At 42.7% G+C, this 111,390-nt stretch overlaps 4 protein-coding genes across 8 annotated transcripts; 1 reads left to right on the forward strand and 3 right to left on the reverse strand.

Annotated features, from left to right (window-relative positions):
• The first annotated feature begins 11,476 nt into the window (after positions 1-11,476).
• frem2b (FRAS1 related extracellular matrix 2b) lies at positions 11,477-61,483 on the forward strand. Its single transcript, XM_084559345.1, has 24 exons — positions 11,477-17,049; positions 18,174-18,263; positions 33,702-33,848; positions 37,008-37,238; positions 39,720-39,845; positions 40,363-40,614; positions 48,240-48,389; positions 49,261-49,470; positions 49,569-49,766; positions 49,862-50,026; positions 50,151-50,333; positions 50,426-50,556; positions 50,645-50,800; positions 51,108-51,411; positions 51,569-51,700; positions 51,858-52,189; positions 54,043-54,235; positions 54,352-54,456; positions 54,605-54,732; positions 54,806-54,940; positions 56,907-57,033; positions 57,469-57,656; positions 57,752-57,898; positions 59,178-61,483. Exons 1-24 carry the CDS (start codon positions 12,051-12,053, stop codon positions 59,676-59,678), a joined length of 9,330 nt encoding a protein of 3,109 aa, XP_084415471.1. The 5' UTR covers positions 11,477-12,050; the 3' UTR covers positions 59,679-61,483.
• Positions 61,484-61,789: 306 nt separating this feature from the next.
• Positions 61,790-78,162, reverse strand: LOC311498272 (tripartite motif-containing protein 3-like). Of its 3 annotated transcripts, none has more exons than XM_084558801.1 (13): positions 77,508-78,162; positions 68,845-69,017; positions 68,118-68,358; positions 67,808-67,959; positions 67,502-67,682; positions 66,654-67,383; positions 66,312-66,415; positions 66,047-66,214; positions 65,791-65,959; positions 65,262-65,321; positions 64,889-64,959; positions 64,366-64,506; positions 61,790-64,249 (listed from the first exon to the last, which is right to left on the reverse strand). In XM_084558801.1, exons 2-13 carry the CDS (start codon positions 68,988-68,990, stop codon positions 64,097-64,099), a joined length of 2,316 nt encoding a protein of 771 aa, XP_084414927.1. In that variant the 5' UTR covers positions 68,991-69,017; positions 77,508-78,162; the 3' UTR covers positions 61,790-64,096. The 3 variants fall into 3 exon arrangements, with proteins under 3 accessions (XP_084414927.1, XP_084414926.1, XP_084414928.1); XM_084558800.1 differs by having other exon boundaries at positions 65,779-65,959; XM_084558802.1 differs by lacking the exon at positions 65,262-65,321.
• Positions 78,163-78,631: 469 nt separating this feature from the next.
• LOC311497889 (uncharacterized protein) lies at positions 78,632-85,908 on the reverse strand. 2 transcript variants are annotated; one of them, XM_084558256.1, is made up of 12 exons: positions 85,816-85,908; positions 84,865-85,397; positions 83,893-83,954; positions 83,121-83,223; positions 82,919-83,004; positions 82,732-82,832; positions 82,570-82,640; positions 82,373-82,480; positions 82,208-82,278; positions 81,992-82,109; positions 81,736-81,900; positions 78,632-81,653 (listed from the first exon to the last, which is right to left on the reverse strand). In XM_084558256.1, exons 2-12 carry the CDS (start codon positions 85,210-85,212, stop codon positions 80,472-80,474), a joined length of 2,415 nt encoding a protein of 804 aa, XP_084414382.1. In that variant the 5' UTR covers positions 85,213-85,397; positions 85,816-85,908; the 3' UTR covers positions 78,632-80,471. The 2 variants fall into 2 exon arrangements, with proteins under 2 accessions (XP_084414382.1, XP_084414383.1); XM_084558257.1 differs by having other exon boundaries at positions 82,208-82,274; positions 82,369-82,480.
• Positions 85,909-87,436: 1,528 nt separating this feature from the next.
• Positions 87,437-94,396, reverse strand: LOC311498551 (arfaptin-2-like). Of its 2 annotated transcripts, XM_084559192.1 has the most exons (10): positions 93,963-94,396; positions 93,766-93,874; positions 92,634-92,742; positions 92,217-92,279; positions 91,560-91,646; positions 91,319-91,419; positions 90,194-90,415; positions 89,953-90,110; positions 89,667-89,841; positions 87,437-88,993 (listed from the first exon to the last, which is right to left on the reverse strand). In XM_084559192.1, exons 2-10 carry the CDS (start codon positions 93,865-93,867, stop codon positions 88,838-88,840), a joined length of 1,173 nt encoding a protein of 390 aa, XP_084415318.1. In that variant the 5' UTR covers positions 93,868-93,874; positions 93,963-94,396; the 3' UTR covers positions 87,437-88,837. The 2 variants fall into 2 exon arrangements, with proteins under 2 accessions (XP_084415318.1, XP_084415319.1); XM_084559193.1 differs by lacking the exon at positions 91,560-91,646.
• Positions 94,397-111,390: the final 16,994 nt, after the last annotated feature.

Below are 111,390 nucleotides of genomic sequence, written 5' to 3' on the forward strand. Positions count from 1 at the left end.
AATTAGCTCCTTAGTAATGTCACAGATTTCCCTCATGAAAGGATCTGTGGAGCCGTTCATTCCCACACTCATCACCACTCTGCAGCTTAAAGCTCTTAAACGATGCCCACGTGATTTGATTCTAACTTTTTTGTACTGCATATTTAATACATATTCCCAAGAAATGACACTTTATCTCCACTATTTGTTTCCACTGAGGTCTGAAAGGGTAATTAGTGTTAATGCGGCTAATGTGAACATGGCGTTGGCTGAGACCAGTCTTATCAAACCATTTCTTTCTTCCACATTCATAAGACAGATAATATTTGACTCTGTAAAGACAAATAGAGAAATATTGCCAAAAACAATCGTAAACTATAGAAAATAGAGATTAGAATCGTCTTCTCTGCAGGAATTTCTTATCTCAGTTTGAGACCTGTGCAGAGGTTACAGGTTCTGTTTTCATCTGTCTGTTGGACAACTTTGTCATTATTCATTTGCAAAATGAAATTACATGGTCGGATGGAGGGTTAGTCATGAGCAGCTGCAACCGAGCGTGCCGCCACTGTGGGCCAACCTGACCCGGCGCCTAGCACCCATGTTTTTTGATGATGGTGGGAGGAAACCGGAGTACCCGGAGGAAACCCATGCAAACGCGGGGAGAACAAACTCCGCACAGAAAGGCCCTGAGAATCAAACCCTCTCCGCCCTGGGGATTCAAACTGAAGACTTTCTTGCTGTGAGGCACCTGCTTTCAAGCTCAGTAAGATCAGCGACACCCCCATCACCTGACAAAAATGAGATGTGTGTCAATTTGTGCGCCTGTTCTTACTTGAGCCATCAGCAGGGGTGATGTGCATGTGTGTTTGTGTGCTGTGCTGGCGGTCAGCAGGTTAAAAATCACTCCAAAGTCTCGTAACTAAAACTCACATCTCCCAGGAAGCATGAAAAGCACCTCGTTAACAGCAGTTAACTTCATTTGTTTCCACTGAGGTCTGAAAGGGTAATTAGTGTTAATGTGGCATTAATGTGTGAGAATGGAGTTGGCTGAGGCCAGTCTTATCAAACCATTGCTTTCTTCCACAGTCATAGTTCACTTATATTAATACAGATAACATCTGACTCTGGAAAGACAAATGGGGAAACATTGCCAACCACAATCGAGAACAGAGAAGAAGACGTTTCTATATATAATATAGATATTAGATTATACTGTATCCATATTAGCCAGGCAACAAACATATATGAAGTGAAGTTAGTTTTTAATACATTTTTATTTGTCCCATTTTGATGTCTTGAGTAGAGTTCTCAAAGCAACAATTCAGTTCCTCAGTTGCAGACATTATTGATTGGAGACTTTGTTAAGTGGTCCCAGGCAAACTGTCTACTCCTGAACGTGGACAAGACCAAGGAGCTGGTCATTGACATCAGGAGGAAGAGGACACCAGCGGAGCCCATCACCATCCAGGGCCTGGAGGTGGAAGTAGTGGACCACTATAAGTACCTCATTCTCCAACAGATTGATCCAGCTCCGCTCCCACAGTGAACACTACAGGAACTCTTTCATACCGTTCTCAGTCCAGCTGTACAACAACTCACCTTGGACACGATTGCACCTTACTATCATTCCTATGTGTATAATATATGTTCTTTCGTCTCTATTTCTTGAACATTTCTTCATATGCTAATTTTGTAAATTTTTTGCTTGTAATATTTTATTTTACTAGATTTTACTTATATTTTATTTTAGTTTATTTAATCTTTGTTTTACTTGTGGTTCTTAAGAGTGTTTTTGTGTGCAACTAAGCTACTGCGCCCTTGTGGATCAATTTATCTAAGTCTGAGGGAGATAATCGACGTCAGCAAATGCGTCAGGTACCATGAATCAAGAGTTCACGTTCAGTATTTCCTCCTTTTCTTCGTACAGTAGTCATTATAATGTGGTGGACTCTTGAGTATTCTTTGGTGGGATATTAGCGGATATTGTGTGTGTGTGTGTGTGCGTGTGAGAGAGAGAGAGAGAGAGAGAGGACACAGAGTACGATGAGACACATTTCCGTCCTTCAGAGAGGATCTCTCACTTACAGGACTTGTGGTCATTGTTATCACTACCACTGCTGCTGCTGCTATCACATTACACTCACAAGGCATCTGCAGATCAATCTGGTGTTCTGTGCATTTACCATTACAACCATCAACAACATTTTATGCAGGACTACATATTTAATTATGAACAGGCAAACATTTCTCTTAAAAAGGATTTTGAAGTGGACTCCAAACTCTCTTTAAACATTAAAAACTTCACATTGGGCTGTCATGCCTTCCCACAGTTGGACTTAAAGACTCTAATTAGCCCAGCTCGCACAACAAAATCACTGCAAAACACAACAAACTCGTGGGATTTTGTAGACTGGCTTAAAAGTGTCACAACATGACAATAAAGAGATCAGACTGATGACAAACGTAAAGATGCCATCAAACCAAATGTAACCACACAAAAGCCAGTGAATAAAACTAATTTGAAAATGAGCGTGTCAGTAAAACCTTTACAGCCAGAGCCAACACAGCCATTATAACCCCGCTGAAATGGACGTCTGCGGCAGAAAGATGGCACTTTCACTACAAATGAAATTTTGTAAACAGACATTAATAATGCATAATGCATCCTGCGCCTGTGCTCACACAGCCGTGGATCAGTTTTGAAAGGGGTACTTAAAGTTAATACGTTTTTTTTATGCCATTCACAGACAGTTTTGGACTGTTAAATTGGCTGCCCAGAATACAGCCTGTGTACCAGGATTGTTATTATTTTTCATTACTGTGGTCCAATTTTGTTTTATTAGCTGAGAAAGCATAATGACCAGCAAAGAACAAACAGACTAGAGACTATTAGCACTCTCACACACTGAAGGTAGTGAACTTGGTGGAAAATGAAACAGAATTCTTGATTGTGTATTTTTTTTAATGTTTTATTCATAGTAAGATTTCTATTTTCTTTATGAAGCAATGATGTAAGAACAAATAATTTTTCATCAAAGCACGCTGAAGCCAAAAAATAAATAAGTGAACACAGATTAGTAATTCAGTATGGCATTTGACAGGTTTTGTTACAATAAGGGCGGATGCTTTCCTTTTCACTCCTTGTTGCTTTTCAGTATTAGAGACCACAGCTGAAGGAGCAGCTGCATACTTTGTTTTTTGCCCTCAGGAGCATTCAGTAGAGTGTCTTTTCTATTTAATCCCAGCTGAAATGAAGGACGCGAGTTCGGATGTGGCCACCTTTTCAATCTGTTTATTTTTAGGCTAATTCCCTGCCATAAACTGTCCCATCAGATAGAGGGAATCTGAGAAACCAGTCGGCAGAATGAACCCATCTGTTGGTGCAGGCGAACTGTAATGCAGCAAATATAGGTGCATATGTACATGTGTGTTATTTTTGGACCCTGTGAATAAGAGCTCTGTGGCGAAGCACTATTTGTCTTCGCTGTCTAATAGAGACATAGAGCTAGAGCTCGCTCTGTTGGTAAATCCACAGCCAGAACCATTTTAGAAACACAGTCTGAACCAAATTCAATGTAAATCATTTTCCAGTCAGAAAAGAAGTATAGAAAACTATTATCACACAGCTGTTTCATAACTAGCTCTAGACAGACATAAACTTAAGTTATGAATCTTCTCTGATGTTAATATTTTGAAGCATATCCACAAGATATGACAGATTTAAGTTACTTTTTATACACTGCCAAGTCAAAAATATAAGTTGTCACCTGGATTTAACTAAGCTAATAGGTACGAGCCTCTTATTGGATAATTACTGCATGGGTGATTATCTTTCAGCTGGCAACAAGTTATTTAACCCCAACTGATGCAATGAGTAGCTTCTCATTTCTTAAACAACCATGTCTAAAGACACATCACAGTGGTCGCTTGGTGAAATCAAATGGAAGAAAAACAACAGTAGAACTCAGGCTATGTTTAATAGTGAAAGTAAGAACATTTCCACACGTACAATGTGAAGGGAACTCAACTGATTGGGACTGAACAGCTGTGTAGCCTTAAGAAAACCACTAATCAGTGAAGCTAACCGGAAAGAAAGGCTTCAATTTGCTAGGGAGCATAAAGATTGGACTCTGGAGCAATGGAAGAAGGTCATGTGGTCTGATGAGTCCAGATTTACCCTGTTCCAGAGTGATGGGGGCATCAGGGTAAGAAGAGAGGCAGATGAAGTGATGCACCCATCATGCCTAGTGTCTACTGTACAAGTCTGTGGGGGCAGTGCTATGATCTGGGGTTGCTGCAGTTGGTCAAGTCTAGGTTCTGCAACATTATGTTGCCCAAAGAATGAGGTCAGCTGACTACCTGAATATACTGAATGACCAGGTTATTCCATCAATGGATTTTTTCTTCCCTGATGGCACGGGCATATTCCCCCACTGAGAATCTTTGGGATGTGCTGGAGAAGGCTTTGCACAGTGGTCAGACTCTCCCATCATCAATACAAGATCTTGGTGAAAAATTGGTTCCTCACAGGGAGGCGTTGTAGAGTCGTATGGCCTGAGCGACAAACGACCTCCTCAACCTGTCTGTGGAGCAGCCTTTTTAATAACACCGTGCTTGACTTTCTGACCCCACTTGCCACTAGATGGCTGAGAGAGATTCCTTCGCTCCTGCGACGCTAGTCCGCCTCATGTGATGCACAGAGGTTAAAGTCACCAGTCTACTATACTGTACTATACGTATAATGTCTGTTTGATCTCCTTATTGGTTGCACATCCCACATCTGATTCTAGGTAAAATCACTGACTCCTCCCCATGCAAAAGAAAAAACAATCACAAAGAGGCTCCGGATAAGCAAATAGAGCAGATTGAGAAGGATACAAACCTCCTACAAAGGTTTACGTTCTGTGAGTGTTAGAAAATCTGGGCCAAATGTTGGTTAATGATGTTTGCTATTTGCCAAAGATTCCTCTGACCCAGTTCCTGGTATGTTGATTACTGCTCTCACTTTCTTTAAGTATGCAATGACTCTCACTTTCTTGTGCCAGCACTTGGGATTTATGTCTTTAATCTGCGTATAATAAATAATGAAGGCTGCAGAATGCTTACAGAAAAAAAAAAAATAGAAATAAAAATATGTGAGCTCTCAGTGGTAAACTTTCAATCAGGTTTCTGGTTTACGAGTTGCCTGCAGATATTTACAGAACAATGATTCTACTTTAAGTGGGCGGGGGGGGGGGGGGGGGCACATGGTGTTATGCGAGATGGCGGTTGTGTTACCAAGAAAGGGGCAGCGCTGGTATAAATGATGCAGCTTTTAGTGTCACACTTTTACCTTTAAACATTTACATTCCTAAATTAGGCTGCAAGCTCTCCGATAGTGACTGTGTATACAGTCAGAGTTTCCGTTACTGACTTTGTTGATGCTCCTCTGAAGTGAATGTTTGCTTCAGCAGAGTTAAATTCAACCTGCTCATAGCTTGCACACATACAGATATATTCACAGACAAGACGCAACGAATGCCTTTTTTAAAAAACGTTGCATCTTACGCTACACGTGCTTGGTTCGACTTCACACGACCTCACCAGGCCTTTGGCGTGCATGTGTGGGAGTAGAGCTCATTTTGCATTGCAGTCCGGCTATCTGTCAATTAGACGTAGTACGTAGCAGCCAGGTTTCGACTCTGCTTCTAAAAATTAACATTGATGCAATAGTCAGGCTGGCAGCAGAGGTTCAAAGTCGTTAGAAAGAAAAAAACTGCTACAGAATATAGATTGACTGACAAGCTGAATCAAACTGAACACATCAGACATCAGTTGCCTTGTATTTAGTGCTGGATGTGACCACAAAAGGACATCAGTAAATGATTAAAATTCTTATGGCAATCCTAACTGAAAGTTTTAGGCGTCATCTCTGTGCTGAGGTTTTACTTCATGTTAAAATAAAACTGAAATTTAGATGTATGGAATACTTTCGCTTCATTTTAATCCCTCAGTTTTCACAAAAATGTATTACTGCTATACTAAAGTACTTTTACAAAGTATAAAAAGTATTATTTTTGTTTTAATTATTAGTCTATAGCATTGTTTAACTGCTGCAACATATTTCTGATGCAAAACTTTATTGTATATAGTTTGCACTAGATGTACTGTATAATGTGATGTTGCCATCTTCTGGCAGTGTCTGTGAAGATTATGTTTGAATAACTTGCATTTTGTTAACAATGTTTTTTTAATGTTAGTTTTTCTTATTGTGCATCTAAAATTGAGATAGACGAGATTAGAATCGTCTTCTCTGCAGGAATTCTTACCTCCGTTTGAGACCTGTGCAGAGGTGATGATGCCAAGAGGTTACAGGTTCTGTTTTCGTCTGTCGTGTTGGACAACTTTCCAAGCTCGGTAAACTCAGCGACACCCCCATCACCTGACAAAAATTAGAAGCGTGTCAAAATTTGTGCACCGGTGCTTACTGGAGCTGTCAGCAGGGGTGATATGCGTGTGTGTGTTTGTGTGCTGTGCCGGCGGTCAGCGGGTTAAAAATCACTCCCAAGTCTCGTAGCTAAAACTCACATCTCCCAGGAAGCATGAAAAGCACCTTGTTACAGCAGTTAACTTTAACGGATGACAGATGGCTTTGGCGAATAGGGGGCTAATGGAAAGATTAAGTCAATTACAGCTTGGCAGGGGGGGCTTGGAAATATTTGAGACATTCCTCAGAATGTTGGAACAATAGGCGCCTGCGTGTGTGCCGCTGTCACTCTGTTGCAGTAAATGTCATTACTGCACGTCAGCGCAAACACAACGAAATGTGCTTGGTGGTATTTCTGACAAATAAATCTTGGTGGTAACGTAACAATCGAAAGCAGAATCCAAGTGAAATTATTATTGTCCCCACATGTGCATTGTCTGCAGCTTTTTCATGAGCATCTAGTGAATACGCTCTGTTTCATCTAGATGATATTGCTGACTTGGTCCCCAACTTAACATCAAACAGAGAGAGAGAGAGAACACACAACTCTGCAAAAGCTGGAAAGGAGGATAAAATTCTATAAACTGAGGAATCACTAAAAGTAAGTCCACTACACAGAAGATTAAAATACATTTAGAGATATGGGTCATTTTTACAGCTCAGACCATGTATTTTTCCACAACAACCACATCCGAAATCCTATGATCAGATTTTCTGTGAATGACACGAGAATGTGCAGATGTCACACGATGACTCCCACTAGCAGAATTCTCATTCCTCTTTCTTGTTGAGCAGTATAAATGAGTTCAGCCCACAGGGTGGGCAGACATGTTAAGTGCCTCTTAGTATGAAAACTCATCAGGAGTAGAAGGCCTGTGGGGTATCCGGGCAGCAATCCAATTATGTGATGTAACCTTTGGCCTGTAGGCGACCACATCTCTGCAGGAAGCCCACTACTTTGAGATTTAATAACATATAAAAATCTGCAGTCCAGAAACATAGCTTTCCGTTACGGGTGAATGCTTAAAAGTCTGCCGGAATTTGGCTGCGTCCTCAACTGGCACTGCATCAGTTAAGTTAGTTAGAAGATAATGAAGGCAGTTTTGACAGAACCCCGCTGCCCCTACATTTGTTTTTGCACTGTTGCACCGCAGAGGATTGTAGGCACAGCATAACACATCATACTTTATTAAAATCTCTGTGTAAAATGGTGTCCTTACAACAGTGCAGCAACGTCGAACAATTAGACGCTCACACAGGGCAGATGATTTTCGCTGCAGCGGTTTTAGAGACTGGGTTATTTTTCTTCCCCTTGTTTAGTCTTTGGGAAACCACCGTCGTATCTGGACAACACGCTTATACAGTATCTTTAACATCATCAAAACTAAAATAGCATAGAGCTTGGTGTTTTGCATTATTTTAAAATAACTCATTTGTGAATGCAGTGGACTGGAATACCAGAAATGAGTTTCAAAAAAAGAGATCCAGGTTTTAGTCTCGTAGCACAGTCATGGTGAAGTACAGACCAACAACCGATTGTCATGATTTCAGCCCCTGTTTCTGCACACAACAATCCTCTCACTGCACTCTCATGAAACTTACCAGAGCTGCCATTTCCCACTCGGCCAGACGCTGTTCAACTTTCCAGCCACTCCAAATCACCTGATTTCCTACACCTGTTTGCACACCTGTTCCCATTTCCCCATTAGGCCGGCTGCTTGTTGTCCTAACGCTTTGCCAGATTACGTTTGGTTATGCTCGCAGCCGAGTTCTTTGAACAGTCTTTTGTCTTGTTTGCTCCCGAAATATCTGCAAAGTCCCTTGAAACACTTGCTATACAATATTTTCCATGTAGCAAAAAGACTATTTTGACTGACTCAGTAGATTCTTCTATAACATTACATATGTAAGTTGAATTTGAGGTGTTATGTTGTGCAAAGGAAACTGTTTTTGGAGTTTCAGATTTGAAGACAGTAATATTCTGCTTAAGTGCCAATACGTCTGTCACGCTGACGCCACTCTGCACCTCATACTCTGGTTTTATTCCTGCAGTCTGAAGCTAAAGTTTGAGGTTTTGCTACCATTTAATTGAAAGTCGGCATAATGTGGCCAGAGGAATATTTTATACGCATGGAGGCACATGCACAAACAGCACAAACACACATACACACACATTCCCCCGTCCTTATAATTTATTTTCTCTCGTCTGATCATCCTCGTTTTTCTGCAAAGCACTTTGCAATGAACCTATTTGTTAAAAGCACGCTGTAAATAAACTTGACTTATTCGTAAGCAGTGTGATTGTTCCGGCCATATGTTATAGTCTCAATACATGGGTCCACACGCGCCTGGGGAATTTGGGAGCACAAATAAAGAATATGATTAAACTTGACTGGCTGAGCTGCCTTCTTAGCTCTGTATCCCTGGAGTAACATAAACCGGGGAAGATGGATTTCGCTGCCGCTAGGCCGTGCGTTGCTCTTCTATAGGTTACACAATTTACTTTTATAGGGGGGACTTCAGAGAAGCTGCTGTCATCATTTCAGCTTAGAGGTTCAGCTGAGAAGAATTGTGTCTGACAGAGATGTAATGAACTAAAATAGCCTTATTGAGATCAGCGGGGCCGGGGTTGCATTGTCTCCGGGGAAAAACCACCAGCAAAAAATAGTCGCGATAAGTCCAAGCAATTGTTAGGATGGAGTCACTTTAGCAACACGGAGACAAACAGGACACAATTATCAGGAGCATTTTTAGCAGCAAGGGACACTGCTGTTACAGACAGAACAAACAGTGATCCCATTAACAATGACAGGGTGGCATTATGGGGGAAATGAATTGGAACCGATCTGAGATGCCGGTTAAATTCACACTTTATCCAGAAATGAACAAATGCATTATTTATTGTTTATTTCATAAAGTTCAGATTATGGCTACTTTCCAGCCACAGCTCCATAGCACCTTGCTGTTAAATAATACATGATGCTGAAATATGATTCAAGCTTGCATAGAAATAAAAGTTGCCGTTAATATTAATGAAGACAGTGTACAGATATAATACCAGAACCGGCATTAGTGTGGCTGCAGACTGGAGCTCAGACTGAGCACACAGATGGTCCGTCTTACAGCACCTCATTATCCAAGTATCAGGTTGACTTGATGTCACTTCTCAGGGCTTAAGGCGCCTTACATGATGTATATCTCTGTTAACGCGGTTATAATATCAGCGGTGTCGCTGACAAGAGGGAATGCGAGTCTTCCAGTGTTCGGCCTGTTTGTGTAATGTAGCGATAACGAGGGCGTACAGCTGAGAGGAAATTGAAAGTTAGAACGTTGGTAAACAACAAGCAAGACAGGATATTTCCAGATTATGAATGCACCCTCGGTAAAATGTATTTTTATTGTTTTCTTCCGAGGAAGCTGGCGTCTTTGAACTGCTGGTGGAAGTAGTTAGCTGTCAACACAAAGTAAAACAGCGCGAGTGCTATCAGCCAACAAACAAACACTGGATGGGCTCGTGAGCGGCTTTAAAGATGTTCACATTCGGCAGAGGGAAGTTTAAATGAACAAACGAACCGAAACCTATCCGTTCTTGTTCCGATAAATGTAAGTGGGTGCAGCAAAGTGAGCTGAGCCGCAAATATTTCCACCCCAGTCCCACCTGCGGCGTGCACAGCAGTAAATCTTCTCCACATCACGAGTGCGATCGCAATCTTCCTTTCCTGACACTCCTATCTGCTAAGAAGGGCCGGTCATTTTCAATAAATTTGATATAAATGTGATATGACAGAATATCATCAAACTTCCCCTCGCCTCAAAAATAATCCTGAAGGTTTGGGTATGATCCAATTCCCTCTCTGCCATCACGGCTGTCAGAAAGTTCTATTCATCTTCTTTTTCATTTTCTCTTGTAACTAGGAGCTGTCAGGGCCTGGGGGGGCTTTGCCTTGCAGTTTGCTTGGCTATATTTATAATTGGACCCTGTCAACAGTGTCCGGTGCAACTCGAGTGCAAGGTTTGTTATGGCAGCTACTGTGTACCGATTTCAACACATGCCATCTGCGAGACGGTTTGTATGTCATTAATGCATAACTATAGGTGCAGACACAATGGTTGCACCAGTGGTGAGCCTGTGGATGGAATGAAAATCATCTTTAAGGGATCAAAGGAGACTGAACACAGTTGAAGAGAAATTCTTCAGGCGATTTAAAGCTCTTGGGGTGCTGCCTGTTTATAGGGAGGCAAATGTGCACATGTAATATATACAAAGGATCAAACCTACACGGCAGCTGCACTTGTAGAGATGTACGATCAATACTGCAATTGTAGAAATCAGATATCTCAATGCTAAATAAAAAGACACAAACGGCACAGAGGATTTTGTTGGATTCTCCCCCTTTAGACTCAGAAATGAATCTATCCTAACTAACCTCCTGACTCTTATCTGAGTATGCAGCAGAGTTCTTTGTTGAAAAATCAAACCTACTTTTAATAAGATTCAGTCATCTTGACCCGGACCGCTGTGCTGCGCCGTGTCTGTGTGGGTGTTCTTATAATCAACACCGGCTCTCCAGATAAGTGGCGCGGAAAGAGGCCGGATCATGACTGGGCTTGTCAAGAATCAGAGGAGAATGCTCTGCTGGGGGAAAGCGTCTGACACCTGGAGGACCTGCGTGATGAGAGGAAATAGGGCAATGTCACCGCATGACTCCAGTAAATAGAACTTTTTGACCTGCTTCAGAGTGGATTGTGGGCAGCGGGAGGCGTGTTCAGATGAGATGATGTGAGTTTGAAATTGCACTGCGTGGCAAATGTCTGCACTGGATCATTCCCATCGACTCCAGGGCCTCACATTAAAAAATAAATAAATCACGTGCAATGTAGAGCTGTTTAACATAATAATTCCAGGATTTTTGATAGAGAGATTTAGGGAAAACCAGGTGGAAATGACACTGGCAGTCAATGTGTGAGTTTAAACTGAAATGATGGGTGTGTGCGAACATCCTCCCTCCTCAAACACAAAAACCAGGAGAGGGAGACAAAGCTCTTCTACAGACAATTTAGGATTTGGGATTATTTGATCCAAATGGACTTCTGATTGCTTTCCCTCATTGTTAGAAATAGCCCGGAGTGCTATATTAAATATTTATACTGACATTTAGGATGACATTACTAACATTATCTCCGTTGCATGTCGTGCTGCAGGCTGCAAGTGAGGTCTTGTGATTTAAACATAATCAAATATCACCACGTTTATTTATTTTTCCTTCCTCAACCTGGAGAGGTCCGTCCTGCTCGTTTTCTCTGCCCCAAAAAATGACACAAACCACGTCCATTTAAAACTTGACAAAAGCATTCCAGCGGAGATATGGACCAATTGGCAGAGAGGAGGGCGTGTCTGTCCTTACTCCAGCCAAAGCAAGGAGTATGAAGTTTAGGTTATCAGCGCACAGCAGCCGTGGAGAGAATGGTGCACCTCGGCGCGCGTAGGTGCGTGATATTATCCATCTCCCTTTTGACATTCTTGCAACTTTAACCGAGGTGCGTAGTTTCCTTTAGGGTGTGTGCACAAAGTTCAACGCGTCTCCTCTGCGGCTCCACACTACAAATGGCTTGGATTATCCCCCCGCATCTGCACGGGACCGGCGCTGCTTTCCTTCTGCTCGCGGTGATTCTGACAGGTGATGCGGTCGCACAGGTTTTTGACAGCTACGGGTTGTCGTACGCCCTGAGGTCCGAGCTGTCGGAAGACACGATACTGGTCGCCAATAATGGGATTCGCGTACCTTTCGGGAGATCAGTCTTCATTGATCCCATCAACGATTTGGTTATCCAAGTTCAGCCCGGTGATAAATGCAGCATAACAGTCCTGGACAATGATCCTTTGTCTCAGCGGCCTGGACACCTGTCTCCCAAAAAGTTTCCGTGTGAATTTGGCCCCAACGACGTGAAGTATTCTCACTTTGGCTCCAGGAGTCCTCCGAGGGACAGAGTGAGATTGCAGCTCAGGTATGATACCCAAACGGATACAATTATAATACCCTTTATGATGGAGGTGGAGGTCGTTTTCACACAGCTGGAAGTGCTAACAAAGAACATGCCTCTCACTGTGGAGAAACTGCTCGGCACAAGTAACCCCATCGATAAAAAGATATTAGAATTCACCTATGATAGAAGCGCACAACAATGCAAGATAGCCTCCCTGTCCAGCGGCAGGTATGGGAAACTTGTGGACGAGGACAGCCTGGGGACGATGGTGGACTGTGATGAATTTATTAAAATGAACACCCGTTATCAGCACACCTTTGCTTCCAAGTCGCCAAACAGAGATTACCTTCCCATGCTTGTGGAGCTACATGACAAAGAGGGCAATATGCTGAAGCAGGAATTCTTCCAGATCTTGGTGAGAATAAAAGAGGGCGAGGACAACACACCTCCAAAACCCAGCTTCGTGGCAATGATGATGATGGAAGTGGACCAGTTTGTTATGACGGCGATAACCACGGATATGCTGGCTGCGGAGGATGTTGAGTCTAATCCGGACGAATTAATTTTCAACATCACGTCCCCCCTGTCCTTTGAGGAGGGCTACATAGTGAGCACGGATGATAGGAATTTACCAATAACCTCGTTTTACCAAGGAGACCTCAAAGAGTTTAAAATCGCCTACAAACCCCCTGCTGTGGATTCAGACACTGAGCGGATTTTCCAGATTGAGTTTGAGGTTGTGGACACGGAGGGGGCTGTGTCAGACCCTTTTGCTTTCATGATTGTTGTTAAGCCTATGAACACGTTGGCCCCTGTGGTTACTAGGAATACCGGACAGCTACTGTATGAGGGTCAGTCCAGGCCTTTGTCCAGCTCACAGAATCTGGAAATCAGCGATGAGGACAATTTAGACAAAGTCAAAATCAGTGTTATCGAGGGTCTCAGACACGGAGAGTTAACTGTTCTTGGCTCACGGAGGAAATTTTTCACCCCAGCCGACCTAGACGCCGGTGTAGTCATTTATCAGCACGATGGCAGTGACACATACAGTGATAACATAATTTTCAGAATGACAGATGGCACCAATGAGGTAGAGTTTCTGTTTCCCATCACTGTTGTGCCAACAGATGACGAGCCTCCCATAATCAATGCCAATACCGGTTTGATTTTATTCAAAAACCAAATGATGCCCATCTCCTCACTTATGCTCAGTGCGGCAGACATCGACTCAGAGGACTCTACGATAAAATTCACAGTAGAGCCTCCTTATTCCACGGTGGGGCAGGTGATGCTGCGTCAGTCCGAGGCCCCAGAAGACCCGTCGACCTGGAAGTTTAACACAGAGGATGAAATGTACGAGAAAGTGGTGACGGAGTGGCTGCAGCAGGACATTACAGACGGCAAACTGTTTTACAAGCACATCGGGCCGCACAGCACCAGCACAGTCATGGATCAGTTTGCGTTTAGAGTTCAAGACGACAACGACCCACCGAATCAATCAGGCGAGAGCTCGTTCATCATCAAAATTCTCCCCGTTGACGACCTCCCACCTGAGCTGTACCCTGGCACGACACTGGAAATGACTGTGCATGAGTATCAGTTTACCTACTTCCGAAAGAAATTCCTCCGTTATACTGACCTCGACTCTGAGGATCGGGATCTTAAATACACAATCATCCAGCCGCCGACGGACATGGATGAGAATAGCCCCGTTGTGTTGGGATCTCTGGTTTTAACTGAAAAGCCAAACACCGAAGTCACAACCTTTACTCAGGCTCAGATTAATCACCACAAAATAGCTTACAGACCACCTGATCTTGAGCTCGGAATTACCACTCATGTTTTGCAGTTTAGGTACACTGTGCAGGACGTTTCTAGAAATAGTGTGGAAGGAGTTTTCACTATACTTTTGAAGCCTGTGGACAACAAGCCGCCTCAGATAACAAACTCTGGGTTCACTGTGCTCGAACGTGGCAGGCATATCCTCACAAGCGCCGAGCTTGACACCTCAGACTCAGACACGGATAGCAAAAAGATAACGTTCACTGTTACTCAGCTGCCACTGCATGGGGACATCCAGTTTGGATTCACTGACATGACAAAAGGACACATTTTCCGCCTGGAGGATATTGGAAATGGCTTAATTTCATACGTCCACAATGGAGATGAATCAGCAGTGGATACAATACAAATAGATGTAAGCGATGGGGTGCACATTGTCCCAATAACAATAAAGATTAATGTGAAGCCAATTGACGATGAGACTCCAACTATCACTCTCCCAGCTGGCACAATTGGCTCCTACATGGACGTACTGGAAAATGGAGCAACAGAAATCACAAGCAATGTCATTCAGGGAAGAGATGAGGACACAGACGACCTCCGTTTGACATTCATTGTTGAAGACCCGCCATTGTTAGGTGAAATCCTGGTGAAAGGTGTCCCATCTGGCACTTTCACCCAAGCTGATATCATTAACGGCTTTGTCGTCTATGCTCATACCAGCGGGGAGATAGGCTTAAACACAGGGGAGGACTTTTTCAACCTCACTCTGACTGACATGTCTGATGAGTGGACTGTAGGAGGAAATAAGATCACAGGTGTCAGAGTGCATGTAACTATTCTTCCCCTTGACAGCCAGGCTCCGGAGGTCTTTGTCGGGCCGCTGTTCACTGTTGCTGAGGGAGAGAAGAATGTCATTCAGATTCTTCATATAAGCGCTGACGACGTCGACACCCCAAATGATGACCTTCTTTGTACGATCATTGTGCAGCCGACTTCGGGGTATGTGGAGAATATCTCTCCAGCCCCAGGCTCAGAGAAATCCAGGTCCGGGACAGCTATCAGCGCGTTCACCATCAAGGACATTAGACAGAATCACATTTACTATGTTCAAAGCATCCACAAAGGAGTGGAGCCAGTGGAGGACAGATTTACCTTTAGATGCTCTGATGGCATCAATTTCTCTGAGAGGCACTTTTTCCCGATCTCCATAATCCCCTCTAATGATGAGAAGCCTGAGATTTACATGAGAGAGTTTGTGGTTATGGAGGGCATGAACATTGTCATCGACACTCCCATTCTGAATGGCGCTGACGCAGATCTACCCTCCGATCAGCTCACGTTCATTATCACCAAACCCCCCAAGCATGGATTTATTCTCAATCAGCTCACCACCGGCACTGCCCCTGTCTCCAACTTCACCTTGGATCAGATCAGGGAAGCCTCCAGCATTGTGTATGAGCACGACGACTCGGAGACCACAGAGGACAGCTTTGATATCGTTCTCACGGACGGAAAGTTCAGCGTGGAGAAAACGGTCATAGTCATGATTATTCCAGTGGACGACGAGACCCCGAGGATGGCTATCAACGATGGCCTTGAAATTGAGATCGGTGACGTGAAAGTCATTAGCAGCAGTGTTTTAAGAGCGACTGATCTGGATTCTGAGGATAGCAGGTTGACATACATTATTAAATATGGGCCCGGTCAGGGGTATTTGCAAAGAACAACGCCTTCTGGGATGCTGCAAAATATCACAGTCGGAATGAATTTTACGCAGAGCGAGGTCGATCAGGGTTTGATTGTGTACATTCACAACGGACAAGAGGGAATCCGAGACCTCATCAAATTTGATGTGACCGATGGCATCAACCCTTTGATTGACAGATACTTCTACGTGACAGTCGGCGGCATTGACATGGTTTTCCCGGATGTGGTCAGTAAAGGTGTATCCCTCAAAGAAGGCGGCAGGGTTACTTTGACGACAGACCTCCTCAGTACCACCGACCTCAACAGCCCTGATGAGCATTTGGTTTTCACAATCACCCGAGCGCCAATGAGAGGACACCTGGAGTGCACAGACACACCTGGGATGCCCATCTCCTCGTTTACACAGCTGCAGCTGGCTGGTAACAAAGTATACTACATCCACACGGCTGACGACGAAGTGAAAATGGACAGCTTTGAATTTGAAGTGACCGACGGCTACAACCCTGTGTTCCGCACTTTCCGCATCTCCATCGCGGACGTGGACAATAAAAAGCCTGTGGTGACAGTTCACGGCCTGGTGGTGACCGAGGGAGACAACAAACTGATCACGCCTTTCGAGCTCACAGTCGAGGACAGAGACACCGCCGACCGCCTCTTGAAGTTCACAGTGACTCAGATCCCAGTTCACGGTCGCCTGCTCTTTAACAACACCCGGCCTGTCACCTCCTTCACGAAGCAGGACCTGAACGAGAACTTGATCAGCTACAAGCATGACGGCACAGAGAGCGCAGAAGACAGTTTCTCCTTCACCGTCACCGACGGCACTCACACAGACTTTTACATCTTCCCTGACACAGTGTTTGAGACTCGAAAGCCACAAGTGATGAAAATTACCGTGCTCCCTGTGGATAATGGGGTGCCGCAGGTTGTGGTGAACAAGGGGGCCCCAACGCTGCGGGTTCTGGACACGGGTCACCTGGGCTTTGTGATCACCAGTAAGACCCTTAAAGCAGAGGACAGAGACAGCATTCAGAATTCTGTCACCTTCAGGATTACTGTGGCCCCAGAGCACGGCTACCTGATCAACCATGGCCGAGGAAATGCCACAATCACCACCTTCACGCAAGGTAAGAGAGCTGCTTTTCAAACAGTCCTCTGGCATTCTGCTGGATTTGTAATTTACTGCAAGAGAGACTCACCTTTTAATTCTCAGATGTATTTAGGGCCAGCCTCAGACTCACTTTACATTTACTCACTCTGCTAAATGTGCACCACGTATCAGAAGTCCGGAAAAATGCTGAGTTGGATCGTGAAGCTTTTTTTTGTTTTCACTCAAGAGAGTTCCTATTTGCAGAGATGAAGTATGCCAGTGCCCCAGGCTCACCGGATCTCTTTTTTTCCCTCAAACAATAGCTGATGTATTTCACTTTGGGAAAGAACTGATGGGGATTTTTACATTCGTAGTATTTTCTAACAGAGGAAGGTGAGAATTACAGACATGGTGATACATTATGTGAACCTGCAAACACATCAAAGGGAGGGAGACATGGTAGTCTGGCTCCAAGCAAATCAGTGGCTTTGTAAACAGCACAGAGCAGTACAGAAGTTACATTTCAAACATACCCGAGGGGTGTCTTGTTAAATGGTAAATATCACAGGAGCGGCATTAGTGCACAGTTAATGTCCATGAATTCCCTGCTTTTATTTACCGAGCCAGTAGGAGATGCTTTCCTCTCGGGGCCCTTTTTAATATTTCAGGAGTTCTCACACGATTAAACAGACCATAAATAAAGACACTACCTTCTGGGCATCTCAGTCTTTTAGCCCTGCATTTTCATGCATCAGTCCCTTTGATGGGAGATATTTTTGACATCAAATATTGAAGACGGCGAGAGCGTCGACTTCACCAATCTTCCAGATTCGGAGCTATTAAGAATCCTGTCTTGCACCGCGTTATCGGGATGGCAAACAGGCCGCTGCGATGCCCCAAGAGTTAAGCTATTCCTTACGTAATTCAGGAGCCTAATAGATATACAGCCCCCCTTTATCAGCCAGGCTCTTCTTTCAGATTCCCCTGACACTATCAGCATGCACATTTCATCACACGGCCTCATTTCGCTTCTTAGAGCAGAATTCACGAGGAGTCATTGACAAATTGCCTGACAAGAATAAATTGAACATATTTTCCCACTTGTCATTTTAGTCGAGTAAGTGATGGGAGGATATTTATACAAATTCTCGTCTTTTGCAGCTGAAATTGATGACATGGACATATGCTACGTTCTGAGGGACGGCGACAACGCCACAAACGACATCTTTTATTTCTCTATTGAGGACAGCGGTAAGTTTTTCGTCTTTTTTTTTTTTTTTTTTACTTAAGCACGCCTTCTTAAACCATTTGATACCAATTAAGCATGAAATTAATCCTTGTTATGCTGCCTGTTGAGGCTGAAATATTGAATTTGACTACACTGTCTTAACTTGAACTTTAAGAAACTCCAAGATGAGAAAGAGTTGCGTGCCGCTCGCAGCGTGCCTAATTAAGGAGTTAATAAGCAATAAAAAACAAAGGTGTGTGCAAAGATTGGAGAGATTTCCAGGACTTCACAGGGTTTCTTATTTCAGCGCGGGGAAATCAGAAAATAGGCATGTAATAAATAGAAAAAGGAAAGATCCGCTGTTTATAGATAACTTTTGTTTCCGTCATGCTCGGCCGATTTCCATTCAAACAGCGGCACGGTCGAAAAATTCTTGAATGTCAGAGCTTCCACGCTTGTTAAATTTTTATCCGAACATTAACGTGTCGCTCATGCTGCAAGTTACGCCATAGGTGGATCAGTTTATACCGCCCGCCCATAATCGCTCATTAGTTTTTTTTTTCAGAAAGTAATGATTGATTTAGCGAGTAACTAATTAGTCGAGCAATTAGCGAAGTCCTTCCCTCCGCCGCGGATATGTAATCAGGCACTGGCTCCGTGAAAGGTTCGAGGCAATCACGCTGGTGTTGCCGATTAGCAGAAGCAACGTGCCTGACAGTGTGTCCTTTCTACTACCCTTCAGCTGTGACGAGTGAGCACAAAGGACTGCTCTAATAAGGGCCCTCTTTTCCCACAAGCACCTCTGTGGGCCCCCCTTACCCATTTTGTCACTTCTCATTTCTCAGGGCTAATCTGTGGCTTCAGTATAATAACAGGCAGGTGAATATCAATGCCAACAGGTGGATGGGTGGTGCTAATGAGCGATGGCTAAAACGCAGGAGCTGGTATAGTGAACGGCAGTGTTTTACCTGAGCTGGTGGCAAGTGTTGGGCCCATGCAGAGCTCCTTTGTTGCTGAGTGAGGCCCCCGTTGTTATTATCTTACTCGGGTTATTTGTCATGGATCTCTGCAGGCTGCTCTGTCACTTCACTTTCTCTTTGCAGCATTCACGATGCTTGATGACATACTCTTATCCCCACACTGGTATTTTATCTTCCAGACCTTACAATTAGATTCACTTTTTCAGCGCTTTCTACCATCTTTTATATTACTTTCAGGCTCGATAAGAGGATTCAAAACAGCTTATGTCTAATTCCGTCCTCAATCATGGTTATGTGCTCAAACAAAACAAAGTACAAAACTGCAGCAGTCAGACACAATACCCATCTCTAAAATGTCAACGTTTGAATCATGCTTTATAGTGGCACCTTAATGACTTAACAAATTGATGAATAGTCTCTTTGGATGACCCGTCTATAAGGACCCGACTCATGCTGCACTGCAGCTTGTGAGGCAGTCAGTGAACATTTTTTTTTTTAATAAGATTTAAGCTGTGCTGGTGGCTGCCTTAAATCCCCAGGCAGGGTCTGCAGCTCTTTGAACAGCCGAGATGTGGAGGAGCTGAATGGTGTACACTGGCACACAGCTGCACTGTGTCATGTTAAGCAATGGAAAACATCCTCCTCCTTATTTCAAGTTCATCTGGAAATTTACCAACTGCACTTGGCAAATGTTTTTAGGGTGAAAAGTTACTTTTCATGTCGCAGCTGCTCAGTGTGATTCTGGGAATTCGTGCCAACAGCTGTGCACAGTTTTAGGTATGTGTGTGTGTATGCTCGCTGTTGTGCATGTATTTTAGTTTATATGTAGGATACAAACCATTGCACCATGTTTGAGTTGGGTGAGTTCTCTGAGTTGGAATTAGCGCAACACACAGTTGATTGGTACAGGATTTCTGCCTGCTCCATTGTCAATCCTTCAGTAAAGTGATTTTCCACCATGCACTTATTACACAGACCCAGGCACTAATTTACTCCTGGCATGCTTTTACATACAGGGAGAATGAATGGCGAGTACCAAGCTATTCATTATGCTCTATTCAAATACTCACGGCAGTGTGACATCTGACCACAAGGCTTTCTCTTTTTTTTAATCGTTGAAGCTTAGATTTTGCTAATGAATGAATTGTCTTGTTAGCCTTGGGTCTTAAATTGAGCTGTTCCTCTCTACAGTGATGAATCTGCCGCTTTGTATTCTGTTTCCGCTGTGTATCGCGTTAGGAGAGCAAGTTTAAATCTATTTTGGAGCTGACTACATCTATTATTATTTGGCACAGATCTCGCGTTTGAGTAGCGGCCTCAGGAATGCCCTGTTTTTGTTTTAAGTGAGCCGATAATTTTTTGAGAAGTACTAAAAGAATTGTTACGCTTTGGTGATTGAGACTGTTTCACTCGGTTAACTTGGCTACATCAAGACCGCAGATGGGCTTTTCACTACAAATAACAACATGGCAATGGCCAAATCCCAAAACATTTAGCATTTTTAATCTGTGATTACTCAGATGCTCACTGTGACTAAAACACCACTATTTTTAACACCTGCCTATAAAAAGCAGAGTAGCACTGAATACTGAACAATAGTCTACAGCTTTATAATCGTGTGTAATTTGTGGACTTTATGTGTCATTTTCTCCCGTCTCCAGAGTGTGCGTTGTTTTTTTTTTTCCATTTCAGAAGCTGTCACCGTGTGCCTTTACAGCTGTATTTAATGTGCTTTTGCCAAAAAAAAAAAAAAAAAAAGAGATGACAGGGCTTATTTTCCCAGAACCCGCTTCCGTGTCTTCGCTATTTGCCAAGCTTGTCAAAGCTTTGAATGAATAATCACAGAGGACTGAAATTTCACATATTAATTTGCGGGTGTCTGTTTGCTGTTTTGGAGAAACATCACACCTGGACGGCAAAGTCACGAACAGAGGCGTGTCCCAAGATCCCTTTAATTACTTAGAAAGTGTCTTGTTCCGAGCGTGGCGGCTGGGGTTTCTGGATGTTGGCGTTTCTGTGCTGCTCTTGTCATTCTAAGTCAGTTAATTGCTCTGTTTCGATGGACTCCAGCCTTCCCCTTGTCTCCTGGGGATTCGGGTGCATTCAGGTGAGCTTACCTAAGCACACACAGGCCCTGGCATTCCCAGGCAGTTGTTTATGGAGCTGAATCCCTGTCTGCCTCCAGCCAGTCAGTCAGTCAGCATCACGGGCGTTCTTAATGACAGACACACGGCTTTGTTTTTCATTCCAGGCACTCTCTAACACCATTTTTTTTTTCTTTCATGCAGCTACAAAAAGCCTGTAAAAGGTTATTAATTGCTCAGTTCATAAAAATGCTGCTTTTTGTGAAGGTCAAACTCCACAGGTATAACCTCATTTTTTCCCCCAAAGTTGGGATTAGATTAATGTAAGAAACTTGAGTGTGTAAGCCAGTTTTTCAGATTTGTAGTGTACAAAATAGAGCAAATTCCTGACATGGAAGCAGCTTCAAGAGGAATGCTTCCATTGCACGTCTGCAAAGACCACCTGAACGAGAATGTTTCGTTTGTTATTTCTGCACCGTGGAACAAGATACGTTCAGGTCACCGGGAGTATCTCATAAATCCTCCGAACCATTTCTGTCCTGCAGTAATATCTGATATGTTGTCGACATCTTCCGTGTCGCGGGTGTGTAATCGCTTGTGACACTAAGAGCATATCCCCCTTGTCTCCCCTCCTGTTTAATTCCACGTTAGGAGGGATTATCTTACTCCCCATAGCGTGCTAGAGCGCAACAAAAGTAATGTGGAACATGCAGTCACATGCGGTTGTGAGGTTAGTATAGGCTTTGTGTGTGCTATAATATCGCCATCACAGCACTGCTGATGACTCTGCAGTTTTGCACTGTGTTTCTATCCTGTTATTAATGAAACTGTCTCCCCTATACTTTTCCTGGTGGGTATAACATTCCTCTGTCCTTGAGACTTATGGTATGAATCATATGCGCGATGCGTGCTGTAAGCTTGAGCAAATTACACAGCGGGTCCAGTGGTTGAGATTTAAAGAGATTTTGGGGTGTTAAGTTTTCTTCACAGTCCATCTGTGCTGAAGGTAATAAAATATTAGGTGTAGTCATTTTATTGCTATGAGCAAAAAAAAAATGTTTTGTGATAAAACATCTGGAAGTTGATTACAGAGTTATTCTGGGCTAACAGCTGGCTTACTTTGGAGATAAAAAAAGAAAGAATGAAAGGATTTCGGCAAATCGTTTTAGTCGGAGAGTGACTTGTGTCTCTCGCCGGTCCTTAGTGGAGTCGGTAGCTAACTGTGTGTTGTAATTTTCACAGCAGCCTGCACTGCAGTTATATTTGCAACATTTATCGCTCACCATCGATGATCTCTGTTCAGCTGAGCATAACAAGCTGTCATATGCAGGTTTAATCCCCTTTTTATGTGTGAAGAGCAGCGTATACGTCGTTAGTAAAAGTGCATCTGGAAAGAGCTGCAGTGACCGACAAAACAGGTGAAGAACCGAAGCTCATTAAATCAAAGACTGTGATGAAGCAGCCTTCAGAAAATCTCTTAGAAACAAAGCCATTATTAATGACTGGCTCATTCTGCAAGACGAGCAAGCCGGAGACATGTTGACGGGGGTTTTCATTGTTCTATTATGAATTAGGCATTTAATTAGCCAATCAAGGCTTTTCTGTCTTGTTCCTTTGTTTTTTTTTGCGTTGCCCGAGTCTGTTGGATTGCCATCAACCCGTCTGCTAGTGTTGTGCTTCCTTCCCCTCCACTGTAGTTCATTTTTCTCTTGGGTGCAGATTGCGGCTAAACTGCCGATATTTAGTGGGAAAAGCATATTCTGCTTGCCTTGGATAGGACGCATAAAGAGAGCACCAAACGTGTGATTTGAGAGAGAGGCATGTCAATAGCGTATACATATTTCATTCTGGGGGTTGTGCTGTATGTCTGGAAGCAGTAGGGTGAAATATGGCCCAAGCTTCTAAGAAACTACCCCACTGATTTGCCCTCATATTACCTCTAGAAAACAGATGGGAATCCCTGCTTGATGATTCCTTTCCTTCAGTCTTAAAAATGCTGCCAAGACTGAGCCAAGGTTAACAAAAGCAGAGGCAACTTCCCTGAAGTATAGAAACTCCAGGTCCAGGCTTGTTCTCCGGATGATGATATGTGTCATCATAACTGCCTTAGGATATCAGTCTAGCAGAACTGAAGTTGTTTTAGCACTGAGTTTGTAGAAAAATCCCCATTTTGGGGGAAATAGCTGGCAGAATGAAGTCCATGTCATCAGTTCTTAGACAGTCCCAGACTTCCCCAGAATTTGAGAAAACTTGATGTATAAAAAAATAGTGAAGAAGGAGAAGAAGAAGGATTTCACATTGTAGTTAAAGCAAATTTGTTTAATTTTCGGCCTAAACATGTCAGACTGTTGTGATAAATGTGTCAGTACCAGAGAACAGCAAAGACCTCCGAGCGCCAGTGATTCCACACTTGCCGCTGTGACATCTCTCTTTTCACAGCAGCAGAGCTTTTGTTCACTTTTGCAAAATCACTCTGGATAATGTGTTTTTGGCCCCCGAATCCCAGCAGTGGGCCGGCGCTGCTCCTCCCAGCCCTGCTGCATGATAAGCCTCTGACAGCTGGGCTAAGGCTGCGGTGTCACAACTCTCTCCAGCTGAGCCCGGGCTTCACGATCGGAGCCTGACGCAGGGTACGCCGCCTTTGTACTCGCTGTTCAACGCGCATTTCGCGTACACAGTTGCACACAGAAAGCATCCGCCGTCTCTCCGTCACGGAGCCAGCTGCCTGATTCCGTAATCAGAGATGAAGCTGCTGCTGCTAAAACGCTTCATCGAGATGCTCGGCGTCAACTACAGTTTAATTAATGACGTCTTTTTCTTTGATTTCAAGTCGGTGTCTTTTCTGATTAGACCGCTGTGATGTATAGACCAGGGAAAACACCAGCTTTTTATTTTTTTTATTATTTTGACAGCATCAGCACATCAGCATGCCAAGAAAATATACACACTAGAGGGGAATTGAAAGTGTTACACAGTTTGATGCAAACTCTCTTGAGGAGGTTTTCATTTTCACACATGGCAGGAGTGTGTCTGGAGAGTCGCGGGGCTCTCATCTTATAAAAGGTGCTGATGAAACCCTTTGGGGATTGTGAGTGTGGATCAAGCTCCCACTCACCACCATCTCCGCCACCTGCTTTCCTTAAGTGTAGCCTGATAGACAGGATACGAGGAGTCATCTCGCTGAGAAATGGGAGGGAAGAGCCGTCAGAGGAGATGAAAGACAGAAGTGCTCTGTTGGTCTCAGTGATGGTGGGGGCAAGGCGTCAAGCTGCTTCCTGTCGCCCGTAGCTATGGCACGAATGTGCTGATGTGCGGTTCGCTCTCTAAACACCGCCCGTGTTGACAAGTTGTGGGAGCTCAAATGGAATAGGTGAGCCCCGTGTGACTGCATCCTCATTTACATACGACAAGGAATTGTTGTGATATTTGCCATGGTCTTGATTAGCTGTAAACAAAGAGGGCGGTGCAGGTTTGTGAAGTATCCTGCTTCTCTGCTTTTCTAAAAATATATGACAGCCCCAAACTGTGTGTGGTTTATTTAAGTCGGAGAACATTCCTGTTTTTTTTTTTTTTTTACCTCTTGCTCACCTTGGGCGCCTACAGTACATCTCTGAAAAGTCAACTTTTAACAAGGGGCTAAAAAAAGACGGTTTCCCATTTCAGTCCTTTTAAGAGCCGTCTTCAAGTGACTAGTAATTCAAGTGAAAGCAAGAACTATTTCGTGTTAAACGTACACGGAGCCCCGTAAATCAGTCTTAGTTATATGCTCTCTTTTCAAATAGGTAGTCAGCATACATCTTTAAAGTCTGTTCAACATTTAGTGTTTTTTTCCAAAAATCATTCTTGCTGTGCGCGTGTTAGCTCTTGCACTGATCCATTTCCCTTTCAAGTCATATTCTTATTTGTTGCATTTAAAATTGAGAAATTTGTCACGAACAAAAATGTCTCGACGAGATGAACCCTCCCCCCACGAAGAACGCTGAGGAATGTCTTGCTGCCTTAAATTAACTAGACCGCGCACGGGCTTATCTTGGTTTTTCCAGCACATGGGCTTGGGGTGAAGAGTTACATATTAGCAAGCAAACGGGGATGAGGCGAAGAAAGAGAGGCCAGAGGGCGCAGGTCTAGACCGGGCAGGGCAGCCTGATGCTGCGGTTACAATTCACTCCTTAAATCCGTAAGTAACTAACTCGAGCCATTGCGGTTGCCGCTAAATTGTTATATTAATCATATCCGGGGACAATTATTCGTCAGAGAGAGAGAACGTGTAGTGCTCTTGAGGCCCTTTGGGATAGTCAGATTTAATTCAAACTCAGTTCTTTAAGGGGAATTGTTGAAGGCCCTGCACAAATAACAAAAATCTGCAAGCACCAGTGGAGCTTTGGCACGCCTCCTTTGACGTTTAGCTTTTGTCTTTGGTATCTAATAGATTTCAGCGTCTGGGAAATAGAGCTCTCTCTCTTTCATTCCTTAAGATGCCGGTTATTGTGCTCATTACAACAGGCTGTGCATCTTTGTGTTTTAGCACATACCGTTTACCAGATACCGTTCTGCGGTATCTGCAGAGCATATATTAAAACAGCCACATAAAGCGGCGGCAGCGTACTGTACATGCTCCACAGCAATATGTTCGTGCATGTTATGCCGCGCCACCTTAACCACAAAGTCGTTGAGCGTCTCTGACGTAGCACCGGGGGTTCTTTGAGATTTTTCCATCTCCGACAAAAAAATCCAGAGGTTAACACGTTCCAATTCAAAGACAAATACTCGCAGTTTAAGTGCCTGAATGAAATTTTGCGAGCGTCTTTAGAAGCACTCTCTTTTTAACATGCCAGCACATATTTTTGAACGCATAGGTTTTTCCGCAGCACACCCTAATCTTCAGTCCAATATTACAAGGAGGAGACAATAACAACACTAAATCCTTAGACGTTTTCTTCCCTCTTTTCATGAATGCAGAATAGCATGCTTATCTTTAACATGCAGGGTTTGCACAGTTCTACTTGATGGCTTCTTTTCACCAGTCATAAACAAAGGGCTGAGAGTCATTTAACACTTCTTTAGGAATTACCATTTCAGCTTTTCAGGCAGCACTTTCCTCTCAAGGCAAACACCTCCGTGAATGTGAGGATTTGCAAGTAACTACTGTGAAATGCAGCTGAAACATGTTGTTATAACTGACACCGGAGGAGACCGGCCCCGAGAACAGACTCGACAAATACCCGGCTTTATTAGTATGGAGCTGGTGAGTCTGTGGGACCGGGATGGGGTTTTATATTCTATGGCTTCACACTGCTGCTTTCAGCAAACAGTCCACCATTATTCGGTCTGACAAGAGAGCAAACACTGTGCATTCAAGGGTCAAGAAAAAGCACGTCCCTCTCTCTTTTGTCAAGTCCTGTCTTCCTGCATCCTTATGTTGCTTTGTTTTCTCTCAGCGTTTTTACACTGCCCCTTGTATCTCCTTGTTATTTCACAGCCTTTCTTCTTTTCTGTTCGGTCACCAGCAGCCTTGGAGAGCTGAGGTCTATTTAACACATGCTCTTCTTCTAACAATGTTAGAGCCTGCAGCTCCTGGGATCAAGACAGATTTTTGTCTCCATGAGCTCATCTCCTCAGCCAGTCAGCGTCTGACATGACTTCAAAATGTTTGCTTTCCGAGATAAGCTCAAAAAAATGTGCTTTTTTTTTTTCCAGCATAGCATTTGGGAAGGTGTTAAGACCTCATAAATAATGCTCAAAAGGTTGAAGAAAAGTTTTTAAATGTTTCTCCTTGTGCATCTTATTGAATTGGTCAAAGATGATTTTATAAACGCGCCGGGGGGTGCGCGCACAGTTCATAATTGACTGGTAATGAGCAAGAAACTGGAGATTTTAAACCCACAGCAACATGTGAATGCTAAAAAAAAAAAAAAAAAAAAAAAAATGCAAAAGCCCCGTAGCTGCTAATTCAGCCTTTTGTTGTTCAGCTGGAGAGTTCAGGCTTTGGCTCTCTAAACTGTGTGGCTGACTGTTAATTAAAACACTAGAGGCTGCATCCTCTTTGACGGACAGGAATGCTATTCAAGGTCAATCAAGGAATACTTTGTGTGACCTCACCTATACAATCAAAACAAGCTTTTATAGGTTCTTTGGATCTTGTACAGAGGTCCAGGAGAATCTCGCGTTTCGTGCACTTATTTTTCTTGTGCATTCTGCCGAAAAGTGCCAGAAAACAAACAATTTGTCTGAATTGCAGTGGAAATATAAGTAATTTAGCTACACCTATATGCATTTGATGCAGAGAAATCATTTCTTCTGATAGTTGCTTAATCAAAAAGAAGAAAAAAAAAGACCTCAGAATAACTTGCGCCCACCCAAGTGTGAACAGTCTGTTTTCCAGAATGATGATCGGGGATAGAGCCTGACCTTGTGTGCTTGGCAGGACACCGTGTGCCCTCGTTTGGAAAACAGAAAACTACATCAGAGTTGTGCGTCCAGAGCTGGCCACTTGCTCATCTGTGTTTGGAAATGCTCTAAATAATATTTCCAGCCAAGGCAAAGAGGATTATACTTAAAAACCCAGAATGTTTTAATGGCAGTTGTTTGTAGTGCTATTTAATGTCTAACACAAATTATACAAAAGGTACAGGACTGAGCTGTCTGTCAGTCTTCTGTTTAGTATTTTTATCTCTTACATCAGCAGTCAGAGGGTTCTTGTGTGAGTTTTTGTGCGAAGTGTTCTCTGTAGCGACAAATGACGTCATCCGTGGCACTGTGCGAGGACACTGGAGCGTGAAGCTCAACTCCCACGACAGGAGTGACCTTTCCCCAGTCGCATTATACAGTATTTCCTCTGACACATTTCTCTCCTGGGCCGAAAATAAAGGAGCCCCATCTGAGAATTGCTCATTGCCTTTCCGAACATGTGATAGGTTCCTACTTTGTGACCCCAGAGGAAAGTCACGGTGCAGTTTCTGCAAGAACTTTGTGCTGCAGCTTGGGATCAAAGGCAGAAAGTGTGCACCAGATCCACTCGTAGGGTAGAGTACAACATTTAAATTGTGATGTTAACTACTAGAATATATCTATTATCAGGTTCTGTGCTCATCAAGCCATCATTATGTACGCTATGCTTGACAGTAAGGAGTTGAAGTAAGTAATAAGTGTTTTTCGCTAGCATAAAGGGACACTATCATGTCATAAACCACAAAATCTGGAAGCAGTAAACACCATTTGGTTTTTGCATCCATAAACACTTTCTAAACTATTTCAAAAGCCTGATTCATGATATAGTCATTTACGACAAAAGCGATTCTAGCCATTCCCAATTTGGAAAGTGCACAGAGAGTTGAATCACCTCCATAGTTGTGGTTCAGATGTTAATCTCAAAGAACTTTCCCTGCTGAGAGCAAAGCATTGCTTGCTCTAAGCCTTGCGTGGCACCCTGACCCACCACTTTTGTTCGCCTGCACCTCTGGCCTTTCTTTCAGGCTCCACGCATGTCGCCTCAGAGTGACCACCGCGTCAGAGCGGCCACAGAGGCAACAGCGGCCAGAGCGGACCCTGTGGAGTCAGCCGAATTTACGGCACACCAGTTCCCAGAAAAGGCCGCCGCTGCCAGGAAAAGGTTTAAGGCCTGTGAAATCATAACTGTGCTAAATCTTTCAAGCCGTGCTAGACTCCCTACTCGTTACTGCAGATACGAGGCTTAGGGTGATTAGACCATATCTCTCTCCCTCGCGTTCTCTCTCCGCTCTGCCACGGGCTTTTTTCTTCGCCGGGATTATCATGTCCCTTTTCCCTTAATTGGAGAGGTGAAAAGTATGCTGATATAGTCTGGAACACTGTGAACCTTCAAGTCAGGTCATTTTATAGAGTTAATAAAAGCTGTGATGATAGAATATGTTTACTTTTCAACACAGGCATGAATCTTTGTTTCTTTCCCTCAGAACTGAATTAAGTATTGATTTCTCTCCAAGTTATATATTTTATGTCAGCTGGCCGTCGGACCACGAGTCTATAAAGTGTGAATGTTTCAGAGGCAATACCGCTGCTATGAAGAGAGAGAAATTAAACAAGATTAAAAACCTAAAATTCTACCACCACCCTTCAGCCATATGTCATACTCTACAATATTAAAAGACTGGCTCCAAGTGGTAAATCTTATAGAGTGTCCCATCCTAAATAGCATGGGTGTATCCTTCTAGGACTCTCTTCAAGTCGAGGCACCTTTAATCCAAATCCCTATCGCAGCCTGGACTGAAAAGACTGATAAAGATGCTGTGCCTTGCAGGTGCAAGTGGGAAAGACTCCCTTTCCAGGATGTTGTTTTCCATTTAAGCCTATTTATGCTCGCAAAACAAATGAATAATGTGGAAATGCACTGGCCCACGGTGAGGCGGGGCTTCCTCTTAAAAATAATAGCTTCGCATATGAAACAAATCTGCACCGTTTGTAGTTTGATGTAGGGTTTAGATAAAAGCTAACCGTCTTACAAGTTTCCCCCATTTTAAAAACAGTAAAATTAAAATGTAATTGGAAGGTAAAACTGCTCGGCCTCCAGACTCCTTTAACTACAGCAGTAAAGAGTTGTGCAAATGGCAGATAGGGGATATATTTCAAAAGTGTCCAGGCTTTATGTCTTTTATTATTAAATGAAAACACTGCAAAACAAAATGCTCCTGTGGCTTGTCCTAAGAGTGTGGTCTGCGTTAAATGCATTTTAAAGGATTCCTTGTTAATTACACACTAAACTTGCTTTGGACAATTGTTTTTACTCGTAATGCGTTTCTTGAAGCCAATTTCGAGTGTATGATTGTTAAGTATTTTTAGATATATTGTGTCAATTGAACAAAAGACGTCCCAGTTTATCCTTGTGTGCTGCTGGCTCTGTGGGCGAAGGGTCGCCTGCCTGTCTGTCTGCCTTGCTAAATGAACAGATGAGGATCCATGGGGCACGATGGCCCCGCGATGCTCGACGGTGACCAAATAAGGGCTGTCTGCAACATGTATGCAGGGAGGAGACAGGGGCACAAAGTTGGCACCGCGCAGCCTCTCGCATTCTTTGGCCCCTCTCAAAAGGATTCTGTCCCTCATCACACATTCACTGTGTGAGCAGACAGGACTTGTGCCGCTACACGAACTGTACAAGTGGTTTTGTGAAATGGGCCATGTACGAGGTTGTCTACGGTTCGGTGGTTGTAAATGTGGAGGTTTGACACTTTGTTGACGCTAATATTTAGAGGGACTTACATTACGAGGGGTTGAAAGCTTACTAGAAACCAATGAGACGGAATACAGACTAACAGGCGGGCAGGCAAGTCACGGAATGAATTATGGATTGCAATGGAAAATATATATATTATGTCAAAATATATATATATAAGTCAAGTACCAAACACTGAACTGCACAGCAGTGCAAAGACCCAAAGTTAAGAGATAGCCATATTGTTCACTAAATTCTGTCTCAGCGCTGTGAGAACTAGTTAAAGATTAACTCTGGTGTTTTTCTTGGGGCCTCTTTGAAGTGGACTTACTCCAGCCCCTGCTTATCTTAATTAGAATGAAATCTAGAGGAGTGAAGTGGTCCTCTGGAAACGAGCACCTCCACTCCCCAGCTCCCTAAAGGACACGCTGCAGCTTTCCCAAGACTTTAAGGCCTCCTAAACGCTGTGTTTGCTCATATCTTTCTGGGACTGCATTTGCTGTGTTACAGACTTTGAACACAGATCATTTTTACTGAGGTTTGAAACTATACGTTTGGGACGTAGCCTCCTCAGGTCAGTTTATATATGAGAAAACCGCAGGAGAAAAACAGTTTTAATATGATTCTTGTAAGCTAAGCTCTTTGAGAATTCGCTTAATGTATAGACTGTTTTTTTTTCACTGTCATGCAAATACCTACAACCACATTAGCATTTAATAATGTAAATGGAACAAATCCGTCCTAAAAATCAATTCTGGTATCTGTCTGAGTGCTTAATTATGCATGTAATCTATTGTCTTTATTTCTAGATTTGTGCCCGAGATCAAGGGTATTAGCCGCGCTATACCCACTACAAAGGCTGCGCCAACAAGTGAAGTCAGACAAATAGCCGCAGGCGTCTCTGTTTCCATTGCCTCAGTGGCTCCGCGGCTCAGAGATCACACATGCAGTGTTTACTAGTGGCATGAGTGCCACGCTGCTGGCTTTAAGCCTAATGGCGTGGGGAGGTCCTGTCACACAGAGGTCACCTGTCTCCCAGGAGAGTGATGTGGAACACACAGGAAGCGAAAATCCTACGCTGTGGTGGACTTCAAGAATTTAGGAGTTATTTCAGATGAGACAGCTAATATACAATCGGAGCTATCACGCCGTGTTGTGTGCCAAACATTGTCCCCTCCTTCAAAAAAAGACTGTGTTCTTTGCACACATCATTAGATTGTTTATCTCATTGCTAGCTCAACAAAAGCAGACATAGTGCTTATCTGTGGTTTTCAAACTTAATGCCACATTGACTTACCAAACAACCCTTTTCCTCTGAATTTGTCGTTTATGATTTGTCACATGTTTTTCGCATCAGTATTAGTAGCTGACTGGGAATAAGCACAGAAATTTCCCAGTGGAGCGACGCTCGATGTATTACAAACTATAAATCTGATATAAATGTTTTCACACTACCAGATAGACACTACTTTTAATTAATATCAGATTTTTTTCTGTTTAAAAACACAATTTAATTGGTGACGTTAGAAAATACTGACGCCTGGCTGTCTCATAGTATGAACCGTGAAGGAAACTGGTAATAAGGTCACAGGCTCATTAAAACGGCTGTACACAAATATGTCGGAGTAGCACGTCAAACATCGACGCTCGCTTTCGCACAAAGAAATCCTGTGTTCTTAAGAATTTCAGTGTATGCCATTAAATTATTAAACCTCTTCTCTGTTAATAATTTTGCAGGAGAGATGAAACATTTTAGCTCCACTGTTTCCGCAGCCCTTTGTCCCAATCACGGCTCAGTGTTGACACCAGTGAGTCTGTCCGAACTCTATTCGTAAACTTCAAGGAACGTCAGCGTATGTCCTCCGCGTTCTCCTCCGTGCCGCAGTTTTGATTAAGCCCATTAGCGTGGATAACCATAACTTCAAAGAATACATTAGAGAAAGGAACATTACTTTCACATTAGCCCTCGCAACCTTAAGTCTTCTGTCTGGTTGAAAACATGAAAGAAATTCTGCGCGCTCATTATAGATAAATGAGCTAAATCGTTCGAGTGAGTTGCAGGATTTCTATGTAGACTGTGGACGCAGAACAATTTCTGCTCCGTGTCCTTGTGCAATGCTGACTTTGTCCTTTCGTCCCGGTTATGGCGCCATATTGTCAAGAAAGCACTAATGTTGGGTGCATTTACTCTGTGTGCGAGGAAATGTGTACACTATTAGGCTGAAAGAAAAGTCTCTGAACAGGTGCAGGAACCCAGACACACACACACAGACTCAGACACTCACTGCACCCTTGCACATAATAAAACACCCAGGGTGAATGTGTATAGGTTTAACCCTGCCTAACGAGAGAGGAAATGGACACAGTAGAGCGGTCGGCTGGACGTGACAGATTTACTGGCTATAACACACCAGGGTGGGGTGGGGGAGAGTTGTGCCTAACATAAACAACAGCAGCACTCTGAAACCTCTGAACAGTGTCCCTGAAGCCTCCTACCATTTTTATTCTGCTGCTTTCAGAAGTGCCAGATGTTTAGCGGCTCAGTCATCAACATCCCACCATCCTCATCCATTACTGCAGCAGGCAGCAGCATCAACCGCTGTGCAACACGGTGGCTGGGTTCAAGTTTTTACTAACCACTATACAGTATTATAATTTGACTGCCAGTCATTGCTCTGGAAGTCACAATATTAAAATGTGGCAGTAGCCGCCGTGTGAGTCAGTGTGTCTTTTTCGCATCTTCTTTGAGCCCGTGTTTGATGCCAGTGTATGTGGCTCTGCCTTTATGGTCAAATGGTAGCAGCCGTGCCCTCCAGGACCGCCGCTTCGGTCTTTGAATGCAGCTTCAAAAGGCGAGGATAAAAACACCAAGTTCAGACAGGAAACAGACACCTTTTATCTTAATTAGAAATGAAGCAATTAGATTGCAGAATCCTTATTCCTTTTGCATAAGAGCTGTGCACGGTTTATACCTCCCACTAAGCGCTGGCCACAAGTCAAAGACAAGTCTTAAAGAGATCCATGGAGTCATCCTAATAAGGGGTGTGCCACCCCCCGAAACAAAATGCCATGTTCGTTTTCAAAACATATTTGGGTTTATTAAGTCCTGGCTAGATCATTTAAATTCCCCCTCAGTATTTGTTTTGCTCTATGATGAGTTCTAGGGAGTCATTTAAAGAATTTTGAACCTCATTTTTTTTTCTTTTGCAGGAGGCAACAAACTGAAGAACCAACAGTTCCGTCTGAACTGGGCTTGGATTTCTTTAGAGAAGGAATACTACGTGGTGGATGAAGACGTCAAGTACCTGGAGGTGGTGCTGAAACGTCGGGGTTACCTGGGGGAGACGTCGTTCGTCGGTAAGTAGACCTCAAGTCACCTGGCAAAACCAGCCTTTAATGTTACCATGGTGTTATGATAGCTTACAGAAGTCCTATTTTAAGAAAAATACAGTCTTTGATCTGAATTTAGATGCAATATATTCACATCTGCGGATGAGAAATACTTTATACATTCTTGGATTTAAGGATTCCCTTTAAACCATCGTCCTCTTTCTCTTTTTGAACACCTAGTGTCTGTTTGCTTGAAGCATACGGCCCGAGGCCAGCGTATCAATAAACAAGCACTCCCTGCGCATAGACGCAACTAAATACACACGTTTCCTATTTTAGAAGACTGACCCAAACACCCAATATGGCCACACGGGTCACGACCTCTCACCTCTCACTTCTGAACAGTATTTACATTCCAATCACACAACAGCACCGGACAATCCCTCGGGGACTGCGCACGCACACGAGAAAAGGTCACCCGAAGTTAGCGGCCATAGAGCGGCGCCACTCCAAATGTTAGCGGAGGGAATTTATTGAGCTGAACTAAAGGAACAATAACTGTTAGCGCTGTTCGAAAAGAAAAAAAAAAAAAGAACGAGCCGCTGTGAGGATTTATGAGTGGCAGGAATTCTTACTACTGGCACCAATGGCCTGTTTTAGTGCTGCCATTTATTCCATCCATAAAGAGGAGGTGTGATTAAAATGACCTGATGTTAAAGGTCAACTCCCATAGGATCATTTACTGTACTGTCGTCTGTAGCTTTGTACGCTCCGTGGACCCAAGACTAATGAGACATCCCTGAGGTGATATGTAGATTTTACTGACCTTTATAGTGTCTCTCACTGAACAGTATATCAGCTTATGTCTTAAGGTCTTAAGACTCGTAATAATATATATATGTGTATATATAGATAGATACTGCAGGCATATGTGGGCAGAAATAATGGTCGACAACAATTCCTAGCAAATCAAAAACTGAATAAATTCCGACATGCTTATGTTTTGCAGAGATGAAAATGAATAATAAGATGAAATTTCTGTGTGACGACCCCGCAGTGATCTCTCTGCAAGTTAATAATAAACAACACAACAATATATATAGTGCACAAGGAGGCCGGGCAAACAGTCAAATAATAGTCGTTTGTTTTTTGCGGTGCATTATCAATTAAAGAAGCACCAGTTTGAACTCTGGATGCACCTTGTTCAGCGCCCGGCGAAAACAAGCGTTGCATTTTTAATTTTCCGAAAACGTTTTATGTGCAGTTTTATTATAATTGCTGCAGCGTGAAGACAAATCACTACGGTGATTTGTGGGTGATGGATCTCTCCATTCTGGTGATAGAAAGCTCACAAAGACGTGTGCGATATGGATTTTTATATTTTATTTTTGTCCGTCAGAACCATTTCGTTTTGAAAGTGCCCTCAAAGAATCAAGTTTATTTTTCTAAATGCATAAGCGGTGAATCCTTTTACATTGTCAATGTCTCATTAAAGTAAGTCAGTGCACGTTTGCATCCTGAGGCAGGGATTCTTTGATTGTGCACCACTCTCTTCCATCTTGGTCTTGGAAACGTTTCTTATTAATATGCAACCAAGACAAACATTTACAGAGCTAACTAAAGGATTGGGCAAGGACCTACTATTCATTTAATGTTCATTTGTAATTTGTCTGTCAAAACCTTTCACTGCTTTCAGCCGTATCCATGCTGTAACACAAGCATATTTAAAACTTTAGGAAGCAGCACAACTTCATGGCACAGTTTTAGTCTAAACTGTTTAGTCAGAAATATAACCTAAGAAATGTATATTTTGTTTCATTCTCATGCTTCAAAACCACCACTATAGCGTAGCCCCTGCAGGTATGAAACTAACAAGCAAGGTGGTATATTTCCTTGTGAAAAATGACTTTCTCACAGGGATCATTTGCAGCTTCCCTCTCCCTCTGCTGTAGGAGAGCAAACCATTTTGACTAATTGGCACAAACAGGCCACCGGAGCAACGTGGCACTTCAAACCATCTGCTTCAGTGCTGTGATGAGAAAGACGTGTCATTGCTTTCTCATGAAGACTGGGGATATCTCCTCTTGCCCAGCTCCGCCTGAGTGAACGCTGATCAGAGGATGGACGCCACTGGTGGGCTATTGCTTCGCTGGTCAGCAGTCACCGGTTTGGAGGCTACCAGCAGGCCCACCCGCTGCGAGGCCTCAAAGTGCCCGCTGCGATCAGGGCCATCAAATGCAGGTCTAGTGCTGGAGATTGAATTAAGTCCGAATCATACTCTCCCTCCTCTCGTAGCTCCTCTTTGAAGACTGCTGATTTTTCAAGCTCCATTGAGATTGCCTATTTTATCTCAGCCCATATGTGCAGAGGCATTTTCCCTCTGTTTGTACTAGCATATCAAAGTCCATTTTCATTCTCATCAAAGAGCAGAATGGTAATTTCAGGAGGGGAAAAACCCAAACTCTGCATTTCCTAATCTGTTGATGATTGAAGATGTTGTGTGTAGTCCTACTGGTATTTCAGTTCCTCTTGCGCTTTCTTCCTCAAACAGCAAACAAACAGCATTTTTAAAAAGCTCCCCTTACTCCGGTGCTTACTTCCTTTGTTTTCCACATTTATAGCAGGTTTGCCTTGTGTTGTGCACAGCCCTGTTTTTGCTGCCAGACCCCCGCCCCCTGCTGTGCATTGCGTGGCCAGTTAGCAAAGACAATGGACAGGCTGTGTGACATTTCACCAGCTTCAGTAGTCCTGCTCAACAGGAATCCGTGCCAGCGTCACAGCTATGGTGGCTATGAGCTCCATCAAACGGCTCACAGGCTGAAGGTCAGACAGTGCAAGTCATCCTCCAACCACTTCTCCTGACACCAGACTGACATCAAGGATAATTGGTTTTATTTCCACTAGAATCATTTGAAACGCTGGGGGGGTGGAAACTGCACCCAGAAGAGGGCAGATATTGTTGAGTTGTGACATTTTCTTTGTTTTCTATGATGGATAAAAAACAGACAACACTGGTATGACTATTCATAGTTACACAGATATCATCATATTGTACATAGAGTACAGCAAACAAAGGTAAACATGAAATAATAATATACAAGGTTATCAGTGCTTAGTTTTTAGTTTTTTTTACAGATTTTGCCTAATTATGATAATAACCAGCTTTTTTTTCGTGTCCTTCATAAGGTATTGGAACGAAGGACGGCACTGCAAAAAAGGACAAAGATTTCCGGGGGAAATCTCAGAAACAGGTGCAGTTCAACCCGGGCCAGACCACGGCCACCTGGAAGGTCAGGATCCTGTCAGACAGCGAGTATGAAGTGTCCGAGACGTTTCAGATCGTTTTGTCTGAGCCAGTGATGGCTGCCCTCGAATTCCCGGAGGCTGCCACCGTGGAGATCCTGGACCCCGACGACGGTCAGTAATGATTTCACTTAACCGTCTCGCTTTAAATGGTGATTGTGCAAAGCTTTATGGGTCGCGGCGGGGCTGGAGCCTATCCCAGCTGTCATTGGGCAGGAGGTGGGGTACACCCTGGACAGGTCGCCGGTCTATCGCAGGGCTAACACAGAGAGACAGACAACCATTCACACTCACACCTAAAGAATCACCAATGAACCTAACTAGCATGTCTTTGGACAGCGGGAGGAAGTCGGAGTACCTGAAGAGAACCCATGCAGACACATGTTGCCTGACAGGGCTGAACTTTCAGCTTTTACCGGTGCTGCCTGCTACAATAGAGTTTGACAGCAGAACATTTTTCCGGCTACATTACATGTCGCCGGGCGTTTGATGTCATGTGTTTTGGCATCAAAGCCTGAGCCACCGTTCTGCACGGGTGTTCACCAGTCATACAGAACGCTCTCCGTTGTAGAAAAGACAAAGAGGCACAGTTACTAGACACAAAAGTACACATTGTTTTCTGAATTTTCTGTTTTCAAGCAGATCCATTTTTCAAGCTCTGGCCCTGCTTGGGGTTTTCTGTGCCTCGGGGCATCAGAGCACTTAATGCTTCAAATACAGTGTTGATTTACAAGAAGGCTGAAGGCTGAGGTGAACTAATAAAACTGCCTTGATGGTGATTGTTTTCGCAGACAGTCTCTTTTTGCACAAACGGGGTCAAAATAATCTCGCATGTCGTCGACGCAGCCACACCGACACGCCTTGCAAATGTGAAATGATCTCAATGTAAATATGGATGAAGCGCTGCTAGAACAGATGAACATTGTTTCCTCAAACAGCTCGACTGCTAACGGAGCCGAGACGGAGAACTGCGCGATATAAATATGGATTAACGCTTCTCCTCGTCCCATCGGGCTTCGCTGGTTGAAAAGGAAAAAATAAATAAATAAATTAAAAAACATTGGTGTCAACAATGTATGCTAATTAACATGTTTAGGTGGAGCCTGTTTCACAAAACACCAATCTCTGGAGGGCAATCGAAACAAATAAATAAATAAATGAACTGGCAGCTATCTCTGTGCAGGCTGTGAAATTCTATTTTTGTTGCCTCATGCCTTGAACAGACCCTGCCTTCCTACAGCCGTGTCTATTATCATATCATTATACTGTTTAGGGTTTCACAAGTTCGAATGTATTTTGGCCTCTCAAGGTCGAATTCACCATGAAGGCTTATAAAAATGCATTTTATGTTTCTTTTAACTGAGAGCAGAAAAAAAAAAAAAAAAAAAAAAGATGGAATCGCCCAAGGCTGCCATCGCAAATCTGTGAAGAATAATTTATTTATTTTGTTTCCAGAGCAGCCAGACTGGAAACGAGAAGTCGAGAGCGGCCTCATAATCCCGCGCGTTTGTTTACACGGCGATGGGAAAGGACGAGTCAAGTTTGTGGATGCTAATTGAGAGGAAGACTCGAGTTCTGACTGAGCTCGGCTGGTCGATTTTATGGATGAAACGCTGCGAGCTCATTACCTTCCTGAATGTCAGAGACAGCTTAGAGAAAGACACAAAGAGATGGAGAGCTGCCAGGAAAACATATGAGGGGGGAAAGAAAAAAAAGAATAGCTTGCCTTTGCAGGTTACGGGTTCAAATCCAGGCTGACTGGGTCCTTTCTGTGTGGAGTTTGCATGTTCTCCCTGTGGCTGCGTGGGTTCTCTCCGGGTACTCCGGCTTCCTCCCACCGCCCACAGACATGCTCATTAGGTTAATTAGTAATTCTAAATTGGCCATAGGTGTGAATGGCTGTCTGTCTCTCTGTGTTAGCCCTGTGATAGACTGGAGACCTGTCCAGGGTGTACCCCGCCTCTCGCCTGATGACAGCTGGGATAGGCTCCAGCAGACCCACGACCCTTCACAGGAACAAGCAGTAACAGAATCAGAGTTAACATACCTCTTTATTCTAGCCAGCTCATAAAAGCAACTAACTTCTTAAATAAAACCAAAGACTCTCTTTTTCTAAACAGCTTTATCTTAAACATACTCCATCTGTGTCACTTACCGGGTCAATAAAGAGCTATGTCTGCCCGCGTCATGTCGTGGAAGCCAATTATAGGTGGTTTACTTGCCGCACATAAATAATGACTAGGTGGTGGGTTTCGATCAAACCGGACGGAGGCGTCGTCAGCAGGGCTGTAATGAGAACTGTAACGAGAGCTGTCACTGGCGCACAAGCCTCGCGCATTCCAGGCTTTTTTAGGGGCGAATAATGTCAGACGCGATTTGATATTCTGAAGCCTCCCCCTCCCCGCCACTTTTTTCCTTTACCTCCGATCGAAGTTCAATTCACCTCACTTCACGTTCGTTTCATCAGGTTCGATTTGCATCCTGTACACGAGACATTTTCCCATACGAGAAGTCGGATAACGTTTTCCGAAGCTCACATCATATAAGCGATCCATGTCAAAGTAACGAGCTTATGTTTTTTTTCTCCACATACAGAGTCCACAGTGTTTATACCCTCAGCTGTTTACAACATAGAGGAGGACATTGGTGAGCTGCTGATCCCCGTACGCAGGAGTGGAGATGTCAGTCAGGAGCTCATGGTCTTATGCTACACGCAGCAAGGTAACACACAAAAACTACTGTACGTGCCGAAATGCTAAACTTTGTGCTGAAACTCAGCCGGATCCCAATATTTATTACTCCACTACGCTCGATGACCTCCCTTCTGTGAAATTAGATCTGGACTTTAGGCTGAGTTTCTGTAACTACCAAGTGTAAAGCACAAGATGAAGGTCGCAGTATTGATGAAAAAGCCGGAGCACTAATGACTTTTGTGGCAGATTTGTCAGCAGTATTTGAAAGATTTTCGTTCTTGCGTCTTAAAGAAAATAAATAAATAAATAAAAAAGGGTTGCAATGAGACAGTTGATCAATGCATCAGGGAAAAAAATAAATAAAAGCCTTTCCTCACTCACTTGACTTGGTGAACATCAAAAACGTTGAAATGAAAATAAACGTTACAGCAGAATCCTGAATAGAATAAAGGAATCCATAACAATGTATTGATTTTATGCTGAGAAAGGTTTATTGTGTTGTGGCATAGTTCGGATCATTAACTGTCTCTTCCCTGTCCGTTCAGTCACGGCCACAGGAACCGTCCCCACCACGGTGCTGTCCTACTCTGATTATATCTCCAGGCCGGAGGACCATCACAGCATCCTGCGCTTCGATAAAGGAGAGACGGAGAAAGCCTGCCGCGTTGTCATCATTGATGATTCCCTGTATGAAGAGGAGGAGAGCTTCAATGTAACCCTCAGCATGCCGATGGGGGGCCGTCTGGGCTCAGAGTTCCCCACGGCTAGAATCACAATCATACCCGACATGGATGACGGTAAGATGGCATTGTGCTGATCACATGTGTGAAATGGGATTCAATCCGGCATCAAGTAGTCTGCGCAGGTTAAGAAATCACAGAGCTTTGATTGTGTGTGTGTGTGCTTTTTTCTTTTTTAAATATATTTCCGTTTTAATTAAAGTCTCAAGAAAAGCCAGCATGAAATTGCTCTTGGCTGGAAGGGATTTTTATCTTGTTTGAGGTTTCAGTGTAATTGCATCTCTTATTTTATGTGTGCCGTGCATAAGCACTTTGACAGCAGCAGCAACAAAAAAAAGTTTTGTAAATGCACTACGTTGCTCCGTAAATTCATCCAAAGAGAGACGTTCAGACAGGTAGACCGGCAAGTGGGCAGACACGCGGCAAACAACTTGGTATGGATTTGATTTTTTATTTTTTATTTTTTTGTCTGCTTGTTGTTTATGCTTGCCTGCCAGTGTCTCGGAAAGAAAAGCGTTTGAGTGTGCAAGCCGCCTTCCTGGAGGCAAAGCCTTTATCTCGTATCTGCAGGCTCAGACTGGAGGGCCGATAGTCTCCCATATCTTCCTGACGCCTCTTTGTTCCCCGACACCTGACGGCCTCCCCTCAGTTCTCTATCGCTCCGACGATCTCCAGAAGCACTGCTGTGAAGTCCAAGACTATGTGATCGCGGGCAGGCAACGCCGGCGCGGAAATAAAAAAAAAAAAACCCTGCGTGATTGCCAAACCGTCGAATCAAAACCATTTGAAGCTAAATAATTGAAGTGATGGTGCAACATCCAGTTCACTCCGTTATCTGATCGCTGGGTTTAAGTAGTGGGAAAATCATAGCTGTAGTGAAATCGGTGTCGTGTGACTAAAGTGGGATCCACATTTATTTTAAGTATTTCATCACCTTCATACATACATGCCTTCCGACGTACGTCCTGGTTTCGCCCTTAGCGAGAAAAAACACCATTAAACGGGGCCTTCAAGCAAAATGAACACCCTTTTGTTTCCCTGCTTGCACTTCTTTACAGTCCAGCATTCATTTCTTTATTTATTTATTTCAGTTGTGGCTAATATTAGATAATATTAATCATCTCTCCGTGAAACCTGCGCCTTTAAGGCTCCGGCAGCAGGTTTCAATCCTCTTTAAAGCCTTAACCTGCGTAACAGCTTATTTTCCCTTTCCATCCCCCTGGGAGCCGAGGCAAACTTCAAGTCTATTTGTCTGACCTGGTTGAGGATGGAGAAAGTTGTTCCTACTGTAGCAGCATCTGGTGTAACCTGAGAGCCTTTCGACCTCTGCTGCTCCTGGGTATTGACTCCAGACTGTCAAAACAGCTGCTGAGACACACTGGGTTTTTTAATAGGATGTGCTGCAGTCTGTCCTTACCGCACGTGGCCTGCCTCACAAAGAGGTCCTTTTACCCTGCAGCTATTACATTACATCGCCATGTTGTTTATAGATGACACCTCAAGCATGTGTTTACAACTGCCAGCGAGCTCGCTGATTGGAGACATTATTGATTAATCTCCTGCCGGGACCGTCTGACTCGAATACGGTGCAAGTTGCTGCTTGTCACTTACATTTAAGAAGAGGATGAAGGATGTTTCATAAACTGGGAGGCTTAATAATAAATCTTACGTGTTATAGGTTACAATAAAGTAACTTGAAGTTTGCTTTGGAAGTGGATTTAGAAAAAGCAGCTGCAGCAGGAACAGTTCCTGTCACAACTAAAATGCATTTTAATTCACGCTTTGCTGCATTTTCATATAGCTGTCGAAGGCACTTCTATTACGTGAATGCCCTTGTTTTATAGTGTGTGTGTGTGTGTGTGTGTGTTATCTCAGCTGTTGCAAACAATCACTTGCCTGAGTAATCCCCCTTTTTGCAGCTCAAATTAATCAATTCATTATAAAATATACCAAGAAATGACTCCACGCCGCAGATCTGAGACCCCCTGGCATGCCTTCGCCTGTATTAGCCATCCTCGGTGTTTTATCACCAGAACAACAGGAGAAAAGAAGGCTCCGTGCATCACAGGATTAACTCGACCCAGACTGACAACCTTCATTAACAGTCTGCTCTCAGTTTTATTCCCTCTTTATCTGTAATCATGTTTTCTTTGCCTCTGGCTTTCTCGGCGTGGTTGAGTGACAATCAAGATCTTCTTATGCATATCAGATGTCAGAGAGCGCCATGCTCACATGCATGCACCTATACAACATAATTGTAAAGAAAACATAAAGCGACCCCCCCCCCCCATAAACTGACTTTGTGTAGATTTTATTACTATTCGCAGAAGTCTGATTCTTACTCTTGTTAAATGCAACACAGACAAAAACAGTGCCTGGAGCCACTATCCAACGAGTTGTCTCCTTATTATAATGACACCAGTACCTGACATCGGGTCGGCTCCCTGTGCACACTTATACACACAGAAAGAACACACAACATGTGTAAAGGTGGCGCGGCGAGACCTCCGAAGTCTAATTTTGGGATTAGGTGCTGAATGCTGCCGGGATCCACAGAATAAATATGACGTGAAGAGCACGGGAGGAAAAAAAAAAAAAAAAAAAAAAAAAGTGGTGTCAAGCCTACATATCTCCCTGAAGGAGGTGATAATGAAATGGCTTGAGTATTGATGGTGGGGTAAACGGTAAACAGCTCTGAGGCAAGAGGAACAAAACCGATCTTCTGTCTGGAAGAGTAGAGAGGCAGCAGAAGATTCATTCCCACTTTTGGTTCAGCAATTCTGGCTCGGTTTTAAATTTATCCAGCTTCCTTTTCCATCTTCTCTCCGCTCCAGTGCATGTGGTGTTAAGGCAAATGGGGGCACCACATCTTTCATTGTTCTCCCTGTAGTAGGAATAGCTGTCAAGTGGGTGTTGTACTCAGGATGGGGGGGCGGCCGGTGCTTGGCCAAACACCTGTCCCTGCCTGAGGTCTGTGCTGGGACTCCCTTGGAGACCTTTCAGTAGCTATACCAGGTTGTGGACTCAAATAGATCTTACACTGATATTTGCAAAAAAAAAAAAAAAAAGGCATGTCAGCAAGATTGAGTAACCCTGAGTAACCACAGTGAAACTACAAGCAGGGCACCGGTGCACACTCACCCCGTTCCGTGCGAGCACACAATCCCGGCCACCTACGATGGTACAAGCATGTGCAAGAAACCACACACAAGGTGGGGTTTCTATTGTCTGCCAAGCGTCTGATGCTAATCTGGCAATCGCTGGGACTGTAAATTGAGAATGTCTTGTGCTTTTTTTTACATAAACGAGCAGACGTCTGCACTAATGGCCTGTTTTGAAGAGCTGTGCCGTGCTTTTTCTCAACTTAAACCTTCGCCTCGATAATTAGCGCACCTTCCCCCCAAGAGGGAAATAATAATTATGCATGGGAATTTGCAAACGCAATTTGCTCTGACTTTAAATGCATGCATGACCTATTGTATATAGCCTGTGTTGATCCACAGAAGGGTAGCTATAAGTAGAGGGGATTATTGTGTGTAAAGTCTTCTGTAATAGCATTTTTAATTTTATATTGCAGCTATTTTTTAGTCATTTGCAAGGGTCAGTTGTTCACGTTGTTCTCAAACACATCTCAGCTAAGCTAGTATGCAAAATGCAAAAAAAGCCCCTGAGGAAACCATATTAACAGGATCCCAGCAGGTAATTGTTGCTCTGAGCCCTCTAACAGAGACCGTGTATGAGAAAAACATGGACGTTACCATCATGTCTGGAAAGTGAAACCAATGCAAAGTCGATACCGCTGATGGTGGCTAGGTGCTGGCTCCACAAAATCCAATAGACTGTCATTCATGAAACGCAAGGTAAATTGTTTTTCCAGTAGCCATTACGATGTCGACGGATCAGTCTGCTGCTTGTCATTTTAAAAATGATTCCATAACTGGTTAGATATTAGGCCTGGATAAAGAGGTACGAGAGCTATGCCTGCATTTTGGGCTTGTGCCTGGCTTGGTTCACATGTCAGGTCTGGGTGATTGATAAGTTTTCCTCAGGTTCTCAGTCAGATCGTCTTCTCGTTCTGCACTCTCATTCAAACTCTCATTCTGGCGCAGAAACAAACAAACAAACCAGAAACAAGATGTTGACAGCCAAATGCCAAGCTTGACGCTTTAAACTGTGGCTGCATCCATCTTTTATATATATATATATATATATATATAGATAGTAAACGGAACCAGACTGGCGAGACGTGAGGTGGAGCTGTGGAGGGAAGTGAAGAAATACAACAAAAAAAACACACAAATAGAAGGGAGCAATACATTAAAAAGATAAATGCGAGCCAACGAATCCAAATAACAGTAAGGACACAACAGGACTGGCAAACAAAGCTAAATGTCAGCGGGGCACACTTATAAAATAGCGGGCAACAAGAGGAGGTATAAAGGAACAAGGTCAATAAACACATAAAAAGCAGGCTAGTAATTAGGAGGAATGTGGGCGCACAAAATGTTCTAGTTGTTTTACACTTGCCAATAGAGAGGTTTAAACACAAAGCCTAATAACCTGCACAAATCAATACTACTGCTGCTACAGTGTGTGCAAAAGCAGAATCAGTCTAAGTTAGCATCACAATTAAGTTCTATATACCAGGCACAGGTAATATGATTACCTCTTCCTGCAGAGAGGTAAATCTAATAGCAGCTTTGCACTGAATGCCTGTAAAGTTTACAAGTTGCCCAGGTATTCTGCAGTAGCACGGACAGCTGCAATCCATAGAATACCTACCTATTTTCCCGGCGGCACACCATCTGCACGTAAACGGCCACATCCTTGCAGTTTCCACCGGGGCTTTTGCCTGTGATATGTTTGGGGAAACTTGTCCTTTCTTGCCGAGGTAATTGCTGTTTGATATTGACTCTGCATCCGGGGGAAAATGCTTTGGTGGTTGGGACGGGAAAGACGTGAGAATGCTTGCACAGCAGGACCCGAGTGGCGTATTTATAGCCTTGTGCCTGTAAATTTAACTCTGGTTCTGAACGTGTGATTAGGAGCTGTTTTAAAGATGGGCGGGTCCCGTGCATGTGCTGTATATCCTGGATGGGAATGAATCGAGGTTGGGGGGGGGGGGGGTAAACCTGCAGCCCCTGTCATTACGCCTCACCTGGATTCCCATTTTCTCTGATATAAACAGATGTCCGCGGCACTTAAGCCGAGACTGTCTGACTTTAATCAGCATTCTTAAGACGCTCAATCGAGAGCCTGCTTTGAAATTGAAAGTGTTTGTTGGTGTCATCAATCATTAAAGTTGTTGATTTTCCTGTATTTGAATATGGAGCTGCATCTTTTCTTTCTTTTTTTTATAATTATTTTGTCGGAGAGAGATTAGTCTAGCACACAGTGGGCAGAAGAGCATTTGCCAGGGCTCAATTGAATCTCACCATTAGAGAAGCCACTTAGCGCTGTGGGAATGTCATGCAAAGTTCAAGTGAAATCAAGCAGTCAGTGGGAGTGTAACAGTCCCCTTAGGGACGTCTGTGTCTCTCTTTATGTTTCTGCTTTTATTTTATTCTCACTCGTATGCGAGATATTCCTGTTGTTTGCCGTTGTTCTTTCGCCATAACGCACAAGAAAGGGATGATCATAACAACTATCTGGGAGGTGCTCATATTCTTGACTTTTACTTCATATAAAAGAAAGAACTCCTGTTGTTTTTTTCCATCAAGATATCCATTGTTTTATAATTTTAAACAGCCATAAAAAAAATCACATTTGTAACTTTAAGCTGCTAGCGTATATTACAATGCAAACAAAAGTCACCGAATACAAGATCTAATCTTAAAAATAATTTTTTTTGTCAATAGATAAAGATTTAGCACACCTTACATAATTTTACATAATAAGTAGGTCTAATCTGGATCATCTCCCCTTACATTCGTGTAACCTTAGATGTGCTTTGTGGCGTAGGAGGCTGCTGCTGCTGCCGCTGAGCTGATGGAGGCCAGGAACCAGCGGTTTACCTTTCAGTTAATGGCCCATAGCTCTTTGAAGCTCACTGTTTGTCTGCTGCACAAACCTTATCTGATTACTGGACTAGTACAACAGGGCCTGAGTTCCTGGCTGCCAACCTCAGGCTAGTATATCTGATTACTCCCTCCACTTGGGGACCCAGTGCAGGCAGCCAAAACCATCTTTGTTTGGTTTCTCTGTGGGGAAAAAAAAAAAAAACCTGGCAGCTGCGAGCCTCTTGATGCAGCACTCATTGTGCTCGCCGTGCTCTCAGGACAGATTAAAGCCTAAAAGTTTTCTGTCCTTTGCTTGCACTTATGAGTAATATTATTTCAACCACAGAGATGGCTTCTCTGAGAACCACAAACCCCAGGGGTTTCCTTAAAAAGACTTTTTTCCCTTTTAGAACTTGTCTTTTCTTGCTAATATCGAGCCGGTACTAAAAGCAGTCTGCCTTAAAACCTGTTGTATCTTCTAAGACTCAGATTACTGGCAAGACTAATTATATAGTCTAAAATAATAAAACCTTTATGTTTTTTCCCCCCACAACAGTAATTGTGCCTGGCAGCACTGTTGACTGACAGTTAATCTCTGCCTCTCTTCTTTCTTGCTCTTGTGTTTTGGTTTTACTTGATAACGTAATCGTCACGTGCAACAGTATGGATTAGTTTTTGTTCAGTGCTTTTATCTCTCTGCTCCACATTCTCCATTTTGCCTCACACTGTGTGATGAGAAACATCTAAGTACCGTTTTGTAGGTGCACAGCTCCATTGTCATGGAAACCACAACTCTGCCCATGGCCATCGCCATTCACTTAATTTATTCATTATCTGGTCACAGCTGCTTTCCAAAGCACAAGGTTTTTACTGCTCAGTTGGTGCTTGTTCCCTTTAGTGATAACAATAATATATTTAATCAGTTATGAAAATGTGAGCCTTTTGTTAGTTGAAATTGAAACTGGATTGGTTTCCCGGTTCTGAATTGCTGTAACCGCGTGACTTCTCTCTGTGGATGTCCGTAAATAGTCTACACTATTACACACGAAGGCACTTCTTGTAGTTGGTGAACGCACCGCCCCGAGGGAGCATGCACAGAGGTCCAAGCCTTTCAGCGACCGTTTCTCTTGTTTGACACGGCTCAGAGAGGCTCGGAAAGGGTTAAACAGAATAACAGTGGGTGAGTTTGGCTGCAGTGGAATCTCAGCTCATAGAAACACTAATTGCAGACAGGCAGGCCCGGGCTGGCACATCGAGCTTTACATCCCCCAGACCTCCTGTCAGGCCTCCTGTCTGCCTCTCAGACCCATCACTATCAAAGTGAGCTCCACTACCAGGCTCATCCAAAACCAGGAAATTCAGTTTTGCCTTCAGGTTTTTTTTTGAGTACTTGTTACAGCTAAAGTAATACCCCCAAAACATCACAGCAGGAAGTTAGAAAGTGCTGTTTAAGGTCTACAATTACAGCGTTGACTACCTGCTGCTGGCTTGATGGAAATGTTCCCTCAATTCTCCTGTAATCAAAGATAATCTTACATAGTATGCCGGCTATTAAAGATTCAACTAGGCAATTACGCGAGGCATTCAGAATACCCTGTTGTGAAGCAGCTAAAAGATTATTATGGGCTGCATCCTTCCGTGTGCTTTTCCTCATTTCACTCCTTCCTCTGTTGTTGTTCCCAGATCCTGTCTTCTACTTTGGCAACACAGACTACCATGTGGATGAGAGTGATGGCTACGTGGAAGTGCAGGTGTGGAGGACGGGGACCGATCTTTCCAAGGGAGGGACTGTCACAGTGCGCTCCAGGAAGACGGATCCTGTCTCAGCGGAGGGTATGTGTCCTCTGACAGCTTCTGCTAGTTTGTGCTTAGATAATTGTAAACCACAGCGAACAATAGACTTAACTCGTCACCCTGTCAGTCTTTGTTTTCCTGAGCTCAACTGCGCGAGGAGAGTTTAACACTGGATATGCTGAGTGGATGACCTGGGGAATGTAAACATTGTTTTAGGCTGGGGGAGAGAAGCCCTGTTGGGATTCTGTCTTATAGTCACTGGATCTACACATTGTTGTGGAGGTAACCTTAGTATGTGTGAGGACATACTGTAGCTTCAGGAATGCATCCTGATTGTTCTTCACTTGGTAGGCGCTTTGGACTGGTTGCCGTCTCCTCAAGTCTTCCCCGAAGCTTCTATTATCTCCTGCCCCCAGGCTATTTTCTCCCAGTTGCGCCTGATTCTTCGGCTCTGTTCCTGCGTTACAGATGTAAAAAATAACTAGCACCTAATCATATGCAGCACGATAGAAATGCAACCCCGCGCTTGCACACGTAACTGGGTCATAAGTACATGAAAAAAGCCCGCGGCCAAAGGGTGAGCTCCCAATACCCGACTCTTCAAAGAATGCCAAATGAATAACCTTTTTGCGCTCGGGGAGATGTCCACTTTCTAGCGTGGCTTTAATCACGCAACAAATTCCAACTGTTCGTGGCTATCCACCGTGAGACTGAAACAGTCATTTTCCCAGTGTGCATAGTATATGCTTTCATCTGGCTCGCTGCCTGACACTCACGAATGAATTATGAAGGAAAATGAGAACTGCTGACGAAATAAGATCAAGCACTGTAGTCCATTTGTGCCATATCCCCCCTACGTCCCACAAACACTCTTTGAAACGCCCCTGACCTATATCGTGTTGTGGGGCAGCTGGTGCGGATTACGTGGGGATCAGCCGGAATCTGGACTTCGCACCGGGGGTCACCATGCAGACGTTTCGTGTCATCATCCTGGATGATCTGGGACAGCCAGTGCTGGAGGGGCCAGAGAAGTTCGAGCTGGTGCTTCGGATGCCCATGAATGGGATCCTCGGGGAGCCGAGCAAGACTGTCATCCTCATCAACGACTCAGTTTCTGACTGTGAGTGAATCTCTCGGTTGTGGTCTAAATGCATTCAAAAAATGACCTCTCTTTTGTTGTTTTTATTTGGTTTTGTGGATGTAATCGTGTCGTTCCAGTGCCAAAGGTGCAATTCCGTGATGCTGTGTACGTGGGGGAAGAGAACTCGGGGCACATCTCGGCCACCGTGTACCGTAGCGGTGATATCAGCTACAAGTCCACAGTGCGCTGTTACAGCAGGCAGGGGACAGCCCAGGTCATGATGGACTTCAATGAGAGGCCCAACACAGATGCTTCCATCATCACCTTCTTGCCAGGTAGACTCGTAAAACCAAGCACATGTTCCTTTGGCATATGCTTCCCTTTGCTTACTTACACGAGGACACTGACTTTTACATTTCTTTGTTTACAGGAGAGGTTGAAAAACCTTGTTTACTGGTGCTTGTCGACGATACAGAGCATGAGGAAGAGGAAGAGCTTCGTCTCGTGTTGGGAAGCCCCAAAAGCGAATCTCCATTTGGAGCGTCAATTGGAAGGCAGAACGAAACGCTCATCAAGATAAAAGATGATGCAGACAGTAAGTTAGAAGAGTGTATTTCATGATATCACCATGTGGGTTACGCCCACGCTGCCTCTAACATGTGGTACGCTGCAGTATCACAGTTCACTATCATGATTAAAACAATACCGTGCTTTCTCAGAGGCCACGATCAGTTTCAAAGAGACCAAATTCAGTGTGAACGAGCCGAAGGAAAGCGGCCAAGTGTCTGTGGTGAAGATAAAAGTGCAGCGCATCGGAGACACCTCCAAGGTCTCTGTCGTCCGAGTTCACACGAAGGACGGCTCTGCTACCTCTGGGGAGGACTACCATCCCATATCTGAGGGTAAATAATTCCGCCAGGCGCTTCTATCAGGCCGGCAAAGATGTGAAACTTGCTAGAGAAATATTTGTCCAATGCCTCTTGTTTTTCTGCAGAGATTGTGTTCAAGCAGGGAGACACGGAGCACTATGTGGAGGTGGAGGTTTTGTACGATGGTGTCAGAGAAATGAGGGAGGCGTTCACTGTGCACCTGAAGCCTGATGAGAACATGGTGGCAGAGACAAAGGTGAAAGTTAAACCAAATGAATGTCCCAACTACCATACTGTTACGTCCTTTAACATCCTCTTAATTGCTCTTGTTTGCCATTCAACAGTTGAACAAAGCCATCATTTATATCGAGGAGACCAACAGCATGGCGGATGTTACGTTCCCCTCAGTCCCCAAAGTGGTTTCTCTGTTACATTATGATGACATCGACAGGACCAGGGACTCTCTGCTTGTGGCCGGATACCCAGTCATTTGTGTCACTGTATGTCCCACATGACAGTCTAATAAATACATGTTTATATACACCAATCAGCCACAACATTAAAACCACTGACAGGAGAAGTAAATAACATTTACCATCTTGTGACAATTCAACGTTCTGCTGGGAAACTTTTGGACCTGGCATTTTTGTGGATGTTACTTAGACGGTGGTCATAATATTATGCCTGATCGGTGTATCTCTCAGTCATTTACTTTGCCACTGGTTAACTTAACAAGTCCGCTTTGGCTGCTGCAGTGATTTCTGGGTACCTTTATCTCACAAGCGTGCTTTCCTTTCCCTTTTCCAGGCCTGTAACCCCAAGTACTCAGACTACGACAAAACTGGCTCCATCTGCGTAAGCGAGAACATCAACAACACCCTAACTCGCTATCGTTGGCTGGTCAGCGCCCCGACTGGCCCCGATGGCGTCACCAGCCCGATGAGGGAAGTTGACTTTGATACGTTCTTCACCTCCTCCAAACTCATCACCTTGGACTCAGTCTATTTTCAGGCTGGTTCCAGGGTCCAGTGCGCTGCAAGGGCGGTGAACTCTAACGGGGATGAAGGTCTAGAACTTAGTAGCCCCATAGTGTCCATCAGCAAGGAAGAGGGTGAGTTCGGCTGTGTTGTGTAAATTAGTCTTTTTAATGAAAATGGATCGACACCAGTAGTTTTCGTCCATCATCTGACAGAAACCTGAAAGTCTGTGGAGGATATTTAAGGAAAATCAAACATTTTGATATTTGCTTATATGTTGTGTGTTTGCAGGAATGTGCCAGCCTCGTGTTGTAGGCACAGTGGGGGCCGAGCCCTTCTCTGCCAAGCTGCGCTACAGTGGAACAGAGGACACAGACCACCCCAACCTCATCAAACTAATTGTCACCATGCCTCACATTGATGGTAAGAATAGCCAACTGAGGCAGGTTGTTGATTTGAAAGCTACCTAATTTCCTTGTGTCATTAATCAACCAGATTCTTTGAATAAGTAGCTGCTTCAGAGAGTTAATCTGTAATTGTTAATCCAAGAATTCTCTTCACTTTCTCTTTCCTCACACAGGCATGCTGCCTGTAGTGTCCACCCGCCCACTGTCTAACTTTGAGCTAACGCTGAGCCCTGACGGCACCCGCGTCGGCCAGCATCGCTGCTCCAATTTGTTGGACTACTCTGAGATCAAGACTCGCTACGGCTTCCTTAGCGAATCCACAAAAAATCCAGAGGTGATCGGCGAGACGGCGCCTTACCAGTACAGCACTTCCCTCAGGGGGTCCAGTACGCTACGATTCTACAGAAACCTCAACTTGGAGGCTTGTTTGTGGGAATTCACCAGCTACTATGACATGTCCGAGCTGCTCAGTGACTGCGGCGGCACCATCGGGACTGATGGACAGGTAAGCAGCCGCACCTTTGCGCTTCAGCTCACCTTTGACCCCCCCTTTTTCAACTCTAGACATGAAGTGCAATGAGTCAGTTCAATAAAGTCATGCTCCCCTTGAGGATAGGAATGTGGATTCAGCAGTTACTGGCCGGTCCTATAACAAGCCTTTCTCATTCTCAATCTCAATCAATCATTTATTATCTCATTAAAACCGCACTTGTCGACTTTTTTTTTTCTCGAAGGATCCTAAAGAAAATACTAGCCCGTAAAGAAGTCATTAATTATTGTCTGGAGACTCATGTTAACCTCTGTAGTAATATCTAACCCAGCACCCTGTCTCCCTGGCAGGGGCAATTATTTGTCTTGTCAAAGTGGCAAGTCAACCAGCAGCTTAATAAAAGATCCAGCTCAGTTTTTTTTTTTTTTTGCCCCTACACAATTTGCTTTTCTGCAGCAGCAGATGTTAAAAGTGGTGCTAAAAAGAGGAGATCTTAAAGCTTTCTCCGACCTCCTGGTACACATGCCTTACAGCCTTCAACATTATCATGCAGCTTGGAAACTTTCTCTTAGTTGACTTTCAGTTAATTAAGGTAGAGGTCTAGAAGGGTGCAGGGGGGCACATCATGGTGCAAACCTCCACTACAGTCCCTACTGAGGATTATTAATTCAAGCCCCAAGGCACTGGCGAATATGTTTTGGCGGTTCTGTGTGTATTGGCTGGCTATCGTAATGGGAGTTTCTCATTTTACATAGCTCCGGGTCTATTTAATAACAAAGTCATCACCCGGGTGATAACAGCCTTCCTCAACAAGTGGAAGTTTGCGGCCTGCAGCCACGTGATGCAAATACTGAATGAGCGAATGTGGCGGTAATAAACATGTCTGGACGAGCAAGTGGTCGGCTTCGTGCAATAAAAACTTTACCTCTGCCACTTGTGATATCTTGAGGTCAGAAATCAATAATGCACTGTCTTTAATTATTAGCTTCCACATTAATCAGAGATAATCTAGTCATTTATAAAGGATAAATGAAGTTAGAAGTGTTAATCAAGCAATAATTTAGTTATCAGAAGGGAGACTAACTGTGTTTACAACTTAAAACATGGTAGGTAGATATAAACTGAGGCCTCCTGGGTTCAGTTTCAGGAAGTGTATAAAAGGATCATTGCAAAAAGGAACATCCTTTGTTTGGGGATGCCCTGTGACCCAAGTGCTCCTCTAAGTGGGCAGGCAGGCTGATTGGAGAAAAGCTCTGCGCAGGCCGGGGCCAGTGTCGTGTCACAGTGCAGGGCTTAGTGCCCAGCTTAACAGGACCACAGGAATCTATTAAGGCCCAGCAGGTTGTGTCAGAAAGGCCATTCTGCAAATCATTTGCCTGAGCTCTCGGTGCCCAGAGGCGAAGGCACGTCTCCACATGAACGCCGAGCCAGTGCAGGCAGGTACCTCTCACAGGTCAGAGGAAAGTGCAGATACCAGAGAGCACTCTATCTGAGGACTTTCACCACTCAGAAACCTTTAAAGTGTATAGAACAGCTCTTTTAAGAAAAGTTTGGAGCAATTCAGTATCCCCTGTGCTTTCTTATAGAAGATATCATTTAGTATTTTGATTTGGGCACGGTAAATCTAAAGTTAAAAAATGGACATTATAGAAAGTAGATTAAACCGTACAGTTATATCAACACTTAATGATGTCTGATTCATGGAGATATTACTGCAAACTGTGCTTTAAGTTTCTTTATATATGCAGTGGCAATGAAACACTGTTCCCATTAGAATATGTTGTATTTTTACTAAATTCAGGATGTTCCCAGGTGTCATGTTTTCATCCCGATACCTTTAATTCAGCTCCTGTTGCTCTTCACCGCAGGTGCTGAATCTGGTCCAGTCCTACGTGACCCTTCGAGTCCCACTGCACGTGTCGTACGTCTTCCACTCCCCCGTGGGGGCAGGAGGATGGCAGCACTTTGACTTGCAGTCGGAGCTGAGGCTCACATTCGTGTACGACACTGCCATCTTATGGAGAGACGGCATCGGCAGCCCACCTGAGGCTGAACTGCAAGGCAAGGCTTGAGTTTTAATATTGAATATACGGGTCTTAAAAGTGCGTCTGCTTCGCCGGAGCAGCTATAAATTTATTATGTAGTTAAATTAAAACGCTCTGTCACTGTCTTTGCAGGTGCCCTTTACCCAACCAGCATGCGCATAAATGGCCAGGGACAACTAGTAGTCAACTTCCGGACGGAGGCTCGATTCAGAGGGCTGTTTGTGTATAGACATCCAGGTATAGTATATCATACACAAGAGCTGTTCTCTAAATGTATTGTGATATATGCTGCTGCTTTAGTTTCTTTCTGATTTATTTATTTATTTATTATATAATTTTAGATTATATATTTGTTTTAACTTAATTGATGTTCTTTTTCCATCAGCTTCACCTCTCACCTCCATGGTTATGTGTCCGGACCACCCTGGTTTGACCTTTAACCTCAGCGTTGTGAGGAATGAGCCAACCTACAACCAGCCCATCCAACAGTGGACATTCATCTCTGATTTTGCTGTGAGACCAGTTTCATTGTTTTTACACATTTTTTTTCTTCCTAATTCTTACTGAATGTGATTTCTCCTCTCAGGTGCGTGACTACTCAGGCATGTATACAGTGAAGCTGATCCCCTGCACATCCCCTCCTAGCCTGGAGTACACCATCCCTCCCGTGTGCAATCCCAGAGAACCTCTCACCTTTGAATTGGATATCCGCTTTCAGCAGGTAATGAGACCTTGTTTCAAACATTACAGTTCAGGTCAGATTTAACCTTTTATTAGAGAATAACTTATATTTGGGTTCGAAACATAGACTGTATAAAGACGGACCGTGGAACAGCTCCTCAAAACTGAAGCCAAAGCAAGTAGAGCCCCCCCTGTGGCTGGCTGCAGTATATATAGGTCATAAGCTCCACCTCTTCCATGTTAGTGGATGGGACATGGGACAAACTAAAACACTAAAATACACTTCAATTTTATTTTTTTTTTCATGGATGGTTTCTGTAATTTTAGGTAGTTAATATAATTTTGATGCATGTTGAAATGTCATTTTTGTTTTGGATAAGTTTTGTTTTAGTTAGTTATTTGGCGCTACACAAACAGGATGTGACATGTACCAGTTGCCATGCCAATTTCTCCATAAAGCGGCAGGGACAGATGTAAAAAAATTATAAAATTAAAAAATAAGTACAGTGTATAATCCAACATTTCCTTGTAACTGGCGGAGGTAGAGCAGAGCGTAGTATTAATTAAACGAAAACGCGAGTGAGTCTAGAGGACGTGTGGACATGTCCAAAGTCGCAAGCTATATACAGTCAATGGTCGCAAGATGGCGCTGCCCGTATCTCTGGGAAATTATCATCAGCTTGGCCAATGCAAGGAAGGTGCGACACGTTGTCCATATTTCTATGGTTCGAATCCATCGGCCAAAAGTCTGAGATTCTTAATATTTTAATGCAATTTTACAAAATGAACAAGGATACCCCTATTTTTTTTTTTTGTATCAATATCCTGGTCAGTTGTTTTCTGCTCTCAATTTTAAATCATGCATGTAATATTTCTCGATGCCGAGTCTTGATCCAATAACCTTTCCTGGATAATGTGTGGGTCTTTATTGTTAGTGTTAAACACACTTCTGTTACTGCACTCCGTAAATGCTCTTACAGACATCACAAGTTGCCGCTAGACTGCTTTTCTTTTCCAGTGTCAAATATTTCCACACTACAGACATTTTTGGGGAGTCGAGTGGGGAAATGAGTTCCAGATCTAACGCACACGGAGCAAGTGGAATGAATGAACACTGGTTTAAGAAATGAAGCACCCAGCGTCATGAAAAAAAGGGCAAGGGACTTGGGACGTGCTTTCCTGAACAAGCTTAATTATTTTTAACAAATTATATTAATGAAGTTACACATTGCCTTGAGAGTAATAACTACTTATTAAACGCTGATTGCTGCTCTCATTACTTCCTGTAAGCCATCCCTGTTGGCTCCTGTTCTCTCATTTATTTTCATGTCTGTCTCTATTACCCATATCAGTTGGAAGCTCCCTCTCGGTTCCCTCCGTCTAATCAAATACTCGTCAAACGGCGACTCTTCTCACTTACTCTTGAGAATTATTTTTTTTTCTTTTTTCAATATTCTCTTTCAGTCTGTTAAATTGATGTGTTTCTTACTCCTGGACCGGGAGCTAAAATCCAATCAGCCCAGACTCAAAACAGCGAAACGAAATAGCAAAGCTGACCAAATTTATTATATCAAAATGAAAATACAGACCATTTGAACGAATCCCAAAAAGATACTTACATGTTGTTTAACCAAAATATAAATATACCATCATATTCTGCTGACAGTTATTTCCAAATTAAGATAAATCTGGAAAATCTCCCATTTGCTGGTTACAGCTTCACCGGTGTGTTTGATTATGCAGAATAAGAATAGGAGAGCAGTGAAACTATTTGCAAATACAAGTTAGCGTATAGTTGATTGATTGCATCTGTAAATATGACTTGTATTCGGATTAAGATTAAGAAAACCTTTATTTTAACCGACCTGTCCAGGGTGTACCCCTGCCTCTCGCCCGATGACAGCTGGGATAGGCTCCAGCAGACCCCGGCGACCCTTAACAGGAATAACCGGGTATAGAAAATGAATGAATGAATGAATTTATTTGTCCCGCAATTTTTTTTTCAGGTGAGCGACCCTGTAGCTGCTGAATTCAGTCTAAACACACAGATGCTCTTACTCTCCAAACGGACGCTCTGGCTCTCGGACGGCTCCATGGGCTTTGGACAGGAGAGCGACACTGCCTTCTCGCTGGGTAAGCCGGTGGCGTGGGTCATAAAATGCCAACTGCCCTCAACGTGCGTGAATAAAATGTGTTGAAATCGCATAGATGGCTGTCATTATTGACGGTGTTATGTATATTTTGGTTGATTTGGCAGACATTTATGGATTTATTTCCTTACTCAACAACATATAATGAAAGGAAAACAGGGCCTCTATTTTGTCTTTCATATCTTTCCACTGAACTAAGCGAATTACAAGAGAGCCTGACTTTGATTTTTCTCAACAAGGTCTTGAAAGACTTTGAAAAGTCCTTGAAGCTGCTGAAACTGAGAGAATGATTTAACGTAATTCTCAATATTCTAGCTGAGCAGAAAATACTAATTTAAGAGAATTGTGTGCATAATAAAATCGTTTTTTGTCTTTTATAAAATGATGTGACGTGTGTTGAAAATGTCTTTTTCCTCAGGAGACACGGTTTACGGCAGAGTGATGGTGGATCCGGTGCAGAATTTGGGCAACTCCTTTATTTGTAACATTGAGAAGGTGTTCCTGTGTACCGGAGCTGATGGATATGTCCCTAAATACAACCCCAGCAACTTTGAGTTTGGCTGTCTGGCTGATGCCCCGTCGCTTCTCTACAGATTCAAGATTATTGTGAGCAACAACACGATACCTCTCATTAGATCCTACGTGTTAGCTCTCAGTCATGTTTCAGTATTTTTTCCTCCTGTGTGATTTTCTCGCTCCAGGATAAGGCCCAGCCAGAGACCCAGGCCAGGTCATTTGGCAACGTGGCTTTCAACGCCTTCCTGGCAGTGGACGACCCCGGCGCTTTAGCTCTGGTGAGACAGCCTGGAGCAGATGGTTTCAGAATGGACTCCACAGCTCTCTTCCAGGTCAGTATGAAGGTCAAGTACAATTAACACATTCAGAACACACGCGCAAATGCTTCACTCTCACATATTTCACTAATCTATTTTGGCATTCCAGGGGTTATATTTACATTTTTGAGTGGCCAGTTAACTCAGCCTTCGTTGATGGATGTGGTGGGAAAGATGAAAATCTAATGTCCAATATGAGAGTCTTTTGACATTTTATTTTTTCTCTTAACGAGGTGGGAGGAAAGTAAGATTCGCTGAACACACAGTTTCTGCGTCCTCAATGGAAACCTCCTTGCAAGTGCACAATCTTGTCTCTGTGTGGGCTGGCCTTTATGTGGCCTCTGATAACAGTATGACTCACACTCCCCGCCTTTCATCGGGTCCAGATTACTTCTTCTGATCAGCGAGTCTGCTATTCTTGGCTTGTTAAGAAGAAAAAATCAGAGTTAGAAGGTCTAGATGCCAAAGGAGTATTATTTTCATGCGATATTTTGTGGCTTCTGGTGTTGCCTATGGAAATCTGGATAACTAACGGATATCCAAGCCAAATCTGCCTTTTCTGTCGGCGCTGATTGTTCACAGTCCGATTAGCAGCTTGAGATGTGAGGAGACAGCTGCAGCTGAGAGAGAGAACGTCTAAAAACAGACTTTTTATGCTCAGTTAAGAGATTAAAAGCTCTGTTTGAGGTATTTACTTGACAAATGTGACATGTTAGTTGATACGCAGGCCGTTCTGGCCGACTGTTTACCGCCATGAAATATGCACATATCTTTTTTTATAGAGATTAAATGTGCAGTTACTGGAGATGCTTCATGTTTGAGATGAGAAGTAAATAACACTGATCATCTTGTGACAATACAGTGTTCTGCTGGGAAACTTTTGGACCTGGCATTCATTCATATCGATGCTAGTTAGACATGTACCACCCACCTAGACCAGACCAGGCACCCCCACCCCATAGCAATGACACTCCTTGAGCACACACAAAAACAGTTTAGGAACAACTCAAAAAAACATGAAGAACAGCACAAGGTGTTGACCTGGCCTCCAAATTCACTAGATCCCAAACTGATCAAGTATCTGTGGGATGATCCACAGAGGCCCCTCCCCTCAAAGGCCCCTCCACTAACAACATCCTGTTGCCAGACACCACAGGACACCCTCAGAAGACCCCATGTCTATTCTCTGATAAGTCACAACTGTTTTGGAGCCACAAGGGGGACCTACACAATATTAGGAAGGTGATCGTATAGCCCTTTTTTAAAAAATAATAATATTTGTTGCTGTTTCCAGGTGGCTGCAGGGAGAGAATGGTACATACACACCATCTACACCGTCCGCTCTCGGGACAACGCCAACCGTGGCATAGGGAAGAGAAGCCTGGAGTACCACGTGATGAGCCCTCACACAGATCTGCTCCCAGAGAGTCACCGTCGCCGCAGGAGATCCAACGACGCCCCAGACATAATAGAGGAGATCGGCGTGAATAACAACCGCGGCACCAACATCCTGCACATCGCGCTGGACCGCAGCAGCCAACGGAGGACGAGCCCGGAGAAGGAGATCTTCACCAAAGGCAACACCCCCCAAGAGGTGAACCAGAGGGACAGTGATGACAGTCTCGTGTTGATCATCGGCGTCTTCGTCGGGCTGCTCCTCACCGTGCTCCTCGTCATCGTGGTGGTGTTACTGGTGCGGTCCAAGCGAGAGAAGAAAGACGTGCCCAGGAACTCCAGCAGCGCAGAGCCCATGATGACGCAAGGCCTCGGCAACACGGACAGCTCAGAGGTCTAACCAGCCGACTGACGACGGAGAGATTTAGCCGATATTTTCATTTTGCAAGTGCCTCACATTTAGATAAAAATTGAAGATTGTGTGTGAAGCAACACAAAACTGTAAAGAGCTTTGAATCTGTTCAGAAATCTACTTGAAAAATCACTTCCGCAGCCAGGGAGTGGTCCGGGCAGCGGCTGGGGGACGGACTGTGTTAGTAGCTGTTTCAAGGCACTTGTCAAACTTGTCAGAAATCACAATCAAAAAAAGAAAAAAAGGTGTTAACACGTTTTCCAAAGGTGCTACAGAAGATGCCTCCTAACTTGAACGGTATTTGGTGTTTAAAGTAGGTCAAGAGACGCGGGATTGTTTTGCATACTGCTGTAGTTCTGGCTTTGTACGTTTGATTTGCTGCATCGAGACACTGTCCACAGTTCGCTTACACTGGAAAAATCCTCTGTCTGTTCTTTTAGAGAATGATGTAAAACATTCGTGATCAGTAAAACATCCACTCGAACAAAAAAATAGAAATAATTTGAATGAATATTGTTTGGTTGTGCTTTTATTTTATTTTTTTGCATGTGTTTGTTTTTTTGTTTTTTAAGCTTAAACTGATTTGAACTGAATTGTGACAAATGTGTCTGATCTGCTGTACTTCCACCAGTTTGTATTTTACGGTATATCCCCACAAACGGCAGTATTTAACTAAGAGACACCGCTGAATTTCCCTCGATGTTTAGTTGTTGAAACTGAATGATTTCTGGATCGACACGTGGCGCTAAATCAAATAACTGTTCTGTAAAAGAGTTAGCCGTATTGCAGCGACTTTCAAGACAGCTGGTCTGCAGTGTACAGTGTAGTATAGTAAATGGTTCCAGATCCTCTGTTTCCAACAGGAACTACTTTCCCTCTCGGCACAAGTGGTACGCTTTAACGACTTAAGCTTTGTAGAGATAGCCGTGACTCTAAATCCATTTCACTACAGGGCTATGTGTTGACGTTTTAATTCTTTTTTTTTTTTCTAATAGGATTATCAAATTTCACTTAAAGGGAATGAAAAAAGTTTTAATCGTCGTCTTTTTTTCTTTTTTCTTTTTTTTTAAGAAAATTCTCTCCAATTTATTTTAAATGTATTTATTTATTTGTTTTAATTCATGGTTATTTTGACGCAAATCCTATATCCGTCTTGTTTTTGTAGTTTTGATTTGAACATTTCGTTCTCAAATACTCAGTGTATGACGTGTGTGTTATTGTGGTATTAATATACAGGAGATATAAACCGTTTTTTTTGTTTGTTTGTTTGTTTGTTTTCTCAAATCCAGGCACCGGATTGCCACAAAATCTGATTACCTCTTACTTTGTATCCTATCCTATAAACACATATGTCATAATCCCTACCTTATTAATGTCTGGTTTATTTGCAATGTTATTTTGAAATTGAAAACACTTCTATGCAACCTGTGATACTTTCATTCTTTAAACACTTTCAGTAAATGTTTACCCGAAGTATGTTTTGTTGTTTTTTTTTTTCAGTGCACAATTTGCTTGCTAATCTACTTTTGACCCTGCATCAATGTACTGTGGTTATTTTATTACACTCTCTAATGCTTTAAGTGCATTCTGGGCTTTTTATGCACATTCATGTATGTATGTATATACATATGTATTACATATAAATATACCATTTGGATGTTTTGGGAATGGTTATTGTTAAAAAATAAAATAAAATAAAATAAAAAATGCATACTGTATGTGCTGTAAGTATTTGTAACACAGACCAGAAGCACAACATGGTCTGCAAATAAATAATTTTTCAAGAAAACTGTGTATTTGTATGCTTTTTTTGTTTTTTGTTTTTTTTGAAATACGCTAAATGCAGGAGGCTACAACTACTGCTAAGTTGATTACATTATACATTTCAGGAAGTTAGTGTCAACGTTTCCTTATCATGACCAACTAGTGATTCAGTTTATTGTCCTAATTTAGATGAAAAAACAAATCAAATTCCCACCGGAGCAAAAAGCTTAAAGGGAAACTACTGTTTTTTACAACCTGGACCTTATTTCTGGCATAAAATACGATCGTTTACTCACCCATATAACTTTTGTGTCATTTGCACTCGTTCAGGAGATAATTAGATCTGCGTATATCCATATAGCGCTCAGAGATGACATCATCCAGGTGAGAAGACATCATCCTATTCCTACTCTAGTCTGTAGATTGACCTACAGACCCCGGATGATGATAACGGTTAACTCTGGACTCAACGGGGAATAGCACTAGCGTATCATAACAAAATATTGGTGAAATGAACGAGTTTCGCGGCTGATAATTTAGAGGCTGTGTCTCGGTGCCCCAGTCACTCCCGCTATATGGATATATGCAGATCTAAATATCTCCTGAGCGGGCACAAAAGTTATATGGGTGAGTAAACAACCGTATTTTATGCTAGAAATAAGGTCCAGGTTGTAAAAAACAGTAGTTCTCCTTTAAATGGTATTTAAATATGTATACAACAACTCAGTAAACCATGTGCTTTTATTACCAGTGCATATTCATAGAGAAAACAAAACTTGAGTAGGGTAAAATGCTTTAGACACATCTCTAAAAGGTGAGCATCTGACTCTTCGAAGAGGTCCGCGCTCCCGTTTGGCAACAAATCAAACAGCAGATCAGGTGCGTGAAAAGGGGAAGCTTCCTGGTCGACTTAACTGGCAAAAATTTGACTCATATCCTGTAGTTAAGAAATCGGGTTGTTAAGCACAGTGTTGTGGGTACTTAAGTCTGACCAGGAGCCTGTCTTTGCAGCGCCTGCTGTGGCATGGTGTTTCCTTATGCCATTACATAAAATGAACACGAGGGGGAGCAAGAGCAGCAACATCTCTACTAGTACAGGAGTCTGTCCCTGTGGAGTCATGGCTTTATGTACTGCAGGCAGAAACTCAGACCTACCAGATAGATAGTGCACAACTGTAAGAGAATTCTTAAATGTGGATGTGTTTGCTAGCCAATGTAATACATGGTCATTTACAGTAACATATGGGTTCAATGGATTCTTGTGTGAAAGCTAATAAAAAAATAACAAACATTGCAAAACAGAATTCATACTCCATCCCAGTAATTTTGGATCCAGCCTCTACTTTTGCACAAATCAACAGTTTTCTCACAAAGCTCCCAGTGTGACCGTCCAACTGCTGTTCCTAAGATACAGTCAAATAAAAAAATATTTTTGCACTGATGCTGCGACCAAATTCAGATGGATTTCCTGAGTTATGGGTTTTGTTTCCGGTCTAGGCGGTAGCACTTCAAAGAATAAAGCTTTTATACTAAAGTTAAAGGCAAAACTTTGTTTGAATTCAAATCTTAAGTCTGACATTGATTTGGAAAAAAAATAATTAACCTAGAAAACTTTATTTTATTTTTATTTTTTTTGTTGAAAACAAAGATGGGGTTGTGGCTTTGGAAAAAGAGCTGCCTAAGTGCACAAACACTGATCACACTTTTTTTTTTTTTCCAGATGTGGACGGATACTGAATTCTGCTTTAAAGAGAAAGTGGGAAAACAAAAAAAAAGCACAAATTTAGAAAAATAATCTGTAAATGCTGAGCTTGTATAAAATAAAATAAATTAGCATTTTACATGTTTTCTTACCACTTTAAAATAACATAATATTAACAAAACTGGTTATTGTGCTGCTAACGTTAGCAATAAATATGACACTCTTCTTGTTTTTAAGCATGTGCTGGGTATGTGTCAAAAGCATAAGAGCTGCCTTACACACACGGTTAAAATCCTGGGATCCTTGACTGCTGCGCTCTGGATAGCCAAAAGGCTGTGTGTTTTCAAAATCATAGCACATACATGTGGCGTGATCTAATATACACAATATACATTTATGTATATATACAGTACATACAGCAAATCAATGCACAGATGGTGGTGACATTCTTATGCGAGATGCCAGTAAGTGAGAAATTTTACATTTCATTGCTGGAGAAGCGTAGCACTGTTCATTTCACTGTAAGCGTTAACTAGCTCATGAGAAAAGCAAGGGATGGGGACACTGTGTTGTTGCCTAGGCTTTGAGATAAAAAGAAACTTCATGCATCTGGACAAGTTATGGCTGATTAAATACTTCAATCTATCTCTCCAGTCTGGTCTCAAATTAAGTGTTGTTTAATAACACCATCCACAGCTGACAACACACACAAAAAAAAGGTTTTTGCACTTTCTCTAAAACCAGTCCATAGCTTTATGTATTTCTCGTCCCAATAATGCTACATCACTCGTCTCCGAAATCCGCCGTCAATACACATCATAAGAGGTGACACTTAATTATATATGGGAAAACAGCTGATGTGGATTGATCATTGCACCCTGTGGAATACATTTGTTGTGTCGTCAGTGCTTGCGGTGGTGAGGATGGCCGCCTCGGGTCTCTACTGCAGGTAGCGGTAAACCTTGAAGCAGTGGTTCCCAGAGTCTGCCACCGCCACGTGACCATCGGATGTGAGGGCCAAACCCTGGGGGCCGTAAAGCGGGTCGGCCGATGTGTTGATGTATGAGAGGAAGGACCCTGAGCTGTCGAACACCTGGTCGCACAGCAAAGGAGGACACGTTGAGTGAGTGATTGATACACTTAGAAAATTACTCTGCTTTGCATTCAGCGAAATCAATTTTTTATTTATTTTTTTTAAATCAACCCAACCTGGATCCGGCTGTTGCCCCAGTCGGCAACGATGATATTTCCATTGGCATCCACGGCCACACCCGTCGGAGCGTTGAACTGGCCGTTCCCCTCACCATGGGAGCCAAATTTAAACAGGAACTCCCCATCTGCATTGTACACCTGTTTGCCAGGGTAAACACGACAGACAATAGGTGAATGACGGCATAATAAAATAAAAATATATAAACCACAACAGGACACAAAGCATACTGCTAAAATGATTTGAAATAACACAGGCAATCAGGAACCGCATAGTTTATTGCTTTGTGATGTTTACTTAACTTTGGTTATTCATATTTCATTGAAAATTAAAGTGTTAGGGTTAGTTTATTCTTAACCTGAAAAAAGACTAGCAACACCATTTTGGAAGTGACTGAATGGAAGTGGAAGGCTGTGCTGCAGCTTTCCCAAGTGAAACTAACTCTCATACATGTAGTTTTCTTTATATCCCCAGTGCCCGTTTACAACTATAAATAGTGTGCACATCACATACAAGCCATACCTTGACTGAATGATTGTGGAAGTCCGTTACCACAATCTCATTTTTATTATTCACAGCCACAAAGTGAGGACCTAAAAAAAAAAAAAACAGAAAAAAAAAAAGAAACAGCAGAAGAAACAACAGAGGGAAGAACAAAGATGAGTCGCCAGTTGATTTACAACACGCAGTACGAGGAGGAAGCTGCAAACTATTTTTGGATTTTTGCAAAACAACACACAAAGTGATCACACAGAGAAAGACTCTCGACAGTGGACGTGGGACAACACAGAACGTGAGACATGACAGAGCTGATGTATTAACATGTAAAAAGAGTAAAGAGTTGACGTCTTTTTTTTTTTTTTTAGTTCACACTCACAGTGAATTAATTACTTACTGAAAACAGGGCCAGATTTACTAAGCTTTGTTTCCAGTGCAATGTTTGCACCACTTTTCTCTAAAAGGAAAGAAAAGGTCCAGGTGAGAAAAGAAACGGGTTCCGACTTAAACACTGCTGCACAACTGAAGCTCCATCAATGAGGGATTACAGTGATATAAAAGAACATTAGTGTCGCCACAGTATCTGAGTGAATCACATCTTTTCCTGATTTACAGTGCATCATGAATTTACGCCTCTATACAGTTGTACAGTCTTATCCTGTGGTGACAGGTTGCATGTTTACAGCTCTTTTTAACAAGTGCAACAATAAAATGAATATCAAATAAGCAGCTGTACATGCATACAGTATTTAAACTCTAAAATAAAGTGTGCTGATATCAAAATTAATTACAAATTTCAAATCCAACCTCCTGAAAAGAAAGTTAAATCTGTAAATCTGGCCCACCCACATAAAGCTTCTCAAGTCTCTTCCTGAAATAAATATCATTAATTAAATAATCGTAATGTAGTTTACTTGTAAGGATACCTGCGAAGTGTCTGTCGGATGTTCCTCTGGCTCCGAACTTCGTCACCAACTTCCCGTTTGATTGGAAGATGAAGACGCAGCAGGCCTTATTGTCAACCGTGATGATATGTCCATTCTTATCCACAGCTACACCTTTGGGTCCCATCAATCTCCCAGCACCAATTTTACTCTGTCATAGCCAGAGGTACAGTAAGTGAGTCTGTTTATCCTTTTAATTTTCTGTAAATTATTATTATTTTTTTTTATTTGTACTCACCTTGAACTTTCCATCCGAGGAGAAGATGCTAATCCATCTATTGTCGTAGTCGGCTACAATTATGTCCCCGTTCATGTCTACTGTGACCCCCGTGGGGCGCTGCAGCTGCCCCGGTGAACGACCCCTTACCCCAAATCTCATCTTAAACTGGCCGTCATTAGAGAATATCTAGAAAAAAAATAAAAGAAAATTCACTTACTCCAAAAATCTAAACCATGAAATAACTTTTCTTCAGAGCTCTTTGCAGAGAATAATAGACAACGACCTGTATGCACTGGTTGTTGCTGTCTGCCACCACAATCCGCCCATTACTGGAGGTTGAGATGCCTTGAAGGTTGGTGAATTCTCCTTTATCTCGCCCTCTTGTTCCTGTCATGTAAAGAAGACATTAGTGTACTTTTTTTGCACTACATGTGTTTTTGAAATAACATGCATACCAGTTATGTTCGCATTAATAATGTTAGTGTTTACTTTCTTAGCAGTTTGACAGAGCAAAGTGTCACAAAAACTAAAACTTTTGCACCATCAGGTATTCAAACTATTCAGAAATAAGACGCAACGCAGCTCAGTCAGCACTTAATATCTTTAACAGCATTTATTCACCCACCAACTCTATAGATCAGCTCATCCTCTATCGGGTTTTCCTTCTTCTTGGTGGTGCTGTACATGCTGGAGGGCCTGCGAACAGCCTTCTGTCGTACATGACCTCCTCCTCCACTTGGAGACTTGACCCTTCTTTTCACGTCGTCTGGTGACTGCAGCACGTCCGACGGCTTGACGGCGCGCAAACGATACGGACTCCCCCTCACGGGCTGCTCGTACAGCAGCAGAGAGAAGGTGAACTCTCCCTCCGAGCGGATGGTATATCCAACCTCATAGGTGCCGTTCTTGTTGTCCACCACCTCAGCTTCACTGCACGCTCCGTCTGCAGAGACGATCTCCGCCCTGAGAGCCGCGTTGCCAGTTTTCACCAGTTCTCCGTCCTTGTCTTTAGTCGTGACTGTGATGGTGGTGTGCTGGCCGACCAGCGCGTGTCGCAGGCCTTCGCCAGTGGCAACGCTAGTGTGGCCTACAGCCCCTGTCGTGATCAGGACGCCCAGATTCTGGATGGAGCGCCTCAGTCCATCCGTCTCTACCTGGCATTCCAGATGTCCATTTTCGTGGGGATGTTCGGGGAAGGTGTGTCGCGCCAGAGCACTGACCCGCTCCCCCATTTGTTTCTGGACCAGCAGGACCTCAGTGGCGCTGCCATGGCTCAGGGCGTGCTCTGTGAAGTTGCAGCTGCTTTGAATGTTCTCTTTGCCCTGAAGTAAAGTTGTCAGCTGGGCCTGAAGCACCTAAAGAAAGAGACAGGAGGAGACAGGAGGAGACAGTAAGTAGTGCATGGAAAGAAAATGTGGAAAAATATGAAATTGCTTCTCTTCCATAAGACAATAACTCAGAAAGACTGCCCACCTTCTGCTTGGTGCTGCAGATGTTTTCCACTTCAGTAATAAGAGCAGTCTTGCGTTGGTGTAAGGCCTTCTCCAGCTCATCAAACGTATTACTGATTTCAGTCACTGCCTCATTTTTCCTCTCTGTGAGCTGCTTGGAGATCTCATTCACAAGCTCAATGGCACCCGTCAGCTGAGGCAGTCTGCCAGAAGAGAGACCAACACAGGGCAAAACTTTTAAATGATCATTCATTAAACTTCCGACACTCCCAAGACCTTCCAAAAACAATTAATTAACTGATACGGATGGAAGCGGTGAAAATTATACCTGTTGCGCACAGCATCCAGCTGATTTTTGAGAGCTGACTTGTGCTGCTCCAGCACGTCTCTCAGAGGAACTGTCACATGTTCCCTGTGTTCTCCCTCTGTACACTCCAGACACATGGCTGTCTCACATGACTCGCAGTAAAACTCCATCACCTGCAGATGGTGCAGTGGAGCAGACAAATGCAAATCATATTTCTGAGAGTGACGTTGCTCATAAATTCAAAGATCTGACAGCAGCAGACAGAAACTTCACAAATCTGTGGACAGTCTCTGGTTTTTAGAATACACCTTGTCTTTTTGTTTTGGCTTACCTTGCCCTCGTGGTTGGGGCAAGACAGAGACTGACAGGTTGTAGCTGCATTGGCCGACTCGAGAACATTGCACGCCTCCGGTCGGCTGCACTCTGGGTCTCGCTGTAACACCTCCATTAGGTTCGTGATGAAGAAGTTGTTCTGCAGGGCCGCCACGCCCTTCTCAGGCAAGATGGAGGTCTGTCTGCATACTGGACAGGACAGCGTCAGAGACTGTGGAGGAATGTAGTTCTGTAGACATCTGCAAGAGGAAAAAATGTAACAGCATTAAGTAGATGGATGAAGCTGCAATAAATTACCCCACACGTAGCGTAGAAATGCAAAACATCTCTTTTGGACGGGCTCAAGTTAAAAACTGTACAAGCGGCGCAGAAGTGGAAATCGGTACTTGCTGCCAACAATGCTGTGCCATAAAAAAGGGGTTTGTTTTTCTTGTGGCCAAACTCAAGAGTCTTTAAATCAGGCAGAAGGCACAATGATGAGGGGATTGCAGTATTAAGTGGTGAATTTGGTCATTTTAAACCATTACACCTAATTCTGAAACGTGTTAAAAACATTCAGCGCACCAAATCCTAGTATATCTTAACCTAAAATGGTATTGTATTGTTTTTTTCCTCTCCATTGTTCATCTTTTTATCATCATATTAATCTTGGTTTATCAGCTCCAAGGCACCTCACGAAAGGCCGCACGCAGATAAAAAAAAGGACCGACTGATTAAGAACTTACTTCTCACAGAAGGTGTGCAGGCACGGCAGAACCTTGGGGTTGTGATAATGGTCCAAACAGATGCTGCAGACGAGGAACTGCTTGTCAATCTGCCTCACCACAGGGCTGGTGCTGCCGGTCTCACGCTTCGCCATAATGACAGACATTCACATCAGGCACTGGGACCACTTAACCTGCACACACACAGGGTGAAACAAACAGGAGGAAGGTCAAGAAAGCCTTGAGGAAACATTCAAACAGGGTGAGGAGGGCGTATTCTCTTGTGCAAAGGAAGGCATGAGTCATAATGCTGTCACCATTATAAAGCCTCATGTGAGTCCTGGATTCACTGGCATGTCGTACGCTCCCATATCCAACTGTGTCAGTAGTTCTCGCTTCTTAGAAAAACACCGTTTGAGTTAATAAGTGAAAATCCAGATCAAGCTAATGCAGCGGAGAAAAAAAATGAATCCATGTGATCAACACCGCAGGGCAGAAGTCTCAGCCGAGACAACTCTGCTGTGCTTACAGTACTGTATTACAGTATAAGTCTATACAAATATGCTGTTAACAGAAACGCATCTTCTGTTTCAGGCCTGGCAATATTTTACCGTACACAGTCTCGGTTTCATTATTTAATTCCAGATGAGTGGACGCCTCCCGCCTGGCTCTCTGTTCAGATGGCAGAGTTGGTGAAACTGTATCACTGGGTCAAGCACGGATTAACTGAGCGTACCAATGATATCTTGTACATCTGTCATATTGTAAACAAGCACATAACGGACTTAATGAACTCCCGACACAGACGCACTGCTTTTAGGTGCTCAAACTGCTGCTTAACACTGCACCTGCTCTTCCATACACCTCTCACATTTCAGCCATTGATCTGATTGGTCTGTGTGGGTGGTTCGTTCATTTCGGCTGCATAAACTCAGAAGCTGTTAAACCATTTTTGTTTTTCCTCGTCAGCAGGGACACTGTAGAGATCGCTCCACTCTTGTTGTCACTAACCACTACTTGTAAACCGTGTTCTAATAACCTTTAAACTGCAATGTATTCTGTTCATTTTCTTTTTATAGTGTCAATAACAATCAAACTTTTACGAGTATACGTTCTGAAGTAGCTAGAGCCTGAAATCCCTGGAGCAAGAAAGCGCCGAGGCGACGATGGCAAGGAAAAGATTCAAGGAGTGGTGGACAAAGTCTGGCTTGGTATATTACAGAAGTCATGCAAAGGCAATTCATTCAGTGTATGAAAGACTAAGATAATAATAAACGTAAATTGTAAAACCAGCAAACAACGTGCTGCCTGACTATATCTTGTGATGTACGTATGCACATGGATGCTCTGTTACTTCATGAACACTCAAGAAAGCTTGAAATCAAGAGAGCTTCCTGTTGACCGACTGAGATTTGGTCGATACCAAGCACAAATGCCAAAGGAAACTTTTCTGCAGAAGAATGTGCAGAAAACCTCCTCCAGAACAAATAATGTAAATCCCAGGATACTTATATAAAACTCTGGTATAGTGATTATATAATGAAAGTAAACCTGAGATCGATGGAATGTGACAACTGTATTTGAACCTAAAATAAGGACTAATCCAGTGACACATCATCAACACTTGCTTACGTGGATAAGGGCATAAAGATAAAAAGAAAACACTGTTTACTGCTGATTATGTTCACCGTCCACAGACAGTCCTCAACTGGGACAATCCGTTAGTTTTCATATTGCCAACTGTTAATAGCTCAGTCAACATCTGCTCTCTCTCAGTCTGACCTGGGATGAGGACAATTATCAGGACTGACTCACTAACACCAAAGCTTCCCACTCCCACTCCACCGTGCTTTTCAACAATGACCAGCATCTTGACAAATATAGCTCGGCTCTTTTTCTTTGAGGGCGCGAGGAGGAAAAAGGAAGCTTTAAAATGCCGCTCCCCAAATTCCTTTTAATTCCTTCCCTTGACTGCTAGCGGCTGAGCTCAGGAACCACCTGTCTGTCTGTCCGTCAGTCTGTCAGTCAGTCTGCGAGGAGATGGGGGAAAATTGACATAGACCTGGGTTGCCTTTCTCACATGAGCAAGCAGGCCTCAGAAGCAGCTGTCCTTCTCTGCAACACAGAGCAGTGAGCTCTAACAATGGCATTCCAGCTCTGCTCACAGCTCAGAGCCCCACATCTCTCTCTCCCCTCCCTTCATCTCCTTTTCATTCTGTTATCCCTTCATTTTTCTCTCTCTGTCTCTCTCAACCACACACATGCACTCATAGCATCAGCAGGCCTGATCGCAGCCACAGACATCTTGCTTGATTTATTTTTCCTCTCGGGCACGCAGGCTCTTATTGTTGCTTCTTCCCAAGTGATTACAAGGCCTACTGACTGAGGAGCTCTTTCGAGCCGAGCCCTTTCACTGTCCACACAACAGGCCCTTCCCCAACCCTTTATGCCTGCCTCCCCCTTTTCCTCGTCTCCCCTCAAAAGACCCTCCCCTCTCGCAGGGCTGCCTTCCCTTTACATGGACTCTGAATCGCAGCAGCTGAACAGTGACATCAGGAGGAAGCTCGATGAGCCAAAGCCCTCAAGCTCCTCCTCTCTCGGCTGGCCGCTGCCTCTAGGATTGCAACAGCCTCCCCCGCCTTCCCTTCCCTTCCCTTCCCTTCCCTTCCCTTCCTCCATGCCTGTCTATTCGCCCAGAATCCCTCCTTGGTTCAATTACTCCCACTTGTCTCACCACAGAAAGAGAATATTTCTTGAAAAACTGTGTTTTTTTTAAAAGAAAAATAGCAGCTCCCGGTAGATATGCGTGCGCTTACAGAGAAGCTGCATGAAGGGAGCAAAAAATGCAAATGCAACTGAACAGAGAAGACCAAACTATGTCAATGAAATCACTGCAGATGGTTTAAATATGCGACTTTACTAGCCTTTGTCACAAGGTTAAGATTAAGATTCACTTAATCCAAGATACACATCATACTGCAAACCCTTTGTAAAACTAACCAATCTAAAAACCATGAGTAATGCATGAGTTGACATATTCAACATATTACTCATAGAAATGTGCAACGTCTGAGGAAGCACATGATTAGGCATCCACTGCAAGGATTCGTCAAGGGAAATGCACGGTCAGCACTTCACACATATCAGCTCGATTTTCCCTGCCAGTATGCCACAGTGTATTCGCTCTCTGTCCTACATCTGTCACAGAGGAACATGTTGCCTGCAGAAGTCCACAGAACGTGAAGGTTTGCATGTTCAGCTGTTTGACTGCAAACCATCACTTGCCACTCTCACCGTGCATTACAGTTAAGTGGCTTAGTGTCGTCCTGCAGTGCAAGGCCCCGTCTGCCATCCGGATTACTGCGTCTCCCACATTTGGAAGACACCATCATGCCCAGTCAACTCAAATCAAAGTTGAAGAGAATCCTGCCTGCGCGCACAAAATCATTAACAAGTCACAGGCTGTCTATAAACTAGACTACACACTATCCCAACCTTGAGATGAGTTGTTTGTGCGTTAAACACCTTCCTGCTGTAGATACAGACCTCCAGTATGAACGGTTTAATTGGATTTTAGCAACATGAGCTCACGTTCAGAGAAAACATTGCTCTCAGCTTAATCTGCTGGGATTACGTCTGCTGGTAGGCAGAGCCAGGGGTCATGCCCTGCTCTTCGCCTCTCCCATAAGGTGCTACTTGTTTTTGTAGCCGTGATTTATGTGCAAAATTGATTAGAGGCCTGACAAGCTTTCTAAAGATCATCCCTCTAAGGCTTTTCTGTCCTTTATAATACGTAAAGTAATGACTCACGTCTGCTAAGTCCAGTGATTTTACTACGCTGCCAAGTGAAATGAATACCGGTTTTCTTTTTTTTTGTCTTGTGACTACTGGATGGAATGAGTGATGGTATCTTTTTGAGAAGCCACTGCACTGGGAACCACCCAAAAAATATCACAGGGAATAGATGATCTGCTTCTTTCGCCCATTGCTTTTTAATCATTGTTTGACATTTTGTGGAAAAAACCTACAGTCAGTCAGACTACTATTAAAGTGTGAGCCCTTAAAAAACGTGTATTCAAAATCTGAATATGCCTTGCTCAGTTTCAGTTAGCTTGCGTTTAGGAAACAAATCCTTCTCATGTCTGATCTCTGACTGTCATCATATCGTTCTGACACGATTCCACTGAATGGGGATAAACGAGGACAATAAATGGAAAACTGGCCCTTTAAGAGGCCTGTAATTTAAAGATTGTTAATATCATTCCTTAACTGTGACTATTCAGGATTCCAGGATGTTTGCGCTTAACAGGCCATAAAAAGTATTTGCCTCTTCCCTTCCTTTCCCCTCATTTAAGCAAGAGGCTTGTACTGTATCTTTTATCCCCCAGTGCATCAACACTTGTGTTTACTATTTTATTTGGAGCATGTCTTTTCTAACTATGTTACTCCCCAGTGATATCTGCTAGATGTGCCACAGCAGAGAGGAGACTTGAGAGAGTTTACTTCAGCCGATGACTGATGTGCTGGACTGGCAAACTTGAAAGTGTCTGCGACCCGAAGTCAGAATTGTTGGCCGTCAATGATGTACTTTCGAGACGGTGTTTAAATATAGACTCTAGTTTATGTTCCCAGCCACATCTGTTGTGTCTTTACTCTTGTATCATCATGCAGTTTTTGTTCCTGTACATGCTCAGCCCGTGCACAACTAAACAATATTTAATTTTTTAAATATGTGACTTTAACGGAGATTTACTTCAGCGGACACTCATGAATAATATAGATAATATTGATCTGTATTGATTTCTAAATTGCTGTACATCTATCACCGTGTTTGTCTTATTACTTCCTAGATTTAGCTCTCCATTTAGGTTTTTTTATAATGAAGATTTGCATCGACATCTGATGAAATCTAGTCCAGACACAAGTACAGCACGACTTATTACATTGCCTTATTTGTGCAAGCAACGATAATTCAGGGAGCTTGCACTGTATTAAACAACAAAGCTCATATCTCTGAAAGTACATTTCTGTTTTTTTATATAGTGTCGCCGAGGGGCCAGCGATGGGTGCCTGGCTCTATGATGACTCATCAATCATTACTCACACAGCACAGAAACTTTTCCTCAAACTAACAAGCTCCCCTTACACTTGAATGCATCACATGAAGGAATCTGTCTCAATGCATCAGTCTCTGTCAGAGCGGTCACAGCAGCGAACGTTGGGTTTCACATAATGAAAGAAAAACAGTCTGTGGTATACTGTATATAGGCAGGCTCGACATAACCACAGCTGTATGCATCAGTTTTCATCTAATTTTAGGCACAACTAGGTTCAATATTATTATTTTTGATTGTGTATATTTTATGCCAGCCTGGTATTTTAACTAAAATCTCTGGATGTACATTATAATCCATAAAAAAGTTGAAGTAATTTACTCCAAGTGCAATTTGTTACTGAACTTCTAAAAAAAAAACACTGTGGTAGATAATCATCTTTTTTTGCCTGCAGACATTAGATTGATAAGATCTGGCAACTAATGAGAGAGGACAAGAGAAAGTGACCACATCATGTCAGGAGATATCATCATCGCTCCCTACGGGCCCACTATCATAAACATGGGCAGCAGACAATGCGGCACGCAGGCCGCATGTCTGCAGGCACAACATGCACTGCAGATTTTACAAAAGGTCAATCAGTGCACAAGCAGTGTGCCTGCAACGCTTATTCACCTGGCGTAAGTGCTACAGAGCGACTGTGGCATCTCGTGTTGTGACTCAGATGGTCACATAATGTCTTGCATATGTTGTCCTGTGCAAAATCACACTTTGATGACCAGTGGTCAGTGTTAGTGGTAAATGACTTTAAGCATGATTACTTTAGAATGTAAGATGAACAGAGGGTGACTTTAGCTTGACAGTGGGGTTTAATGAGATGTATTATATCAGTGCTGAGTAGTTTATACAATGCAGCTTTGTTATGATAGCAACAGTAAAGAATTTGGATTCTTAAATAAATCATTAGGTATTTATCCTTCCTTAATCCTGATGTGACCTTTAAAATTGGATGTTATTTTCATCATCTGGGTTCAGTTTAACTTTCTGCAACCATTTCTTCGGGGACATTTTTACTGCAGCTCACCCAAAATAAGGATGACATTTGAGTCCAGCTGTTGGAATTGTACAGATGAAGTAAATCATCCACCCTGCACCCCTATCTCCAATGACGGTGATGCTTTTTTTTTTTTTTTCCCCTGAAAGTATTGATTTAAAAACCTTGACTGAACAATACTTCTTTTGCAGTCTCATCTAATATTGATAATGTGGCTCCTATCATGTTTGATGTGTGCCATCTGCTAATGAAAGTGTAGCTTGTGAAAATGGTCCAGACATGTTGTGGCTCAGGAAAAATCCATCTCACAGGAAGGATAATAATAATAATAATGATGATAATTGGCCTTGATCAATCTTAAAGTGGCTTAAGGCTAGAGGACACATAGCATTTCACTAAATACAGTCAGTCAGTGATGTAAACAGTTTCTGCCACCATGATGATACCTATTTGTGTACCTAAGAAGAGCCTGTATGTTTTTTTGTTTTAGTTTGGAGCCATAAGTGAAGAGTGTTGCTTAAATTCACCTTTTCATGTTGCTAGCATAAGTGGAACCAGATTCCATTAGCTTTAAAAAGGCTAACAGCTAACGCTAACGCTAGCTAGCTTGGTTAGCAAGCACCATTGCGATATTAATTGAGATGCAAGCAACGGGGGAAAAAACGCGTTTTAAACAAAGTGAACTTACCGGTAACACTGATAACACACCGTGAAAGGGCCTGAACTGTAGCACGAAAACGAAAACACGAACTGCAACCCAATAACAAGTTCATGGCTATTTAAATACACGATGAACGCGCTTTGCTACGTTTGTCTCCATTGATAAATCGCTGTCACGGCTAACTGTCAATCACAATGTAGCCACGCCCCCCTGAGGACAATACCCTGTTATATTTTACTCTAAGTTGAACTTACTAAAGGAATACTTAAAACTTTGAGATTATATAGAAATGAAATAATAAATCAAATTTCAATTTCTCACAGATTTTTATAGAATAGATAGAGCATTTAATTATTGCTGCCAATTGGTTCGCCCCCTACTGGTCAGTAGAAATAAGGCAGGTTTGAAATAAAAATAATCTAAAGTAACTTGGTGACTTAACAATCAAAATATTATGTCTTTGCTTATCTGTCAGAACCATTACACTGCTCTGGTTAATATTAGAAGCAACAGTTAAGCCTTTCAAGTGCATGGCATGACTAAGAAAGGTTAGCAGAGCCATTAAGGGACTTGTGTAGCCTACTGTGAATGATGCCAGTAAGATGTACTTTCTTGGGCCTCATTTAAATGATGATCTAACCTGGAAAGTAAGACTCATTCAGCCATTGATTATAAAATATCAGTATGTGAATACAAAGGATCAGAATCAATGATTTTGGGCACAAAGTGCAAAATTGATTTTGATAACAAGTAGGTTCCATGCTGCTTCTGTACATTACTGCACATGTCTGCCATTGATAAAATTTGTATTCAAAGGTCGTGCTGTACCTGGCCACCTCTAAGCTACAGTTTGGCCCCTGTTCCTTGAACTTGGTTGTTAGCTCAAAGATGTGTTGAGACATTTCAGTGTGCTGTACAGCTAACAGAGCACCTTTGTTTGTCCTCAGTTGTCTCACACATGCTGCTGGCACTGTATACCTGAACAGCACACACATAATATGAGACTTCATGCCATTGTATGTAAACTGAGTGGACCCCTGACGCAGACTTGTAGCCCCTGCTAAAAATCTGCCCTCTGGCGCAGCATCCAGGACCGTCTGCAACCTCCCCGTGACCCAGTGACAGCAGCCAACAGATCAAAACCAGTCGAACACTTCTATTAGCTGCAGTAACTTTTGAGCTAGTCTTACACAATGATGAACCCTCTTCCAGGACAAAGACCAGTCAATAAAAATTACTGAAGCATCGGCTCAGAGCCTAGGCCAGAGGAGTAAAAATGATGCATTGCCTGGCGCTGTTGCTGCAGTACAATGCAACGCAAGGAGTCACAGAGAAACACAAGACAACAACACGCTGATTCATATGTGGCTCACATAGCTTCCCAGAAGTATACTCCATACAAATTCAGATTAGAAAACCAGTGAAAGATCACTAATCCTCTAAACAAAAGAGCATGTATGCTTGATTATAGAGCCCAGCTCTCAACACTGCAGCAGAGATGCCCACCTGCTACTGAGCCGGCAGCCAGCCGGCAGCCAGATAGGAGCTAAAATGGAGAAGTGTGTGGGCTGGTTGAGGAAGCAATAAAGAATCAGAGCAGTGGAGTATTTTAGTGCAACAGTTGCTCTTAAGCAAGGCTGGAATTAAATACTTTGATGATGTGTTTTTCCGTAATGATAAATTATGAAATACTGAAAACAGAATGTATAACAAAAGGGAGGAGATCATGGGTAATAAGTACAGCCCCTCTGTAATTTACCAATGCACAGATGCTGGTCGGGATGGTGTAATCAATTATTCATCTGCTCCTATCCCAGTCATTGTATTATTGAGGTCTCCGGCTAATGGCACAAACAAGATGAGAAAGCAGAAATACGATACCATAAAAAGAAGTGAATGGCCAGATTGTACTCACATGAATTCCCAGCAGCAGAGGCTGGAGTGTCAGCATTGCAGGCCGTAGAGAACGCTTCCCATTGTCAGTGTCCAAATCCTCTACAACAGAATCCACAGACAGGGCGACAGAAAGGAAAGGGCAGGGTCTGTCTGGGAGAAGAAGGGGACAGTAAGGAAGAGGACAAGGGAAAGGAGGAGATTAGGGGAGTGTCTTGCATGCAGTATTGGTCAGATGGCTCATGGGAGGAGCTGAGGAAGCCAATGGCATGTAGAGGGGGCAGGGAATATGCAAAAGAGGTGAAATCTCTGGAACTGACTGAAGGATAAGTCTATCTGGTGCAAAGGGGTTTGGCTTCCTTGGTTACCACCCAATTCCCTTAAAAGGACAAAGGATGCAGTTTATTACCTTTATGCTTTGAATTATTAGGATGCGAATATTTATTGGAGTGTAAAGACAAAAGGGACATGCCTCCTAATAAAACACTTACGCAATACTCCAGAGATGACCTGTTTCATAGTATGTTTCATGTTATATTCTCCATAAAACCTTCCTCCTTAAAGCATTTGCATTTTTTTAACTGTAAGCAGGAGCATTACTAATTACTATGTAGAGTCAGTCATGACAGCCGGGAGATGATGAGAGGGTTTTTGGGAATGCAGAAGGATGGGTGTGTGTGCTCTCTGCACTGCAAGGGATAGTTTTGGTGATACAGTTCCTTGGGTGGAGTTAGGTGGTGGTATGGAGATGGAGTCAAGGCCCTTGATGAGTCTACTGGAATATATGAGGTAATAGGATTAATGGGATAGGCCGTGTGTACGAGGAGGAATTCATTCATCTCAATGGATGCAACTGCAGCTTTGAAAGGGAGTGGCCTGTAAAGGTGCTCTCTAGGAAAAGACTTACGGATGAGAAATATATATTTTTTAAAAAAATGACACTGTACTGCGATGTGTTGCACCGTGCGAGGCTGCCGTGCTGGTGCAGGAGTTTGTTGGGGGTGGGGCTTGGGGTGAGGGGCAAACACAGTCATCTCTGGGTTTTTTATTCTGCAATGTGGAGTTGCCATGGAGACTGCTTCCAGTTTAGTCAAGATGGCTGCCGCAGTCTGGCAGCAGCAGCAGGGAACAGACCACACAGACACAGGGGTAGGTACCGCTGCCAGAACATCTCATTTCCTCTCGCAACGTATCACTTCACAAGGAATGCAAATTTGTCGTCGCATATTTATATAAAACTAAAAAGAGGTCAGATGTGCTGGGAATAAATCAAGCAATTATTTAATCTAATTTTTCCTCCTCGTCGCTGCAATTACTTAACAGGGTTACAACTCTAGATACTACAGTACAAATCAAATAATAGACTGCATGTGTATTATTTTTTTAAAAGGATTAGATGCTGATTTTGTAGCTCCTTGGCTGTCCAGTTTAAGATTTTACACCTCATGTTTGCACCAAAGAAGAGCAACCATCTTCTTCAAACTGAATTTATTTGACATGTGTTACACAACTGTGTAATATGAAAGTCAGTAAAAAGAAACACCTTGTCCAGTTCAGACTGTCATGATCGCAACACAAGCAGAAAAAAAAAATGGCATTTTAAATCATTTCTGGCCCAAACCCCCTTTCTTTTTTAATAAATACCTTGTCACCCCACTTTACAAGCATTGTAGAGCTGTATAAATATGTGCTTAATATTCTTGTTTGTGATAAATTAATATGTTTAGCTACAGAGTAGAGTTATTCAGACACAATCAAACCTCTTATACATGTTAAATACTGAAATTTATTTATTTACAGCTGACCAGTTATTACATTTACACGCTGAAAACTCATCAGGGACATCATTCTTTGTATCTTGTGCATCTCAGTCTATATATTTTATTACAAAGAAATATAAAAAAAAAACATCCAGATTTCTCCTCTTGGTGTTTAAATGAAAACATTAAACAGGATGCAATCTTCACGACTTCATTTTGCACGTAAAAATGAAACGGCCAAGCTGAACCAAAAAGCGAATCACTTTAAGCCCGCTGTCAGCTGTTAAGGGAACGCTGAACAGCTGAACTAATATTATGAACCCCCGTTCTGAAGTAGTGGCCCAAACCGTGGCCTCCCTCACCCCTTGACACTGCTCGTGGGCGATGGAAGCCGATACCCTCCATCATAATCGGCCACCAGGTGCCGGCCCCTTCAACCACGGTAATCTCTTCTCAAGTTAATTTGGGATCAGCACCCTTCACTTTGCCGCCGTGCGCTGTTCAGATCTGCTCAGATACAGGCTGCCTTTGTGACACTGACCCATTTAAGATCGAGACAATGGCTGAATTGAGTAAGGCCCTGAAAGCATCCGCGATCTTCCACATATCTGATGTGCTTCTGTGACAAGAGATGAGGATAACTCTGAATGTGGTCATCATTATATGTACATATATAGCACAAAACGTGCGTTCAAGCAAACACTAGTATCGCAAATAACAACCAAATCAAGACTTCGATCCAGCTACCTTCTTCTGTGCCCTCTTATCTTCACATTCAACACACTTTCTCAGCACACTCTGCATTTTAATCCTGACAAAGAACACTCACTGCAGCATTCACTCGTTTATCCACTTCTACAGGACAACACCATATTGTCAAGAGAATATTATCATGCGTGGATAAAAAATGAAGACAAAAAAATGTGTTACAGTGACCGTGTCCATCTTTCTTTTGTTAGCTAGACAATAAATACATTGTCTTAAAACCACGTCTCTCTCTTCACCTTACTACTGTAATATTCTGCCATCTAGTGGTTCAATATACAAATTGCCCTTTCCTCAAAAAAACAAACTTTCTGTAACCCCCTTCCCAGAACCTTCTCTCAAAGCTTTCTAACCTCTAACATTAAATATTATATTGTCGCCATGATAGCCAGCCTCAATATATCTTGTGACTGCCCGTAACTCTACTTGCTATGAGCTTTAAATATCCTTTTTTTTAAAGGCTACACACCGGAACCCGTGCTGCTCTGAACAGTTTCCTTGCTGTTCGGCAGTTTGCTCATGTCTCCGATTCGTTTCAAAAAGCTGAAAAATAGTCCAGATGTCTCAGTCTTAAACCACACACTCCTCGGAGTAATATTCTCACTGTTAACGTGGTTACCTGTCGGCTCAACCGATTTCCCCTCTTGGTCTTGAGGTAAATTCTGGGCCGGAGCACCAGATTTTTTCAAGTTGTGAGGAACGTCAGTAAAATCAAACACTGTTTTTGATGGAGTGCGTCCTGCACCCTCTGCAGACAATGGTCCTTTTTCTTGCGGCATAGCTTTTGGAGTTCCGACTGGAGTCCACACACTATCGTCCTCTTCCTCTGTTTTAGCGACTTTGGTAGGCAGAGTGTGCCGACGGCCCAAGTTACGTTTGGAGGGGGACTGAGGGTTGGACAAAAATTGAAGCAACCCCTCGTTGGTCGGGTCTCCAGGATATCTGTCTGTGTCCTCGTCGAGGGTGCGCTGACGAGGCAATACTTTACTTGCACCAGGAGATTTCTCGTTTTCTACAGGGTAATCCACAGAGACACTGCCACGGCTCTTCTGGAAATGCAAAACTTTTTTAGATGCTTCACGTAACCTTTGGGCCTCCTCCTTATTATTGTCTTGTAGATCTTCCTCATCGTCATCCGTGGTAGCTGAAAAAGATCTACCTGTACTAACAGTTCTTTTGGTTTGGTGTTTAAAATCCTCTTTTCTGGAAATTTTATTATCTTCTTTACGAGGAATGACACTCTTGGGCTTGTTGTCCTCATCATTTGACTGGACTTTCTTTTGCGGCGAAATCCCCGTGAGTTCAACTGCTGAGTTCCACTCTTTTCTGCCGATCTCATTCGCTCTAAAAGAACCCAGATGCTTTTGATTTTCAGTGCGGAGGTTTGTCTGAGAAGTAATTTCTGATAGACTCCCGTTATTAGGGGTTCCACTGACTTGACTTCCATGACTAGAGGAGAGCTTTCCAGATCTCCTCCTCGAGAGAGAATTGGCGAGAAAGTTCTGCAGTACGGATTCTAACGCGACACCGTCCATTTCCTTGTCTCTGCTGGAGCAGGTAGCCGTGGATCTGCGCTTGGCTGCATTCTGTAGTCTGTCTCTGTGTCTCCGTTTCAAATCCGCCGTCTCTCTGGCCTTGTTTTCCTGCAGGAAATTACACAGTTAATGGATCAGGAGGATACTTCTCTTCAGTTCAGCTGTGAAACTTGCCGGCGCAGAGGCTTACCTGCATGGCCCTCATAAATTTGTCACAGAAGGAGTTGAAAATGGAGCAGCACTCCTCCAGCCTGAACTTCACGGGATCCTCACAGAAGTATTCTGCCACAGAGTCGCTGACCGACTGCAGTTGCTGAAGATCTGACTCTATTTCTGCCAAGCAGAGCTCAGCTTTCTAATTAAAACCAAAACATTAGAGCCTGTTTGTTATCATCAAAATTTATACAAACCCCCCCCCCCCCAAAAAAAACAAAACAATTCCTCACCTTTAGAAAATCCTCCATTTGTACCTTTAGGTCTTCCTGCTTCAAGGTGTCTTCTTTTGCATGCTGTACTTTCTTTACTTGTCTTTGAATCTCTGCTTCAAGCTCAACTTTATTTATTCTAAAGCAATAATAAAAAAAATTATTTAATTCTCATGGTACAGTAAATCAAAGAGGTTTTATTTCAAAGTTAGTATATTTTAAAAAAAGACTATTTACTTTGCTGCATCTTCAATGTGTTCGAGTTGTTCTGGAAATTTGAGCAGGTCCATATCTGCCTTCTGGGCTTCCTGTGGTTAACATGAAACATTTATATATTTTTTGCAAATGCAGAAGATACAAGCAAAGCAAACCAACCAGATCAGGGTAGTAAAAGCTACTTGCCATCACGACGTAATGCATAAGATTCATTCCAGGCTTGTTTGCTTTGGTATCCGCTAGCTTTAGCAGGGAAGACATTCGGAAGCCGACTGCGCTGCCTGCGTAGCCGCCCTGTGATCAAATAAATGAAGTGAGATGAAAGATGCACAGCCGCAAAGGAAAGTCACCCAAGACTCTACGATCAGACATTAAATACTCACAGCATTCATGTAATTTCCGGTCTTCAACACCAAACGGATGACAGAATGGAGATTATCTGACTCTAGCAGCTCTGAAAGTAGACGTATGTGGTTAATTTTAAGGCTAAATGAGTTGACAAGTCCAAGTTATATATATTTAGAATCTGGGAAAGCAAACCATACCTGTTCCAGCAGCTGTCAAGGTACCAATTAGTTCTTTCATTTCATTCATTAAGGGAAAAAATTCCTCTTTTAGCACCAAGCTGCTCAGACGCTCTTCATACCTAACAGACACAACGTTTCCATCGTTAGTAAACCACCACTGACACTAAACATATGCAGGTTATGGACTGACATTCATGCAGCTTACCTGGGAATCTTGACCAGCATTAGCATAAACAAATCTGCATCAGGGAGAGCAGAGGTGTCGCCCTTAAAACCAACCAGCTGTTTGACCTGCATTCATGGAAAATAAAGCCACAGATCATTTAACCAGGATGTTTTATTGCCATGAGGTAAAATTACAAGCAACACGCTGTAAGATGTATAAAAAAAAAAAATGACTGTAGTACCTCTCCTTCATCTGGCAGCATCTTGCACAACTCTCGCATTTTTCCAGGACCAAAAACTTGACTGCTTCCTGATTTAATTTCGTCAATCATGTCTTGTAGTGGCCTGTAGATGGAGGTAGAGACAGATGGGATTAAGTTCAGCAGTCATCGCTGGTATTTTTAGAGTTTGTTCAGGGTTGGGACATCTCCACCACACTTATGCATGCTCGGAAAACCTGGGCCGCTCTCATCAACAAGCCTCTACCTGCTCAAATAGCTTTGCGAAATAGCAACATTTCCGATGTCAGATAAACACATACTGTACAGGACATGGAAATGCTGGAATAGAAATAAATAAATAAATAAAAAAAGATTAAATAAATCAATACAAGGGTTTGAGACAGTGCTTTTGGTGAAACATTAGGTCAAAGAACAAATCAGATTAAGTGAAACGTACAGTATATCTATCTACATTGTTGTTTTTCGCTGCCGAGCCTCCCTGTAAATGTTTTACAATGACATAGTTGTCCATTTCCTGTTGGATCTGTTTACACCCGTAGGGAATGCATTTATAATACCTCACATTAACTGGTCAGGGAGGCAACCTGTCGGAGCTGTAGAACAGTGTGCATGAAACCTGCCAGGACATGCTTGCCGTCAAAGGTTTTGAGAACACGACGCAGCCGTGTTGCAGATAAATCGGCCTGCCTCACGTTGTGTTGTCTTACACCGCAACAGGCAGAGATTATTGAGCAAAGCCAATGACGCCTTAACAAAACCACCGCTGACTCACCGCTTGAACTGCTTCAGGAAAATTCCGATGTTCATACTCCTCTTGGAGCTGAGGATGGAAACCTGGGAGCAGGGAACAGAAACAGACCTGATTATAATCAGCTTGTCACCGTTGCTGAGATAATTTCACTATTGACTCGAGCGGTGTCTTTTGTGTCACAGAGCTTTCCAAACAAACAGCGGATTCCAAAGGTTTCACCAAGTTGATTGTATTGAACTATCAGGGCAAAGATACAGTTTTGCATCAGTGTCACATTTTCTCAGCGTCTCTCGTAGGAAAAAGGTGCATAGGTCAAAGTAAAAGTTTGGTAGCAGGCCTACTTTTGCTAGACGAGCCTTGATTGATCTATAAAAATAAATGAATAACAGTGAGCGGTAATTATTGTGCAGACTTTTTTGTTCCTGGTTGTTCGGATTGAAGTCCCGTGTTTAAATAAATGCACACACGCAGCGCATTATATCCAACAGGTTAACTACAGAAGGCAAGATGGCAACAATACAGGACTAGTACATATGAGGAAACAATTATACCTTCCTTTAGCAAACAGATATAGAGAATAGAGAGACTCCACCCTTGTATTGAGTGATTATACATCAATACACTGTGTTTTTAACACACTCACATTATTTTCATTACGGCTTTTGGAAGCCAATTCAAACTTTTTATTTTCTCTTTTCTTTTTTAATCTTGCGTAAAATCACACACGTGTTGTTATTTATGGTGATGGGATGACTAGACGAATCCTAAGCCACATCCAATAAGGAGTCAGCAAAGGGAAACGTTGTGTGGATGTTTCCTGTTCCGCTCAAATGCTAGAAAAAAATCTCAGTCCAGGTCAAAAGAACCAGAGTCCATATCTTGGCATTATACAGCAAAGAATGTCAAACATTTCAATCAATTGCTACAAACCTGTGGGGTTAAAGTTTCACTTCGATTCTGTGACACCTGTGTACTCTGGTTGGCTGAACTCACCATTTCCCCTCCTGCAGCAGCAGCCGGCTGGCCCCTCAGACTCGGGGCCCTTTGCTTTAGCTGGTCCTGCTTGTGGCTGAACAACTCCTCCATCCGATCAGTGTCCAGCTCATATTCCCCATCAGGTTTGTCAGCCGTCCAGATGTTGTGCTTTCCTATCACGCTCTGTTTTGGAAGCGTTTCCCAGTTAAAGTTGCGCATCTTGGAGCGCCGGTGCGCTCCCCTGGTGATGAGGCCGGGGCCATGTGAGGACGGGGGAAGGCCAGGAGGGGCAGGAGGTGCAGGTGGAGGAGGCGGCGGAGGAGGAGGAGGTGGTGGCGGTGGAGCGGGCGGACCTCCTGGTTGCATCTTTTAACAAGAACCTCTCAGGGCGTTTGGGATGCAGTCATGGCCCCAGACACACACACAAAGGAAGGATTTAGGCTTATAAAGAATTTGCAATGAATTATGACTGTTTTTACAAATCCGTGGTGCAGCCGTTTGTCCCGGAGTGACTTGTCCAAGATGTTGTCAGTTAGAATGATGCATTCAATCTGAAGTACACAGAGCAGGGTGGAGACACAGTTAGCCACAAACATTCCCCTCTATACGACATTAGTAAGCAACGGTGTTTAGCAATGATAAAGCATTACCTTCAGCCCATAAACACTTTATTATGCCCATAAAGAGTTGTGGAAACAACAACAACACAAGGTCTACTCTAAACATACCATAATACAAGTCATTACCCTAAGACACAGTGTTAAATTTAGCTCAGTTTGTTGGTTCTTCAGTGACTTAGACTCAGTGATGTCAATAAAAAAAAAGAGTTTTTATGTCTTGTTATGTATAAGCCTCGTGTTTATTCTGTACAGAGCTAGCCTAATCCAACTTCATCTACAAACGACTAAAACGGTGTTTATTAATATATTAATATTTGAAAGTACAAATCAGGAAGTAAAAAGATTTTACCTTCTTATTAGGACCAGTTGAAGCTCCATAATCACGTCTTGTGTCTTTCCTTGGAAGAGGTCCTCTGCCGGGAACGGTAACGCTCAGAGTGACATCAACCTGGATAGCGAAAGAAAAGGGAAAGAGTGTCGACACTACCTGCGTGTAAGAGACACGCCCAGGTAACTCATTTATGACCATGACAGCCCACACCTTCTAGAGAACTCTGGGATTTCTACATGTTTTTTGGCTGGAGTTTGTGGCCGCGCCGTGTCGTTATGTGAGCGGTAAGTCCACTGGATTTATAGACTGACTGATAAATGTCCTGACTGACTGATAGGAAGGACAACTGACAGCTGAAAACCTGTCAACAGTAGCTTTAGGAAAAACCTATATACGCATATAGCCAGATACGTTTACCTGCAAAAATAAAATAACAGAATAAATGAATTACATTTTTCAAACCTGTGTCCTTAAAATGCCCAGCCCTCAAAAAAAAAAAAAAAAAAAAGTTATATGTTTAATATATATATGTATATATATATATATATATATATTAAATTATATATTATACTAGGGGTCACTTAAAAATATGTCTCAGCTAAGCACATTATCCACATTTTATTTTTCTTTCTTTAAAAATAATGTTTGGTGGTTCTTTAATAAAAAGAAAAAAAAAATGTGTGGCAGTAAAATTACAAAGTGCAGACCCTTCAAAATGTTCAAAATGTATTCCCATCTCTGGCATGCTGCAACAACACTCCACCAGTTTCGATAAGCTTCTGCAATGTCACCAGATTTATTTCCATCCAGTGTTGCATTCACTTTTCACCAAGATCTTGTATTGATGATGGGAGAGTCTGACCACTGCACAAAGCCTTCTTCAGCACATCCCAAAGATTCTCAATGGGGTTAAGGTCTGGACTCTGTGGTGGCCAATCCATGTGTGAAAATGATGTCTCATGCCCCCTGAACAACTCTTTCACAATTTGAGCCCCATGAATCCTGGCATTGTCATCTTGGTATATGCCCACGCCATCAGGTAGTCAGCTGACCTCATACTTTGGTCACATAATGTTGCTGAACCTAGACCTGACCAACTACGGCAACCCCAGATCTTAGCACTGCCCCCACAGGCTTGTACAGTAGACACTAGGCATGATGGGTGCATCACTTCATCTGCCTCTCTTCTTACCCTGATGCCCCCATCACTCTGGAACAGGGTAAAACTGGACTCATCAGACCACATGACCTTCTTCCTTTGCCCCAGTCCATTTTTTTTTTCCAGTTAGTCTCACTGATTAGTGGTTTTCTTAAGACTTTACAGCTGTTCAGTCCCAATCCCTTGACTTCACTTCACATTGTACGTGTGGAAATGCTCTTACTTTCACTATTAAACATAGCCCTGAGTTCTACTGTTGTTTTTCTTCAATTTGATTTCACCAAACGTTTAAGTGACAGCCAATCACAATCAATCAGGATTTTTTTTCAGACCACATTTCTTCCTCGAAGATGATGGTTCCCCACTATCCTTCCAGTTTTTAATAATACGTTGGATAGTTCTTAATCCAATTTAGTAGTTTCTACAATCTCCTTAGACGTTTTCTCTGCTTGATGCATGCTAGCGATTTGACCCTTCTCAAACAGACTAACATCTTTTCCACGAACGCAGGATGTGTCTTTCGACATAGTTGTTTAAGAAATGAGAAGCTACTCATTGCATCAGTTGGGGTTAAATAACTTGTTGCCAGCTGAAAGATAATCACCCATGCAGTAATTATCCAATAGGAGGCTCGTAGCTATTGAATGCAGGTGGCGACATTTTTTTTTTTGGCTAGGCATTGTACTATGATGTACATACATAAATAACATAATACATATACAGTACTGTGTGTGTTCTGTACATTGTCCCTGACAGACCTGTGGCACCTGCACAGTTAGGTGGAACAAAACATCCAGCAGACTTTATTGGAAATGCAGAACAAGATAAAGACAATCAGATGACTAGAACTTAAATCTATAAGTAACATACAATGTTATGTAACAAAGAGGTAAATAAATACAAGAAAATAAGATAAATGTACTCATACATTCTGTCCTTGCAGAGACACTGACATTTGGATTGTAACCTAAAGCGCACGTGGCGTCACATGTATGTATCCAGTATTTCCATTTACTGGAGGAATTTCAGACTCGAAGATGCTCTCATCCTCGCCCACTGGCACGTCCTATCGTAGCAGAGTCAGTCTAATCTGTGAATTGATACTGAGTTTTTCCAAGTGTAAACTCTGAAGTAAAAAATATAGATACCTAATGGTGCTGGATTCATAATGGCGTAGTGTAGCTGAAAATTTGGAGATCAATTATTGTGTATTAGAGAAGAAAAAAATCGCTATATTCACTTTATGTATATATATATATATATATTTATTTTTCCTATGTAAACTGTGAACTGACCGTTCAGGCAGGTATTTCTCAAAGTGGCTATAGGCATCATTTTCAGAATTATGCTATAAATCCTGTTAACTTAAACATGTAAAAGCATAAAAGAATACGGTTCGGTCATGCACGCTGAAAATAAAAACTGTTTCACAGGATATTCAACAGTATCCTGCTAACCTGATGATCGTATATATGGAGTTCCTCCCATTTGACGTACACTGAAATATTAAAAATAACTTCAGACAACATTAAAGAAAAATAATACATGTGCAAATCTGCCACGGGGGGGTGGGTTCTCTACGATAGTCGACTATCCTGTACATAAATAAGTGATACACATGTAAATGATTGTGCTAATAAAAGAATAAGAAAATAACTAAAAGTCATTTTGTGATTTAGCAAAAAACATCCTAAATACAACTGAGATAGCTGTTCCCATCTATATAACAAATGAAAAACATTACAAAAGAGATTTCTCTGGCTTGCTACGGATCCTACAATATTACTCCTGTATGCGTTTTATTCTTGTCCATCTAACCACAAGGTTTCCTCTGACCAGCGTGTCACCGCACATCTCAAACGGCTGAACCCTGGACGCTCATTACTGCTCCTCCAGCCAGGACGGCTTGTCTGCTCCAGGCGGCTTTAACTTTACATTGAACTGTATAAGAGTTTGTTCCAGTTGCTGCTGGTTGCCAGCAAAGTAAGCCGAGATAGCATTGTGGAAGAGGAGCAGCTGCTTGTGCATCACCTTCACCTGGATGAAAAAAAAGAAAAAAAAGAGAAGGGAAATTGTTCTATTACAAGCACAAGTCTTAACAAGAAAGCACAGACGTTTATGCTGTACATGAAGTTCGCATGCTGCTCTGAATACTTTCTGGAGAACTAACCTGGAAACCACTAAAATATTCTTCTAAGATGTATTCTCAAGCTTCAAACAGTTTCTATCGATACCTTGCAAACTACTAACAAATTGGTGATTTTTCTCTCTTTACTGTGACCATCTTCAGCGAGCGCTTCCTTTAGTTGGACCTGGTCAGCCTAAGTAGGTGTATAACGGAAGAAGGTACATTTTCAGTCGCTGGAGACTTTGCCATAACCTTCTTCTTGTATAGTGCCTTGGAAGAAGTTTAAAAGGTGCCAGAAATCACATCTAAAAGTAGCATTCAATACTGGTCTTACATAACGCTGTAAACAAATCTATGTGGAGTGAGTAAACCATAACAGATTGGAATGCATCACCACATACTTCACTTAAATCTAATGTCATAATTTGTCACCTTCAGAATCGTAATCTCAAAGTAATCGAGAGAGGAGACTAACGCCGAACTGAAAAGCAGAACTTTATTTTCCTCCCTGGAAAATTTCACCACACCCAAACGGATCACTGATGCTGGGTGTGGTGAAAAAAATAAATGAGTAAAATGAACCTTGTTTTCCTCCAGGAATTTAAGCTTGATGGTGACGTCACTGCGCAGCCTTTCATATTTGTCTCTGTGGATCTGGTAGTCATGCTGAGCCAGCTCAATGCGGACCATGGTAGCTGCATCCCTCGGACCCAAACTCAGCTCCTCCAGGTCGGAGCGATAGGCATCAAACTCAAGTCTGCACACAAAAAATTATTTGAGTTCATCACGTTTTCATCCCAGTTCCCAGTTGATCAGCCTACAGACATTCAGACTATATTCCTTAACCTCCAAAGAAGATTCCTCTTACCTTGCATTTTCATACTGCTTAATGGTCAGTAAAGTGTCTTCCATGGTTTTATTAACCAGGGTGTTGACACTGGAAACAAAGAAGTTGATGGCACCAAGCAGAGCCTCCCCATTCTTACATAGCAGCTTTTGCGTTTCTGCATTATATCCAAACTCATCCTGCAGAGAAACATGGAAGTTTCAGGTGCCAGCTTCACCTCACCTCACATCACATCACATAAAACGCTTCGGCATTACTATACCTGCAGCTCTGGGGACTTCTGGCTGAGGTCGGTGAAGGTGTCTCCTAAAGCCTGCTGCGTCTGCACCATGCTTTGGAAATGACTGATGAGCGCAGTGGCAAGTCTTAGGACGTTTTCGTACTTGCTCTTTGTGTCTCTCAAGACATCAATCTGAGCCTCGAGCTCCAGGTCTACCGTCCGTGAGCCTCGGCCAAACCTCTCCGAGAACATCTGCTTCGTACACTGGATGGTGAATACGAACACAGATCAAATTATGCAGTGTACATCAAATTAGAGTGAAGGCAGGACAAAAACAGTCTTAGGAAAAATGACATCTGTTCAGGCAGATAATGATCAGGTATTGGGTTTTTGACAGATATTTTGAATAACTACTCAGTTAATTAATCATTTGCCATTTCATTCATTTATCTTCTGGGGGCTGGAGCCTATCCCAGCTGTCATCGGGCGAGAGGCGGGGTACACCCTGGACAAGTCTCCAGTCTATCGCAGGGCTAACACAGAGAGACAGACGACCATTCACACTCACACTCACACCTGCGGCCAATTTGGAACCACCACCGAACCTAACGAGCATGTCTTCGGACGGTAGGAGGAAGCCGGCGTCGTTTGCCATTTCAGGGAAGTAAATTTTGCAGATGTGGTAGTGCAGCAATAACCACATAAAACACAACGTTTCCTCATTTAGTGAAAAGGGACTTTATTTGCCTCAGCCTCCATCAGGTGAGCAAACTTCATGTTCCTACTTTAAATGCTTGGAAACTTTCCATAACAAAGCTTTTACTGTAAAACATTTGCAGGCATACGACAAATGATTAAAGGACCACAAAGGAAAATGAAAGCATCAAACGGCAACATGCCCAGTATACCATGTTGAGGACATTTAATGAATATGCATGTTATGCTTAACTTGGATGCACATTATATGACCTCACCTGTATGTAGGTGTTGGCCTTTTAACTGACTACCACTTTTTATTTGAAGAAATGCCTCCATACTTAATAAACCTGGGGCATGGACTTCTTGTAAATGCCATATATTACAAAGCAGTTCATGGTAGTTAATGCAAACAAATATGAAGAGGTCTAACATGTCCATTTAAAACCCCTCTACACACAATGCACATACCTTGTATGTGTTTATTCCCCATTTCTTTACAGTGTCCAGTTTCTCCACTGCCACACCTCGGGAAACTTCTTCAGTTGAATTAGTGTTATGACTGGACGACCCTAAAAGAGTGGGGGCAAAAAAAACAAATGAACGACGTACCCTATACTGCATGTTATCCTATCAAAGCTTCCAAGGCAGTGGTTTGCAGAAATGGTCATGACAGTAAATGAGGAGAGCATGGACATGAGTCTGGTGATACCTGGATTATGGTCGGTGTGCTGGGCAAGTCGACTGGCCGCAGACTGACTGTTAGCCAAGTTGACGGCCCTGGATTTCATGCGAATGTCTGAAATGAGCATGGCGGCGATGAAGAGTGAGAATGAGAAGAGGACATTTCAAAACGAGTGTTTGTGAGAGGAGCTTAGCGGTGGGATATGCAGCTCTACAGCAGAGCATGGAGACTGAAAGAAAATGTTAAGACTCTGTGCTGAAGGGTACATAATACGTAGGGGTTAATGTGGTTGTGAAGTAATAATAATCCAACATGCGGGTTTCTCATGCAGAATGAAAGAAATTCTAAAAAGGATGAAAATGGACTTCATGGGATGAAAAATGAGCACCGAGTGGTGACAGAACACGTCATCCAAAGCACATTTCGCAGTACAAAAGAGGACATCCTTATTAGATATGAATACAGTATTTCAAGTGGCAGCCCTGCTATATCAGGTTAGTGCATCCCTGAGTTTGAAAGCCGCCATAACATTCCTGTTGCCGAAGCTGTGAGTTCAGTATGTACAGGCAAGGTTGCATACAACTCCCTTAGTCAAGCAAATCCAAAAAACCTCTTGCCAGGGGCCAAAACAGACCAAAGGTTAACTAAGAAAAACAGAAAAGGGTTTTTAGAATACACAGCCACCTGGTCCGGGTGCAGGGGCGCGTCTTCTGTCCAGATACTCAGGGTTGAAGCGTATTGCAGGCCCTATGGAATATGGATGTTTGTAACATAAACCAGGAGCCTACAAGTCAGCTGCTCTCCAGTGACACATTACTATACAAGGAGGAAAAGCTCTGGCTGTTGTTTCTTTAAGGTGCATTTAGTATAAACCTCTTATAGCTACTGAGATACTTCATGGCAACCTGAATAAACCAGTGGAAACAAACATTCATGTCAGCACCTGGCAAAGTTTACCTTTTAAACAAGTTAATTATGTTAAGCTATGACACAGCAAATCTCTTAGTGTGCCCTTTATATCTGTGTTTGCAGAGCAAGCTGTGCCTGTAATACAACAAATGAAAACCTGTAGAGGCTGGCAGTCACTTCTGACAGGAGTACCTTTAATGGAGCTGGTAGGAATGATGCCCCCTGCAGGTCCTCCGTAGCCTCCTGAGACAATGCTGGTTTCATTTAGGTTGGGTCCGGACACCATCACCTGCTGCAGATCCTGATTCATTTACAACAGTATATTGGCAGTAATTAGGGTTTAGCAAAGCAGAAAGCAGAATCGCATTTTAGATTTAGATTTGAAATTTGAAATCAAACCTAGAACTTAACAATTTGCAAATTGCAAATGCTGCAGACTATAATATATATAGACCCACGAAGTTATTTGTTATCATTGTTAGTGAATTTAACATAGTTACAGGATATGAATTGAGTAATATTTTTGAATTCAAACGGCAAATGGCAAGGGCAGTTAAAATATCTCTCAGAAACATCCCAATGAGATATTTCTCCCAAATCATTCAGCCCTGATATACACGGAAAGTACAATGTGTCACAAACATACGGGGTACACTTAAAAAATTTATATTAAACATATTTCACCTAATTCTTATTCATTATTCTCATGTCTACAATTAGAACTACAATTCTGCAAAATTAAAATGAGTTTGTTTTAGGAGAGAAAATTGGAAATATTACAATTTTTATACATATATTATTATTTGTAAGCTGGAACTGAGTAGCAAACAGCTCTAGACAGTTATGGCTTATGTTTATTTTACCAACACAGTGGCTCACAACATTACCCCGAGTTACAATACATGCCTCTCTAGAATACTATTCTTATAATATTAATGTGGGACCATTACAAGATATCTGAACGGTGGCCGACTGTACCAGAATGAGACATAAATGATGAGACATTAATTTTGCATTAAGGTTAACAACTGAACTGGCAAGCTTTGTCAAGCAGAAGGTCAAATGACCAAAGGCATCTCTATTATTTGAACACATCATCACATTCATCATCCTGTTTCAGATATATAGACGGCAGTGTATTGCTACAGTCCATAGCTGCAGGCCTGTGCATGGTTAGATAACACTTGGCCTAATCAGAAACAGTCCTGGATTGTGCTGCCATAAAAAAAATCAAATGCAACCATACACTGAGCAATAAATAAATAAAATAAAAAATGATGCATGTAAAATACAAATATCTACAGAGGGGTGAGACAAAACTGACCTGCTCCAGGCTGTCATCCTCTGGGAGAGTCCCTGTGTCTCCATTGCTGTTAATGGGGATCTCCATGGTAGCAGCCTTGCTCATGATACTGTCTGCCATCATGCAATCCCTGCAAGACAGACGCGCAAAGATGTCACGCTTGTGGCAGCAAACAACAACCGTGCAAAGATGTCTGATCCAAATCCGACCCTGCTTACCTCCACTGATGCTAACGTGGCTGGCTAATAGCAACGGTGCTGATGTGGCTGGCTAGAGGGGCTGCTACTACCTGACAGCTAGCTTCAAACCCTCCCAGCACTGTAGGCAACCTGACACTGGAGCCAAACAAGAAGAAGCAAGTCGACACTTGCACAGATAACAGTCCTGGAATTAAACAGGGGGGAATAAAGCACCGCTATCTTCAGTTAACCTTCCATGCTACATCCATGATTATTAATCCCGGATCCTTCACATGATCATCTCCCCTGCTTCCAAATAATTCAGACAGAAAATCCCTGCATCTACCCAGCTCGCAGCTGTAGTCGCGTCACTTCGAAATAAAATTTGAGTGTGTTTTATTTTACTTCTACGCCGCATGAGTGGGGTTTTAAAGCAACGCCGTGCCAGTAAAATATCTAATCTATGTTGCTTAGTGGGTGTTATTTTACAAAAAAGGGGAGCTGGGCGCGATACTGTAAGCTGACGCTCTTATTTTGAAGGATAAAGCCTTTTGTCGCGGCGCTTCCGGCCCTGCTCCATCTTCCACGTCGTGCAGTGCTGACGTTGCTTTATCCTGCTTGAACTGCAGACTTATCTTTCTCCTCAAGGTGTCACTAGCACTTCATTACCGAGTACAAAAAAAAATATTCTGACATGTCACACTTACAGTAACTCTCCATCAGTAATTACATTATGGCGCTGGCCCCTCACATGCTGAGAGTATTAATCATTAGAGCGAAGCCTGTTGCATCCTAATCGTTGCATTGATTGCAATATCTCACGAAATCAAACTGTATAAATACAATCGTTTGTTTTGAGATGTGAAAGGCCCCGAGATAGACCTCACCCCAGTAAACTGACCACACTTCCAATTATTTGCCTCATTTGTTTCAATCAGGGATGCAAGCAAAGTGCACATGGTCTCCAAATGTAGTTTTTTTTTTTTTCTTCTGTAATTACTCCGACCCTGAAGAGAGAGCCAGCCCCTCGCGCGCACACCCACAATTTATTCCTGCAGCCTAATGGTGGAGTTATACTTGGTGAGCTGATTACCTGCAAGAGTCTTTCCAAACATCAAAAAATTCATGCTGTGAAAACATATCGCTCTTTTGACTGCGGCATCAGATCAAAGCCACCAGAATAGCAAGTGATGGAGCTGGGTTATTCATGTGTTCTCTCCTGGTCAACAAGTCAACATGTCAGAGCAGAGGCTGTTTGACTGGCATGATGTGCGCTCTGCTTTTGATCCTCCAGGCAAGTTTATCGATTTTTCATGTCGTACACAGTTGCGGTGCTGTTCGGTGTCTTTAACCCTCTGCGTTTTCCTTTCCACGGCCTTTGTCATTTCACAAGGTATCTACAAGCAAGTAGGAGCACTACATAATCCAGAGAGCTCACAGCAGATGAGAGTTCAGACTGTAAAATGGTATCTGAACCGCCAGTCTAACAAAAAGGCTCACTTGCCACAGCATTTATAAGAATGTATGCAGCATTTAAACGTCTCTACTATGGTCACATCAGCCTTGCATTCAACAGAACTGCCATGCATGCAGTCCAGGAACAGGATGCGATGTCACCCTCCTGAAGAGGGCGAATACTAAACAAACAACCTTTAAACAGAGACTTTAAATGTAAAGCTTTGCTCCAGTGTGCAGCAGTGTGACAATGAACTAAACATGGTGACTGAACACACTAGAGTACTGTCAGTACTCCAAGTGCTTCACGGCCACAATGTCATATTTATCCACTGGGATGCAACTCTGGGGTGCAGGATCTCGCTTAATGACACTTTGGGATGTGGCCCTCGTGACCGGGACCTCCGGTTTGTGGATAAGCCGCACTATCTGCTGAGCCACAGCTGACCCAAAGTGAACGAATGTGAACCTAGATCAGCATGTTGACCGGTCCCAGTCGCTCACCGAAACAGGAGACACGTGCTCGGATTTGTCCCTTCTGCCACTACACAGAAATTAGAGGTGGAGTGAATATTTGTAGGACAAAAAAATGAATAATTTGACCACACCTTACAGCTTAATGTGTTGCTCATGCACTGGTGTCACATGTATACTGTTGAGGTTCATTTGTGTTTGCATGTTTTTCTCCAAATGATCCTGTTATACATTGTCTCTGCTATTTCCAAACCTTAAAGTCCTTTGTTGTGGACACCAGCTCACTCTGTAAATCATTTGAAACCTGGGGAAAAAAGGGTGAATGTACATTTATTAGCGCAAGAAGCAAGCAAACAAAGCTACAGTTCACGCTGTCTACGGACTGGTCCAATAGAACAGCATGTTTTGTGTCATAATACATACAGCTAGTCACGTCAGTCTATAGTCAGTTAATGTGTTTTTACAGAAAGCAGGAACTGAAGTCACAGAAATGTTAAAGTAACTGACTGTTGCTAAACGTCTCAGCAGTTCGCGAGCTACTTTCTTTACAGTTTGGCGAGTGAGTAATTGAAAGGGTATGTTTGGACTTACCATCTGAAGAGAGCGACTGATTCAACATCCTTTAGCGCAGGTACCTTTGACCTCCAGATTATTCATGGGCTACACACAGCCTGCTGCTGCTGCCGAGGCTTGAATTTTAAAACCAGTTGTTTTGCTTTTTGGAGTGGAAGTAAAGGAAATTATGTGCAGCAGTTAGTCACTGGCGTTGCACGAGATCGCCAGCTGCAATTAGGTAATTAAGGCTTATTAAAGCCGAGTTTAATCACAAATTCTCTCACGTTTCAGCATGTTACCGTGATAAACACTGCAGATGTAGCTCCGTAACAGTTTTACATTTTAACAAGGCAGTGGCGCGGGGGGGTTTACACCACTTGTCAAGCTCGCTTCACTCTCACCCTTGGATAGAGATTTCACGACACCAAATTCTCACACAGGAGAATGTAAATTTAGTGTCGCCTATAAATTTAGAACAAGGCCAAATTAAATTTTAAAGGTCTCAGGCGGGTCCCCCCCCCCCCGGTGCTGCGCTGCATGTCACAATGGCACCGCATGCATGTGAGGGGAGCGTGAGACCTAAACCACAGCGCTCCCCACCCCCTGTCATTTTAGAGAATAGTTCATCTCGTTTTTTAATGATCATTAAGCATGCTTCCAGATGTTGGGAGGGAAATTCATCCTCACACAGTCTCCTGTGCTCTGCAGCAGAAAACAAAAAATACTGGAGGGAAACAGTGGAACCCAGAAATGCTGCCTGCATCTATACTCCATGAGAATTACAAAGAGTCCTCAGTTTTGACTTTATAGAGCATATGGAAGTCATTTTTTTTTTTTTTTGTGTGTGTGTGTCTTTAATGTGCCTTTTCAAACAGTCTATCAACCTCTTTCCCAATTGGATTGGTGGTTCAATCAATGCTCTGTCGGAGAAACAGCAATTCATCATCGTCACTGATGCCGTGAATGTCACTTGTAGAAAGTCTAAAAAGACAACACATAATTGAGAACAATAAATATTTATACGCTTTCACTTTACTGAATATTTCTGTCAGAATAATTATGATGTATGCCCTGGAAAGGTTTCAGTTACAGAGAAAGTATAGATATGTGGGCGTTTGTGAAAAAGCTGCAACCCAATTTCTAATGACAGGAAACATTATTTTGACTGACAGATGTTTTCAAATGAATTACCGCTGACATAAAGCCTCTTTGTTCTCGCTTTTCTGCTATCTTCTTCTTGTTGAAGGCGTTCATTTAAGAATAAACACAGAGCTGTCAAGAGGGTTTCTTTAAACATTATTTATTAAAAAGTCCCAAACAACTGAGGAGAGTAATATTCCAGCACAAGAAAAGAACAAATAAATGTCAAGGAATTATATTGAGTTAAATCTTTTTTTTGACTTCCATGGTCGATCTATAAACCAGCTCTGCTGCAGTGAGAACAGTGACCCTGGGTGTATGGCGTGAGAGCAATAGCCCCCATAAAACACAGGCTCTGCTACGGCTCTGATGTTTCCAATTAAATTCACCTGCATAATCAGAGGGACAACCAGTCAGAGGCCGCAAATAAACTGAGAGGGCAATTTGGGAATCGTAAATCCAACGAGGGATTGTTGGCATTTTCACTGAAGTGTTAAAGTAGTTGTTATTTGTTTTTCGTGAATGCTACCTTTGGTTGGCACACAGAGCCTGTGGTCGGGATACGCACGGAAGGGTATGTTTAGTTTCTTTATACTGTTTACTTACTTTGTCATGCAATTTTCTGTTGCAAGCTTCCAATTTTGCACCCGCACTCATTTCAGTTGTTTGTGTTTTCTCTAACTATGAATTACGAATTCTATTTCAAGGTATTTGAAGTCAATATTAGTATATATACAGGTATATGCAGTCAGAAGTCTGGACATTCACATATTGCATTTCATTTTTTCTTTTAAATAATCTCTGCAGGTGTCACACAAGAAGAAACTGTTCTGAACCGGACGATATATCTCTGACATTTTTTCTTGTCTTTATCACATGGGACACAATTCCTCTGGCATGCAGTAAGTGGAACAGCACCTGCACGCATCTTGCTCTCGCAGTAACAGGCGAAATGCGATAAAGCACATGTGAAGCAGAGTGACATGTGTTGGTTAAGATCTGTTTTATCCTCCGTCACCTTCAGCTCGGACCCCCGACTCCCTTGAAACTGGCACCCCATCCAGGACCCTGCACACCAAGCCCTACAGTAACTCATTAAGGTACAAGCTGCTCCACAGATGTGCCTAGGTTGGTTAATGGCTCAACTACAGACCCTATCCGCACCTTTTGCCAGATTTCAAAGCTTTTTATGAGGCACAGTGCACCCTGATGGGTGTCTTGCAGTGTTCAAAGTGATATGTAAATCTGTTTGAAATTTAGAAATCGGAGGCGTGATACATTTAGAGAGAATCCTCTGTGGAGGAGAAATTTTAAAAGGAGACGTTTCACGACTTGCCGCGTTAAGAGCTAATGGACAGAAAAAAGCAATGAGTTATGATCTTAAGATCTCTTTGTCTGTGCTCTCAAGTCAAAGCCACAACGTAGCTAGAAAACAAAATTTGTGAAAGTCCCTTGTAGCTCTGCTTTGCAGCTCTTGCATTTTGAATCGAATGTGTGCTTGCTAGCCATCTGAATATGTCTGTTTTACCCACACAGCACTGCTGCTTGTGCTCTTCTAGGGATTTTCTGGAGCAGCGACGGGTCATCCATTAATCTCGTGGTAGTATGATCCCTGGTTACTCTGTGTATTTTAGCAACAAACTAAACATAAACTACTAATGCTGAGCAAGCCAGCACCATGGGATGTCAGTACAAACGGCTCTGGTGTGGGCGAGGAGGCACTGGGTTCATGTGCTGCTATTGTGACATAAAATTTCAAACCATGTGTGTAGCTTAGCTGTAATAGGTTACCATCATTCAATAAAGGCATCTGATTCGGAAATGACATGTGAAGTTGGACAGAAAGAAAACTGTCTGCTTGTCTCTTCTTGTAGCATCCTCGGATGATGTGGCGGTCAGCAGTATGCCCAAATCTCTGGAAATGATTTTCCAAACAATTGTTTAATGTGAATGACAATGTGGGTTGGAGGGTTGGGGTCCGTTTAAACAAAGAACATCTCCGGGGTGCCTCCGAACTCAATGGCGGCATCAGGAGCTACGTGGCGTATTCGGTTTCAGCTAAAAGTTGTTGAACATGCAGGAGATTGAGCTGGTGTCAAAAAGTTGTTGCTAATATTTGGAAATAGTCAAATGAGTTTTAAGTGGAGAATCATGATTCGCCTCCCACCCCCTGAATACTAAATGATAGCCTGCTCTTTGAAGATTTAAACCAGATTTGCAAATCAGAGCACCGTTTTCTCGTCAGCGCAGCCCAAGAGAGGGTCGCTGAGGCCTTTAAAAACTTCAGGAAGTTCGGCTCTAATTCTGCAGACTTCCAACCAAACTACAGATTGTATAATCCTAGAAAACCTCAAATCTGAGTGAACCTGTCTCACTGGCTGGCTGATGGAGTTTTGAGGTTTTTCGCCCCCCCATGTTAAACACTAAAGGATCGATCTGTGCCTAGCTTGATTCACCTTTTCTGTTATTTCTCAGTCTGTCTATATGTTGTGTCAAGAAGTGCTGAAAAATTAAAAATTATTTTAACAGAAATGTCTTAAGTTGTCAAATAGAAATCTATCACAAACAGACAACCAGGTCTACTCTACCTCTGCTGTAGCTTTTGTCCACTCGGATCCTAGAAAACCTCAAACCTGAGCAAACCTGTCTCACTGGCTGGCTGGTGGAGGTTGTTTGAGGATTTTCAGCCTCCATGTCAAACATTAAAGGACTGATGCAAGAGCCAAACAATAGAAGAGGAGAGGCAACAAATAGAAGCAGAAGGAGGGGCATCCGATATTGGGTTTCGTGGGATTAACACATTTAAAATAATGGCTAAATAAAAACAGGCTCTTTGATATGACAAAACAAAACCACTGTGCTTTTCTTTTCATTGATGGGATAATGACAAACCCTGACACGGATCCCATGATGGGCAGAAATGGCTGACTGTGCAGACTCTAGTATTTTGCATGGTTCAGGCAGATTCCTCCTCCTCTGCCTTGTATAGTAATTAGCGGCTCATCAGAAAAGGCCTGTTATCATCAAATCTTAATTTCTCTTGAATTATTTATTAACAGAACATTACATTATTCATTATTTTTTGTACATTAACTTGTCTACGTATGCTTTTGATCCGATTCTCGCAGCATCTGGATGTTGGGTGGAAAAGCACCAATAATACATCGGACTCCTTTCTACTGTCGCCAGATAGGCCTTTAAATACGCCAGAAGCAGTCGTCCCACATGCACTCAACAATATGAAATATTACAAGTCAACTGTTGGTGTTGATAGCTTGGTGACGTGTGTGTTTGCAGGTTGTGCGGTTGCTCCCACTGCTCATGGCTAGTTTGGTTCACGTCAAAGTGAAAATGCGAAAAATCCATTTGACAGAGGAAGGAAATATAAAACTCATCTGTGACTGTTTGCTCTTATAATTTAACGCCGTGAAACTTTTTTCCTTTCTCCACTCCAAACCAGCCTCTCAGCAGGACGTTGGATCAGCCAATCATCTTTCTTGATTTGCTCAGAATCCTCTAACGAGTTGATGAGATTTGGGAGGTGTGGACATTGGCTCCTTTTGCGCGCCCACAGTTTCTCATAACACCTTAAATTTAAAAGAGACTTTTAAATGTGTCATCTCAGAAGCATAATTCCACCTTAACAGGATAGCATTCTGCGGTCTGGTCCAAAGTCAGCACTGTTTAAGTCTCCTGGCGACGCTAACAGAATGAATTTATTAGACCTAATTAAGTGTGACATTTTTTGTCTTTGCAATTTGCCAGCGTCTATTCTATTTGCTGGCTTTGTTTGCGTTCATTTATTTTTATTTAACAAGTAACACGAATCAAGCAGAGAGCATTTGGTTTCGTGCTCCAAGGACGCTATGGCAGCAGATACCGTTATTTGTGCAATCAGTTGTTGAAGGTGTGATTGCTGCGAGCTCCAGCGCCGCCATGCACTCACCCCTAATCACAAATTAGGTGTCAGATTAAACTTCGTTCCTCACGTGAGTTATTTTTCTGGCAACACTTTTTTTTTTTTTTTGGTAGGGGACTCAAAGGAACAAGCAGTCAACTTCTCAGGATATCAATTACATTCTTGCCTGAGTTTAAAGTTTCAAAGTTAATAGTTTCCTATGAGCAGTAAAAAGTTTTGCAATTATGAGCCATAACTTTTATGAGATGCTGAGTGTGTTACTCAAACGTCCAGGAACACTGTGCACAGTGAACAACTTACGATGATGAGAGAAAATCTCCTTAACATCAATATTTTTGAAGTGAATTGCAGTGCAAAATCCATAATCATTCATACGCTGTAGACAGTATCTATTTAGATGGGGAGCCAAAGTGAAAGCAGATGGGACTGTAGGCTAAAATATTTTCCACTTGAAGTAGGCCACTCTTGTTCAGAGCTCTCTCAGTAGCTGGGTTCAGTCCAGACACCCGGCAGAGAAGTGAAGTTCAAACTACTTGGCTCCCACCACTCTCACCACGCTGTCGTTTGGTAGATGTGATTTACAACAGAAGTCGGTCTCCTGAGCTGGACAAACCCAGGGCAGAGATGAGGAATGGCAACCTAAGAATCCAGACACAACTGTGTATTTTTGTATTCAAACAAGGCTGCCAATTATACACGTATACAGCTGCTCCAACTGGAAAGGAACGGAAAAACACTCACAGAGAAGCAGCAAAGCAAAAGAGTAAAAGCTGAAACAATGTGGAAATAACATATGCAACAGTATACGCTGTTACGTAACAGTTCAGTATGTAGCTGTAATGTACAGAATTTGTTGTCTGCATGTATATATGTGTACATATAACACCCGCACTGGTATCCAGATTTATTCCGTCCAGGTAGATTTATTAGAATTATTTGCAGATGAGCCTTTTCAGTAGATTTCATATCAAAGCAATTGTTGGTGTTTTCACTGGTCCTCCATCAACTGCACAACACTCAGTCACGGTATTATTTCACCTTTTAAGCCTTTCAAAGATAAATTAAGTGCAAAAAGCATGTGGTCCGTGATTGTATAATGGAAACTGGAGAGGCTCTTTGGTGCCTGTGTGCGACGCCCACATGTAAACAACTTGCAGAAAGGAGATCAATGCCGCTGACACAAACAGCAAAGCGAGTGCGCAGAGAGAGGAGGGCTCTCAATTTTTTATCCTGATGAATTTGAGCTTGGATCATTTTATTTGTCTTGAGCTAGATAATCATGTCAGGCAGAGGATCATTACCGCATGTTGTGTCTCATTTTCACTGTCTGATTTATGTTCTTTTAGTGACATTTACTAATTCAACTGTTTATTGTATTTAAGCGCCGCGGCTTCCAAATTAATGCTAATACTACTGACAAAAACAAAAAAACACCAAGACGTTAGTCATAAAAACCGTCCTTGTTCCCAACTGGGGATCAAATCAGCACACATCTTTTTAAAAAATGTCACAGGAAACCAAGGTAGTTTCCATTTAAAACACCAGGAAAACTTCATTTTTCCTGTGTCATAAGTAATTCACCTAGCAGCCATATTATTCATATTTATTTTCTAAGGGAAATGCTTGGCGTGAGTGTTGTGCGGTAAAAAAGCTGAGCTTTAAATGAGGATGATGTTCATAGAGGATGAGAAAAGAGAGGGATTCCCCCTCTAAATCTGGATCTTTCTGTGCTTTACAGATTTACTACCCGATTTAAACCAAGGGCTTACGCCAGACTAGAAATAAGCCTAGGTGCTTAATGTTTTTCTGATGCTATTAAGGTTTGTTAATTGTGACAGGGACGAGGAAACATGACAGAAAACAAAACTGCTCAATAGATAAGCCATTTGTTTATACAGCGATAGGAAGTTCTTCCCCTACAGATACAGAATGGAGAATATTTATAAAGAAACCCCTCAATCCATGATCTGTGTGGAACAAAGATTGGCGATGGAGCTCCTGGAACAGTTTTCCTGTCAAGTCCTCAGATCGACAGCTTGTTTTGTCTAAGAAATATTCTTAATGGCAGTTTTCTGGCATTCACTTGGCATTTCGGTTCAGTTCTTGATTAGGATAAAAATAATCACATTTCTTATTTCGCAGGATAAGAGAAGACAAAGAAACTTTGCCAGAGGACCGTGTCAGTTTCTGAGCTGAGAAAGGCTTGCTTGTGCAGCTATGTGAAAGTTTAAATGAGCTGTTTTTCTGGGGTGTAATGAATTAAAAGGATAATGACAGAAAGGGAAATTTAAGAGTTTTTTTGCTGAGGCAGGCACGCTAATCACCAACTCCTCTGTGACTGAGCACAGCAACAGCAACTTAGTGGCAAGACCCTTATTCAGTATTCTCACCGATCTTATGAGCTGTGAGGATAGCGAGACTTGTGAGAGAAAAAACACTTGACAGCTAAGCACTGCCATATGTTCTCAGCTGAGTGTGTGTACCACAGTAAATCCTCAAAGCATTGGATGGTAGGTGTATTTTATATAAACATAATCAGGGATTATCATAAATTATTATCGGCTGTAACTTAATTATTGTCTCCCACCTTTTCCCCACCGCAAAGTATCGTATGCAAATGCGAGAAAGAGTGCGCTGACTGATGAGGGGAAGTAAGTTGGTCCATTGTTCCAAACTCTTGGCTGGCAGCTCGTGTCTAATGGGATCCTTTCTCAAAGGACACACAAAGCTGTGCATTGCTATGCTCCATCTCATACACACATGGAAGACACAGTTATTAAAAAAAGTCAAACTCGGCAACAGATCGTAGCAAACATCCAGAAATCTTTTAATCAGTCTGCTCGTCAGAGTTTAAATTCAAAAGGCTTGCAAGTTCCCTTCAGGCCTCGGCACAGGAAGATGTCAGAAGGTTAATTAGCACTGGGGATTAGTTATTTCTTTGTGTTCTTACATAGTTGGTTTACATGGAAACATTTTCTGCCTTTAATATCTGTCTTTTCGGATGGTGGCAAGGGTGTGAACTGTGTATATTAGTGTCAATATGTCGATTCACTGACACCAGACCATTTATTTATATACTTTTGCTTTTGGTATCCTATTTTCTATTTTAAGTTTCATAGAACAGCACCAACAAATGTGTGAATCCATCTTTATCAAGCTGGGAACTCACAATATTACAAGATGATTCCCAAATGGTTGTCACGATCGTGGCACTGATTTGTGATACAGCAGTGTGTCGATCGATCATTCATCGAACATCAAATATCAACAATTTACTGCCAGAAGCTTTGCATATCTGATCATGATAAGGTTTTAATTGGTTAATAACTCACAGTCTGAGTGCAGCCGTGATCTGGGGGAGAACTGAGCAGCAAACACATGGTTTAAATGTCTTTTAGTGCGTTACCAACTTGAACTAGTTAGCCGAGTTCAAGCTGTTTTCATATTTCGAGCTCTGAACTGATACATATTTGATTTAATTTGACAGACTGTACATACTTTATAACCCGCACGTCTGAGATTGTGACAGGACCCCTGTATTCTTTATAATTAGTAGGCTCACTTGCATGGTTCTCAAGAGTTCGGATGACATTTCTTTTCATTGTCAGCGCTGCATGAAGCTAAACACATAAGATACTGGCACACTCCGTCCAAAGACTTTCCACGAACAGTTTGAAGGTTTAATAAGAAGGGAGACGAAAAAAAAAAAGCGCAAGCCTTCTTCTGGTCTTCTTATTTATGCTTGTCAGCACATATTTTCATAGTCCATGATTTATGTCCGTTCGACGGACTCTGCTGGAAGGTAGAGATGTCTGTTAAAGCAGGTGTTGAGTGCTCTGTTCGAGTTCTTCGTTTACAACAGTTGGACTTCAGTCTTGGTTTATCAGACCAAATATGTCTAGAAAGTATGTTTATGTGCCACTGTGAGACCACTCTACCGCTGGATATTTATATAAACTCCCTCAGCATCTGTATACTGTACAGGAGATACAGGCTGACTGATCATTATGGAGGGAAACTTCATATTAAAACGTGCTTCTCTGAAATGACCTGCAGCTGCTCTTCCAGCGGAGGTGCACCAGTTTTTTCTTTGATTCACTAACAAGGAGGGAGCTGGAATCTGTTTGTATTTAGTGAATCTGACCGTCCAAAGGTTTCACTAAAACCCAACATCAAAAGCAAAAACAGGGACAAGAAAACCATTCATGTAGAGGAGGTTTTAAACTACACGTATATGAAATGTTGAATACAACATCGGGTTATTTTGTCTTTTTGTTTGTTACGTCGAGTTAAAGCTGGAACGTGGGATTAAAGGAAAGCCCTTGCCAAACAAGTTCCCACCATGCCGTTTGAGCTAATCCGCATACAATTCAGTTGCATTTCTCTTTATTTCGCAGTAAACCAGTGCTATGAATCAGGCGGCTGTGTCGACGCCTGCTCCGGCACACCTGTATTAGCGTGTTTTGTGTCAACCAGCTACAGCAGGATTGGTTTATCAGGAGGACTGAAGAGGCGAGCAAACGAGAAATCATCCAAGAAAAGTTTTCTGAAGATCCAGATAAAAAGGAAACTCTCCAGTCAGAGGAAGGATTATAGTCTTAAAAAGCCATCAACAACCATGACAAACACGAACCATGGTGTTGTTTTTATTTGCTGGAGAGAGCTGAAAGAAAACAAGAGAAGAGACGAGGCTGGGCGACTGTAGTGTGCATCATGCAGTGCATCTGGAAAGTATTCCCAGCGCTTCACTTTTTCCACATTTTGTTACGTTAGAGCCTTATCCCAAAATGAATTGTAAATCATTTTTCCCCCCAAATGTTACACACAACGCCCCATAATGACAATGTGAAAAGAAATCTTTTTGAGAAATTTATTGAAAAAAAAAACTAAGAAATCACATGTACACAAGTATCCACAGCCTTTGCCGTGAAGCTCAACTGAGCTCAGGTGGATCCTGTTTCCACTGATCATCCTTGAGATGTTTCTACAGCTTAATTGGAGTCCACCTGTGGTAAATTCAGTTGATTGGACATGATTTGGAAAGGCACACCCCTGTCTACATAAGGTCCCACAGCTGATGACAGCATGTCAGAGCACAAACCAAGCATGAAGTCAAAGGAATTGTCTGTAGACCTCTGAGACAGAATTGTCTTGAGGTACAAACCTGAGGAAGGGTATAGAAAGATTTCTGCTGCTTTAAAGGTCCCAATGAGTGTAGTGGCCTCCATCATCCGTATATGGAAGAAGTTTGGAACCACCAGGCCTCTTCCTAGAGCTGGTCTAAACCGTCTAAACTGAGTGATTGGGGAGAAGGGCCTGAGTCAGTGGGGTGATCAAGAACCTGATGGTCACTCTGTCTGAGCTCCAGCATTCCTCTATGGAGAGAGGAGAACCTTCCAGAAGGACAACCATCTCTGCAGCAATCCACCAATCAAGCCTGTATGGTAGAGCAGCTCACCTGGAGTTTGCGAAAAGGCACCTGAAGGACTCTCAGACCATGAGAAACAAAAATCTCTGGTCTGATGAGACAAAGATCGAACTCTTTGGCGTGAATACCACCCATCATGTTTGGAGGAAGCCAGGCACCGCTCATCACCATGCCAATACCATCCCTACAGTGAAGCATGGTGGTGGCAGCATCATGCTGTGGGGATGTTTTTCAGTGGCAGGAACTAGGGGACTAGTCAGGATAAAAGGGAAAGATGATTGCAGCAATGTACTGAGACATCCTGGATGAAAACCTGCTCCAGAGTGCTCTTGACCTCAGACTGGGACGGCGGTTCATCTTTCAGCAGGACAACGACCCTAAGCACACAGCCAAGATATCAAAGGAGTGGCTTCAGGACAACTCTGTGAATGTCCTTGAGTGGCCCAACCAGAGCCCAGACTTGAATCCAACTGGAGAGATCTGTACATGGCTGTGGACTGACGCTTTCCATCCATCCAAGCTTGAGAGTGAACACTTATGTACATGTAATTTCTTAGTTTTTTATTTTTAAGAAATTTGCAAAAATCTCAAACTTTTTTCACGTTGCCATTATGTACACTTGTGTCGTCAGCGTTTGTGGTATTAGCCTCACTACCAAAAGAGCACAAAAGATTCAGGCTACAGCTTTGAGATAAGGGGGTATTAAAAAGGTAACTGTGTATTTTAGAAACATTACCAAGACCTGTCACTGTGACCCTCAGCAGAAGTTTAGTTTTTTGTCAGTGTGAAACATTTTTATTAATACAGATAATTTCACGTATTGAACTCTTTCTTAATTCCTAATTGATTTTTCTAACAGAATGAAGAACTCATCATTTTAATCAAATTCTCCAATAACACGGTATTCATTGAATTTGGCCCTAGGTGAAACTAGAATCCAGATACAGGGGTACTTCATTTCTACTATATAAACAAAAAAAAAGCACTTTGCAGACCTTGAGTACCAAAGTTTAGTCTGAAAGTGGAGTCTGAGAAAATGTCACGGTGTGAATCAATACAAACATCAATATGATACTTCTTACTGTTTGGAGAACATAAAAAAATATTATGTGTTCAGGAGTCAAGGGACCGGTGTTTCGAAACTTCAAGGTTTGGCCTTTCCAGAAACACTCTTCACATTCACACTGAGAATTTTCAAGTGGATAACACTGGAGTCATTGCACCGGGCTTCGACAGTCTAAACCTAAAATATGCATCAGCCATGTTCTCTGCTGTTCCGTATATCAAAATATCGAGGAAGAGGAAAAGAGGCTTATGTTTTGACAGAATCAGCTGAAGCCGCAGCGGTTTTCCTAAGTTTCTACAAGAAATTATAGAATCTACAGAATCAGTGATGGGAAATACTTTGTCATCAGCACAGCAGCAGCACACTGCTGTGAGTCATTACCCTACAACCACAAAGCTCTCCATTCTCAGTCATGCCATAATGTTTTGGCCCGACAGCCTGACAGACTGCAGCATCCTTTGCCCAAAATGGCATAATTACAAGTGTTGTCATTATATACTCAGATTAGTTGTCAGCCTTAATAGTCCTACATAAAAGTCCTAAAACGGTTACATCATCATAATTATTCTCATCGTGCTTTACAGATATTTTCAGACAAGATACCATTTCATTTTCTGCCTCTCTTTAAGACAACAAAAGAAATCTTAACTTGGCATAAACAAGCGCTAATCAACAATCAGGAAAACATGTGTTAGTTGTAAAATTATCCTAAAATCATGCTAATTGTGTTGCTGTCAAATAAATTAGCGGGTGGAATTTTTCTGGGCCTCCCCGGTTGCAACTGGTTGTTTTGTCGGCATCCGACCGTTTTTGTCGCCTTGACGGTTGCATTGGAGGACTGGGTTAGATGCATCAGCGTTACTTCAAAACATGGATTTCTGTTAAATTCACAACATTCGCAGATGTTGCAACCCTATATTGTAAATATATCGCTTCACAAACAAGCCCCAGCAGCAAAGAATACGTTCCCATTTGTCAAACAATAAACGCCTCATACATAATTTATTGGATTCCTATCTCATCATCTGTCTCCTCCACAAACCGCTGTACACAATAACTGCAACAAATCACTCAGGCAGAATGCATTTAAGCTACGGTCATGCATTGCAGTAAATCCTTCTGCAGCGGTCCTGCAGAGGGATGAATTAACAGTGAATTAACAATGAGAGACAAATTTAAATGCAGTAATTTAATCATACCGAATTTGAGAAAAAAAAGTCTAAAATGGTTGAAAAAAATCAAAACAAAGTAAAGCCTGAAACGCGAGCAGATGGCCAAGTAATGGGAAGCAGGTTGGGCTGGTTGCTAAGTGACAAGGGCTAAGATGAGGGTCCATAGTTTTGGCCGCGGTTTTGCAGGAAAAACACTTCTCCTCCCTAGTCTGAGCCACCCTCTTTCCCCAGTACTGTGGTTCTGACGCTGGCGGGGCAGGACAGAAGGCAGGCCTGGCCAAATGAGAAACAGACCCCCTTCACCCCAGTATTGCCTATTTCTCCCTGTGGCTTTTTTGTTTTCAAAGAAAAAAAGAAGGCTCTCCAAAAATAGATTTGGGGCTCGCGTGCCAATGGGTTTTGAAACCTTTTTTTCCACTCCCTCTAGTCACGCAAGTAGCCTGGCAAGACCTTGAAGAGAAAGCAGGGGGAAAAAAAACTGAACTCATAAGAGACAAGAGGATCACAGGGGGAAAAAAATAAAAGTCTCTTTGGAGTGTTTGGAGAAAGGATCGTGGTAAGCTGAGGATGGAGCATCCCTGGAGCCTGGCCCTCTGCTGAGGGAACAAGGAGCAGAGACTTCCGTGCAAGCTTCAGGTATGAAGGGTTTATGGGTAATCCAAGCATGAGCAGAGAGACGTCGCTCTGGTCTGGCCTCATTTTAACTGGATGGAAGCCTGGACTTCTCTTCCAGAGAAGAGTTTGATCCTAACCATAGGGCTTGCGGACAAAGCAGCTCACACTCCAAGTTGAATGCAGAGATTCCCATTCCTTATATCCATAAGCCCATATCCTTTACTGTGATTCACTTCACAATTGACTGATTTCTGCAGCTGGTATTCATCTTTTTATCTGTCACATCATATACTATGTCATCAAGATGAGATCACTCCCAAGATTATAAAAATAAAGACACTATTGAGCCCCGGTTAACTACCTTTGAAAGCCTGCCTATTTTGGTAGCTTCATTATATAGAAAGTGCTTTTGAACATAAGACAGTGAGAAGGACCCGGCACAAGCTCTTCTGCAGAAGCCATGCTAAAACCATTATATCCCCCAGTCGTTATAGTCATTATTCCTTCAAGGCTACACAGGCCGTCTCCTGCCGAAGAGCATGGAGGTTCTCTGGAACATCTATACTTTGGCTATATTTACTCACAAACAGACAGGCTTCAGATAACTCAAATAATCCTCATCCATTGAATGATTTATCTAGAATTTGTCAGAAAGGGGGGATGGCAGGATAGGAGCACAAAGGAGGTAGGACTGAGAGGGGTGAGGCAGGAGTAGGGGAAAAGAGTATTTAACAAAAGCAGAGAATACTAAAGGAGCTGCTGACATGGCAAGACAAAAACCACTTGATAACATGAGCATGGGAAACAAAAATTCAGACAAGAAAGCTAAACATGAGGAGACCAAACTAAGAGACAAACAACAGGCAACCAGACTAGTGACAAGTACAACATCATAGCGAACAAAGGGGAAGGCAGGGCTATATATACACACAGGGGACAGAGGGATGACGAGACACAGGTGACACAAATCAAGACAGAGCACAAGGAGAAACAAATGACCTAATCAAAAGGGAGTAACACAAAACAGGAAATCAAGAACTTAAAATAAAACAGCAAACACAAACCCAGGAAAACTAATCACAAACCATGACAGAATTTGTCTCAACACCTCTCACATAGTATAAATTTGTGTGTAATTTTCACATTAATGAAGCACAAAGTCATACGTTATGTCGGTAGGTCTGTTAAATAAACATGTGCTTTGCCTTGTGTTGGTATTTCTTGCTTTCATCACCATCACTATAAAGATTCAAGTTCATTCATTCATTTTTTTGTAACCGCTTGACCTGTTAAGGGTCGCGGATGGGGCTGGAGCCTGTTCCAGTTGTCATTGGGCGAGAGGCGGGGTACACCCTGGACAGGTCTCCAGTCTATCGCAGGGCCAACACAGAGAGACAGACAACCATTCACACTCACATGCACGCCTACGGCCAATTTAGAATCATCAGTGAACCTAATGAGCATGTCTTTGGACGGTGGGAAGAAGCTGGAGTAACAGAGAGAACCCACGCAGACACAGGGAGAACATACAAACTCCACACAGAAAGAATTAATGTCGAATACTCTGTAACAATCATTACCGGTAGAGACATTCTTGGTACACGGAGCCCACTCGACTTCACAGAAGCAAAACACTATAAATA

Source organism: Chelon labrosus (assembly GCF_963514085.1).
Source record: "Chelon labrosus genome assembly, chromosome: 13".
Taxonomy (NCBI): domain Eukaryota; kingdom Metazoa; phylum Chordata; class Actinopteri; order Mugiliformes; family Mugilidae; genus Chelon; species Chelon labrosus.

Coding starts and splice junctions, on each gene's coding strand:
- LOC311498272 (XM_084558800.1), bottom strand. CDS start 68,990: ATGTCTGTCATTATGGCGAAGCGTGAGACCGGCAGCACCAGCCCTGTG. Junction 65,960..66,046: donor CCTCGGATGGAAAGTTCAAG/GTGAGTACAAAT, acceptor TGGCTATGACAG/AGTAAAATTGGTGCTGGGAG. Junction 65,322..65,778: donor CTTCGCAGGTATCCTTACAA/GTAAACTACATT, acceptor CTTTCCTTTTAG/AGAAAAGTGGTGCAAACATT.
- LOC311497889 (XM_084558256.1), bottom strand. CDS start 85,212: ATGCAACCAGGAGGTCCGCCCGCTCCACCGCCACCACCTCCTCCTCCT. Junction 83,955..84,864: donor CTGCTGCAGGAGGGGAAATG/GTGAGTTCAGCC, acceptor CCCTGCTCCCAG/GTTTCCATCCTCAGCTCCAA. Junction 82,641..82,731: donor CTTGACAGCTGCTGGAACAG/GTATGGTTTGCT, acceptor GTCTACTTTCAG/AGCTGCTAGAGTCAGATAAT.
- LOC311498551 (XM_084559192.1), bottom strand. CDS start 93,867: ATGATGGCAGACAGTATCATGAGCAAGGCTGCTACCATGGAGATCCCC. Junction 92,280..92,633: donor TCCTACCAGCTCCATTAAAG/GTACTCCTGTCA, acceptor CATATTCCATAG/GGCCTGCAATACGCTTCAAC. Junction 89,842..89,952: donor AAGCAGTATGAAAATGCAAG/GTAAGAGGAATC, acceptor TTTTGTGTGCAG/ACTTGAGTTTGATGCCTATC.
- frem2b (XM_084559345.1), top strand. CDS start 12,051: ATGGCTTGGATTATCCCCCCGCATCTGCACGGGACCGGCGCTGCTTTC. Junction 49,471..49,568: donor CAACGACTCAGTTTCTGACT/GTGAGTGAATCT, acceptor GTGTCGTTCCAG/TGCCAAAGGTGCAATTCCGT. Junction 54,733..54,805: donor CATTCATCTCTGATTTTGCT/GTGAGACCAGTT, acceptor TTCTCCTCTCAG/GTGCGTGACTACTCAGGCAT.